The sequence below is a fragment of the Cygnus atratus genome, chromosome 12, assembly GCF_013377495.2.
Source record: "Cygnus atratus isolate AKBS03 ecotype Queensland, Australia chromosome 12, CAtr_DNAZoo_HiC_assembly, whole genome shotgun sequence".
NCBI classification, from domain to species: Eukaryota; Metazoa; Chordata; class Aves; order Anseriformes; family Anatidae; genus Cygnus; species Cygnus atratus.
Window position 1 is genome coordinate 5,273,739 of NC_066373.1, and position 144,179 is coordinate 5,417,917.

The 144,179-nt window shown below is 39.6% G+C and overlaps 1 protein-coding gene and 1 long non-coding RNA gene across 2 annotated transcripts; one reads left to right on the forward strand and one right to left on the reverse strand.

Moving 5' to 3' along the window:
• The first annotated feature begins 2,314 nt into the window (after positions 1-2,314).
• On the forward strand, positions 2,315-26,875 carry LOC118246261 (uncharacterized). Its single transcript, XR_004778130.1, has 4 exons — positions 2,315-2,530; positions 5,155-5,231; positions 24,963-25,100; positions 25,653-26,875. It is a non-coding gene; the product is annotated as an uncharacterized LOC118246261 (long non-coding RNA).
• CDYL2 (chromodomain Y like 2) lies at positions 14,564-73,692 on the reverse strand. The gene is made up of 7 exons (XM_035543185.2): positions 73,406-73,692; positions 42,063-42,657; positions 33,701-33,918; positions 26,881-27,053; positions 22,111-22,321; positions 21,201-21,344; positions 14,564-19,081 (listed from the first exon to the last, which is right to left on the reverse strand). Exons 1-7 carry the CDS (start codon positions 73,427-73,429, stop codon positions 18,923-18,925), a joined length of 1,524 nt encoding a protein of 507 aa, XP_035399078.1. The 5' UTR covers positions 73,430-73,692; the 3' UTR covers positions 14,564-18,922.
• Between the last annotated feature and the right edge of the window lie 70,487 nt (positions 73,693-144,179).

The following is a 144,179-nucleotide window of genomic DNA, read 5'->3' on the forward strand; positions in this document are numbered from 1 at the left end:
ATAAGCTGAAACAAGCAAAGTTAATGACAGTTTATACTAACACTGGTTGCCTAGATAGGGACATCGGGGACCTAAGTTACAGCTTTCAGCCACCAAATGGTATGTTATGATCAGGGAACAGCTTCCACGGCAGGTAGGCAGCATGCAGAACCGCCGTACCCAAGGACCTCCAGTCAGAAGCTCTGAAATTGTGGAACAGTCTGATTCAAAAGATTTTTCAGCCGTGAGGAAGTAAAGCAGAGATGGGGACGAAATCAGTTTCCTAGATGCGATGTTCAGGTGTCCTAACACGAGGCTGTCCTCTTTTCGCTTGCCTTTCTCTTTGCACTGCCACCCCTTTTGTTTCAGATGTGCTTGTGGACTTCAGCAATGCCGTAAGAGGAACCAGCCTTTTTCTCCAAACAGACCAAGCCCAGCGTGTAGCCGTCCTGAGCAGCAGGGAGGATGGAAAAGAACAGTATGGACTTCCACCACCAAGGGCCATATTATACTGCATACTCTATGGGATGTTTCCACAAGTGCCAGTTCTGCTGGCACCTTGCATAGCACTTCCAAGTTCTTTGCTTTCCTTCCCTCCTGCAAAGTCTTATCCTGCCAAATTGTGTTTTAGTTCTCTTCCCTATTTATCTCCTGTTCTCCCCCATCTAGACAGACTACTGGCACGAATGTTTCAAGTCTGGCAAAGACATTATCACCCGAAAACAGAGTTGCAGTGCTGTGCCCTACCTTGGTAGGGCTGCAAAGCCAGGAGGATTTCTGTAGCAGAGCTGTAGCTTGCTGAGCTGCTGCCGTGCAATACCCGAGCATGTTTTTGTGAGAGGCTTTGTTGGGTTTCCTGTGTAATGATTTGTTTACTTACAGCATAAAGCAAATAATAAGGCTGAGTACCGCTCCTAAATGGAACCAGAGTAACCTTGTGTAACCTCTTATTACTTTCTGTGATAAAACCTCTGTAATAGACAGGCTTGCTCCATGAGCTCATACCTCGTTCTAGAGGCTGGCCCTGCAACAAGAACGTTTAACTGCTTAAGCAAAGCTGCTCTTAGCTCAGAGTGTGGAAGACATGTTTGTTTTTTTTTGTCTCAAGATGTGCAAAATCCGGTCTTCGCTGCTGAGCCTGTGTGGTTATATGTTGTATGTAGTCTCATACATAAAACATGCTACCGTGTTGACTCTGCATATGCCTATAAAACAAGACTGCTTAGTGGGAGCTTTGGCTATATTTATAGCCCTCTATTTTCTTCAGTGCATAAGAATAACCAGGCATCCTGTCTTTTTATTTTTTAGCAGCAAGTTCTCCACCTATTCAGAGATTTTACTGTGTCATTTATATCAATGTTTTAACTGTAGGAACAAACGCTGTGTGTATCTGGCCACTGCTCTAAGAGCTGTGCTGCGGCCTTACTCAGTGACACGGAGGAGATAATTTTTTTGTACAAGTACCCTTTGGCAATTCCTGCTGACAGAGGTAACAATAGGAAATGATGATATTTTAATGGAGGTCAATATTTCAAAAATATCAAGTATATTGTAGTGAAATTTTGCAGTTGTCCACAGAGCATCCCAAAGGCATATTTAGGGTGCATTAAACCCCAAATGTTTTGTGTTTGTTTTAAAACTCTTATGAAAGATAGAGCACAGTAGAAGGGAAACTTGTCCATGAAGTGTGGTTTTGTTTGCCGTGCACGCAGCAGACTGTCTGTAGCTTGTATTTCCCTTTTCCGGAGCAGATTGCCTCGACTTGCGCGCTTGCAAAATGTGCAAGTACAGTTGAGCATCTGTAGCCCTTAGGTTTCAATCTGTGGATGTTCTTGTTCGTGTGTGTAAGCTGGGAGCTGCAAAGTAAAGCTCAGAGATCCGTGTGCCCAGCTGTGCAGACACGTGATACAGTTTTGGTGGTCTGAACACCCGTGGTATCTCTTAAATGTAACAGAGAGAGGGATGACTTGACATTGTTGAAACGCGTTACTGGAAGGGGAGAAATGTTGAAGGCTGTTAATAGCTTTACTTTCCTTCCCCCATGTGAATTATGTATGTTGTAATAAAAGACCAAGTGTATGTTGGGAAGAATGAGTAATTGAATGAACTGTCATATCTCCTTCCCACTCACCAGCTTGTGAGATCCAGCTCGGGACCGTTAGCGGTGATCTCAGCTGCGGGGCAGTAGATGTGAAGTTCACAGCTCATCTAGCACACTCACAGTTAAAAATGTTTGCTCCTTGCTTCAAAGGCATCACTATGAGCTCTCACACGAGGATTCCAGTAGACCTCATAAAAAGTCACAGTCTGTGAATTGCAAACACAAAAGGGAAAAGGCTCGGTAAATAAAACTGCACTTGAGTCTTGCAAGTAGTTCTAGAGATATTCAGCCTTTGATTTATGCAGTTGATATTTTCAGGTGTATTCCTCTCAAGTGTAACTTCCATCATAGGTCATACTAAAAGAGCTGGAGTTCTTCAGTACAAGAGTTAAAATAGCTCAATCAGCAAGGAAGCAAAGTTTTCAGGTTTGCAATGACAGGCTGGATGGAGTAAGTAATTTCTTCTAAAAGTAACTTTCCCTGGGTGTGATGTATTTTAAAGCGTGTTTGGTAATGAATGCTATAGTTAAATTGAGACTTGCATGGTAAGCCTGTTTTATAAACTCATTTCTATTCAGCAGATATTTTTTATCTTCCTAGGAGATGATTTTGTATGACTTTAGATTTTGAGCAAGACTGCAAAATCTTTCCTCTATTCTGTCCAAGCTTCTTATCTACATTCAGCCCAAATAATATTTTCTGAGTGTTTTTAATATTCATCAGGGTCACGAGCCAAACCACATTACCGATCTCTTTGGACATTTTGTTCCCCAAAATTTCACCCCCTTTCATTCTTGTGGCCTCCCTCCTTGTCCCTGCTTTCGTTGCTGTTTCCCAGGGAGGCCTCTCTCTGCCTTGGATACATTTCTTCTGAACTGGGAACTGGTTTTGCTCTCCTGCAAAAGAAAAAACATAGAGAGCTTAGAAATTCCACAGCAGTATTAAAAATAAAGGCAAGGTCTAAAAAGCCTTCAGTGATGCAACTGATGTCGTTTGATTTTCTGAGGTTTCCTGAAAAAGACAGGAAAATCAGGACTTCGCATGCCTATGATAAGATGTTTTAGGAAACCTCTGCTTCCCTATATGCTTTTTTCCTTAAGGTTAGAGAGATATCCAGTATTCTTGAGAAATACCAAAGTGTGATTCAACCAAAAAAAATTGCATCGTATTTTAAATTCATAATCCCTGGTAATAGAAGTTTCACTCGTTTAGAAATCACAGAATCACCATTTAATAAGGAAAATTTATGTAGCTTTTGTATATCTCAAATGAGCACATAGTTCTTAGGTAAGTAGAAAACATTACATTAAACTTATGTGTACATATGTTGAAAACCAAAAAGAAAACTGACAATCTTTCATAAACAGAAGTTTGATTAATTTAATACTAATGTTTCCTAATCTCCTGCTCTTCTGAGAATCACTTTTAACAGGATATTGATTCTGTTTACAAAAAAAGAACCAGTTTATTAATATAAAATTGGAATTGTGCCCAGATGGAAATATGTACTGCCTTGCAGCTATCTGTCTTATATTGGAGCTGAATGCTGAGGTTCACCCACCATCCACAAGCAGTGTCTGACTTTACAGTAAAGGACTTTGGGGACTTTTTTCATTTGTTTTTCTTCCTATATATCCTTGGTAGATTTTCCGTAGAGATTACATGACTGGTATCTGCTGAAGGTGTTGTCCAGTGCAAGTTAAAGTGTCTAGGTTTTCAGCAGGAGATCCCGAGCTCTAAACCTGACATTTCTAATGTGGAAATCAGCCTAAGCTTTGTCACGGGTCTCAGTCTAGATAGAGGTATGCCTCTAGGAGGGATTTGTAGACACCATTTGTACAATATGCATTATTTATTTGCAAATGTAATTGTTCAGTGACTAATTTCTCAGTCACTTTATTTTGCATTTTATTAAATTTCTAGCTCCACACTTATCTCATATGTGGCTGAATCGTTAGTCTGTGTGGTGTTTTTTTTTTCAGAGGAAACTTCATACCTCAGAAAAATATAGTCATGCAAATGTAGAGTGGTATGTTTGTATGGAACAAAAATACAGCTCCATTCCCCTCTGGTATCTGAGCTTTTTAAAAATATATATATTTTTATTGTCTCTCTTTTGCCTTGATCAGTTGACCACTTTTGGAGCTTAGCACAGGAATTCGGTTGGAAGAGGAAACTGGTAGTGAAGCAAGGTGCTTCATTGATCCAATCTGGTTTAGGCAATTTCAGTGACAATACCTAAATATCTTTGCAGTTTGAGACTAGAACCAGTTCAGATGTCACACTGCAGGTTTTGCTGGAGCAGAGAATTGAACCTGCATTTTGTACAGCAGGCATACCACCACCTTAACACGCTTCCTTGTTTTCTCTCTGTAAGCTGGCTTTCAAATACAATGATATTGGTATTGATGCATTTAGAAATGCACGTATGCCCACAAGAAAATAAATACTAGATTGTAGCTAACATATATTGTAAACAAGGGAGAAGAAATTGCATCTGCTGGGATGTGGCTGAGTTCAGCTCTATTGGCTGGAGTTTAATTTGGGGAAAAATTTCTCATAAATATGATTAAAGAATATAATAGAGCATCTAATATTTGTCTGGTAAATGACTGGTTGTGTACGAAAACCTCTCAGTCTTCCACCCTCACAGGTCATTTAAACTCCATCATTCCTTGGGGTTTTAAAATTGCTTTGAGTATTTTTAAAAGGGGCTGTTGGGTGGAGGTGAGTGGGCAGTGCTCCTCTTGAGCTGCAATAGCCTCTTGTTTAAAATCCCTAATTCATCGCTCTTCCTGTTGGAAACTTGAAGACCTGAGTCTGTGAGCTAAATCTACATAGGGAATTTAGGTCTTACATTGGCCCGCATTGCAATGCCTGAGCCTTGAGGTTAAGTGATCCACAGCAAGTTTGGTGCTGAGGTATCTGCACAGGTTAGATGTCTGAGCAGGGGATCTGTAACCAAGCAGGAAAACTCAATAAAATTGCGAAAAGCTCACTGGAGAACAGTAGGTAGTATCTCTTCATTGTCATAGCTTTTTTTTTTCTTTTTTTTTTTTCTTTTTTTCCCCCAGATTATGGAATGTGGAAGCTGTAGCTGTGGTACCCTGACCTGCTCGGTGGATGAATCTACCTCCTGCAACATCCAAAGGTACACCCCAGACAGTGAACAGCACACTTACCAGTGACGAAAGGCTTTCTCTGAACCTCCTATTAAAAAGGTTTTGCTCTGCAAAGAGCCGTTAGATGGTCAGTAGGCCAGGGAGAGAAGAAGCCTATGGCTGTGGCTGAGGGATTGGGGCATTTGCCTGGGAGAGCAGGAGTGAGCTTCCAGCTCTGCTCCAGCAGCGTGGCTTTGTGCATCGGCACAGCTGGAAAACAAGCTGCTGGGCGCCTTGGGCAGGCGAGTCCTGGGCAGTGTGGTGACTAACTAGAGGTGGATTTGGGCAAAAGCAAGGCAGAGAACTGAGCAGCAGCAGATGCAACCTAATCTTTATTTCTTGGCTGGCGCTGCTGCTCAGTGGTCTCCTGGATGACTCAGTTACCCGGTGAAATCAGCCTTCTGAATCCGAAGGAAAAAAGCCGCTTTTATGACACGGGTAGGCTCTTCCCTGGTAATCTGTTCACAAGATAGAACATTAACCTGCTGCAAATCATCCTCCTATAATATAAATGTCATCTTCCTTAATGTTCAAAGTGCGGATTTTACACAGTGAAAACTGGGAATTCTTGCCGAATAGAAATGTTCTTATTTTAGAGCATTAATTGAGTTGCAGGTTGAGAGCCTCACTGCAAGCATGTGGGGTTTGCTTTTTGTACTTTGTTGGTTGTAATTCCTTTCATAGCAGTTGAAGATGACCTATTTTTGTAGCGTATCAGGTCAGATTTGAATCTAAAAAATGTCCCATTCTTCTTGGCAAATGAAAGAGACCTTCCTCCTGTTTTAAAAAGTTAGCTATTTCTATGCATATAACCCGCGGTCTGCTGCTTTCATTAAAAACAGAAACAATCCGTGATGTTATGTCTTATAGATCATATGCGGGTAGAACATAGGCAAAACTAATCCAAGCCTCCTCACCTCTAATATCTCAGTCCAGCTCTGTTTTGTAAAGTGATTTGAGGACTTACTTTCAAAAAAAGGTTCTTAATTTCATGTTTTTAAACATGTAGATGTTACACATGAGAAAAACACGACTGTCTGGTAGCTGTGTCACTGCACACATGCTCAAAATGCGGCCTCAGCTCAGAAAAGTGGGAAGTTTTGGTTTTTAAAAGATTGTCACAATTCTAAATCAACAGAGTTTGCCTGAACACAGAGAAAAATTGCCAGTGAAGACACAGAAGACGAGTTCTCCAAAGCAGTTGTGTGAATTTGGTACCTAATTTCCATTAATGCAAATTTTGAAAAAATTACATGAGGAGAGGCCCTATTTCCTTTGACTTGGAAGGAGCCCCTCGATGCCATCGTAATGGTAGTCTTAAAAACATGTGAAATGGTGGCCTCAAGAAATCTGAGGGTTTTGATGGTGCAGAAATATGCCCTGTTGGTTTGCAAATCATAAAATAATTTAGGCTGCAGTGGCCTGCCAAGCTTTCATTTAACACAGATTAAAAATAAAATTTCAAATTACTGTGTACATGTATAAAGTATCTGTCATCATAGTGATGTATGAATGTTACTTCAGCTTAGATTTAAGAACAAGCAGCACCTTTTCTGGAACCAGGGCCCATGTTCACAGCAGCCTATTGTTAATTAGTCTTAAAAACACCAACGGCTCTTACTGTGGGGTATAAAGGTACTGTGAGCTACTCTGGGACACGTTATAGTGTCAGGTAGTTACTGCATTTATACCACAAGTAGAGAACTCCTATCAGCAGAAAGAGGAGCTGTTAGAAAATCAAAATGTCTCTGTACTTGGTGTCATGCGTTATCTTCTAAAGATAATAATGTAAGTACATTATCAACATTTTTCACTCCAGTAGATTTTATTTCGTTTCTGCTATGATTGCAGTTTTGTGGGACTGCATTTCAACTTCATCCTTACACTTTTTATTCCCCTGACCCTTTTATCTTCATTAACATAGTTTTCAGTTTTAAGTATTAGCAATTTCTTGTGGTTGTAATTAATCCTGACTGTGCTGACTTTCTTTTCCTTACTGCACTTTTTGCTTACACACAGACTTCTGCCTACCTAGCCATATCTAGCCTTAGCAAAACGTTTTGGTGCCTCCGCTACCAAGTTCACTCTCGCCTTGAATGCCTTGCCATTTGCAGAGTCGTGTTGGGAACAGGTTTCTGCTGTGTCACCCACTGCCTGTTCAGCGCATGGGCTTCCTGACAAGCTCTTCCTTGTTTCCTTGGGGGTTTTTCATTATGACTATGCAGAAGAGCTGCTGGCATGACTGCTACTGTGTATTAATTTGTTCTTTCGTTAAGAATATGAATCAAAAAAAAATATTTTTTCATTTCAGTCCCTTTACAGTGGAAATCCTTGGTGCTTGTGGCTTGTCTTTTTCAGTGTTTTAAATATCTTCTTTTTTTTTTTTTCTTTTAACTTGTGTAGCTCCTGTTAGAGAAGGTGTGCTTTCCAACAAGAGCCCCTCCTCTGTGACCTAGAGCTGTCTCGCAGCCTGCCTGCAGCATGGCCACTGGGCAGTGGACGTTGGAATCCTTTCTGGTCTTAAAGGGATTTGCATAGTGCATGAAAATTAAATGCAGTCTATTGCTGAATATTTTTGCACTTTTTTTAAGTAATTACATATTATTATAGTGCTATTTAAATACAACCTGACTAAAGCTTTTATTAGTACTTTACTACTTAATTAACAACTATTGCTGAAAACAGTCTCTGTACTAAGATTTATTCCTGCTTAAGCATCCATCCTGATGAAATCTGTCTCCCCATTTGAAGGAATATTTGACATTCTGTGGGATGTTTTTTCTTGGCTGTTTCTTGAAAGTGAGCCACTTATTTAGTGCCGAGTATCTGAAATTATTTAAAACACTCCATGCTTATGCTTTCTGCATAAAAATTGCAGAGATATATAAATAAAATTCTCAACAATAATTCACATCCTTATCTGGGTGAAGAGCCTGTATACAACGTTTCCAAGTTGTAAAGTGTTCAGATTCTTCTGCTGCTAAATCAGCAATTGCATCTGTCTTGTGGTACCACTTCTTGTGCCGTTTCGTTGGGTCTCTTACTTCCCCACCTTACTTGCAAAGAGTGTAACCTGGTATAACCTGTAGGTGTTATTTCCCACACTGGGGAGTGTACACAAAGAAGGAGTTTGGATGTAGAAGTGCAGGAACAGGCAAATCATGGTCTGTTTGTAACTGGTAAATTTTTTAAGACTTTTTTTTGGCGGAGGAGTGCTGGGTGTATGGAGCAGTGCTCTGGAGCTCGGTAGGATTCCTGGGAATTAGTGCTGGGGTGATGCTGGAAGATTTCTTAGAGCTTTCAGCATACAGGAAAGATGTGTCATGATTTCCTTCCATAAACTGCAAGCCTAATACTGCAAGCTGACGATCTTTTACATTCCTCTTCCCTTATGAATTTCAGATGGAGGAATTTACCATCATACCCAGGAAATTTGCTTTAAGAACTGGAGTTCTGCAGAACCTGATTCTGTTTTCACACTTGTGTAAGCCAAGTGGGAGCCAAGACAGGATCACTCACAGTAACTGATGTTGGTTTCCCATCAGAGTTATTCTTTGGTCATACTTCTGTATTGCCAGTCCAGTCCTGTATTTCCGTGAGGTGCTGGTGGAAAGGCATGCAGCGTTTGAAGAGATAACCACCTTGGTGCTGTGTGCCTCGGAGGGAGGCTGCCATCTTTGAAGCGTCCTAGGTTTTTATCCACTGGCTGAGCTCACGGTCAGCTCAAATGTATCTTTGGTGCAGATTTGGCTGCCTCATCTAAAGCTTCTGCTACGGGTGCTACTGCCTGGAGGAGGGACAGGGCTGAGGGTTGGGGTAAAAGTCCTTTCAGTCCCCCAACAGGGTTTGGCAGGGCTCCTCTCCTAATGCCACAGGCGATGGTTGTCTCTAAACTTTGGGCTTAGGCTTTACAAGAGCTGATAGATGGGAGAAAAATTCTGTCATAGATCTGACTGGGGAAGCCAACTGTGAGTATTTCTACCTGGCCACACATCAGATGGCTGTACAAACTAGTTTCATGGTCCAGCCTTAATCCAGGGCAGGACGAACAGTAACACTAAGTGGGTGTTACCAGCCCTGAGTTGAATTCCTGCAGAAGATGGCTCAGGCTGTGGGGTTCAGTGGGGCAACCTGTGAAGAAATTACTAATTTGTGTCGGCGTTTGTAGGATTGAGCAGCGTGAGGCACAGCCCAGGTAGCTGTTCTCAGCCTTTAGCTGGAAGCCATATCTGTGCATTAATGGGGTAGCTGGAAGGATAATTACCCTTACCTAGCACTGTGAAGGCAATAACTAGAGGCTTTTTTCCCCCCCTTTCCCTCCCCTCCTCCACAGGTGTCCACTGTGGTTTATACACCTGCGAAGAGTGAGTGAGAAAGTCGGTATAAAATGCTGCCATTCTGGTTTGGCAGTGTTTAACAACCTTGTAAATGAGTGTTGAGATTTTCAGGTGGAGGATCAGGTCCTCTTTCAAGTCTTTTTTAATTTTTTTAATCCTCAATCTTTTTGTCCTTTTTTTTTTTTTTTTTTTTTTTAATCCTGAATAGAAAATCAAGGGTGATCTTGCAAAGTGATGCTTCAGTGGGGAATTTCTGAAGAGGGATTAATTTAAAAATGATTTCGGAAATCTCATGATTTCATCAAACACTCCACCAGAATACTGTGAAGCAAAGCAGCATGCACAGATATTCCTTTGGGAATATGACAGATCAGTTGAACTGTGTTTTTGGTAGGAAAATGGACTCCTTTTTCTGTCTGTGCAAGTATTTAGTGTTATAGATTATAATGCCCTCATGAAACCCTTCTGAACTCAGCCTTGGAGGGATGTCAGTGGGAGTTTTGTCAGAGGAAGGATTGTAGGGCTGGACTGATGCATGTTCATGAACCTCTTTTCTATCAGTTTGCTGATTACTATTTTCTTAAGCACTTCTCCTTCATTAACATTTGAGAACCTCTGTAAGTCGGAGGAATACTGAGATGGTTTCCTGTACTAGTGGAGAGTAAAATCCATTATTATTTTTTTTCTTTTTATAAGGTGTTTTCATTCTGTTTGTAAGAAAAGCGTTGTCTGGAGTGAGGGTTAAATGCATTCTTGACACTTGATTCCCTGCCCTGGCTGCTGACTCACCAGTCGGTTGGCACGGGGCCACCGAGGTTGTGGTGGGTGTTTGCCGAGCACTCGGATCACGCATGGAGTGCTGTCGGATCTTCTCGTACCTAACTGAAATGGCTAGGAAAAGCTTTAGCCCTTCACATTGGCTGTATTGCAGCCTATTTCCTCCTGGTTCGCTTTTTAGCCTTTCAGTGGATGGTAGCATAAGTGGCTTTATTTTAGGAAATTTTACGTAGCGAGGACCTGTGTCTGTGTTCCAGCTGCTGACAGCCACGTCTGGAAGACGAATCTTACCAGTGTGTTTGGAGGTATTTCTTTCCAATGGGCATGACATTGGCATACAGGAAAATATGTTTATCTTTTATCCTGTTACATGTAAGTACATGAAAAAGAAAAGGTCCTGTTTTTCCGGTCTGGCTAATCCAGGCACAGCGTGGTGCTGGAGACAGCATGGATGTTATGATCATGTTGTCCATTGCTGTTTTTGGATGAGCCTGGCCACTGGCATAAGAAACTTAGAGGTTGCTTTATAGTTAGAAACTTACAGTTCTCTGGACTTCATGCCAGGAGCAGCCCTGCGCAGAGCAGTGATGCAAGGTCGTTGTGTCAGGAAATCCCACAGAGGGCTGGACCACTGATATTATTAAGGCTTGTTTTAAGAAATAAAGGGAGGATTAGGGTCGAGCAATTGCTGACGCCATACCCTACACGGCAAGCAGTGGGCATGCCGCTGCCTATCAGCAAAGCCGTGCTCATTTGACCCCTACCCCTGGAACAGCAGGGAGTCCCTTGGCAGCACGGCTGGTTGCAGGTTCAAGTGGTTGTTCATTATAAGCCTAATGGCAAAAAGTGGCCTTGGAGGGAATTGTGTGCTGGAGTCTGAGTCCCTGACAAACTGCTCACTGCAGCTGCATACAAAATAAACAAATGAGAGGCTAAGATATTGCAGATCTTGAATAATTGGGCACAGGAAGAGTTTTATGTGAAAGCCTTTATCCATTTAAAGAACCTCTTGTACAAAATGAATACCCTAGAGCCTGGTAGGTAACACAGGTAATCACTAACCAAAAGGCTGGCAGGACAGCAGTATGAAAATGCTGATCTTTTAGGAGTGATAGAAATTGTAGCACTTAGAAACACGTTTCTGGATTACTGTACATAGCTTACTTCTAGATAATAGTAATTAACTTAATCCTAACAAGTCCAGTTTGCTACTTACTGTTTAAATCATTTTTCATTATAGAACCTCTAATGTCACATGCAGCTTTTTATCTAATGCCTTAGGAGGCAGTGTTAGTCCGATAGCCTCTGTTTCAAACATGACCCTTAATTGCAAAGAGCATTTTCATTTTTATAGTTGTGCACCAACATATTTCTATGACCGATGAATGACATGAGTTATATAGCCATCCAGAATTCAAATTAATAAACATGACTGAAAAGTTGAAGGAGGTTAAAACATAGTAGAGAACTTCTTCCTACTAACAAGAATCAGTGATGAAATTGCAAATGTTTAACTTCATTAAAAAATTCTTAGCCAGTGGTGTTAAATTTTGACAAAAAGCTGTGGAGCTCTGCCTCATGTGTCACATTATTTTTCAAAGAACATGACTACCAGATATTCCCAGCGCTGTTATGGTGAAGGAGTTGGCAGTAGTGTCTGTCAGCCACTGGGCTGGAGCTAGAAGTAACTGAAGTCGGAAGGAGGATCTCCATTGATGTTGGTGGATTTTGACTTAGATTACTGATTTGTTCCAGTGCCAGGAAGTGATCAAGGAAAAGCAATATTGTTAAACTGAGGAGTTTTCAAGTTACTTCTGCATTACCGTCTTCTGCTGTGTCTGGTTTGTGTACTGTGGGGAAGGCGTTGTAGGGGCCACAGGTTTCCAGTGAGGTCCCGACAACGCCGTTTTTTCTAGGAATGGGAAATGAGGTCATTCAGACAGTGCTGTGTCTGTCACTGCAGCCACATGGCCTCTCCTTGTGGAAGGAGGATGTTTGCTTATTACATGGAAATTCACTGAAGGATAGGTGAAAATGTAATTGCTAGAATTGCTCCTGACTCATTAAGTAGCATTACTATTTTTGCACCAAGTTGGATGAGGATGGCATTCTGTGAATTGTGTCATGTTAAAATATGTTGTGGAGCTCACAATAATTAACCCCCCTCCCCAAACAATTAGGGTCACTTTCCAATACCATATAGCTGGAGATTATGTATGTGTTTAGATATTCCTGTGGAACCAGCCTGCAGCAGGAACCTAGTTCTTATAACGGTAGAGGCTTTGCATAAAGTCTCCGTTGCTTCTTGTGCGTTTCTGGTCCTTGCTTCGTGCTCTGTGTTAAGTCATTTATTCCCTAATAAACAATAAATGTTTCCTTTTTCTGAAATGAAAATTCCTTTCTTTCTCCCATAGCACTTCTTGACAGTTCCAGGTGAAAATTACCATGTCAGGCCAAATGGACTTAATAATTGGTATCCAGCAAAGCTCTGAAGGGCTCTATTTTTACTGTACCTCTGTAATGAGCAAATTTTGTAAAACTGAGGAGAGTATAAATTAAGGCAAAGTGTTACTAGCACAATTTAAATAGTTTGAATTCTAGCGCAGGTTGTTACTCTGGTTTTCTTAGTAATTTGAAACTCTCCATGCTATGACAGTAGGTTGTTTTTGTGGAAAAGTCAGACAGAAGAGTCTTAAACAGATGCATCACATAATTAAATTGTACGATCTTCTGGTCTTCTTACAGGAAAAACAGGGCACAAGGGAGAGGTGAATTTCACCCTTTGACTTTCTCCTCCTCGACCAAACGTCCTTCAAGATCAGCCCCTGAGACTTGATTTGCTTTCAGTGCCCCCCGCCTTTAAAATGGCATTCTCCCGCTTTTCTCATGTGCTTGCACTTGCTGATTCAAAGCCTCTCCTTGTCCTTTCCATATGCAATATTGTTCCTGTCTGTTAATCAGAACCCAAAATGAGAAATGGTGTATTGTAGTTTATGTAGTGTTTTGGCCTGTTTGAGTACTTTCGAGATCTTAAAGGAAGTAGGATGGCTGCCTGCCTGTTCTTTTCTATGTGCAATTCATAAACTAATCTGTTGTCTAATTAGTGTTGCAGTCCCCTTTAAATACACTGACTTACTGGGTTCTTCTGTTGGTACATGAATTTACAACCACAAGGACCAACACTTACCTTGCTAATTAAAAACTGAATTTGTAATATTTAAGTGGATTTTTAATATTAAAGATTTTTTACTTTCCATTAAAATGATCTATTTAAAAATAAAATGTTGGCATTCTGTGTTAAGATCAAACCTTACCAATAAAATGTTTAGATGAGGAAGGTGTCATAACTCCTTCAGCATGTGCACATCACTTACAGTCGAGTGTAAACTCGAATTAATTCATGACAAGAGTCATTATAATAAATAATTGGATTTGTTGATAGTGAAGCAAGACTAAATTGCCTAACCCTCTGCTCTAAATAGCTGACCACAGTTTTTACTAACAGTGTCTGTCGTGTTAGAGCTAACCAATGTAATTTTTAGAACATGGTTGTTGTCCTTTGAGTCAGGTGTATGTAATTGTTTCAGCTCTTGCTGTATAGGTGGTTTGGATAATGCTGTCTCCCTGTAAAAATACCCTTCCTTTTCTGCCCCAGGACAAGTTTCATAGCTACTCTTCCAGTCATGGGCAGTACATGATTGGAAACACCACTCAGGGATGCTTAAAGCCAAACAAAGGGGGTTCTGGCTGAATTCAGACCTCCTTGGCAGACAGCACTTCAAATGCAAATTCACTTCTGTGGGGCCAAAACTCTGGATGCAGTAGGTGGTTCTGAGTAGATATGCTCTAGGTGACATGTACATGTCAATAGTGGAACTGATAGTGGTGTAGAAGGTGTCCTAGAAATACAGTTATAAGACAGTCCTCGGTGGTTTTCTTGGGTTTGATCATGAAATGGTAAGATTGATCATGATGAATGGTTTCTGGGAATTTTTATTGAAGCATTTTCTACTGCCTTCTTTTTTTTTGCCACAAAAAATAGTTTTAAATTTAATTTCTCTTTTAAAAAGCTCCTTGTATGCTTACTTTCTTGAAAAGGCAAGAGCCTGTGAACAGTTTTAGCATATATAATGCAATATAATATGTAATGTTTGAGTCTGTGGCTACTACTTATCACATTCAATCCGATTACATAAAGCTGGAAATCACTGCAGTGAAATGAAGTTTCAATGTTTTTATTCAAAGCAGCTTCTCACAATGTATAAATACTGCATATTAACACACATGAAAAATACAACTTCTAAGGCACCCAGAAATGTGTCCATACACTAGTTACAGGACCATCAACAAATAAATTGTGTACAATTTGATCTAGACAGTCAATATTTGATATATCAGAAGATACAAGTCCCTCAGTACTGTACCAGTTTCAGAAAATATTTACAACACTGTGATATAGGGGTGCCTGTACCCTTATAATATTATAATATGTACTCATTACAAATATTAGAAACTGTTTTAGTCTGTTCCATGGCATTCTGACAAAATAACTTAAGGGCCTAATTTGCAAAGTTCTACAATTAATTACTTGTGCAAGTTCTGAAAATAAATTTACATTGACATAATTTGTGAATTTTTGGTTCTTTGCTTCATCTCAGAGGTTTGGTAATAAGCCTTACCAATAGACATGCCATCCTAGCTGAACGTCACTCCTTTCCCAATAGGTCAGTGGATACATCTTTTCCCCTTACACTCGACGTAGATGAGAATACAGTGTTCGTAGCAGAAAGAGACTATTTGATCTTCAGTACAAATGTCAAAGTAGTTCACTGGCTAAGGAACTAATGCTTTGTTAGAATAATGCAATTCTTTGGTCCTTTGTTTTCATGGAAGGCATAATATTTTTATTCACTAAAAATTCAAATCCCATCCGTGAGTAAGCAAGCTAGTGAATGACTTTCAGTGTAGTATTTAAAGTAGCAGTAAAGAGATTTAATATGGCTTAAAACATACGGTTAATTGGGCAGACACAGATAACACATCTAGGATAGCGAGTACCCAAATGTACTATGATTAAGATTGTCTATAAGTCTCTTATGTAAACTTCTTTAGTGTCTCCTAACGAGTGGTGGCTTTAGCCAGATTTGACTTTTATAGACCCAGCCACACAAAGCCTGAGATTAAACTACTGTGGTTGGGAGCACAAATGCACAGTTTATATATAACAAAGCCCACGCTGTCTAGTCTAACTATGTTGTTCAAATAAACAACCCGTATTATCCTTTTCACAAGAAAAACTTAAGGCCCTGTACTCTGATTTGCTAACTTTCTTACAGCAATTATTTGGGGAAGTCCTTAGTACTACATAAGAATTATGTAGCTTTAAAGATTTCTTGTACCTAATGGTAAGGCTTATTCACAAATGCAATACATTTATAAATTACATTTAAAACTGTAAATGCTGGCAAAATAATTAAAAAAATAATAACAAAACAAAACAAACCTCAAACAAAATGGTCTGTTTATCCCTAACATTAAAAGAGCATTATATTCTAATGAAAAAACTATTGGCACAAAACCATTATATTATAGATTAAAAGAACAGTTAATAGTAGTGAAAAAGATTGCCTAAAACGCATACCCTAACCTACCACAGAAATATAAAAGTTTATATTCTGAAAATATATACTGTATTAAAGTTTGTAAGCTTATTCATTTAAACAGAAATGTACTGAAATAGTAAACTAAGCAACACTTATCTACAGCAAAAATATACATGCAGGACAACACAAAATAAATTGCTTACCTTTAATATCTACAAATGCAAAACTGTAGATTTTTAAAGATTGTACAAAACAATTTACACAAGAATAAAATAACATACTTAACAACAAATTGCATTTATAATCTTAAATACTGTGAATATTAGTAAAGGTACCCAGACTAATATGTACAGTACATTGAAATATCTGAATACCTAGTAAGGACAGGAACACAAGAGAAAATTGACTCTGATCTTTAAATACTGGAAAAGAAGCTTTTGACATTATCATTCTTTTCTTGAAGGGAAAATAGATTCCATGAAAACTAGACTGTAACTGTATAGATATGAATAATTAAAAGTGTTAACTATGGTTAACGCTTGCTTTAATGGAAAAATAATTATAGAAAATGTATTTCAACCATTCCTTTGTCATAAAAAATGCTAAGATACAGACATTTGAAAAATCAGATGAAATGATGCGCTTTAAAGGTCTAACGACTTATGATTCTTCTTTGAAAATCTCACATAGAAAGCATACCTTCACATTGCTGAGCAATTTTCCCATATTTATCTACAAAAACCAAGCATAGTATTGAAATAAACTTCCTAACATCTTATTAACAATGACTAGGAGATATGGCTCTCTGGACAGGAAGAAAGGAAATAAAGGAAATTGAGGAATCATGGTATTTTCATTGCTTTTTTTTTATGTTTTTAACTTCTGAAGTCATATGCTGGAGGCCTGATTGTGCAAACCCTTGTGCAGGTGAGTGGTTTTCCCTTGCGTAACCCCTCTGCTCCGACCGGGAGCGCTGTCCTGGTGCCTCAGCGCTGCCGCGGCTCCGGGGCATTGCTGGCAGCTTGTGGAAATAAGTGAGTATTGGCATAAAATGGGTGGGCTATCTGTCACCTCAGATGGTGCTTGGGAGAGCATCGTGTCAGACATTTCTAAAGGAGTTACCTGTTTTGATAGGAGTTCTTGGAAATACTTAAACAGGCTGGTTAGAAGGCAGATTTTGTCTTTTAATGAAGAAGTTCCATGAGAACTCCTGCCTTCGGGGTAATGATTTCCTTAAAATTCAGCGGTACAATTAGGCCATAGAAACAGCACTTTTAATTATTTGTGGAACAAGAAATGTTATAAAGATGTGTTGAGGCTCCTGCTTCTTGTAATCACCTGTTAGCTAACTTTACAAAGGCTTTGTTGAAACTCTTCATGGAAAGACCGGGAGGGACAAGACCTAACAGCCTTGTTTGCAGAGCGGAAACCATAAGCGACACACTGAGCTCAAGGATGGAGAGCAAGTGCAGAAATTACAAAGCAAAAAAAATGTGCAAAGCTTCTGCTTCAAGAGGCTTTAATTTGGGCGTGCTAAAATGGCAGCTGAAGTCATGGAGCACGCTCGGGTTAGTTCCTTGTTAATTGCTTTGCTGGCAAGGAAGAAAGGAGAGGGATCCAGTGTTCCCAAGTCAGTCAGTGCCACTGAGAAGTCCTAGGATCACTTTCTAAAAAAGCAGATTAGGTTTCTCTTGTTCATAGCAGCCTGTTTTTACGGATAGCTATGAGCTGCTGTAGCCAGGTGGTGGGGTGGCCAGATGTGGAGAGCCAGGAGAAGCCAAACAAAGCCTCTCCCTCCCCTTAGCTCGATACCTAGCACCGTGTATATACACTGCTGGCCCACACCCAAAGGCCTCCAGAGCAGGAATTGTCTCACACCTGAGGAGTCAGGCAACTAGACTAAGGCTCATAAGGATTGGTTTTCAGACTTCAGACCAAAAGGGATGCCTAAACCTGAAGAACAGTACGATGCCAAGTGACGGCACCACTCACCCTGTTACTGACATCCGGCTAACAGGAATATAGTAAACGTAAATGAAGCATCTTGTTGGCAAGCCCTTCAGTGCTCCTCAAGAAGGCAGAAAGTGAAGAGAGACTTAGGGGGGACTCACTATTTCAGAATCCACATTTTTTTTTCTCTTAACCCTGGCAAATGAATCAGTTCCATGATTTTTGTACAATTTTACACATACAGGAGCACGCCCGTGGCTGTTTCTTGCAGTGTCCACAGCATGCTGTGTGTTTTCCATATACTCTTTATTTTTCTACATATTTTGCTGCTAAAAATGTGTTTGCATTCTCATGTGATACCATTAATTTGGTCAAGGGAAGTATGAAAATAAGATCAGTGATCAATAAACAGCTGAATATGAACACAAAATAAATAAGTTAAATAAATTTAACAAAGAAAAAAAATCCTAGTAGTTTTTTGTAAACCTAACTTTACATATTATACATATAAATTACCAGATTTTTCCATTACACTGTTAGAACTTAGAAAAAAAATAATTAAAACATTTCAAAAGTGTGGTGTTTGGGTCTACAAAATATTACGCTGACCCGGTTCTTAGATTGAGCCCTCTGTGTCAGCCCAGATGTGTCGCGACAGCAAGGATAAGTTAAGAAGGACAGACAAAATACCTCCTCACCGATGGCGTGCCCTATTGGGCCTTGGGGGGTGCTTCTCAGCACATGGAATGTATACTTCTTTCGGGATGAGCGTGTGAAAGATGCAGCCCTCTGTAGAAATTATGTGCACTGAACAAGCCTGCCTACGTCTCGGTTACACGAAATCAAACCAGCTACAAGCAGCCGTGTAGCTCACAAGGAAATCGACACAACCATATGCAGTAGGGTACACTGTCACAAATTCCTCAATGATGCATTGCCTCTGCTTTTCAAACACAGGTAATGTTTGACTCTGGTCACAACTGGAGCATTTTCTGTTGAAGTCAGGCCAAGACATCAGACTTCATAAATTTTGTCTTGCAAGTAGCTGAATAATGAATCCAGTCCTTTGGAAGAACTCCACAGCTGTTTTAGCATCTGACACTCTTTCTCGTTCACATCTTCAAGGCCGGATTTCAGGAAGCTCCGCACGAGACACTTGGACTCTTCCAATACCTAAAGCCAAAACATCGCTCAGTATTTTATTCTAAATCTGACAAACTTATTATGGATAATGGTGTGAACAGCATTTTATACTACAGACACTGTTTTCCAATCTAAATAACCCTTTTGGGCACAGAAATCAGAACTGGTTTACAGCTATAACCCCACTGGCTGATGGAGGTTTGTGCATTAGTGCCAACATTTTTAAGGAATGAGGGATTCTGAAGGGCCTGGGTTTATTGAAGGTCCGCTATGCAGAACTCCCTCCTGTTGAAAATGTGATCCCTTGAAATGAAAATGTTTTCTGTAAAGTAGTCTTTAAGGCTATGGAGGATGGAAAGCCAAATGTGGATGTCCGCCTTTAACAGTTGTTCTCCATGCATCATTTCCGTACCAGAACAGAAATGAGGAGGAATGGGCTTTTACTGCAAATACCTTTAGAGTTTATTTTCTTAAATGCTTATAAGAGTGAAATATTTAATATCAGAAGGGCATTTAGTGAAAAAAGCACCCCCTGACTGTGTTCTGGAGGTAGATTTGCTTAGCATAATGCAATCAGTCACAAGAAATCACTGGAGTTTTTCCATCGGAAAGCCCAGTCTCAGGTCTTTCATAGTTGCTGCAGGTTCCTGAAGGCATGAACAACTCTAGTTTCTCCCAGAACCATTTTTGAACCCAATGAGATTGCCTCCTGTAAATTTATTTTCTAATATATAATGCAAATATGTATCTCACAAGGAGCCCAACTAGCCAAACAAAACTATAATAATTCATAAACTGCTGAATTTTGGGGACAGAAGATTTAATTTAAAACTAATACAGCCCTAATGGTTAAAGGAGAGGCAGCCTTGTCGACACCTACAAATTAAGCCCAGTTCCTATCTGTTTTAGGTTTCAACAATATTAATCCAGAATAATATTTCTGTAACTCAAGTAAATGGCATTGACTGTAAATAGCGGGGCCTGCGCATTTTTTTTCTCTGTTTGTGAACAAGTATCCACAGCGACTTGGGATGAGCTCCTCACATGCACTGTTTTTGTGACTTCAGCCTGGTTGGCACTGAGGATCTCAGGGAGTAAACCTGGTCTTGGAGAGTTTTAATTCTCGTCCTAGTCCACAAGTTAGCACTGCTCTTTCCAACAGGTCTCAGGAGAAGATTTCCTTGGCAGCCAATAGCCGTGAAAGAAAGAAAAATGCTCAGTAAGGCCCAGAGGTTTTCCCAACTCATAATGCACATTATATCAGTGTGATCAAATAAGCTTATGCTACATTTCCAGAGTTTCATTCTGAATGTCTTCGGTGAGATCTAATCTACACTTCATTTAATTAAAAATCTCCTGTGTCTCTACCTTCTCTTTTACAACAGATCTTTTAAATGAAACTAAGGGATGCCAAGAGAGTTTCAGGCATAAGAAGTATAAAAAGAAATGGTAGCAATTTGCACTTCAGTTAGTGCAGTTTTACTGCAGCCTGTATCATGTTCTTCACTGCATTTTTTTAAAACAAGGATGTGCCTGGAATGGGAGCATAGCTGCCTGAAGGGGAGAACCTTAGAAAGTAAAAATAGGAAAGGATTTTCTTTCAACTTCTATATACACAACAGGGCAGTCATAATACTGCGGCCAGAGTGCATGCAAATCCCCCGTGTCTGAATCCCGTCGCAGTGGATGTTAGCTGGCACTACCCCTCCCTTTGGGTGCTCACGTAGGACGTTGTGTGGAGTCAGGAACTAGGCAGGTGCACAAGAGAAGGCAGTCAGCTGAAACATAGCGGGCCAGGACAGTGTGAAAGGCAAATAGATTTTCTTCCTGGCCCTGCAGAGACTTCCTAGTATAGTTGCATTGTTTCAGACTCTCTTCATGAAAGAAACCTGTGCTGAAATTCCCTTTCAAAATCTGTGGCAGGGGCGGCTCCACACATTGAATAAATGTGGAGATGGGGAAGTGAAAGCCCTCCCTGCCCCTGAAAAATTGGAATCTCCATGAGACTGCTGATCCCGATCCTGATTTTCTGTTGCTAGCCCTCTTCCACGGTTATGGCTGAGGACCTGCTTTCTGACATGATAAGCCTCGGGAGCACACCTTACCTCTGCAAAGCGTAACTTAGTCACAAAGCAGTTGGACTCCTTACCACTGCACTGCAGGACGCCATTTCCTTCACCCGCAGCATCACTTCTTGGCTAAACGTTGTTGGCCAGAATACTTGGGACACTAGTCCTCTGCTGCAGGCTTCCTGCGCTGTCAGCTTTCTCCCACAGAACAACATTTCATTTGCCTGTGAAACCAAAAGATGACTTGAGATCTTGGGTCAAAATTCCTTTTTCCTTAATTTTCCATGATTCCTTTTTGCTTTAAAATTTTCTTCCACACCTGCCTGTTATTTTGCAAGATTAAATTTACAAATGGTTTGCTGTATCTTTCCATACTGCAAAATACTTCAAAAGGAGTTTTGGTAGCTATTTAAGGACTGTGCAGGTGGCCAGAGCACAGCATGGGTTTCACATAAGTGAAATGTGCTGGCATGCATGATGAATCCGTATTGCTGATTTTATGAGAGTAAATGTCGGTGATACAGCATTACTGTGCCGAGTCATGGAACAGAGCATGAAATACTTTGTGGGGCAAATTCTGCATTGTTATTCTGGTAAAAACTAAGCAGCCTTACTGGAATTACTAGGGATCTACTTTAGGGAAGCAGATAACAGAATCCAGCTCTGTTACTGTGCAGTGCTAACGCAACACAAAGTATTCTGCAGCATCATTCTGCTAATGCGTTTCTTCCCTTTTCTACCATAATCTTGACAATTTTTGCTTTTTCAAACTGTGTTCAGTCTTTCTTGCATACAGTATGTGCAATTTATTGAATTCAGAGATCATTTTGTGAAAAGAAATTGGTAGGCATTAGATGAACTTTCCATGGATTACATTTCCATCTATGACAATTCAGAGAAACAGTTGTTTTCTGTTTTAATTTTTAAAGAGAGAAAGAACAGCATGAATTTAAAAAAGGTTCTTCAGCAGTTTTAGGTGGAAAACCTTACCAGTGCAACACCCAGAATTTGTGGGAATGTGTAAGATGAGCAGCCAGCTGGAGTGAGTCGGATTGTTGCATATGGTGTCTGAAACCATGCCTTCTCACTTGCCCAAACGATATCACATAGTGGCAAAATAGAAGCTCCTAACCCAAGAGCAGGGCCGTTGATAGCAACCACAATTGGCTTCTTAAACTGAATAAAAGCTTTAACAAAATCCCTAAAATAAAAAAATAAAAGAAAGATCTTGAATACAGAAGTAACACTTAGATGAATTCCCGAGCTTAAAAGTATTTAATCTGAAAACAAATCAGAACCACAGATGAACACAATAAATGCCATGGCCCATTTTTATGAGGTCAGAATTGCAAGATATTTTCTACTTCACACACACAAAATGACTCTCATACTTAGCTATTTAATCATTCAGAGTACCTGGCATATTAAATACTTTTGCATATGTTGTGTACGAACTGGCTAATTGGAATGGACTGACTGCTGTGCTTTGGCAGAATGGTGTGGTTAGGGTCAGTGTTACTTGTAGACCAGTAACTCATGAGTTTGTACATAGTGCTTCTCCGTTTGCTCCAGAATGGCTCGTATGGACTCTGATGGTCTGGTTTGGCCAACTTGATGAACATATAGCATGAAGGACAAGAAACCGTAGGAGTATTGTTGAGTATTTATGTTTTCAAGAAGTTCTTTTAAAAATCTTATCTCAAAGGTTACTGCAAGTCCCATCAGTGGCTTGGGAGACAGTGAATGCTCATGGCACACCCGCTGAAAGAACAAGACCCCCAGAGGGGATTCAGAGAGAAAGAGAAATGTTTGAGCAGGAAAGAATTTCATGAGAGGTCTGTTGGGTCTTCATTGCACTTGACTTGGGCAGAGGCATAACGAAGTAGATACCCTTGCCCACCTACAACTGAAAATGTGAAGCAATGGGAAATAACAGGGAAGTAAATGTGATCCAATTCATCTGGATGAATGAATTGGAACATATTAAATTCTGTGTACTGAGGAGATACTTGAAATAAGTCACCTACCAGAAACTGTGGAAAGACATCTGTTGAGTGGAACAGCCTATACACCAATTAGGAAAAAAACGAGTGTAACTGAGGGCAAATTCTGGGCTCCAGCAGCTCAGCGCACAGCAGGTATATGAAGGCAAACAAGATGCTCAGTTATTTTAGAAAAGAGACATATATAAATCAAGCTCAGAACAAAAGAGGTTATTCTGTTCCAGCCTTGGGTATTTATTAGATCCAGAGTGCATCGTTGCTGACTGATTTGAGGAAAGAATGTGATTTTTTGTCAAAGGTGCCCTTCAATGAGTTGCAGATCTCTCCCTGAGGTCATGAGGACCAAGACTCGTGCTTCTGGGAACAGGAGGTGTGCCTTGCAGGTCGGAGTGCTGATTTGGCAAAAAAGATAAGTATTTTATTGGACCGAAGTGCAAGGACTTTGGCTATATTTTAAATGGAAACAAAGAGTCTGATGTCTCTTAAGCATTAAGTGTTCAATGACTGAGTTCTGTTTTTTAAGCCATCTAGTAAGGATTTGATTTTTGACTTTGAGAAAATAGTCATGGGAATAAAAGAGAAGATCAGAGAAAAGACAAAGTGGCTGAAATAAGGAACACCGTATGTATGTGTTCAAAACGATCTCTAGAGGACGGCAGGGTTATGGAGAGTTGAAGTTCATTTTTGTTTGCAGAAGCAATGCTGTTCCCTTGTCTTGTTATTTCTTGTTTATGGGCTTGAGTAGTGACTGCGGATCACTGCACCTGATTAATTCCAGAGTTTTGAGATCCGTAGTAATGTCATCAACTCTGCTAGTAGGACTACGCATGGGAAAGAGGGGTGTAACAAATGATAGGCAAAAAGAACAAGCAATATGGCTAAGTGATGGCAGCAGATCTGAGGACCATGTGGAGGCAGAAGAAGATTTGTGGAGAAAAGCAGAAAGCAAGTGGAACCTGGAAGTGACTGTGGAAGAGAGATTAGTGGTGTGGAGAGGAAACAGGGAGATGATGGGCAGGAGGAACAAAGCAGAACATGTTAATGAAGGGGAAGGGATGAAGGAAATGTGAAATCTTCATATGAGTGAGCAAGGAAGGAAGGCCTGGAGGTGGGGTGAAAGTGGAGCAGATCATTGGGAAGACTGAGCCTCTGTCACAAGGGGAGGATGGGGAACAGAGTATGGCACACCGGATGGCTATGGAACATACCACCTATAGGATGGAATGGAAAGCTAAAATATTGGGAGCTTACAAGGGGAAAAAATGCCTGTATTTGGTCTGCAGAAGCTGCACTCCACTTATCGGTGTTCCCTGCTTAGGACATCACTGTTTCAGTGAGTTCTCTGTCCTCAGAACCTGGCATGTTCCTGTGCCTCCAAACCAGAAGTTCACGTGTAGCTGCTGGCATAGAAGATCCTTGTTTCAATTCAAGGAAGTCTTTGAAAAGGACTGAAAGTTGTAATTGTTGCTTGACAGCAGAACCTGAAGCTTGAAGGTAGGAAAGTGTCATGTACAGAAGGCTTTGTTTTCGCTAGAGGAGGTCTGGAAAGCTGACCGTCAGACACACTTTGGGATGCCTCTGCATTGTTGCAGTGCTGCAGTCAGGGCTCATAAACATGTCCAAGTCTGTAAAGAAGCTCAGCAAGTAAGGTCGTCTGTCCTTTCTTCTGACCATACCCAGAATTTTACATATCGGGTCCTGTCCTGGTACCTGTCTGGTGGTGCGACAAGGCACGCTGGTGCTGGGAATGCTTCCCACGAGTCTCTTGAGTGCAGGACTCTGCAGGCCATGCATGTGTAGCTGCTGTGCAGTCATCTGTCTGCCTTTTCCCTGCTGCAGGAGTGCAATGCCAGGCACGTGTCTGGATGGTGGCTGGAGAGAAGCAGCAGCACCACGCATCTGTGAGCTGCAAGCCCCAAAGGCAGCGGATGAGGACGGGGGCCAAAGGAATACATCGTTCGTGTGAGATGAGATTTGGTGGGTATTTAAACTTTAGTTTTGACTTGTGGTCAGTATACGGGATCCGCAGTTTAGAAAGGGAAAACACATGGTAATGAAGACTTTAATTTCATGTTTGTAGAAGCATGCTACTCTAACTTGATGTAGAGCAGTGAAGGCAGAGATGCGTTAATGTGTTTGAGGACATCCTAGCCACTGAAAAAGGGAAGCCTACATTTTTACTATTCTTATTATAGTGTATTTTCCATGAGTTGAGTCCTTTTTCACAGAAAGCACAGACAGTGCTAAATGGAAAACGTAGTGTATTGTTTCCAGAAGTACAATAAAAATCTATTTCCAGTGGGCCTGAAGCCGACATTCTTGACGAGAAGTACATTGTACGAGCACTTCAGGAGCGTTTAGTGAGCCCAAGGACAGGAAAACAGTCTTGCAGTCTGACTTACTGTCATTTAAATGTTGAATCGGTAACTATACCTGTGTATTAAATGTGTGTAGGTAATTGTGTACATATATAACAATACCTTTCTACACAATATTTACACAAATAGTATTAAATTTGTGTCTTTTCAGGGAGTGCGAGTGTGCCTGTGTTTTCAAACAAGAATACTGATTTTCTTCCCTCCCATTTTCTTTTTTTTTTTTTTGGTTCTGCATTTTTAAAAATGCCTCGTATTTAAGAAATACTTAGGATGCATCCTTCAAAGGGATTTTTTTTTTAATATCACTAAGTGATACTCAAGCATAGCTAAAGTGTTAAAAACAGGTCATGATTTATTATGTTTAAGAAGTACATTTTAATTCTTTCAAAATATTTTGAGAATTTCAAAAGTATTAAAGTGAGAATCAAAACTGATCTGCATTACTTGTAACCGAGATAATTGGTGGTTAACACATCACATAACAACTGTACCTACTCTCATATTTTATAAATACATCCAAAATACATGTCCATTGTAAGACAAATTCTTTAATGTTCCTTCATAGATTTGTTAGAATTTGCTGCTTAAAATTTTAAAGCTCTCAGAAGAATCGTATTTGTAGGAAGTAAAAAATTAAAGAGACCAAACCCTCTGCTGGTACAGACTGGTGAAATACCACTGACTTCAGTGGGGTGATGTTGATTTAAACTGGAAGATCTGCCAAATATGAATAAAGTATACCTTGTGGATAATGGAAAGATTTGGTGATGTATTGTGCAGATTGATTTGTAGACTGCATGTCATAAACCCTGGATTTCTATTAAGGTAACATGATATATATATATATAAGGAAAGTCACATTTTAGTTATGAAAATAAAACTACATTTGCATATATATTAAGTAATTTAAATTTAAGAAAGAGTGGAGACCCTTCTAATAAGGTTCTGAAATACAGTGGAAAACTGCTGTTTCAACAGAATATGACTAAACCATGGATTCCCATTTGTACTGAAATTCATTAAAATGATGAACATTAAAACAAGTAAAATATCTGCCTTTCAGGAACCACTTTAGAAAATGAAGCAATAGCGAATTTGGAAAAACAACAACAAAGTTGTATTTGAATTTGGAGGATTAATTTGAAGTATTAAATACAGAGAAGTGGAATAAAATAAATCCCTGTGGATAGTTAGCACTGGAATAAATGTGCTTTCTTTTGTAATAAGGAAAGGTCCAAGGTTCTTACTAAACAAATTTGTAGGACTATAATTAGAAGGCAATCAACACTTAAATATACAACATTTTTGGACCTGATAAATATCTTTATAATCACACACTGCATTTCATAATTTAGAGATCATAGGTAAGCTTGGGTCACCTTATAGCTTCTGCAATCCTAGTGCTTTCCTTTCTTCTGTCATTGGATAACCTGCCAATTAAATATGAGTAATCTAGGCCACTACAGAATACACTTCCCACTGCGCTGAGAAGTAAGAGTTTACTGTCATCAGCTGATGCATTGCACAATGCTCTCCGAACTTCCTTCATGATCTGTGGATAAAGAAAAGTAAACAATTCGACATGCATGCCGTTGCAATATCATTTCCCTACTTTTACAAACCTTATTGATTTTGAGAGACTTAAATTTTGGGCACTATTAATACTTACATCAATGATATATATTTATATAATTTTAATAGAATGATAACACTGAGAGTTTGCAAAATATTTTGTCTTTGGAAGTGCTTTGTAGATGCTTATTAATTTAAAGAGGTTTTAGAGCTTGGCTGTTCTTTGCTTGTTCTATGGGAAATTCTAGCTAGCTTATGCTATTTGCTTACAATTTAATAATTTCAAATACCACTTTTTTGTTTTCAAAATTCAGTGTACATCACTGTAACACAACAATAGCCTTTAAACCTCAACAGGTTGTAAATAAAATCTGTAAAACCCATCTTTCAGTTCTTCAACTGCTTTGGTTTGTATGGCTTGAACCAGAGCGAGGTAGCACAAGAGGACATCGTATACAACATCATGACAAATATATTATTCATTTTTCTGCGGTCAGTGATATTGTTACAGCCTACAAAAGTTAGAACAAAAATGCCACTAGAGAGAGAGACATTTTTACACTCTGATTTAGGACTGGATCAAGCTATTAATCACACCATAAATCAAACTAATCAAAATCTGTATGGGATTGAGCTGCTGCTATTGTAAGAAAATAGCCTTTCATCTGAGTACAATTGTTTTCTTAATGATTTTTAAAAGGAAATGTTATTTCATGAACTTCTGATGAGCAACTTGTCACAGTTCAGCACAGTTCGTAAGCTGTAATCGGTTTAAGCAATTTGAGCTTCCCCTCTTCTCGTCAGTGCTTTGCTCTTTGCTTCAGTAGGGCCCTGATTTCACCTAGTGTGGCACTGCCTGGGCTTGAACATCCTCGTGTGTTCAAGCACCTCCTATGCACAGGGCCCTGCTCAGCCAATTTTTTCTCATTTGCTCTCAGAGTAAATTTAAGTAAAAGACAGCACAAGGTGGATGGGGCATCAAATTTGGTTTCTCCGAGAGAAAACCAAGATTTTTAGCTTGTGATTATTTCTGTTCACTACCTTCTTTTTTCCCCCAAAAAATCTTTAGATCTCCAAAGTGCTGTATTTAAGAAACACAGAAGTTTTATTTTTACTCTTCTAAATAGGTAGACTTCTATTAGAAATGTTGTGGTTTCTGCGAACAAGTTTGAACTTGTATGTTCATGCCATGGAGTGCGGTGCTACCTGTCTGCTTTCCATACGTTTGCATAAAAACACCCCGTTGTTACTGGCTGCTGAGGCTGGGACGTGAGAAAGCAGGTGGTGAATTCTAGGTGCTTTACTACACGTGCTTTACTTTTACACGTGCACTTCGGAGTTGCTGCACTACTGAGTATGTGGCAGTGGGTGGAAGTGAAGCAATTAAAAGCAGCAGAATGTGGATGTGCATTAGAAATTCTTGTGCAGGTACAAAAATGGCATTAGGAATATTGCAAGTACTGGTTCTTCTAAGAATCTGAGAAGCTGTTTAGCCCTCAGTTGGTAAAAATATAGGCAAAACTGCACATTTTGTAAAGGGCAAACAAAGGCAAAAAAACCCAACAAATCTCTGTCCAAAGTTGAAAAAGAAACTTTAGAAGGTGGTAGATATTAGAAATAAAAAATACATATTTTGATTTTCTTAGTTCCATGTGAGTGCAAGATTGCCTGTCCCCAGAATCTGCTCTTTCTTAGGGAAGGCGTATAAATAATATCACAGACTAACACTCAAACATTTTTATGTACACTGAGGAGCTCTGCCACGAAGTGGTACTCTGTTCACTGAGTTCCCCTTCTGTTCCCCTTCCTGCAGTGACATTTGCTTATGTGCCACCTCTTTGATGTTACCGCTGCTATCCTTCAAACACATCCCTACCACTACAACCCTGGCTCCTTTTTATCTTACCCCTTAGTGATTTGGATTGCTAAAGCCATCTTAGAGTTGGTACACCAAAATTTGGAGCAGAGATTTTGCTACCTTTAGGAAGAACCAATATTCTCCTGTCACTGTTTTTTCAGTGTTTTGGAGAGAGGGATATTGAAGGTCCATTTGTAGGAATTGATTTCTGGCATATGGTTGAAAATGGGGAGGCTCTGACAATGTTCTGGAGAGTATTTTTGAGCAGGAGTGGAATTTTATTTCCACTGCTTCCCTAATTTCTAGCAAAAGAAAACAGCATGACAAAATGGAAAAACGTAATGTAGAAGTGTTTTCGATCTCCAAAAGATTTTTTTGTTTGTTTGTTTTGTTTCTGGAAATATCTGTAAGTTTGATGTTAATGCCATTATTAAAAGGTGCTCAGAGCTCACTGGAATATACTGAATCCAGTGAAGTCAGTTGTCACTCCCTTGTTCTGTGACATGACTCCTTGGCTGTGCCGCCCCAAATTCACCTGGTTACCTTGTCGTCTTGTCCCTCAGCCTATCTGCATCCAGCCTGCTGTGCTCTGTTGCTTCTGAATGCCTTGGCACCGTGGCTTTCAGCACTGATTATTTAGGTATGGATATTTCCCTGTAGATGTTTATACGATTACAGCAAAGCTACTAACAATAAAATACGATAAAAGAGACTGTTTGGGTTTAGGGTTAGAGAACTGTGTATTAAACTGCACTACTCTAAATATAATTTTGGTTCAGAACCTGCTCTCTGTGTTTAAGTATGAATTTCTATTTAATGAAGCAATGAATTCAGTTTACATATAGAGAGATGCTATGTGTTTTAGTTCCATTTCTTTATCAGATTCTAAGCTCTTTTTCTCTCTTCCACAGTACTTAAGCCTTCCTTCATTTTGGTATAACTGTGGCATTTGTCCAATTAATTTTTTTTCTTTCTGTAGTGGACCAGACCTAATGCCACTATTTGCAGGGCTCCACAGCAGTATTCTCCAGTTCCAAGCTTTTTTTTTTTTTTTAATTAGTTTTTTTTAATGTCCTTTTAGGCAATTATCACTTGTGGGGGCAGTATTTTTATTTGCATTTATTTGAATAACATTTATGAAGAAGCTTTATACAAAACAGTATGGCCCAGTCCTTCAGCTTATGAAAATCTATCAGCTTATAAATTCAGACCAACCCTAATGCTCCACTTACTGATTTATTGAAACCCAAATATATAATAAAATTATCACTTTCTCAAAAGTTGCTCATTTTTTTTAATCCTGTCAAGAAAACAAGTTGGTTAGTCCTTTAATAGGACACCTTGTATTGCAAAACAAACATAAAATGTTTAATGGTTTCATTAAACTTCTAAAAGTTTATTTTAATGCCTTTCACAGGACAGAGGAAGTTTTAAAAGGCATTTGGTGCCCTTTGCTTTCAATATCGCTTACATTCTGGGGAAATCAGGAAGCTGGGAATTTATCACCTTAATTATACAAAGTGTCTTCAACAGAAGTCTCTCGTTTATATAAATAGAAATACTAGATTAAAAGGTTAACTTCTCTGAATCTCTGAGGATTTGTTATTGATATCCTTACAGGTAAATATTCTGTAAATATTACAGTAAAACAAAATTTTAAAGCCATTCAGTTGTTCTTGGAGCCTCTTCCTCAATTGTGCCTTTTTACACAAATGCACTTTTTGTTACTCACTGGCTCTTTATGCAAACAGATTCTGAGTCCTTTCTGTTTGACAAACAGAGGAGTTACGAACCTGTAAGGTTGGCTTCAGGCATAAGTGTGGCCAAAGAAATAATTTGTCTTTGTATGTGAGCAAAAATACAGAAAACAGTAAAATTGTATCTGCTCCCCCACCTTTTTTATTTTAAAAAGTCAGAAAAGTTGTAAGTAAGGAAAAGCGAAGGCAAAGCAGTGCTCCAAAATGCACCTGGTAGAACTTTAAACCCTTCGGTTCTCATGGCTAGAAATTTGAAACCTGCCTCTTTTGTAGGTGAACTGTACTTGAGGTAGTTATATCCATCTTCAGTGCACACATTAGCTGTTTGGGGTACGTTTTGTGTTTAATTCAGTGGAATATTAATTCCTATCTGTATTAATAATATGCCGTAAAAACAGTGGAAGGGTCCATTTAATTGAAACAGAACTTGCAATGTGCTTAGATAAAACAGCAGCAGCATCAAAATTGGAGAATGAACTTCAGAAGCAGCAAAAGGCCTGTGAGAGACAATGCCCCAATGGAAGCAGTAATGATGAAATATTTTTGCATATCTGCTTTAGAAATTAATTTTAAAAGTGGCAAGCCCGAGCCACTGCAAAACCAAACCAAAACCAAACCAAAACAAAACAATCAAAAAACCAAGCTATGCCATTTCATGACACTGGCTTGAAAGTTTTATAAGGTCTTGTAAAATGTAAGGAAGGATTTCTATAGTCCCTGTACATTTTGTAGAAAAATCTCAATTACTGTAGCGGCACTGAGCCAACTTCGGTTGGCGCAAATGCTGCTGGAAGAGCCTTGACACATTTTGTGCTAAACCACAGGTGTGATGTGGTTACCAAAATGTAGGATGAAGATTCAGGTAGACTTTTCTAAGCCTTTTATTTTTTATTTTTTTTTCCTTGTAGAAGTAAGTTTCCTGGCCACAAGTACAGTATCATGTCAGTGATAAGGAGGCAAAGTTTTGTTTTGAGTCAGCTTTGACATGCAGAACACTGTGCCGTAATTCTAAAGTTCTTAGTTACTTTAATTAAAGTGAAATTGAAGCAGAAATAGCAGAGGGCAACGGATGAACAAAATGATTGGATTCCATCTGAAGATTAAGGTAAAACCCAAAGGGAAGCAGTGGAGCAGGGGTGTTTACAGGTGAGAGTGATTTCTTATGAGATTAATTTTATAATGATTGTGGGCAATGCACACCTTTCCCTTTTTTTATTTATTTTTTCCTAATGTGGATGGCTGAGAATAACCAGACCGCTATTTTGACCACACTGAGTCAACCTGCTCTCTGCAAGTTAATCATTTTCTATTTGGCAAACATAATTTACTGAATGTTTAATCGAGCTTGAAGTTAGCGTTTCTTTTGGCAAAATGAAACACACTCTCTTACATCTTGTAGGAGTTTGGGGTTTGTGCCTTTCTATTCAGTGGTGCTGTAAGGGGCCAAAATAAAATTGTTGGACCTTCCCTGAACTACTCCGTCAGTTTATCTTAGGTCATGGGTGACAAACTGTAGGGACAGCACATTCAACATACTCCTTTCAGTTTCTTAAATTTTTGCTGAATTTACCAACATGGGAGGTGCTGGATTTTGTGGCGAGTGCCCAAGGGCTGCAGCCTGGAGCGAGGCCAAATAAGCAGTTTCATGGTTGCCAGCAAGCAGCCTTCAGAGGCTAACAGCTTTCAATTGCTCTCAGCCTGGATGAGTTTTAAACAGACAAGTGCAGAGAGCTCATTACCTTGATTAATTCCTGGCTATCCAGATTCTGGTCAGTAAAGTAGTTCTTTGAAATGTATTTCCGAGTTGTCAAATGAGCTCCCATAAAGGTTCTAGAAATAGTCAATGCTGGTGATGCAAGGAGAGGACTATTACGTGCTCATCATTTATTCTTAGGCAGAGGTGGGCTCCAGGCATATTGAAAGTTTTCAAAGAACGAAACAGATTGGTTTGGCAGACCTGAAGAGCTTGAATTAATTCATTGGGCAGTGCATTTGAACGCTGCTGATGTGGAACAGCACAGCCAGCAGTGTAAAGATATGTCTGTTCAGCCTGAACATGCTAAGTCCTTGATTTCCTACCTTTTTTCAGGCCCTTGAGCTCTTCATTTAAATTACCTGCAGTGTCAATTAGTGGCAATTAATACATGGATGGAATGATGGATTTGATGCAATCATCTAGCGTGTTTTTAGGGACTAGTATTAAAAGCAGGTGTTTGGTGTTCTGAGTTAATTACTGAGATAGTCCTTTTAAATATTAAATAGACTAAAAACTAGGAGCGATAAAGGTATGTACCGACAGTTTTAACTATTTAGTATAATTCTAGGTATTAAAGTCCATGTGTATGTGTGCATTTGGGAAGGTGGAGTCAAATTTAGGGCCCACAGCTTCTCAGCCCTTCCTGTGACCACGTAGTACAAGCTACAAGCCTGACCGTAAGTGTATAATGTTTTGGAACAAGGGAATTCATTAGTATCGTGTATATATTGAACATCTTTATGCAATTCAGCTGAGACTAGAACCCTTAATTGGCAAAGATTTCATAACTAAAGATTTCATAAAGTGATTCAGAAAACAAGCAATTAGGGATTGAGGTATAGTTTTACTGTTACTGTTTCAGGATATAACCTCAAATACCTTCATATGCAACAACTGGAGCACTGTTTAAATTAATATAACGAAAGAGACCAGATTTCTACTAAGGACGGTAAATATCAATTACTTCAGCATGTGAACAACAGCTTCATACAGCTCCATGCTGGAAGTACAGACTGTCATTCCTTTCCTTCCTTCCAGTTTTCAGTTTCAGACATGCCAATTCAAAATCAATTTCCATTGCATTTTTTTCAATAGAAATCCCAACCATGGAAAAATTAAATATAACTGAACTCCATAATTTCTTTTTTAAGATAATAAATCAGCATGAAAATACATAGAATACAGCTCAACTGCAGTGTTTCCAGATAACCCACACATCAGCATGGTTTCTTTGGCTTTTAGGGCTACATGCTTACCTCTGGGGTCAGTGCATTGTTATCTGAAGTCTGACTTGAGAGCAAAATATGTGTGAAACCATCTTCTTTCCGGACTACAATGTCCCTGAACCGGCAGTTACTTTCATTTTGACGCACGCTGTATCTCAGTCTCTTATCGAAGACATAATCTTTTTCCCCATCTAGTTTCCTTTTCACAGTGCTGTGTAGATTCAAGCTGCCATTGGCCAGAGAAGAACCTTTCAGATGGAAATAATCAGAGCATAATTATGTCTATACTTTCAAAGAAATGGAGTCATACTTTTTATTAGTTTAAACATAATGCAATATTTACAATAGCCTCTACATGATAAGTTTGGTAAATCAGAAATATGCCTGTCTAGTCAAATATGGCCTCAAGCCATTCCTATTATTCTTTAAAGCCTGTATATTCCAACACGCAGTTCCTTTTTGTTCTCTGATCAGACAACCACTGGGTCAAATGACTTGTAGCATGTGGGACTGGTACTCTTAATGGGATTCAGCTCTGCTTTGAAGATGAAAGCAGTTGTATCACGGTCTGTCCTATCACTTTGGGGTGACCCCTGAATTCATTAGGAAATTCGAATTCAGCTTTGGACAAACTTGACAAGGCAAGTTTCATCCAAATTCCATCTTTCAAAGTTACATTTTCTTTCTTTTATGATGACCAAAAAGAAAAGTGATTATGAAATGATAATTTTAACACAGGTTGTCTCTCATTGCACATCTCTATGTGATGGCAAGTTAGGGGAGTTCTTACTGAGCTGATAGATACCACAACTGGATTTCCCTTCCCTCTACCCATATGGTTAGCATTAGAAGTAGCAGTTAGCCATCACTGATCTGATCCCAAGCTTCTCCTCATTACATTTTGCAGTCACAATAATAAGCTGACTTCTGACTAACAGATACGATGTTGATATTGGACCTCGTATATTGAAAGGATTAATGCCGATGCCATTTTGGAGGGTATCCAGCATTAGGAAAAAAAACACAGAACTATGAAAATAAAGACAAAAGTTCCTTCTGAAACATAAATGAGAGTAATAACAGTTTATGCTGTAAAAGCAGGTTATTTTGACATACAGTTTGTATGACCTGTATGTTATTATTTTGCTCATCTTTGCAGTTCCGTTGCAATAGGCAATGCGTCGGAAAATCTTTACAAGATTTCTATGCAAGACTCCTTTTCTAATTATAGAAGTTTCACACAATTGCCATTAAAAGTAAAGCAGGGAGAGGTTATTGATGAACAGGGAGGAACAGGGATTAAAGCCACTCTGTTCATTGAAATAGTTTCCAAATGTTTTTGTTTGTTTGTTTGTTTAAATAGACGTAAAGCTACAATACTCCCTCTTAGAGAAAGGCTAAGATGCAAACCTTGCCAATGCAAACTAATTCCAGCATCTGGGATGAAACAGCTGAGAATTTTTAAAGGGGAGATGACATGAATAGAACATAATTTAAATTTTATAGCTTAAATGACCACTCTCCAATTAAAAATGCTCTGTTGGAGTGCAATTGAATGGTAAATTCATAACAGATCACTCTCTAAAGCAAAACCAGTTACCTTCCATTTATGTCAGCTACGTTTCAACTTGATGTTTGTGTAGCTAACTGAATGGTCTGGTGGCTCACAATTGGCAATGGCCTGTGGAATTGTTCAGTAGGTGAAATACCCGTGTACACCCTGCAGTTATGATATGTGATGTTAAAAATATGTAGAGTGCTTCAGAGTAATTATTCAGAGTACTTAACTGGTACCTCCCTTGGCTTCTTCATAGAATGGGTGTGCATGGTGTACACACACATCTACATACAGAAATGTATGTTTGTTAAAAAGTCTGCTATTTCTGTCAGTCATGAAACTCTTTTCATAGTTAAACTAAGAGATCCCATCCAAAACATTGTCCTTATTGTAATAAAGAGAGGATTTAACTGGTGCAAATGAATGTCTGTGACAAATTAGGTTAAATCATCAATTTGAAAAAAAAAAGTATTTGAAGCCAGCCAAATTTGAAAATTTCAAGAATTGAAATAATTAGTATAATATAGCGAAACAAATTAACTATTTGATTTGGGTAGACATGCAGATATTATATTTTTATCTACTCAGTCCTTACTATATTGCTTGACCCAGCAACAAACTACTAGGATATGAAGAGGTAAAACTCCCAGAAAAGTATAAAGAACTTATAAAACCAGAGGCATGAATGAACATTAAGTGGAATATGTGTCCGACTAACTGTACTGATAATCTACCTAGCATAGAAGATTAAGCTACATCTATTTTAAATACAGACACTAAGAGAATGGTAGAAGATTAATTCACACAGCTAATCCAGATCAGCAAAAAGCCTCACAGAAATAATTTTTCATTTTTTTTGTCACATTCTTCCTTGTTCGAGTAATGTAGTTGGTCTGTAAATTAAACATATGATGTAAGAAATTATAGATCTTATCTGTATTCTAACTGCCTGCACGCCAGCTGACAAAAACTTAACCTTGGCAGAGAAATATCTAAATTAAATTTGAGAGAAACGTAAATGGAAAAGCACAATTTCCAAGAATGGATGATTAACAGAACAAGATGCAGTGAGTAAATTGTTGTCTCAGTGTATACAGTGCATCCTTGTAATCTTGTTTAATCTGATAAACCGGAGAAAATGATCAGCAAAATCCAAAGACAACACTCCTGCGAGATCAGGCCAATTTAGCATGTCTGCTGCAGAGATGTGATGGAGCTACTGAAGCCTTGCTCTGGAGCCACTAAAGCATCCAGATTGTCTTTGCATGAGCTTTAATAGTTAGCACCTGCTTAAAGCACACAAGGGTTACAGTACCTCAGCATGTCAGAATGAAAAATGGCTGAGTCAGGAAACAAGAGGCCTTCAAAAAGCAATCTGTAATGCATGTGAAATAAATTACGGACATCACGAATTAAGTGAGGAGGCTTTAGGTACTTCTAAACGTGGTTTACCGGCTTAGCAGTGAGTATATGATGCTCAGTCCAAGTACAAATTGGAAGCAGAAAATAATTCTTCCTGTACGGGGAGAGTAATGTAATCATTAACGTTTTTGTGAAGGTACCTAAACACATACCAGTATTTAGAAGTTTCAGTATTTCTTAAGGGAACTTAAGACATTTCCACACCACTGGTGCATGCAGTACTCCTCCGAAAATGGCAATAATGGATGCTACTTAAGGAGGACACCCAAGTTGGCCACTTTCTGCAGTCCTTTGCCCTAATATCATCCCTCATATTGGACAAGAATATGAGAAGACTGATCCTTCCCATTTCCTTCAGTATTTCCTCGTGGACCTTTCCATGGATTTCTCTAATCCCTTTCTGAGCCTGTTGATGCTGTCTGTCTCTGCAGCCTCCTGTGGTATGAGTTTGAGAAGTTTAGTAACCACTACACAGAGGAGAATTTCCTTTCATCTGCGCTTTTATCTGATGTTCCACCAGTTTCAGTGAGGGGTCTCTAGTTCGGCTATTGAGGGATTTAACGCACAACAGTTCCACATTTATTTTACCAGAGGCCTTGGTGATGTTATAAACTTTGATCACATCCCCTCTCAGCCTCCCTCTCTCCAAAAGGAAAACTCTTTTGTTTTGTAATCCACGACATCGTCTGAGCTGCCGGTCCCTGTACCTTGTACTGCACTACCACCAAAGGGAAGGACATGTCACGATGTTCCCGTTGCTGCCGTTGGAACGGGAAGGTGCCTAAAGACTCCAGATCACTCTGGGGTTCTGTTATACTGGGCACTGCAGGAAACAGATCAGAAATTTGTAGTCTAAAAAAAATGAGGCAGACAAAGAGTAGGAGATGAGAGAGCAGAAAACGTGCAGTGAGCCTCAGATCCATCCCTCTGGGCTTTCGAGGACTCGGATCTCCCCATCTCCTTCCCCTGTTCTGCTGTTTCCACTCCAAGAGACAACAGACACCTCAACCCACCTTTACTTTCTGATCCTTTTTTTCTGATTTTCATCACAGCTCCCCATTCGGTGTGAGGGAGCAGTCTCTGTGCCACCACTTGGTGCTGGCACTAGGGTACCAGCCGGCAGCCACACCATGAGCAACTGCTCTAGCTGGAAAAAACCTTCCTGCAAAACCTTCCTTAATTTTCCAACAGATCGGGTTCATCTTGTAGGCTCAAGAGTACTGAAAGGGGAGGGGATGGGGATAACGACCAGGATGTCGTGGGAAGAAGGGCTGGGCTGCTCCTTTTGTTAGCAGCACGCATTTATGCTGACCGAAAAGGAGCTATGGGTTTCATTTTTCTAGGTGAAATCAACCACATTCCCTTATTCTGCCTGGTAAAACAGCTTGGCATTCCTCTCAGTCTTTCCAACAGCCTTTCTCTGCCTCCTTTCTGTCTTTCTTGTGGGCAATGGTTAATACTGTACATACTTAAAGGCAGTGCTCTGGTGATAATTTACTAATAATTTCAGACTTCTTCAGCTAAGGGAGCATCTGTAAGATATCTAAAAGCAATGGGTTTTTATGCAAACTGAGAAAGCAAGCATATTTGGTTGTCTCTTACTGCCAGTATTTCTCCAGAATAAATAAAACAGAACAAGCTAAAAAAACAAGAGGAAACAGTGACTAAGTTCATAGAGAAAATTTAAATTAAGGGCACCATGAGACTACAAAGATTTTCGTAATGGAGAAAAACAGTGGTTAGTGATACATGACAAGCAAAAATTCTTCAGCAGATGGCACAGAAATAGAGCGATGTAGGAAAGGAGAGAGGAAATTAAAAGGGGCTGGTTTTTGATGCTGTCAAGAGACCTGACAAAACAATCACTCTCAATTACAATGTATGGAGAGAAACGGCGAGGTGATAACAGGAGACAACAAATGTCACCAGAAGGAATGCTATTGTTAGCTCCTGAGAGCATTGGTGGATGTTCTCCTGCAGAGGTTTTCAACATGTTCCCATTTGCAGACCCTTAAATAACTGTCAGTAAAGATGACTGCCCTCCTTCTGAAGGGAAGTGCAGATGTCAGGAGAGGTTTTATACAAGAGGTCTGTCCCAGCTCCAGCACGTTGGGGTTCTTGGCCTCCACTAGGGCGCGAATAATTTCATGCAAACATCTGTAGATGTACACACATCTTTCTGGGGTAAATTGCCTGTTCGTGAGAGTTTTATCTATGGGTTGAGCAGGAAACAATTATCCCCAAGAGGATGTACAAAACCAAACACAAATTGGTGGAAGTCTGTCCGAGCCACCAAAAACTAGTTTTCAAATAGTTATTTGTTTCAACAGAGCTGACAGCATGCAGGGCATACCACAGGCAAACAGAAAAGATATTTTTTGATTAGCTGTAGTATGTAGGGTAGTTGTTATATTGCTTGGCTCCATACACTGGGAGTCAAACATCAGTATAATGCAAAGGAATACTGGTTCTGGCTGATGGTTTTTGGAGTCTTTCACTTGTACTCTTCGTCTCTAGACCAACTGAACTTAAAATTTCTAAATACACTTCCTGTGCGCTCGTACACTTAGCTGCGAAATGAGGCTGCCATTTGTTTGGGCTTCATACAGGCAAGCTCAAAACTGACACAGATGTCTGCTTTGTAGGATCCTGCACGGGGCTGCCCGGGAGCCGCAGGGTCCGGGAGCCAAACCCAGGTCCTCTGGGCTCCAGCTTTGTTCTACATATAGCGACTAGGAGCCCTGCGAGCGCTGGTGGGGCACGCTGGGCTTTCAGCCTCCAGACTCGGTGGCAGACAGCCTGAAACCTCTGGCATAGCTGGCTGCCTCCAAGCTAAACGTGGGAGTCCTGCCAAGCAGACTGCCACAGAGCTCCAGGTCTCGGGGGACGGAGCCTTGGGACCTTGGCTCAGATCTAGAGAAAGTTTTGAAACACAAGATGTTTGGAGCAGACCTTCTGTTATTCAATAAGTTGGCATTTTTTGTCTGAAACTTTCTTCATTTGTGATTTGTAAAATTTCAGAGCAGTTTTAGTGTGACATCTACCCTGATTAAAACAGGGCTGTGGCTCTAACTGACATATGGCAGGGGCATGCTGGCATCCTCTGCACCACTTCTCTGCGAGGGTGAGTGCTGAGGAGTTCATAAATTGTTGGAACTGGTGAGGAGTAGTGCGAGGCTCTCTGATCTGACATTAAAATGATGCAAATTCTTATAGCAGGAAACATGCCTTCTCAAGCTCTAGGAAAAAGAGCTAGTGATTTTATTTTGACCACTTGCTCTTGGTAGTCTCATCTACCCTCTTTGTAGCTTTCTCTCTCCACTGTGCATGTGCTGAGTATCACAGAGCAAGACGGGAAGCATTAGCTGCTAGGCCAGGAGCCCTCTGTACATGGCCAAACTCTGGGCTGCTTTGGCACAGCAGTTTTCTACTGAGCACTCTTAAAGGGATTGTTTGGACAGGGCTGGTGGATACCATTCACTGGGTTCTGTGGGGACAAACGGCAGGCTCATTTGACCTTACAGTCCTTTGTAGCCCTTTGGTTCTTCATTAAAAAAAACCCTCTGCATTATGGGAATTAATGCACTGTAAAGACGCATTTTATATCAGAACTTCCACAATTCATAACATATAACAAATGCATTAAAAAATCATTAGAACCAATGAGAAAGCAAAGAAAATCACTTTATACACACCTGTAGTTAGATATGCAAGTCTTTTTAGGGAAGCACCTAACTTTTTAAGTAGACTCATGTGAGCTCAAATCGATAAAAACCCAGAATCCTGAGCTCTCAGTTGTAAGTGTCATTGACATCATCTGGGCCGCTCACACATTTAAAGCTGGCCATACATTTTGCTAGCGTGCTTTTAAGAAGATACTTGATGCCTGAATTGCAGCAGTTGTAAGATGCAAGTATGAAGACTATGCAAAGACAGCTCTACTTCCCAAATCCAGTAGCATTTTCTAGGTTGCCAGTAGGGCAGAAAATGGAAAGCTGAGTGATATAATTTATGTTGACTTCTGAAAAGTTTTTGGCAGGGCGATTCACAAGAAGCTGTTAAGGAAATGAGTGCTATCATGGGCTACGGAAAGTGGCTAATAGAAATAAATAATTGGAACAAATGGTTACTTTTCATCATGTCAAATGTTTAGGAGTTGGCTGCCCCAAGGACCTGCAGAAGGATTAGTTTACTTCTTGTATGTATTAATGAAGTGGGAAGAGAAGTATGAGAGGAAAATTTGAAGAGAATACCAAATAAGTAGAGTAAAATCGAGGAAAGATTTTGAAGAGCTTCACTGAGTCATAACAAAAAGGTGAATTGGCAACAGTAAAGCAGATTAAATGCATAATGAAAGGAATCATACATATAGCTGTGTTCTAAATTAACTGCAACCAGCAAGAAAAATAATGAAGAGCAACTGTGTATCACTCAATGAAAAGCTTTATGCAGTGCGTAACAGCGGAAAAAATCATACGCAAAAGACTGTGTTGCCACTATATCAGTAAGCAGGAGGAAATCATTTGGAAAGGCTCCGGCTGTTTTTAAAAGGTATTAAAAAAACAACACCAAAACCAACACGTACCAAAAGTAAAGGTCAAAAAAACCCAAACCCCCAAACATAACAAAACAAAACAAAAAATACAACCAAACAATCATGAACTTGATCAAATTAAATATGGATGCGAGGAACTTTCTGCCACAAAGCATCATCAAGGCTGTAAGTTTGGTGGGATGAAAAAAGATTGTACATATATAGGTAATGAGAAGCCACACAATTGCATTAAACTGCACAATATTTTATAGATAACATAAATTTATGTTCTCTGAGAACCTATTCTTTGAGAACTAAGCCAGTCAGTAACTAGAGGGATTAGGAAGAAATTTTTCCTGTAGGCAAATTGCCTCATTCACTTCAAGGCTGTTTGTACCTTCCAGTAATGTCAGTAATGTGTCTTGCAAGTTCTGGTGTTCCTAGTCACTGCCAAACACGAGGCTCTGGAAGGTCTGAGTATTCCTCCACACTGACTACATTAATCCTTAAGAACCTGAATGTTACCCAGACATACTTACCAGGATACTGATAGTATAGAAAAACAAAGTTTCAGCATTATACATACCTCGGTTGTCATTCCTACTACATGCCTTGTCAGCATTGCCCCATAAGGGCTTCCTACTGGCAAGACCTGCAACAAAGCCCACACTGCTTTGTGCCACTCCGTGGGAAATGGAAGAAGCCAACTGACAAAAAAATGCCACAGTGTACTGGGAAAGGGGCGTGAAACTTGGTTATGTGCTTCTCACCACACCCCTTGTGTAGCCTGACAATGATTTTTCCATGAGTGGACTCTTTGCTTGCAGTTTCTGCAGTTACCCCCCCCTCAAAAGACGGTAGTTGTTTAAATCACATACCAATTCCGTTCACAACAGGTGAGTCGTTACTGACTTCCAACACGCTGGGCAAATTTTGTTCTCCTTCATGATCATTTATATCCATGTTTTGCTGTTGTGAGCCATTCCCAAAATGTCTAGAATCTTTTTCATGACTGCCATCTCCATTCTGCAGACCATTATGTGGCTTTTTCAGTGGCATGATCTGTAAACCGCTGGGAGTAGTTCGGTAAGTTACAGTTTTAGCAGCCCTGTCATTAGCAGCTGCTGGCTTTGCTGCGTATCCTCTTTTCTGTTTTTGAAGAGAGGGATTAATTCTCTTCCTTTTGTGTGCTGACCCTTTAGCCTTCCCAGATTCAGAAGGTCTATGTGATATTTTCTCAACAGATGACCCTCGACTTTCCCGTAAAAATTTTGGAGTGCTGGCCTGTTTCCCATGTCTTGATCGCTTTTCTCTAGTAACATGTAGTCCATTGAACTCGTCAATAAATTCCTCACAATGTAGGAGATGATGTTCGGGTTCCCAGGTGTCTTCGTTGCTTCCGTAGCCTTTCCATCTGATGAGATATTCCCATTTGCCCTTCTTGTTCTTCCTTTTGTCTACAATCCTCTCCACCTAAAAAAAAAATAATCAAAAAAGTATCATATTAGAAAGAAAAGCAGTTTGGTCATGAGAAATGTATTCTTCATTTGCAGCTAGGAAGGCCTCCTTGACATTGTAAAGCAGCTTTAGTATTCATGAGATTCAGCTCCTACAACACGGTGCCTAAAATATGAAATGACTCCGACACTGAAAGCCTACCCAGGCTAGCCAAAAGGCAGCAACCTATTTTCCTGATTAAAGCTTATCTTAATTTCATAGGATGCAGTCCAACACTATATTCCCGTTGGATCCTATATATACCACGCTGCGTGCTGATGAGGACCTAATTGCTGTGTATATAGCCGCTCGACATAACGGTTAGGGATCGGAGTTACATGTTTCTGTTCAACAAAGAATTCCCAGGAACGGACCTGGCAACACATGAGAGGAATGCAGTAGCCCTGGCGGTATTTTGACAGCAAGGCCATTTTCCCTTCTAAAAATATTAAGAAGAGACATAAAACGCCTGATCAAACCTGAGCTGGGAACCTGCAAGAGCCAAAATGTGAAAAAACAAGAGAGACCCTGAAGATCAGTACTGAAGGCATGATTTCTTTAAAAATCTGTTTGTAAAATGAGCCTGCTACTGCTACATTCCTCAGCTACCTCTTGTCTGAAAGAGCTGGATAAAGCATCTTTTGCTATACTGTCAGCTCCTGAGCATTCTCCTGAATTCACACACAGATTAGGTACCTGTAAATGCCTTCTTTGTGTCTTGAAGCTATCCTGAACAGAGAACCATTAGAACAAATTACATTATTTTTACACCAAAAAATGATTGCCATTACTGCCATCTGAGCGTGAATTAACAGTACCATGCTGCTGTGGACAGCAGACCGTGCAACTAGGGAAGTCTTTGTGCTATCCCAGCACTGGCAAGGTCTCAGCTAGAGGGAGAGTGCATATGAGAACCCAAGCACAATTAGTGATCTATATTGGCTTGTGAGTGAAACTCAAAGAGAATTGTTTTTGAGAAGAGGGGAAACGTAACAACAATCCTAAGTGAGGTAGGGATAGAGGTGCAAAGGTAGAAGTAAATGATTCTGTGTGGATTGGACAGCAAGTCACAGGTTTAAATGGCATCAGGTGACATGTAGACAACCCATTAGGAAAATCTTTGTGATGGTAAAAATAATTAAGCACTAGATAGATAGCTTTAGGAAGGTATAGAGGGTTTTAGAAGAAACAACTTTTGTCAGACCAACATCTGCCATGAGTAGAAACTGTTGGAAAATGGAGTATGGTTAGAAAACCTTTTGTGGTCTCTCCCAAGTTTTATTTTCTGATTTTTTTTATTTTTTTTTAACTTCTTGAAAGTGTGGCTTATGAGGAATACAGATGCGACTAGTGAAAAAAACACATTATTGTTAAACAAAAGCACCGTTATTAATTTAGAAGAAATAAATAAATAGATAGCTAATGTAAGAGTTTTCACTGCTCATCAAAGAAAAAATGTCTCATGTAAAGAACAACAGTGGAATCTGTATGGAGAATTTAACCTTGGAGAAGGGCAATCACAGCGGTGTAAGTAATTGTTCTTTTTAGGTCCCCTGTTAGAGCAAACCAATGGATTAATTCTGTCTGTTCACTGGCTGGAACTGTACATTCATAGCAATCTTGGTGGGTTCCCCAAAGGCGTCTGAATGTAATTAGCAACTAAACATTATACTTCCATCTCGATTCATTTACCTGGGAACTGTGCTAAGATATCTGGGTCTGAGTCATAGTGGCCAGCTTCCCTCCATTTCCAGGGCACTCAGCTGCAGCATCCCAAACAGCTCATCCCTGTGCTCTGTCTTATCAAATATCTGCATAGAACCACTGTAGAAGCAAAGCAAGGAATCATCTGTACTCTGAATTTAGCACAGTCCCCTTCAGGATTGCTCAGTGTGGCAAAACAATTAACTGGAGCTCAGTCTAGGAAGTTTGAGATCATTTGTCTGAAAAGAGGAAAAGTACTCACAGAAAAATGAACTGTCTTTTTGTGTCCTCATTTTGGGACGAGTGGCTTTCAATTGTTGAACTAATAGACTTACTCTGATCTTGTGGACTTCACAGGGATCAGCTGTCCAAATTATCCCTGGCTTTGAAATACTTCTCATCCTCCTGTCTGGGACCAGCCGGTAAGACTACATCAACCTGTGGAACTCCGTAGTGGCCTGTGGTTGTCTGCGGATTTGTTACTTTAATTACTGCAGCTCAGTATACCAAGGAGCAAAACATATATATATAAATATATCCTGGGGAAAAAATTAAATTGCTGCTAAACTCAGTAGACCACAGCTATCATTAGTGCAGAGAATTTGGTTTAGCACTCTTCTGCTTGTACGAGCTACACAATGCATGCGCTTCCCCCTTATTTAATTGAGGATTTCAGGCTTGGAACACAAGCTCTGTGTCAGGTTGATGCTACCTCGGAGTATCTTAGGTATTTCTTTTGATGGATTGCACCAGTTGTGTTGCCCTACTTGCTCACTGAAGGAAGAGCCTCAGAACAGATGGACAAATAACTTGCCATTTTCAGAATCATGTACAAAAACATCTCTTCAACCTCACCTTTTTTTGCTCATACACGTTTAAATTTATCTATACTCTTTACCCATTTTCACATTGTTGCTCTACTACAAGGAGGAAAAGTAAAGGGAAGAAGTTCCTTGGAAATTTTATTTATTTTTTTATTTTGGAAAACACAAAATTATTTTGGTGATGAGACATTATGCATTTCAATTAAGAGGATAAAAGGAAAAAAACACGAGTAGTCTTTGTTCCTGGAAACAAAATACTGGCAACGGAGAATGTGATTAACCAGTTCAAAACAACACATCATGAGGGGACAACAGAAGTATTTATGAAATTGGGTCAAATTTAATAAACGGTTTCAGAAAAGATATTCAGAAGGCAAATATATTTGGGAGAGACTAAGCATTTCATTACAGCGTTTTCAGAATAAAGCTATCAGTGTTTCACTTCAAATTTAAATAAATAAAACTAAGATGAAAAGGTTAAAGAGGAACTAAGTAACCTAAAGACAAAATGTTTTGTTTCTGATCAACCCCATTTTCAGTTTATTGTTTTTCTGGGGAGAAAATGAAAAAAAAAAATGTGGGTTGATCCAAACTTATTTGTTGTCATTGAGTTTTTTGGTTCAGCCATCAAAACCACTGGCTTGACTAATGATGCATAAAAAGTCTGAGTAGATATTTACCTCGTCCTCATTACTGCCTCATTGTTCATTACTGAGTGCATTTGTGGGTAGCATCAAACATGCTTGACCTCTAAACATGGTCTCTTTTCTCTCTCGCGGCTTTAAGTTCTCCATTGATTTTTATCCCCTTCAGAGTGCCACTGTGTTTTTTTACTGCATATAGTGAAGTGCTTTAGCGTGAGCATAAATATCAGTTTGTTACCCACACCTGGTACAGTCTGTCCCATTTTCCTTCTATTCACAGTCCATAGTAATAATGAATAGCCTTTCTGCATTTACTTCACGTTATACAAGTTCATATGAGTTTTCTTAATGAGAAGTAATTCTGTGACAGCTAGTGAATAATAGAAATAATACTTTCATTCGTTTCCTAGAATAAACAATACATGGTCTTGGGAATATGCAGAAAATACCTACAGCTTCTGTGTCTGATTTTCCATTTCCCCTCTGTTCTGTCTTTAATGACAACTGAATAAAATCTTCCTAAAAGTGACTTTGGTAAAGTCACTTGGTTTGCCAAATTTGGTCACATTTGGTTTGCCAAATCCTTGAATTCACTATATGTGGTTTGGAAAGTGAGTAAAGTCTAATAAAACAAAAATGACTGCAGAAAAAGTGTAATGGAGGGGTATCACAGTTAGGAGAGTGCTAGAACTGACATATCCCATTACTTGCCTGGACTCTGTCTCTCTCTCCATCTCTACTAATTCTGGGTGATTTGGGGAGCTGATATGTCACTATATAAATATGTTTAAAGAAAACAAATAAAATAAGACAATAGCATCTGTGCAAGTGCACTTACAACATACTCTTTAGCTTCCAAGCAGTCTTAAACCTAACAGTATGCACAACTGCAGAAACTAGAATGAAAGTCATTAATGAAATCTTTTTGTTTAAAAATTTTACATTCTAAACTTACTGTGAAATTAAAAAAAAAATCCCAGACAAGTATGGTACAAATATGTAGAGCTTCATAAACTCAGTGATATGATCTGGTGATCAAGTGCACATTTTCCTTCTTCACAAGATTCAGGGTCAAAATCACCCATTTAACCACAGTGTTATTGCGATAGGGCAATTACCGTTCAATTATTTCTATAGATACAATTGCAAAATCAGAGCACTGTATACTCATCTCACAGTTCACAGCAGCTCTACAGAACATACAAAAAATCTTTATGCTCCCAGAAAATCACCTTCTGGGAGATCAGTCAACTTGCAGAAAGGTTTGGAAGACTGAGTATCTGCTCAGTGATTTCCAAAATACAAGTCATGGCTTCTTTATCCATGCATACCTATGTAAACAATTTAAACTGTAATCTGTGATGCTCAGATGGTCTCTTTGAGCATATAGCACAGAGCAGCAGACTGATTTCATGACACACTAGAAAAACTGCTTTTCATTACTCTAAATTACAGCCCTTGTACTGTTTTATAGATATATATTTTTTTCTATGGAGATCTTTGTCCCGTGTTGTGCTTCAGGCTGTTGGAAGGGATGTAGATGTGTTTTTGAAGAAGGTGCCAAGTAAAGAAAGGCAGTAAGACTTCTGAGAGAGATAAATGCCATCTGATTCAGCAAGTTTGTTTTCTGAAAATTCATTATTGCCCTAACTTCCTCCTTTTTGTAACCTCCTCTTGAAGAAATAATGTAATCGTTAGCTTTAATATCTCGCTTGCTTGGATTTGTGACTTGTGTTTCTCTTGTATTTTTATTCAATTTCTCAAAAAAACTACCAATCAGAGCATTTGTTTCAGATGTAAGAAAAATATGGGAGCGTATCTTCTGAAAGGGTCGGTATCCATGTTAGTAAAATAATGCTAGAATGGATGCTCAGTCTCTCCTCAGCATCTCATCCACAGTTTAAAAACAGAGTAGATCCAGTTAATATGCCAGCTACAAATCCCCCCTGGTAGTAAATTTGTATAGTTACCTGGAAGGAAATGAAAATGAAAGGGCTAGATACTCACAAAAATAAATGAGAAGACATTCCTGATCTGAATTATTCACAGGCAAAACCTCAATTGACATCTTCCCAGGAAGATGTTGATGTCAAGAAGACACTGCTTTTTATTCTCTTCCCTTTTTCTCTTTGTAAGCATATGAATTTCTAATTTTTTAATATCTTCTCAGGATCAGAAGAGGTGTTTAACATGCTAGTGAAATTCTACAACTTTTGTATTTTCACTGGAAAAAAAACTGTGAGTCTCATATTAAACTCAAGCTACTGCTTTAGGTATACATGTCCTCCAACACATGGACACGAAGGCAGACGAAGAAAATGCTGTTCAAACACCTGTTGCTCTTCTCTGGGTGTTGGATCTTCGTGTCCTGATGGACAGCAGCGCTGCGCAGGCTGCCTGCTCCGTGCGTCGGTGTCCCGGTTATCTGGGAGAGCAGAAGGACACCGCCAGCCATGTTTTACAGGGGTGAGGAGGCAATTCGAAATTACTGCTACAAGTGCTCTTTTCACATTCCTAAGACTTTTCTGGACCCAGCATTTTGCCTGCCTAAGTACAGTCTGTTAACTATCTACCCTGGCATCCAGATATTTTAAAGAAACTGAAACAAGCCGAGCTCTATGCTTCCACGTGCAATGTGATTTCCGCTTTGTGTAAGAGGTCTTCTGGCAGAAGAAGCTCGCCTTTATTACCAGTTTAGATAAAACAAAGCCCTGGCTGATAGCCTGCAGAGAAGCAACCAGCCACAGCTTCCATGCAGGCCCGTATCTGTAGTGGCTTTACACCGTTTTTCTTGGAAGCCCCACCTTTCTCTGAAATGCAGTCTCATTCAAACTGAAACTCTGCTCTGGCCTCTCAGTTGTTCATTTCTGGAAACTGCCCTGGTGCCACATCTCCAGCTCCACACCCAGTCTGTTTGCTCCTTTGACCTTATTTGTCCCTCTGGCTACCTCTGCTAACAGAACCCATTGCCATGCCCTTGCCTGCTGTATTTTTGTTTGTTGCAGTTTCTCCTGGTTATAGTCTCATCCCTCTTGGTCTCTTAGAGCCATTCTCCCCCGCCATGTAACTTTAAGGATATAATCTAAATCACTTTTTTTTTATTAGCATATTGAAGTGTATGTGCATAAACCGTACTTGTGGTGGATGTGCCAGAATCATTGTGGGTGTTTGAGCAGGTAGGAGCAATAATACACCCAAGGATCTTCCACTGGAAGAAGGGGATTTTTGTATGAACCTGTACTGTTTCTTGATAAAGGACTGGAAAAGGAAAATTAAAAAATGATGCAGGGACCAGGAAGGGACTTCCTGATCAGCATGTCCCTGTCATTGCAGGCAATTGCATCATATAAACTGTTTCTTGTTGCACACGTTAATGATGCCAAACAAATTTCTGCCCTGGGCTTGTTATTGATAGGTTGCATAGCAAACAGATGGCAGTTCTGCAATGTAATCATTTTGTAAAAAATACTGAAAGTTTCCACTTGGAAAACAAATCAGTTTTCTAAGGTGCAAAGGTGCCCTAAAAAAATAGAGAAGCTCTTTAGCAGTGGGCTAAGGTAATCTTGACCATGCTCCATACACGTAAGAAGAGCGGTACTTCTCCCTCTGCAGTCCAGCTGTGCACCCGTGTCGCCTAAAGAATGGGTTGTACAAAGGGTGGCAGACCTCTTCAGGTCTGTCCTCAGGAAATGGTTTAAATCCCTTTTACTTAGAAACAGTAATCAACACATTCAACGTGGAAATCCAGACATCATGGGGGTTTCTACTTGTTTTAAAGTGTAACGATGAATTTCATTTATCAAGTCATCATTTTCTTTTCTATAGTAAATTAGCTCATGATTGGTTTTCAGTGTTTGCATTTCTTAAGGAAAGGAAAACAAGAAGCAGGGCATACCAAATGTCCTTTACGTTAGAAATTAAAGTCAGTTCTTTCAGAATGAATCCCATAGTTCTATCTAGAACAGTTGATTTTGATAAAGAACGCTTACTTTTATTTCAGTAGTAAAGTGCAGCTGGTGATTTTTACTATAATGCTCAATTTGTTTTGCACATTATAGTGCACACTTTAAATTTGGAAATAACATATTTTCCTGGTGTGTAGATTAACAAAGGAAAAAATAGATGTTCTTCTTATTTACTGCCACAAGTGAGATAGATGTGGATGAAGTTTGCTTGAAGCAGAACTGTTCTTGTAAAGTCTATTGCTGTGGCAAGCACAGATGACTAAAAGATGAATGAGAAATCTAAATGCAAGGAGACAAAATATTTTGCGAAGCTCTACAAAGAGCTGGTTGTTTTGGACACATGTATGGCTCTCAGCTTTCTACACTGTGGATTATGTCCTGGGCTGTTTCTCTGCTGAATTCAGTGAGGTTCTCCAGTTTTATACCACCTCAGAGTTTGTGTGTGGGGAAGGTGCGTATTTGTCAGAGAAGATGAGTTCAGAACAAGCAAAACCTAGTAAGGTCCTGATTCTGCCAATGCTTTCTTTAAGGGATATCAGCAGGATTATGCCCAATTTACTCAGGTGCACATAAAATCAAAGTAGGAATCCCTGGGACTTAAACCATGAGATTTTTTAAATTTTTATTTAAAAAGCAGTTTATAGGAACAGGGAGAGGACTTGAAGAGACTCTAAGCAAACCAGTGTTTATATGAACATATCATGGTTCTTTCAGTAAAACTGGCTGGAATGTGTTAAAGATACGTTTCTAAAGAGATAGAGAACTGTGTATGCAGTATTTAAAAAATAAAAATAAGGCTATCTTGACTATCGCTAACACTAGCGCTTTTCACCAACACTAAATAAGTCCAGAAATTCAGGAATTGTTAATTTATGTAAAAGATGAACCTGAAATCATTAGATTGAATTAATGCTGTCTGTCTTCTTTTATGTTCATTTTCATTTTGTTCTCCCGTTACCTTGTTCAGTTCTAGCTTATTTTGGTGTTCTGTTGTACCGTTCACTCACTCTTTTTCTCCACCATATGGACTTCATTCAAATTCAACTCAAGGCCAGGACTTCAGTTCAGCATGTTTAAATGCATCCCAAAGCTTAGCCAGAAGTGAAGATCCCACAAAAAAAATAATACAAAGGTTCAGCTATAATACACTATAAATAAATATTTGAACTACTCTGCTGTACTACCACTCGGTGACTCATTGCTTTACAAATGCCACTGGTACAACTGTCATAAAATAAACCACATCTTCTTGTGTGGTAGGTAGAAAAATATTTTCTTATCCCATTTACAGAAAAGCGGTAGACTTGAGCATGAAAAAGTGAAGCCTGGTTTTTGAGGAGCTGTTTGCCACTCTGTGGTTTCCATAGGTGCTGGGGACTCAGGATTTCACTGTGGGCATGAGCTTCAGCTGCTCAGAGAGGCTTTACCAACCTCATACTGTGTGATGCCTGGGAAGAACTGTCCAAGCGCAGCCAGTTGGCTTTGCAAAGGTTTTGTGCCGTGGGGACGATGGGTGACACCAAGAGGGTGCAGCCTACTGAGGGACACCAGGGCTCACAAGGTGACTGTGGCCAGCTATGTGTTCATTGTACACCACCCTCGCCTTGCTGAAGTACTGTAAGCATTGCAGAACTGAGCTCTACAGCGATCTTTGAAAGAGGACGATCTAATAGCTTTGCAGATATTTTTGAGGAACTTGCCCTTTATTGCAATATCTTGGGAAAAATTAAAGCTCTGTTTTGGAAAACATGTGAAATGGACAATCAGAGCAGGTGTCAGGTAGTTACTCCAATATAAGGGATATGGAACAGCAATTTTGGGGTATGGTGTGTAAAGGGACAGAATACATTTTCTAGCTGCTGTATACAGGGAGACACAAGTATCTTTGAAATGATCGGATTTGATGGGCAGCAACCCAAACAATCCCCAACCTATGGGCCTGAATGTGCGTAAGGATGGTATTCCCTCCATCGTGACTGAGACAGGAGGGAGAAGAAAATGAAGAACTCTGTCCGTGTTGTATTAACGGCTGGGCAGGGACGAGGAGATGTCAGAAAGATAAATCATACATCCGCTTCGTGCTTTCTATCCAAACCAGAATAGGAGGCAACTGGCTTGGAGCGTCCATATAGCAAAGGCAGTGACAGTCACATTTGTGAGCAATACCACCCAGGAAGAGGCTTTGGAAGGAAAGAGCTAAAAATAGACAACTTTGTACAATATACTAGAAGGTTGAGGGGCAATCCTCTGAATGAAAAGCTGAAGTAGCAGTTTGTAAAGTAGTAGGATAATGAGAGAAGCAAAGTCACAAAACATAAAGGTGTTCAGAACTCAGTAGAATTCGTCATTTTCCTGGTTACACAAATGAAGGCAATGTGATGGCAGAATACAGAAGTGAGCCAAAAAGAAAGGTAGAGCACAAGGAGGAATAAAGAAACATGCTTTAGGCGACTGTAATGCCATGTATCCAGGATACCAGTGCAACATCACGGAAGGATGGCACATACAGGTTCAAAAATTAGCTGTGGAACAGTAATTATCAAAAGGAAGAATAATACACCACTGTCCCCTCAGAAATAGCATTCAGATGAGTAGGGTCAGCAGACCAAACTGTTACCTTAATTATTACATCGGTTTTCAGTGCAGCTTGAATTTGTGTTCCAGATCTGGGTTGTGCCCAGAGTAAAACTGGCTTACTGCTGGTGCCTGGAAGGAACAAGCTCTCTTACGGACTGTAATATAGGCAGTTACGAAAGCTGTCAACATTCTTCAGACTGATGCATTTAAAAACATCTGAGAGCACCTAGCTAGAAATCTGCATTTAAAAAGTGGGGACGGAGCTCTAAAAGTGGAAATGTGAAGGAATAAAAGGGTTTGAGCAACTGGACAGACTCTGTGCGGGGAGGACGCCAGCTCACAGCATGGATGAAAGGCACACAGGGATGAAACCCATCCCTGCATGTACGAATGGGCCGAGGCTGTGCCAGGCCAGGCCGAGCACACCGTGCCCACAGCATGCTCAGGGCCGCGGGCCTCCACGCATTGCCCCTGGCAGTGGTGAGCCCCCGGGGGCTGCTGCCAAAGCGACAACCCCAGGCTGCCTGTCCACTGTTCCTAAATCCTCCTGGAAGCTGACTTGCCTTGCCGTCGGTGACTCCTGTCTCAGCCTTGGTAATTCACCCAAGCCACAGAGGTGTTAAGTGGTGAGACCCCCGTTACTCTTGGTGATAGGGTTTCAGCCCTGCGTTAGCCGTACTTCCAGCCACAGGGGTTGTGGCAGACTGGAATCCTGCACTCCTTCCTGAGAGATCCCAAGCAGCAACATGGCGGTTTCTCTGGCAGAGGCACAGATCCTGCCATCTTGTTCAAAACGCCTGTCGGCTCACTGTAGGGTACTGCAGAGGCATGGGCCACCTCTCGGTGCTGTCAGCTACCATCTCTTTCTGTTGGTAGGTCATGCGGATCTCTCAAGCTTCAGGGGGAGACTGGAACTCTGATGAAGCTGAGGAACCATTTAGAAACGTCTGTGCTTGAAGCAGTATCGAATATGTAAGTAGTGAATATATTAGTGGGGAAATTTTCCATCCATTTGTTAGTCAGATTCCTAACTTGGTGGCTGTCGTAATGCCTCAGCTGCTCCTGGATGCATTTACAGCAATGGTGAGGCAAAGGGCTTTGTTCCCTGGGCCTCTGTAGAATGGGGCACTATATGTTTATAAATGTAGGGTTTTTAGATTTATTCCCTACATTCGTCTCACTGGGATTAGACTAGTATATGTTCTCTCCGTGGCACTATGCCAGTCACAGACTGAGGCTGTGAAGGCTGCAGCTGTCTGCTTATTATTAATTGAGAGTCAGTGCAGAGACCAACACACACGGGTTGGTGCTCCAACACCCATACTGTTTTCCACATAGTTTATGAATGGAAGTTTAAATTCACAATTTAGTATAAGAAACCTCTAGGTCACATTTAATACTAAGGTTCCACTTGCAAATGGTTTATGAAATTACAGAAAGGAGTTTTAACAAATGCCTAATAAGTTATTAGAGACTCTCATGAATCTTGCACCTAATTAATCTTCTAATGAGTCTGTGATAGTCTTGTGGTATTCCCACAGTCATCCCTAACACAAACTATACATATCGTCCAATACTGGAACAGGTGTCCGGAGAGGCTTTGGAATATTCATCCTTGGAGATACTCAGATCTTGCCTGAACAAGACCACGAGTAACGTAATTAAGTTGGTGCTGCTTGCAAGAAGGGGGTTGAACCAGATGGCCTCCAAAAGTCCCTTCCAACCTACGCTATTCCAAGAATCAGTGAAACATAGGTTTTGCCAAAAATATTTACTGATTTATTAATTCTTTTCTACTTGAAAAAGCGGCTGAATTTAGGAAACAGAGTTCTATTCAGTCTGTGGAAATGGGCACATAAACTGACTCAGTTACGCTGAGTTTAGATTTACCAGGCTGCTGGAAGGGAGTTTCCCATAAGCAGCTCTGAACTTCCTTCTTTCCTTGACCTGATATCATCAGGGATTGTTGACTCGCAGGTCATACAGCAAGAGCAGTCTGCTCTCTGAGATGTACTCGGGAGAGATGGGTTGGAGGACCAAGGTCAGCTTGATCACAACGTTAAAAGTAACTTAGTCATTAAATTGGCATTTTTTAATACCAAGATACATTGTGAAGTAAATATCCCCATTTATGGTCACACCTGTGCATTTTCACTCTTTGTATGAGCATTCACTATTTATGGTATGAGCAGGACAAGCAAATGTGTGGTAAATTGGGGGGTGAACGAACAACACGTGGCATGATAGCAGCTATAAATTTGCTCTTCATCCAATGTGAAGGAAATAAAGCCAGCCTGAATCCAAGAGGGAGAAGTTGCTTGCTGTACTTTATCACAAAGATAGGAGGAATCATGCTAATAAAAATGTACTTGTAATTCTCATCCTGGAGGTTTGTGCAGATACAGTAAGAGAACATAGCACAGAATGCTTAGGTGGGGCTCGAAAGCCTGGGCTTGTTTCAAGTCACCACCTCAACTGCTCACTTCATCTTTATATGCTTTATCTGAAATGATCACCTCCTCTGTAAAGTGATTTCAGGTCTGGTGTTGAAAATGGGAAAGGTGCACTGAAATAATTTTTATGTACAGCAGTCTGAAAAATGAAAATTTTGATGAAGCAAATCTGTTTAAAATGGGAAAATAGATTGTTTAACTTACATTGAATTTCTGCATTTAGTGTTTGTGCTAGCTGCTGCTTGTACTTAGCAGTTTTGTAGTAGATTACCCAATGTAATGTCCCTAGCATACTTGGGGAGGGGTAAGAGACTCATAAGATGAATACAGATTTTATTTTGCTGGGAAAAAGAATGTGCCTGGGTTAGATGGCTCTGGAATTACATAACAAATTTCTGATCATGCCAACCTGTCCTTGTCTCCAAGGAGCAGTTGTGTACAAAGGCATACATAGAAAAAACAATGTAGAAATAAACAGAAACACAATGGAAGAGTGTTATATTCTTACTACTTCAACAAGAACACTGATAAACATTGGGGAAAGCATTACTTTTATTATGCTTGTCAGCTGTAGCCTAATAATAGAACAAAAACCTAATCTTTTTGGAGTATTTCATGGGTATTAACTAAACTTGAAATCTAGAACACAACTAAGCTTGTCTTCTAGATATGGAGGAAAAGTATTTTATGTAGATATTTTGAAGATTTCAAGATGGTATGCACATGACTAAAGTGTTTAGTTTGATTCCAAGGAAACAAAAAACTTTTGGTGGTCATGGAAAAAGGATTTAAACAAACTGACAGTTTCCGATAATTGAAGAATCCCTAGAGAGTAGTATGTTTTTGCCCAATTAGTACTCTGAAACATTATTTTCATAGTTACAAAGCACCATGCAAATCTATCCTACTAATCCATGGATACTAATGATCATTACTATTATTTAATAGCATGACAGGTGGAGCCTGGAGCTACGAACACTTTAAATATATATTATGCCATAAAGTTTTACTTGTTCTTAAAATTAAATGGTCAGAATATGTTGATCAGAAAATCTAGTATAGAGTGTCTGTCACATCAGTGCTAATGATTGCTAGTGTGCTCCAAAACCAATGATGTCAGTTTTGTAGTATAAAAATTTGGTGTTATTCTGGAAAAGACCTTGCCCTTGGCTGCTGAATGTCACATGCAGTGTTCTGAATATGCACTGTGCAGTACAGGGCAAATCCAAAATGTGCATTACCGTATGCTACATTATCTTTACAATTTCTGCTTTGTTGACTCTGTTAATGTACACAATTACAGACAGTCAGTGCAAATTTTAAAAGGCAAGTTCACACCCGTGAATTACTTTTAAAGGGAATCTGAGATACTTTACAACACGTGTAAGGATATATGCTAGTTAGATGACAGCCACTGGGGAAAACTGAATGGAGCGTTCTTCAGTTTCCCTCTAAACTGCTGGAGTCTTCTGAAGGTGACAGTGAGGGAGAACAAAGCATATGAGTCACCTCTACATCTCCTACATTTTCTTGGAAATGCTTCTTACTCACATGAGCACTCTTGGGTGCTAAGTAACTTCCCCAGATGGACATATAATATAACGTAATTTTTATTCAAGATAATCAAAATGTCGGAAAATCTCTTGACTTTCAACTGTTTGGTGATGTACTTTCTTAATTTTTAAATAACCTTCTTAATACCACATGTATTAATAATGGAGAGTCCTGTCCAATTTTCAACATAAGAATCTATTTGGCTTCAATTTCTTATAGTAGATTTTTGGAGAGCAGAGAGATTTTTCAGGCTCTCTTCTAACTCTGAGTTTGTATTTTAGGATCTAGGTTCTTTCCTGTCTAATGCCTATCTAGTTAGAGGATGTGTAATCAGCAATATGAGATCTAACTATGCAGGTAGTTGTAGGCATTGCTCAATGAATGGCATCCTCTGATAATCTACATATGCTGCAGGCACAGTGAGAAAATTCGTAATTCTGAAGAATTAGATTCTGAAATTGTTTGTGACAGTATGAAGTAGTAAAAATGCTGCCACGTGAGAGTGATATGCACTTTATAGTATATTCACACATGAGAACTTATTCTTGACCAGTTGGTCACCATGCTTTCTTAAAACTCTAGGTATTTAACCATTTTTTAAAATACAAAGCTAATAATATCCTGTTCATCAGATATTCTCATAATAATGGTGAAATACTCTGCATGTTTGAGCTTGAGCTTTCCAACATTTTAAGCTTGCATTTCTAGCATAAATTTACTGCATAGCATAAGCTAAAATTAAAAATAGAAGACTAATAAAATAAGAATGATCTTCCAGAATGAATGGCATATGATACCAACAATATTTTTCTCTGTCACCAGTGTTGCCTTTTTTGCTAAACAATTGGGCTGTGGCTATAAAACTTTTGGGGATGTAGTGTCTTGATAACATTTTGAAAAACGGTAGAGTACAGATCTAGAATAAGTTTTATATGCCACGGCACAGAAGTACCACTGCTGCTGGAGTGACATTGTTCATTTAAGAGGCACCCATGTTTCTCTTGTGTGATGGCCCAGACTTGATTATTTATCTGTCACAGCATTACTTACAGGCTCACAGATTGATAGATTTGAAGGCCAGAAGGGACGAGTCTATCCATCTAGCCTGTCTTGGGTAACACAGGAATGGTTTACATTCAGCAGTTCCGTACCGGGTCCCAAGTTTTGATGTAGTTAAGCCACATCTATTAGAAAACCATCACACCTTGATTTGAAGAAATTCACAGAAAGTGCGCCATTACTGTTAGGGAAACTTCCTAAGTGCCATAAGTAAAATGCTATAACCTTTATGTTAAAAAGTGTATCTAATTTCTAATTTTTGTAGGGTAAACTTCCAGCCACTGGCACCTTTTATATCTCCGTTAGCTGATTTAATTCTCCAAACCTTAAATCCTGCAGAGTGGTTGGCAGCTAACTGCACAGGTGGTCTCCACATTTCTTTAGGTTTTGTAGAATTTTGGTGCTAAAATGGTGGCTGTGTCTAAAATTTGGAGTTGCTTCAGAAGCCATATTCTAAAACTTCGTCACAAACGCTAGAGCTCATTAATGTGTTTGAAGTTCAAATTAACTTATTGCATATAATTTTGAGGGAAAACATTTTTATGCAATAACTGCATTCAGAAGGCCAACACAAGACAACTTGTTTTCTTTGTGAAGCGTGTACCTCTTAAAGATGGGACGGCTGTGACTAAAGACAAAGGCAAAATTAAATAAAAGGAAGATATGCAGGGTGCTCAGTTCCATGCCCCAGTTTTATTCCCGCTATGCAAAAATTTCACTACTTATTGTCTTAAATCTGTACCCATGTGTTCAGTCATATGGCCAAAGAGAACAGCTTCCCCCTGTGCTATACTGGATTATTGCATACAACTATATAATTGCCCACATCTGTCTACAAACTGCTTTACATCCACATAAATCTGTACCCCTTCTTGCTGAAACAGGACAGGAATATTCTCATCTGTTTGTGAAAAATTCAAATGCCAGATATTTATCTGAATTTATTTTGAGTCATAATAACAGGTAGTACAAACCTTACAAAGAAGTCATATCTAAAAGTTACATATGCTGTAAAAATTTAGTAATCTGCCTTTAAAAATGAAATTCTCAGTGTTTGATTTTTTAAAAGCACATGCTATGAATGCAAAAATACTAATTAAACCAATTAAAACACTTTAGGAGTACTCTGAAAGCAGGCACATAAAGTACTAATCAAATGTAAGGAAAGACTTTAAATACTTTGAATTTGCTGGTTTGTACATATATTTTTTTACCATAGATAAGTACATTAAAGCCTTTTTATCTTGAGAGTTGCAAGGATTAGTATCCTTTGTGTGTGCCTGAAAATAAGACAGGAGTTGGTTTTGCTGACCTGAGAAATCATTTACTAGGCATGATTCACCAAAAATTTGTTGTGGGAACTGAAGAAGTAACAGAATTTTCTTCTCAACCTCAAACTTATTAAATCGTTTGTTGAGACTGTCGGGGTATGTAAAAGAACTGCTGTCACTTTAGAGCAGACAGAACCAAAAATTACACGATTTCCTCAAATGAAATTAATGACTAGTGAATCAATTTCCATTAAAATAACCCAGTTCTGCATTTCAGAGATCAGGGAACTCTATGGGGTAAATTCAGCCAGTAGTTTGCATTATTGGTACATGAGCTCACTGGGCCAGGGCAGCTGAGTAGGAAAGAGATTTTCTTTCACTGATTAAGTACAGAAGCGACACTTCCCTGTCCTTCGAATCCTTTTGTTGCCTATATGAAAGCTGTACATATTGAGCTTAATTTTGAGGCCATGGACTCAGGTGTGGGCAACTTCCCCATGCATGGAAGAGAGGCCATGGGGTGCCAGAGAGCCGGGGATGGGCAGCAGGGCTGGTGGATGGCTTCCTAAAGACGAGGCCAGCAACATCCAGGGAAATTCCATGGAGCAAGATGAAGGAATGGGAGAAGATGGGATGGAAAATGGATGGAGCAGCGTTAAGCACAGAAGAAGTGCCTTGGAGCTTGCAGAGTAGAACAAGTGGTTTGGGGTTAGGAATGACCTTGAAATCACTGTACATACTGCCTAAATTATGTGTCCCTGCTGGTGAAGAAAGTGACTGCATTAGCCATATGTCACATGGAAGATTTACTACTTTCTTAAGCTACAAACACAAAAATAGAGCAGCACAGATCTATCATAAGGAAAGATACCACAGCAAGATGTGTGTTCTGGGACATCATCATTTTCCTGAAAGAGCACCATCACCTCTTGCACTATAAGGATTATGGAGAGATGTGAATATTTTCATTTAAGGGCCAGGCCCTCAGGTATGTTTTGTTTCTAGACACCTGAAAACTTTTTCAAAATGTTTCATAAAAAAGAAAGGAAACATGGCTTTATCAAACAGCAGTATAGCAATATATTTTTAATATATCTGTAAATTACATGTTCCCCTAAGTAATGCTAGCACCTAGCATATCAGATCTTTCCCTAATTATCTGTGTCAAAAGCTGCAAATTATGTCTTGGTAGAAGTCACAAAGTATTACACCAGTGGTAGATTCTGGTGCGTTATTTAAACAGTGCTATCCTCATAGCTACGTACAACCAAATCTCTCCAGCATTGTAATGAGCAAGGTAAACTTGGTCACTTAGAGTCCTGTTTTGTTAAATGACTTTTATAAAAATATGCAGCCCCAGGGCTTTTAATTTTCTTGGTATATCTACCATACTTATCAGCTTTTGGTATTAAAGCATATTGGAATAATTTTATAAAGGTTATTTTTTTTTTTTAGTTTTTGAATGTTACAAAGTAGACATTCCCCAAATATATAATTTACAATTCATGTCCATTAATGAGGCTGTCCTGTAGCCAGAAAACATGTGTGATAGTACATTCCTTTTAAAACCATGCCAGTTCACCACCCCGAGTCATTTTTAGGTTTCTGTGATGAATGTTTTTTTCTGCAGAGGAGGCCTCAGAGTCTGCTGGCTGGCTGGGTCTTTCCTCCAGTGTATTTTCAGTCCTAACCACTATGGGAGTTGGGCATCAGCAATCCTTTCCAGAAGCAACCTTTAAATTTAGGACCAGGAGGGGAGAACCCTGCTCATTTTAAGACAGTCTGATCCAGATATCCATTTCTCTTGATGGGAGTGATTACATGATATGGCTGTCTGTGATGAAGAGTTGATAGCCATGACTGTAGAATTAATGATTTCTTTCCATCCTGTTTTCCTAAAAGTGAGATAAATGGTGCTGCAATGAATTTTGCCCTTTGAAGGTCAGTGTATATCCTGCACATGAAACAAATCCTTGCCGTTCATGTTTTAGAAGAACAATATTAACATTCATGAATGTTTCAACTTCAGCCATGTGATGAGCTTGGTTAACAGAAGTGCCAGCTGTCTACCTTCTTGGGGTACGTATTGCATTTCACAGAGCAAAGCAGTTTGTTTCTACATGAGGTTTACCTTCTGTGAACGTCTGCGAACAGGGTGACCTGGGGCAGTGGAAGCCATTTGCAGTACAATGTCATTTAAGCTCTGCTCAGAGAAGTCTGATCACCTTGATGCTGCAAACAGCTGCGAAATAAAGCAGGTGAACTCTTACACCAGGGTCACTGATGTTGCTGAGATTGGTGCAGCATGGGGCTGGCGCAGTTTTTCAGAGCTCCACAGTGTACTTGGTTCAAAGGTCGGGTTGAGAGCACTGCTTTGCAGGACTGAGAACTCCAGAGAAGCTCTCGGTCCTATATAGGATTTATTAAGCTCATTAAAATAACACCCAGTCCTAAATGAGCCGCAGCTTTGCTTAGCCTCTGTTGTGGCTCTTGCAGCTCACAGAGTGTGATTGCCTTGCACAATAGCAGCGAGAAGCCACAGATCGAAAGCAGCTGCCTCCATGTTTGAAAAGGGGAACGTTCTCCTCACAGCTCGCAGTTTCTGTCCCAGACGTGCTGCAGCTACTGGTTTACCCCAGTCAGAGACGTCTCTGTTTGAGTCAGAGCTTCGTGAAACCTTCTCAGAAATGGAGCTGAAGACCAGTCACTTCAAAAGAAAAAAACCCAACACACAACAAAATGACTGTAGAATGCTCTTGGTTCATCCTGTCTCACTCAGAGGCACTGTATCTGTTACTGCAAAGCCGTATTACGCTCCTCTATAATCAGAGGGGGAATGATAAGGGAGGCCTTGCTCTCAGTCCTCCTGCGAGATCTGAGGCCGCTCACGCAGCTCCTCGGCTAGCCCCGAGGCTTACTTCCAAATCTTGAATAAGTGATACATCAAATATTAAATATCCAGTAGGCAATCCCCAGATATCCCCTCGCTGCCTGTACGTGTATGTATTTAAATACACATCCAAACCAGACCTTGGTGATTTTCAGTCCTAGACAACACACTCAGTGCCCAACTCTGCACTTGGAAAGAGCAGCTGCCGTGAGCCCGCGACTCACCAGCAGTGCTTGTGATTTTTGGGTGGCCATAGGAGCAACAGCAGCTGGACGTGAAGTGAGAAAGGTGTTTAGGAAAGTTCTGTTAGAGCTGTTCTGAGCTGCAATAAAACCCAGAATTTATTTGGGAATCTAGAACTTCTGCAGAAGTTAGGTTAAGCTAGAAATTATATCAAGCACTTAAGGTATTCCGTCTTGGCTTGGGATGAAACAGCATTTAAGAGCGTTCTCCTTGGTTTGTGTACTGTACTTTGGACACATACCTTGAGATGGACTATAGAAAATCAATGGGTGTATACACTAAGAGCAATGGAGATTGTATATCCAAAGTAAAAGGGACACATTTACACACTTTAATTTGTCATTAAACAAGACTCCTTTTCCTTAATACTAAGTAGGCTACAAGAGGAGCAGTTAATAGCACAGGAGAAAAAACTGCATCATTCATGGTAAAAATGGAAGGTCCAGTTCACGTTAAAAAAAGACCTGCCTTTGTCTTCTAAACACAGCAGGTTGTCAGCGGTATTTGATATGAGTAAATGAAGCACAAAAAATAACAGCAGCACAGTTGCAGAACAATTCAAATCACAGCTCACAGCAGCTTGTCAATAAGTGGTAACCATGCACACACTTCAATATTTGATACCACTTCTAAGAGTGAGAAATGTGCTACCCCTGGCACTCACTGGAAACACTCTAAGTAATGTCACGTCAAAGAGCCAAAGCGTAGGACGGTCAAACAATGCAGGAAAAAGATCCAGCATCCTTTGTGTAGACTGATGGCAAAGCGAGGGGATATGTTATTCAGTTGGGAGAAACAGGAGTCTTCCATCACGGCAATGCTCCCATCCCTGGCAGTGTCCAAGTCCAGGCTGGATGGGGCTGTGGGCAGCCTGGGCTGCTGGGAGGGGTCCGTCAGCTCCCCCGAAAGAGCAAACGTCCCGCTAGTGTGTACACAGTGGCACAACAGCTTCTAAAATAATAAAAACCTGCTGCCAAAGAGGTGAAGCTGATACCTGTTGCTTCTTTCAGTTTCCTGTTAATTTCGTCATTGTTTCCATAGCATGGTGTGTTTTGCCAACCATACATTGTGTATTACTATGCATTATTATTATTTATCTGTAGCATATAGCAGTATTAGGTAAGTAATAGTTACTGTTTGGGTAAAACACTGTCATGCTCCCTGTCATCTCTACTAATCATCTTTTTGCTATTACAGTACATCAGTTCTGATATTTCCACACAGAAGTAAATTACAAGCCAGTGGTAACACTGAATTACACAAGACTGGAAGTTGCTTTTCAACTTTTCACATTTTGGGATTATGAACAACTTGAGCTTGTGCACCCAGCCTCTGTTACAGTCCAGCCTGCAGTTACTGCAGCAAAATAGTGTCATTCCATTATCAGTCATAACCACTAAGACTTATTCCTTCATGAACTTCCAGCTTATTTCCCCTGTAGACACGTGGAAACATTTTAGTACATAAATGTAGCTTACCCTACAATTCCATGTACTTATTGTGTGATCCAAAACTTCTCCACCTCCTTTCCTATATGGATTTTAATACCTGAATCGTATTCCTATTTAATTTAAAGCCATGCTGTTATGCCCTACAGTTAGCGAACCTAGAAGGTTGTTACTTCCTCTGCTTATTTAGAGGCAAATTCAACCACTTCTCATCCAAAGGCAGCTTTCTTATGGTCTATCCTCCTAAATCCATGCGTTCATTGCTGCATTGGACTCAACTATTCCTTCCTTACATTAATCAGCAAAAAAAACCTTGTGAGCAACATCTTTGCATTCTGAGTCTCAAAATCCATTTATGAGCCCAGTAAGCATTACTGTGCATTTTGTTTCTCTAAGAGTCGTATTTAGCAGGAATTCCCCAGTACCTCTCCTCTGAGATTTCCTGTGCTAAACCACCTGATAACCTATTGCAAAAAGATTTCTGAAAAACAAATTAATCTGGTGTATTAATGTGATAATGTGATTTTATATTTTGCAACAGTCCCTTCTCCAAAAAAGGGAAATGATTTAACAGTTAAAAAAAAATATTAGAGCAAATACCAACTGTGTAACATTTCAATTGAAGTTCATTAGCATAATCATGCAAATGTTACAAAGTAGTCTCAAAAAACTATATAACGTCATATTGTTTTGTAATTCCCCTCTTATTACTAAGAGCAGTAAGATATATAAGCAAGGCTCTCTCCTTTGTAGTTAGCCTGACATCTGAGAACAGTTTAAAATACCACTTCTCACTGCAGTGAGTGCTAAGCGATGTCAAGAAAAAGTTAATATTTGTATATATGAAAGAATATAACAAGTTGAGCTCATCAGTTAAAGATTAGACTGTTCATATCTAAGCATATTAGTAATCACCATTTCTGGGAAAAAAACACACACACAAAACAAAGAAAAAAAAATACACATAGCAACTTTGTGTGTTTGTTAGATGTTAGTGGCTTTTTAATATATATTCAGGCGAGTCCTTAAAGATTGATGAGCATTAACAATCCTGTACAGCACTGAGGAAGCCTATGAAGATTATTGAAAAATGTACATAGAGAAAAGTTGTGAATGCTTGTGGATGCTGAGCTGCTTTTCTTTTGAAAGTGAAAGCTATTTTTATTCATAAGAAACATTTAATCACATTAATATGACTTTCTAATAATACTGACTTAAGAAATTGCCTGATTCTATGCATTTACTCAAGTGTTTTTTAGTATATCCTTATCCCTTTACCCCAGTTCTTACACACAGCCATGGCAGTGAGCCAACGCTTCGTTTTTATTCTGCGTGTTTGTTTTGATGTTACTTCATCACCTCCTCCATCCTCCTAGTCTTCTGTTTGCTCCTTCCACCTGTTGTATCTTGTTGGGAGCCTGGACTGAGAAGTTTCTAAAACAGAAAATGACCTTTTCTGCATCAGGGAGTGACCCACTATTCTGATTTGTCCTTTAGTTTGTAAGGATACTAATTAGCAATGATTAGCAATTAGAATACCAGAACACAACTTGTAAGGCAAGTATGTTTGTGATCTCTACAGACCACATCAACATCTTAATCAATACCCATGTTTGTTTAATGACTGTGGTATGTACGAACCTAAGAAGTACCACACAAGGTCAGACTAGAGGTCCACTAGCTCCACGCTGTGTATATTCTGATAGAAATTAATACTGGATGCTTAGGAAAATAGAATCTATAGAGTAAATGCTGCCCTTGCTCTTCCCTCCTGGCTTCTTATAATTAGCAGTTTAAGGATTTCTTTGTACTGAAAGGTATAAAGGGATCTATCCTCCAAGAAGCTGCTTTACCATTCTTCGAAACCGTTTACAGTTTTGACTTCTGCAACACCCTGTGACAAAGAGTTCCACGATTTAACTACTGTGAAGTAGTTCTTTGTCTCAGCCCTCTGCCTGATCGTTTCATTTGCTGCATGCCTTTTCTTGCGCAATGAGAAATAGCATTCATCACTGGATTAACTAATCATCCTCCATTTGTCTTTTCCACAGTCCTCCACAATTCATATCTTCCACAATCTCTTCTTCTGCCAGCCAGAAAGTTGCCATAAGGTGTCTTTTCACTGACAGCCACTCTGCGCCTCGCAATGCCCCAGTTGCCCTTCTGCCTTCCTTTCTGAACTGGGTGCAGCTCTGCAGATGTGAAAGCACAACGGTATTCCCCAGTGACACGAAGATGACCATCTTCTGTTTCGTTCTCAATGGCGTTTATAATAACACACAGAATTCTGCTTGCCTGAGGTTTACCTCCGATAAGCAGCACTCTGGCCCCATGCTCTGGGCACCCTTTCAGAGCTGGAACACATTTTCCGGTTTCGTTTCACCTTAAGGGAGCGTGGTCAGTGCTCTGCAAGGCTGTTCTGTGATGCAGACGCAGGTGTGAGGTCATGGAAAGACTCACTTCAAAAGCAGGCACCTGACCCAAATTAAAATACTAATGTAGACACACCCAAAGCCTTTCCACAACAATTCCAAGATATCTCCTGAATAGTAACGGCTTCTTCAGGGCTCATTGTTATGCAGGTATAGTCAGGATTAGTTTTCCTTTGATGATTAGCTTGCATTTATAAACACTGAATTTCAGCTGCTGCCATCCAGCTCTTCACTGCCAACCTTTCTTTTGACAGTGCTAATAATAATTTATAGATTATCAGCAACAAATGTGGTTACTTCAAATAGCAGAGGAGTCTGTTGTACAACACAGGTCCTGGTACTGGTATTTGGAAACTCTGTCATGACCACCCTTCACTGCTTCCTCTCCGCGATCTAGGCTGCCCAAGAGATGACCAACCCTTTGGGACCACAGCTTTGTTTCATTAGCTCCTGGGGGTTCTTACCAAAAGGGTTTTTAAAAAAACATTTACAGTGGCCATAGCCATTCCTATCCACTTGTTCATTGACTCCAGGAGTTCTGTGAGATGTGACCTACCTCTAAAAATTTGTGGTAACTCTTCTCCAAAACAAGGCATGTTCACATGTATCTGCTGATTCTCTCTCTTTCTCCAGGTGCTACTACTTTGCATACAATGGAGCTCAGACTTGGGGACCGCAGTCCCCTGTACCCCTTCTTAATTCATCGGGTGCTGAGCCCCTGTCAGTAGCTACATGTTTATAAGATGATTTCAAATAAAAACCACAAATCTAAATTAACGCAGTGAAGCGCCTTATAGAAGAGAATATCCTCATTGTCCTTCTTTTGCCCTTCTGAAGGAATGGGCAGTGACTTTTGTGGGTGGCCCTTGAGAAATCTAGCAAAGCCCGAGTGGGACAACTGCTGTTTTTTAAAGAAAAGTGTACGATAGATGTTTTCAATACTGGTTTTGTTTTAGTGCTGTGCTGTAGTCTACTGATCATGTTGCTACCATTAGGAGTCATCTTTCTTTGGTAAGCCAGAAGAATATTTTCTTTCCTACACAGATCCACCATATCAAATTATCGTGCAAGTTTTTAGAAATATAACAGATTTCCAACAATATTTTACATTATGACTGATAATGAGACAGTATTGAAATCTACATGTTCTCTATGTAATAGAACAGACTGAAGTGTGTTTCCTTTCAGCTCTGCTGAAACAAAGAGTGTGATGGTGTTATTCAATGGGCCAAAAGGACAATTTTCATTTTGTCAAAACCAGAATATTTTCATTTGCATAAACATGAAGTGAGACAGCTTCTATATACCCCACTATCGGTTGCCCTACACTGCAAATATTTTATGTTAAATAGTTTGATGTATTCTGTCCTAATAATTTAGGCATCAGAAACAATGAAATAGTTAATAAATATATATCTTTTTTGCCAATGTCAAAATGCCAGTGTCACAAAACATGTTGCAGAAGTTTTCTGAAAAATATATGGGTAAGGAGGAACAACAAAAAGGGATTGCACTGATGAAAACGTACAGAGCCGAGAAACTGTAATACTGCTAAAAGTCAAATGAATGGACAAAGAAATGCTATTTACAGCATAGCTGGCCATGACAATTACTCCATTGATTAAAAAAAAAAAAGCCAATTTATTTCAATATTAGATCACATTTAAATTTTGCCATTATTTAAACTAGTCTCTCTCTAAATATTTTAACTTTCAGAAACAATAACTAAACAATGAGTTTACTGCCAGCTTTTAATTTTGAACCAAAGACCAAAGCCAAAGTAAAACACTGTATTTGTCATTCAGAAAGCATTACAAACATTTATCTTTAATTGTTTTAATCTTCTGTTAGCTATAAACCCTGAAATTGGTCAATGAAGGGAAGCACGTTTAGTGCCATGGCTTTGCTTAGGGGGAAAGTCTTCGCATGTTTAAGCCTTTGAGGGTGATACAGAGCATATTTTCAGTAGTCTTTCCAAACAGGAGCATTCTTGTAACATGCATCTTGAGATAAACTACACTTGATCCAGATAAAGCACTTTGTAACGATCAGGATTGTAAGAAAATTGGAACATGCATAAGAAATCGATTGGTGTTCGCTATCCCAAAATACACCCAGCAGTTTCCAGTGTAATAAGGAAGTTGGAGTAGTGGTAACAGTGACGTTGTAGGTAAACAAGACAGTCATTATGGGCAGTGTAATGTTCCATATGCAGCTCGATGCTGGAATTTCTTACTAAGATAATGAATATTGCTGGAGTTATCCAGTTATGCTTTTGAAACTCACTCAGCATCATTTATTTAGAGAAATGCAAGACCCATGCAGAAGGCACCTCAGGTTAACTGTTTTTTGTTGGCACTATACCTCCATTTAATGTATCGTCCAGTTTAGGATTAAAGAATACTGTCTGCACTGCAAATTGTACCTAATTTGGACAGTCCTGTAAACTTCCATCAGGCAGTAAGATTTCTACCTGCTGTGAACAATGCTGCTCACAGGTTACCTTATTTGGGCTACAGTTGGCTTCAAAAAATTGACTTTCTTAACAATTCAATGACAACATGTAGGTAAATAGCTGAGTCTTCAAAATACTCGTTAGTAAACCTTTTCCACTTAAAAAAAAAAAAAAAACAAAAAAAAAAACAAGACAAATAAAAGAAAGAAAGGTGTTAATTACAGATGACCAGATGCTCAGCTGGTGGGAACAAACCCAGCATTACCAAAGCCAGCATTGCATCCATGGCCTCTCATTCTACAGCAGGAGCAGATGCTTAACTCTATTCTACATCCCCCAGATCCTACCTCAAGCCACTGCCTTCTGCTTGTAAAATGTCTTGTTTCTTCAGCATGGGACTGTTATGTCAATAAAGAGGTTGATTTAAATTGGGAAATGATAGTGTTTACTTAAATAGACTGGTTTTTTTGCAAGTCACCTCTGCTTTAGAAAGTACATGCATGAAACACTTTAACATAGATTTCTGCTTTCCAGTAGAGTTCTGTAAGCAGGCTTGTGTCTCTTCTAGAAATGACTCAATTGAAAGAGATGCGAGATGGAAACAATAGTGCTCAAAAACCTACATTTGTAAACCTCACTTTTGTAAAACAAAGATTATTTTTTATGGTCCGCATCTGCAAACCAAACCCAGCATCCAAAAGTTGAGTTCTCTGATTTGCATGTCTCCACATGTAATAACAACTCAGTAGGCCAGACCGTGCCATTACTGTCTTCAAGTGTTGACTTTGCTGGTACCTGAGTGCAGGTATAAGTGAGAGATGTTGCAACTCACCTGGAAATAAATTATCTTTCTGGTGGATCACATAAGCTGAAGTAAACGGCGGCTCATTCTTACACAGCTAGATTTAACTGAAACCTGTCACTGAGGTGGACGAGCCTCCTTTCAATGGGCATTGTATCATTTCAGTAAGAAGATAGCATTTTTTAAAACGTCACTTTCCCAAACAGAGCAATACTTTAATGCAAAAATTGCTCAGTTTAAAGAGTGACTTTATTACTGTGATCCAGAAATATATGCATGTGACAGTCCCCTTCAGAGACTGAGCTATAATCTTTAGATCACTTACCTACAGTGGTGTAATATAATCTGACACCATGTTAAAAGAAGACTTCAGATTTTGACATCGTTGTCACTGTCTAATTGTGTTTATTATATATAAAACCCAAAAATATTAAATAAAGAAGAGCATCAAAGTCAGCTTCATGAGCATCTCTATGATACTGATAATTGATTCATATATTCATCAATAAAATAAAATTTTATTGCACTCATCAGGATGCTCTGTGTTAGGAAAAATAAAGTTAGGTACACTGTTCATACTGATTTTTTTTCCTTTCAAGCCATCTTACACACTTTTAATAGCAGAACCTTTGTGAAAGAACTATTAGTATTAAGATAATGTGGGAACTAAATTCAAGATGGAGAATACAAAATATTACTTCAAGTCACTGACAACAACTTAAATGTGAATCAACAAATTTGGTATTTAAGAGTAAATACATTACCCTTTCTGTTGGTTACCAGAATTGAAAAGGATTTCCTATCAACACATCCAACGATGTATTTAAATCATAAAGCAAAATAGGGCTGTCTTCCTAAAGGCCACTATGAATAAATACCCTTTTGTGAGTCCTTTATTTTTAGTTTGCTATTTCTAAGGAATATGCAGCATAGCTCTTTAATATTTAACAGGTCATCTCTTACAAGAAAGAAAAAAGAAAAAAAAAAAAAAAAGGAAAGGAATATTCCATGACTCTCTTACCTGCCCAGAAAAGCTTGAAGTCATAAGAATATGGAATTCAAGCAATTCAAAACTAGTATTTTATATAGCCTGGAAATTACACTGAAGTACACATACATTCGTTACTGTTAAAGAAAAATAAATATATATTTACTTAAAAATAAAAACATTGAAACTAATACCTACCTTCTAACGTTTAATGGAAGTAACTCTCTTTTGATGTAAAATGTCTTGGTTCTAATACACAAATCTAGAACTGACTACCAGTAAACAGAACTCCCAATGGGTGTTCTTTAGCTCCTGGAATAAATAGGCAACTGCATTATGGTTCTAAAAGAAATTTTATCAGAGGTATTTCAGGTGATCAGAAGTTATTTTTAATTAGAGAAAGGCACCCAGTTAACCAAACGCTGAGGTTATTTTGTTCGTGGTCTTATTTTGCATTAATATACAGATACTCAGTGAATTCATCTTTAATTTGGAAAGGTTAAAAAGTTTTTTAAAGATCTTAGCAGTAAAAAAAAAAAATAAATGGATGAACTGTCAGGATTAATACGCACATCTATTTCCAAAACTTAAAATTTTACACTCAAGTTCCTTGAGTGCCACCAACATACAAGAAGTTAGCAGAAGTAATACAAAGTGTACTTTTAAAATGTGCTTTATCATGACTCCTAAATCAAGATTGGCTGTAACAAACATAATTTTGCAGCCAGTATTAAAGACTCTCAGTTGCAGAGGTATTTATTATTGTTGACTTGTTTGCTGAGGTTCAGTAAGAATCCTTGAAGGACTCAGATATTACTAATGGAGTCAAAAGGGAATCAGAAGTGTAGTACAACTGTGGGATGTTACCATAAGCCCAATGGGATAATACCAACGGCCCCAATGTATTTCAAGCTGAAGTCCTGAAGCTGTTCAGGGGTCATCTACATAACATTTTACTTGTGCAGCAGGACAGAAAAGAGTGGTGTATCCAAGCAAAAAAGGTGTCAGCTCTGAAGGCACTTCATCTCACCTGCTAACTGGTACAGAACATCCCAGTTTTAAGAGGTTCTTTCTAATGTGTGCCTCTGATGAGGTTGGTTGTTGGGGACAGGAAGGTACAAGGAGGCCATGCCAAGTCATTTTTTAAATGAAACCACCATCTACAAACTTGCAACTTATTACATATACAAACTCTTCCAGCTTTCTTGACATTTCCTATGACCTCAGTCATGGAGAACTTCACAGTGGAGATGTGAAGTGTAGCTGGATTGATAACCTAAGACTTGCACATACTTTTTTCCCCAACGTGTCCGACATGTAGATGAAGATTTTACACCAGGACCAGCTGAGAAGGTTGTATTTCAGACACCTCAAACAAGAAATGCATAGCCATGCTTCCACTTACCTGTTCTGGTGGATACAGTTCTACCATATGACACAAAGATAAGCAAAAGTAGTTCACATGAAGGAACAAAGAAAGGAAGTGATTCAGAGGCTTCAAACCACAACACTAACAATTCACATTCATCCATATGAATGCCTGCAGAATACCGGGCATAAAACTGCCTGCAACCTGGGCTAAGAGCCTGCCCTCTCACAGAACACCTCCACACCAGGTTACTGCTTGAGCAACACCACCTGTATGCCAAGCAGCAGTACTCAACGCACAGCCCACATCCAACTGCCAAATGCCATCACCTTATAATAAGGCAAAGATCATTTAAAAAAAAAAAAAGTAGATGTAGATTTTTAAAATAATGAGTAGGAGCTAGAACAGCGCGGCTACCATTAACCCAAGAGGTGTTAGTTTTATTTCTTTTCAGAACTAACCAAAACATCTCGTGAAAACTTAGACAAGACCAGACAAAGATCCTCTACACATCCCAGCAGTTACTAATACAAAATTGTATCACTAAGTTTTTCTGGTCAAAGTTGTTCTACACAGAACTCCCACTGGCTACACTGGAGTCCAGACAGCAATACAGTTGACATGCAATAGCCTTAAAATTACAAAGTAACATGACAGAGATCGCAAAATGGTGGGGAAAAGGTCAATGGTACTATTCAAATCATCATGTGCTTCTGATCATTTAACACCACTTAGGAGAGCGTAAGTGCTTTCCACTTCAAAGGTCTGTGTCCCACTCAGTAAAATAAAGTCCTAATAGAGCAGTGTCATCCCGTAACTATGACCTTTGTCAGGGACTTTGAAAGACCGCGACGAAGTACAACACATCTACATGAAACCTGCTGGATCCTCCAGTTCTTGCTCTAAGAATCTACACCAGATCACCAACCAGACTCAAAGTCCGACCACGTCCGCCGCAGCGGTTACTGCACACCCAAGCACACGCCGATGCCTGGGCAGCGCCTGAGCACCAGCTGGAAGGTGATCGGCTCCCAGACCTCGAACCACGCACTCTGGACACCCAGGGCACGAGTGGCCGTGTCACCAGGAATTGTGGAGCCCCGTGGGGTGCTCTAGACCAAGATCTGGTGTGGGACATCCCGTCCTTTCTGCTCTTCTTGGATGGCAGAGCTCCACGCCGGTTCCATTTGCTGGAGCTGGGTATTTAAAACACCTGGGGTCCGCTCCCTCTCATTTTTTAATCCCTGCTTCCTCCCTTCTTCTCCGGCACGCTCAGGGCAGCCAGACTCGTTCTCGGAGTCCGGGCACTACAACTGGGTGCCCGAGGCCAAAATCCGGCCGGGGCCAGCCTCCTTTCCCCCTCCTGCCCCCGACCTGGGCTGCGGCGGGCCGGGGGCACCCCACCTCGCCCCCCGGCCGGAGCGGGGCCGCGCAGAACTTGGCGGGGCCGGGGCCGCCCCGCAGAGCTCCACAAAGCCCCGCACGGCCCCGCAGCTCCGCACGGCCCCATACAGCCCCGCAAAGCCCCGCGCCCCCGGCCGCCGCCCCCCGGGGGCGAGGTGAGGCGACCTGGCGTCGGCTCCTGCACTTTGCACGGCGGGCGCGGAGCCGCCTCCATCCCTGCGCCTCCCGGCAGCGCCAGGGCGCATTTTTTCGCACTAATCTGCACATTCAGCACGTCCAGAGCGCCTGCGACTTTACCTGGACTTTCTCCACTCTCCGGGCTCATCGCACTGCGATCACCTCCCCATCCTACCGCTAACTCTCGCTCTCCTTCACTCCTTCCTCCTTCCCTCTCGCAAGGCCTGCTAAGACCGAGCCCGATGGAAAGTAGAGAGAGAGAAAGAGAAAGAGAGAGGCAGAGGGAAGGGAGGGCAGCCACTCCATCCCTCCCTCCCCCCCCCCGGCACACACGCCAGCCCTTTTCCCCCCACCCCAGCCCTTCCCTCGGCGATTTCCTCCGCTCTTCGGGAACTAAGGGGGCTCCCAAACGCTGCCCTCCGCGGCGCCCCCCCGCCGCCCGCCCGCCCCGCGGCCCCCCGCTACCTCGTAGAGGTCCCCCGAAGCCATGCTGGGGTGCGGGACCGGGCTTCTCCGCGCCGTCTCCCCTTCTCTCCACCTCTCCCGCTCCCCCTTCTCTCTGTTGAGTAAACTGTGTTTTGCAGAATGACAGGCTTCGGGGCTGGCTGTGCGCAGAATCAGAGGCGAGGAGAGGCAGAGAGGCAGGCGGCGGGGCTGGCGTAACCACCAGCAGCAGCAGCAGCAGCAGCAGCAGCAGCTCGGGCGCACAGCGCCCAGAGCCGCGTCTCCCCCGCGGCGGGGCCGGCACCCACTTCCTCGCACCCCCCTCCCCGGCCTCGCCCGACGCCCCCTTGCCCGCCCGGGGGGGCCCCGGCACGGCTCCCCCCTTACCCCCCGCCAGGGAAAGTCCCGGGGCCGTTCGGAGGGCGGCCTCCTCTTTTGCTTTCCTTCCCCCCCCCCCCTTTCACCCCCCGCCCCTTTTCTCCTTCTTTCCGAGCCGGGAGCGCTTCAAACTCTTTCCGCGGCCAAAATTAATAAATAAATTAATTAATAAAAAAATAAAAATGGAGGGGGGGGCGGGGGGGGAACCAGAGGCGGCGCGGCGGGCCGGGCCCACGCCGCCCGCCCAAGGTCACGGCGCGGTGTGCGGGGAGCCTCGGGCGGCCCCGGCCGCCACCTTTCCGCCCCCTCGGCGCCTCATGGCCGCCCCACCCACCCCACGGCCGTCGGCGAGGAAAATGGAGGTGGCAGGGATCCTTCCGACAGTCCCCCTCGCCCCCCGAGGAAGGTTGCAGCTCCGGGGAGGATGGCGGGGTTCTGGCCCCATTTTGCACCCGCCCTGAACCAGGCGATGAGGAGCCTTCTCCCCGCGCCCTTTCAGCCATTTTGCAAATTAGCTGGCCCTCTCCACGAAATGGAAGCCACTGACCTCCCGCCACTTGGTCTTCGTGCAGGAGCATGCGGCGGTCAGCCCTCCCATGCAGCATGGAGCTGGTGGCCGCCTCCATCTCAGAACCTTCTGGGCCTTCTCCTCAGAGGTGTCCTCCTCAAGTGCTGCCGCCATGGGGCTGCCCACATGGAGATGCCATGGCCTCCTCGTGGCCCAGCGTGGTGGCCTCCATGAGGCACATCTCTTGCATGAAGGCGCTCCGTGAAGGAAGGGGGCCCGTTTCTCTGGAGGTTTCTCAAGTAGCAAGGCGTTTTCCTGCAGTTTCATGGCTGTATGTTGTGAGAGATTTGTTTCACCAGGTAAAGTGCGAGTGTCCTCTCAATATTAGGTTTCTTGGTATGAAGGAGTGAAGTTGGGCTTTGCCCTGGTCAGCTCTTCACGTTTTAGCTTCACAATGATCCTGCTGTAGTAGTTTTTACTGGCTTTTAGACTCCATGTTTTCACCTTAATAACTAATGTATAACTAGTAGTCATTGCTTCAGAGTTTGGGAGCGATGCTGAACGCTGTGCTTGGTTGTGGCTTTTGTTCATCTTCATTTTATTGGCATTTCTCATGTTTTGCATTCAGTCCTTCTTGTAACATTGCACTCCACGTTAATGTGAGACTTGGCACCATCCACACTATTATCTGAGTAGCAGATTGGAGTCAGTTATTGAGGGTAATATAGTAAGTTTGAGTATGGTTAATATATGTCGCTGGTATGGAGCACTGAATTATTTGTGAAATTTCATTTATGACCCCTCAATTCCAGCAAGTTCCAAGTGGGGTAGAGCCAAAGACTCTTCCAACTGAGAGGATTCTTACTTGAAATATCGATATTGGTTGGATATTTTTAACGTTGTCACCCTTTGTCATGAAAGTAGGAAATAACGCATGCACATATAGGCTTTGATTGACCCAATCTCCTGAACTGTGAATATTACCTCTGGTGATTATGAACTTGCTAGCTAACCAGTTTAGTATTGACTTACAGTTCAATAAAAACTATCTTATAGTAGTTTGGAGCTTAAAGACATTTATGGTTCATGTGGTCTACAGGATGGTGCAATAATGTTGAATTCCTAAGGACAAGCAACTCTGCTTATGTAAAACGTACCTGTTATCTTAACTAAAGTACCTGGAGGATTTTTCTCTGCTTGCCAATTTGCCGGCAATATTTGGATTTTTGAGACTTGATATTGAGGAGTAAAATGTTGAAAGGATTAAGAAATGCTGTAAACTACTCATGCCTTTAGACATTTTAACAATTAGCGCAGCAAAAAGTTCTTAATTCATAATAAATGCATTACATAAAAATCACACCCCATAGTTTCATCTTGAGAAATACATTATTGTGTCTTATAGTAAACTGAATTTTATTTTTACATTAGCAAATCACCTCTTCATGGTTCTCATTGAGCAAAATATTCCTTCAGTAAGTAGATGAGCAGACATTTTAATACATTTCTCTTTAGAACCTGTTTTATTACACCTACTGTTTTGGTGCTTTCTTCAGCCGTAAACGAAATGGCAGTCAAGCCCCATGAGTCATTTTTCAGATATGCTCTTTAATATCCCTTCTCTGAAATTGTTGCCTGTCCTTGTAGTATCAGCTCACTCCAAAGATGTCTTGAATGAATTAAAGAATGTCCCATCCCAAGCTGTAGAAGAATATATGTCTTCTCTTTCAAGACAGGTCTAATAACCAGACAGTTCTTTCTTGGCTTTGGTGCTATTCTGCTCTCAGATGACTAAAATTAGAACAACCAACCTTGCACCATGTTGGAAGAAATATCCGTGAGCTGGTGGTCTATATTTTTGAAAAGTGTGTTTACATTGCATGGTGTTTAGATTATGTTAACGCTGTCAATAGTGTTGCTGTAAGATTTACAACCCAAACAAATATTAGTTTGGGAGTTTTGAAAAGATGAATGCTTTAGTAAATACTTTGAAGAGGGGAAACATCTTTTTCCTGATTACTCATTCCTTGTTTTAGAGTACACAGTCTCTTGGGATGCAGTGGTGTGTGAGTCAATAGTGAGGAGCAAAAAGAGGGCTTTTGCGATTGTCAAATATGGGAAAAGTTAATTGTGGTTTCAGTGTATTTCCCTGCCGTTTAGCAGAAGATAAGGTTTTAAGTTTTTAAAAAAATCCGACTGACCTTCATTTGTCCATCAGGTCTCTAATGTAACTAGTCAAGTCATGCAGCATATCTCTGAGACTTCTGGAAAAAATAGAAATAATTAAATTTATTACCTATTTTTTGAAAAAAATCTCTGGTGAGAGATTTTCTGGAAATAAATATTTACCAATTTTAATTGTCTTTAAAAGTCAATATCTTTACTATAAAATGAAATTACAAAAATCTGGATTTTGCAACACAAATTACGAATTCTAAACGGAATGTTTTTGCTAAATATGTGATTATGCATTACTCTTATTGTTTTGCTGCCTTCTCCTATTTCCCATCCCAAGAGAGTAATGCAAGCAAGGGAGACATTCCAAGTGTGATACGTCACATTTGAACACTTCTTTGGGTTTGGTTGATGCTCTTGTTTCCACTACTTTAATTACAGGAATTATCTCTCAGATTGAATAAACTTAAAAACGAAACTATTATATTTCAGAAAGCTAAAATACTGTTATCATAACTGTGCCATTGATTTGTTATTGACTGTTTAGTCAGTCTGTCCAGTGCTATGCAAATGCTATAGATATTGTGCAGTCACTGATACACTTCCCCCTAGGAGCATACAGTCTAATAGTGCATTTTGGCAGCAAGCTCTAAGAAGAGTCACTGTAAAGGACTGCATTATGTCTTCAAGAGTAAGCCAAATGATGGGAGACGATAATTTGGAAAACAAAGGAGTCGAGAGAAATCCTGTATTAGGTGGCAGGGAGGTATTAAAATTAAATGAGAGAAGGGTGAAAACAAGACGTGGGTGAGAGGAAGGAGAGAAGGACAAGGAGCCAAAGGTGAATGCAAGGAGAAAGCTGTGTGAAGCCTTGGCTGCACAAAAAAAAAATGAATATTTTAGTACCAGCAACTGGATGTGAAGCAGGGAGTACAGTAACACAATATCTGTCTCCAACCAAAGAAGGAAGGATGACCAGAACACACAAAAAAACGTCAGTCAGGGTAAAAATGAAAGAAAGTTTTAGTGAGTTCATGAAGGAAGAGCTGGCAGGAAATGGTGAGTATCTACAGCAGGAAGAGGAGAGTCACTTATGACACCACTGTTCTGCCTGCGTGATAGGCAGCATGATGGACTTCCTAGGGTTTGGTGCACGACGGACTTCCTAGGGTTTGGTGCTGTGATGCTGTGTGGCTCTTGGGGCCGAAAGATCTAGAATACTCCAGGGAAGCTATCAGGAAGATTATCAAAGATAAGTCATATAGGAGTTGCCAAATAAGATGAGGAAGTCTTTACCATAGAGATAATACCTAAAAATCAGAGAATAGATGAACATGAAAGGAAACTAGGAAAGCACCATTTTTTTTAATAATCGATTTATATATTTTGTGGCAAGAAGTAAAAAGCCCAAGATGTTTTGCACTGTGCCATGCTGTCTTTGAAAGCAAACAAGTAGTTGTGATCATTTGATTCTGATGCTGAATTAATGTCTTCCTCCAAACTCTTCTTTGGATCTTATAACATGCAATTACCTATCATCAAGAGGAAGCATTTGAAACAGAATCTGAAATGACACAGTATAATGAAGCAAACAATAATGTATACAAAACACAGTGATGTTATTTGTTAGTGTACACCAAATGCCACAGAAGAGAACCTTTTGGGTGTTGAAAGGATGTTTTATAGCAGCTGTCCTGAAAACCATTTTTACTTCCCACAAACAGAACAGATTCTGTTTTCGTAAGTATGGCCAATATAATTTTGCTTCATTCTGGGAAGGGGAAAAAATGAAACTTTGACCAAGAGTGTGTGGAAAAATGGATGCCAACTAAGATGCATGGAAGAAGACGTAAATATCTGTCATGGTTAATACTTCATATGGGAATCCATATGGTGCAGTGTGTGTATGTGTCATTATCTATCTGGACTTAGAATATAAGTAAGTCCTGTTGCTTAGTACATAGGTGCTTGTCAGTTAATTTCGATGGGAAATATTTCATATTAGGTATAGTGTGTGCCCTGGTTCTGTGAGCTGATTCCTGTGATTTATTGATTTTAACAGATTTCCGTGCAAGTATGAGGATCAACTCATTGCAGTCAGCTTGACATCACGTGAGAAAAAACTGCCTTAAGAATGAAGGCATGGGATGGTGTGTCATAGGAGAAGGAACAGAGATAGTGTATATGAATGTCAGGAAAAAAAGAAAGTACGGAAATTACCCTGCTAGAGGAGACTTCGCTGTCAAAAGTGTTTCCCTAAACCAGTACAAGCAGTGTTCTGTAACTGCAGTCATTGAAAAGAGCAAGAAGAAAACCTGGTAGTAAGACTTACCAGATAGAAGTGGCTCAGAATTGGCTTCTGGTGTGAGTCAGCAAAGGTATGTTTTCCGTGAATTATTGTCACAGCCACATAACAGCCATTGTAGAGGATGCTTTACCAGAACACATACTTGGTCTGGAACATAAATGGCCATGTAGGACCTCACTGAAAGAACATGGAAATGAATGGAAGTGTTCTTTTGGCCTTTATGATTTTGGGTGCCTTCCACAGCTGTTCACCTCTCCTTTTCTGGTTCCTCTTGCCGTCCTGTTTTGTCATTTACAATTTCATTTTATGAAACTGAACCATGTCTGACAACAAGGACTGAAGCTAATCATTGTTGTGTCTTTTCTTATATTGAAAATTAAGATAGCTTTGTCTTTGGCTGAACACATTGGTTCTTTGCCAGTACCTCCCAAAGACACTAAAAATAACATCTTTCCCTGTTCTGCTCCCTCTTGTTTGCAAATGCTGTTCTTCCACCTGACATGTGGTCATAGATAGTAGAAAGGTACCCGAACGGTCCTTTTAAAACCAAAAGAGCTGCTAACTTTGACTAGTGATTAAAAAAAAAAAAAAGGGATCTACATGTGGGAAAGTGTAGATCATGTAGAAATAAATTTCATATGGGAACTCTCTTTCAAAATTGGCAGTACAACAGTTTTCAACAGATTTAGGAAGTCATCGTATACATTAAGTGGGAGAAAATGACAAGTGTTATTTTCTTATATTCCTGTATATCTTGAACATCAGGTAAGAATCCATGGTAAGACACATTGGGTTTTGGTCTCATTTTTATGTGGGTAGAAACAGAAGTGTGAAGTAGATAACTCAAGTGCTTTGTTCTGTTAAGCAAAAAATGGAGTTGTGTGAATACCTAAGAGTGTTAGAAGTTGTAATGCAACGTGGGACTTGAAACTTGGACAGTGCCAATTAAAGGAAGTTGGGTCAAGTTTTATCAGTGCTATCTGGACAAGCTGCATAAGAATCCTTATAAAGAAACCACTGAAAGAAATATATGTATATATACATATATATATATAAAGAAAACACTGAAATAACTGAAAAATTCTCTTAAGAGGAAACACCTGACAAATTCAGTATTATTTACATATGAAGTATATATAATATTCGGTGATCATGGTATATTACAGCATATTAGTAAGCTAATTGATATATTTCCCTGAAATTTTGTGCTATTAAAATTGCACTGAGCTAACAATATCTACTAATATACAAATATGCAGGGTTTTAAGGTGTACTTGTGTATATTTGTATGTTAAGCAATACTATGTTTTGTGTTTTTTTAAATCATGGACTCATTTTGGGTCTCTGTATTTGCCACTCACAAAACATCCTCTGTATAGCTAGGCTATTCATGAGGGCAGCACAATGAGAAGCAGTAACTCTGAATGGTTATAGTAATAACTCTGAAACCATGCAAGGACAGATAACAATTCAGAAAACTAGAAGACTTCTTCCTTACTAATGAGGGGAAATATGGAGTCTGATCTATTTATGAAAAGGATTAATTACATAAAGTCAATACTTGTGAGGGTGGAGAACCTGAAGCTAGAAGTCCAAGTGCCTCCACGTCCATTTTTCTATGTTTATGTGCAAAAAACATAATACACCAAAGTGTTTCAAAAATACGTATGTTTATTAGAGAATCACAGAATAATGGATATTGGAGAAAAACCTCCTTAGATCATCTAGTCCATCTCAAAGCAGGATCAACCAGAATGCATTTGCTCAGAACCTTCTCCACTTGTGTTTTGAACATCTTCTTCAAGGATGGAGATTCTTCAGCCTGTCTGAGCAACTTGTTCCAGTGTTCAACCACCCTCACAGTAAAAAAAAAAAAAAAAAAAAAAAAAAAAAATTTTTACATAAGATTAAATGGATATTTAAATTAGAATTCATAAAGCTATATTTAATCAGTTTATTTTATGAGATTTTCAAAATACTTTCCAAAATAAGAAACATTAGTATCTTGAACATGATGGTCTAAAAAATGAAATGTAACAAGGTACGATGATTCTCCAGATCATAGCAAGCTGCATAGTCAGGGACAAAATCCATGTCACAACTCTCAGGCTCTTGCTCCAGGAATTGATTAAATTATATGTGGCATTGTTTCTGATTACATTCTTTAAGCAGGGACTTCTTTCTGCAGTTACAGGATTCTTGGGACCTGGATATTATGTTGGATTTCATTCAATAAAATGCATATATGTTATATTTGAGTATTCTAACACAGCTTAAAATATTATCAAGTGCTAGTAAAGGATTAGCTACTCTTTGCCTGGAAATGTAAGACTTTTAGATCTTGACAAAATGGGAAAAGCCTATTGTAGTCCAGGGAGAAGTAATGTTAATTTTGTCTGATGGGCATTCATAAATTCTTTCTAATGTTACTAGTGACATACTTTTTGAAAATGAATGTATTTACAAAAAAATTGCTGAGGAGTATGAAAGTTAAAATGTAAAGGATTTATTTTTTTTAAATTTTCCTAAGATGTTTTACGTTTTGAAATAATATATATTATGGTGGCTTATAGTACAATCAGCACTTTTAAAATATGTCATACGTGTCAATTATTTGTAATTATAGATACCTTTAAACACAAGCTAGTGGAACTCTCCATTTACATACAAGGGCTGTTGTTGGGTTTCATAATATCTCTAAGAAGAGAATTATACCCACTGTGAATGAATATACAACAGGCTACATTACAGTACGTACCTAACTATGCTAATCCTTAGGACTGCTTTTTAGGGTAGGGGCTATAAACCAGGCCTTATGGGACCCAGTATTTGCATTGCATTTATTTGCAGAAGTACACTTCAAAAGCATACTTATGCATTTTTTGACAACATGCAAAACAGCAATTTCTAGTTCTTAGACATTATTCTGATTTTTGTATACTTTCATTTTTATTCTAAGGCGTTAAACATTCTTAACTGTAGAAATGTTAAGAATTTAACTTTATCAGTTGTAGCACCAGAGAAACTATTAAAAGTTCGAACTCCTTTTACGGTACTGATTTACAAATAAGGAACCATTTACCTTCATTTTAGTGTCTCTACCAGGCTGCGTCAGTATAGATGAGCTGGCAGCCAGCCCACTCGTGGTAGGCATGGACTAGTCCACAGCCTCCATAACAGGGCTTTCTTAAACCATGATGGATGGACCTAAAGTGAGAGTTAAAAGAAGTAAATGAGAAAGCCTCGTTTTAATGCGAAAGACTGATTCACTTACCAGTGTGAATTCTTGAAAAGTCAGGGAAGGGTAAAACCTATGTAGAGAGGAGTATCAGGTCTGTACCTTTGCACTGAAACTCAGATTTCTTACCCAGTCTGGTTGGAACAAAGCAAGTTGGAGCGTATTAAAAGCCACAGCCTGAAAGCAGGCATTTCAGTGAATTTAAAGTAATGACTTCAGTGTAGCAACAGCAATTCACCTTCCCTGAAATTCTGGCCTGGAGTCTAACTGGAAGTAAATCATATCTCAGTAGGAACCAAAGAGGTGACTTGCTCCCAGCTCACCTCATCACTTAGTATTACTGTGTGTGATATTAGTTCTATAATAATGCATTAATTTTACTTCTTTCACTGTTCTCTTGGCAACATGTTACTTCTGGTTCAGAGTTTCCTGAAAGCAGAAGCTGTATTTTTGTTGCAGTTTGGCATTCTGGTCAGTTGTAGTTGTAATTCTCATTGACTTACATTACTTTGTGTTCCCTCTCTGGTTAAACGGACCAAAGCAAATAAGCCTATCTAAGCTTACTGTATGGATTTAACAGCTGAGTTTTGTCTGTTTGTCAGCTCATGCAGCATATTATTTGTAAGTATATTGTATAGATAATTTTTCATACAGGACTGTGCTGAATATTGATGATAGTATCATCGGATAACAAGCTTGTTTTGCTTTGTGTTACGTTGGACAGCCTCTCAGTTACACTTGTTGGTGCACAAAACAGTCCATTCTCATTTAATTCTGGGTAATAACAGACAATTTTCTATTCTGATTTTAATGACAATGCAGTTTCAGAACGTGGCAACTAAGAATCCCTTTGAAAAGGGCTCCCCAGTTCCACCCAGAAGGAGGTGGGTCTAGATGGACCTCCAGATGTTGTTTTCACGCTCTCATATTCTGTAAAACCAGAGGAAAAGATCTGAGATTTTCTGCTTGATCTCTAACTGAAGTTCTAAGGATTTTACTCCTTGAAATTGCAACTGTTAACATCATGTCAGTACATAGTTATTCGAAATAAAAGTGTTCAAATTACCTTGTGTGGGTGGAGGTAATCTGTGCAGCCTTGAACTGCAAATAGTAATTAAAAAGGGTGGTAGCAGGATGTATCCTGGGCAAGAGCTCTTGCTCTCTGCGCTGCTGTGTGCTCTCTGCTCGCTGCGTTGTGTACCAGTGCAACTGTAGCTGGAGGAGGGCTGGAAGTAAGTAAACTGGTGAGAAAATCATGATTGCCCGTGGTTGTGATGATGCTGTGTACCACTCAAATGTGATTTCCAGCAAGTAGACCATACATACAGCTGGGCGTTTATAATTTCTGAGTGGCTAGAATCTATTTTCTACATCTTCATGTTCGTTCACATGCCTTTATATTTAGGTTTCAAGCTATATCAAAGTCCATCTCTTGAACTTTTCTCGAATGCTAGCAATACAAGTCCGTCACAGGGCAGGGCAACCCAAAGACACGATTGCTTGATGGCTGCCTGATGATTCTTGTATGTGCTCGCCAGCTTTTGGCATTTGGAAAGTGGTAGGGCTGGCAAATGTGCTTGGACAGTCTTTGTGCCTTAGTGGTCTTGGCGCTGTGTGGTTAGCAGCAGCTGCAATTTGAAAACGAGTTTCTTGGAGGCTTTAGGACGTGGTAAGCCTGTTGCAAGGGGTAGGTTCCCTGGTTCCTGAAAGGAGCACAGCCAGTGCTTGAACTGAGAGCTGTCCTGACTGTCCCACAGAGTGTGTAGCAGACTGTGTGCTACCCTCCCATGCATCTGCACAGGGATTGAGTTGTAGTCACAGTGTAAGAGGGAAGAGAATCCTAGTGGTAAGGTCTGCCTGCTCTCTTCCAAGCAGATCTTGCTAGTTTTCCATGTTTCACCGGGTAGCTTGGGCCGCTACCTGCTTCTCTCTTGGGCTTCTCCTGATGGAGAAGAAAGTTCTTGGGACTGGTGATGCCAAAACAGTGCGATGTCCAACAGGGTGCAAATGCCAGGAGCCGGGACTGATTCAGCCAATGCTATGGCAAAGGTGCTGCCTTGCTTCTGACTTGGGTCACAGCTGTGCAGTGTCCAAAACAAGGCAGTTGCCTTTCCGTGCACATACCAGCTGCCCCGTGCCACCTCCCTTCCTTTCAGCAAGCATCATCCCCTTGTTGCCCCATCTGCAAATCCTGTGCTGACCCACCCATATGTCTCACCAGGGCCAGCAGTGCATCTGGGCGTGGTGCTGCCTGCTGTGATGTACTTCTTGTAGGTCATGGTCATGTTGGGCTGTGCTCTGTGCTTGACTCGTTTGTGTGATTGCTTCAGAGGTGGTGACAGGAGCAGAGGGAGAGCTGCCCTTGCCCCTTGCCCCTTACTCACGCAGCCAGTCATGCTCAGTATTTGCCTCCTTGCCAACTCTACCCATGCAATCGCTTGAAAGACTGAAAAAGCAGTTAACGTGGAGGAAGGCTCATAAAAAAGCAGTCTGCTCCCTGTTAGAAAAGGAAGCTATGCCTGTGAAGTGAGTTTTGGAGTCTTGAGTTTCAGGTCTAAATGAACTGTTACCCATGTCATAAAAACCAGCCACTTTTTCTGGCAGTCTCAAAAGGCTAACAGTGGGTATAAAAAGGGAATTTCTGTGCCATCGTAAGTGGTGGTCTGCTTAGCCCAAAGGTTATGCTGTCTTTTCTTGAGAAATCCATTATTATGTCTCGGTCCTTGTGGTTGTTAGCTGTCACCTTTGTTGGACAGTAAAATTCCTAACAGGGCAAACCTTGCCCTTCCTTTCACCAGCCCAACAAGATAGAAGGAACTGAGTGCATGAGCTGGCTGCTTTTAGCTGCATTGGTAGGTGGCACCCTCCAAAGCACCTTTTCTTCTTCTCATTTATAAGACATATTTCTACAAAACATAGTGAGGAATATTAATTAATGCATGTAGCTGGTATGTGCATTAATTTCAAATATAATAGACATATTGAGCTATCTCCCTTCAGGAAGTACAGATCAGAGTATTAATTTCTCTCAATAGCATTCATGAGTGAGCACTGGCATGGAGGAAATTTCATATGTGGGCAGAGAACATTTTCCACAGTAACACTGTTGTGTCCAGAAAGTTAGAAAAAGAAACTTTATTTCTTGTCAGAAGACAGAGACTACAGACATCAGGAGTTGTTACTGTAACAAAAGGGAGCAGTAACAGATAAAACTTTTCTAACTTGGCTGAAGTTTTAAACCCAGTAACTGAACAGCTACATTAGCAGCTGCTCCTTTGGCCTGTCCTTGGTCTTGAAAGCCAGGCACGACATGGCGGCCTTAAAGGCTCTTATAATATACTCCCAGCTCTCTTTTAAGTAGAAATTACTCTATATTACTAAAAGGTAGTCCATCACTTTAGAATTCAGATGACCCAAGGAGGGAAGAAAAGTGGGTATGTGTCAAAGGAGAGGTACCAACCTTACCCTTGGCCTAAGCTGGTCTGTGGAATGTAATGTTTACACAGGTTTCTTCCTGGATAGAAGGTATTGCTACTGACGTACTGTGGTAGCTTCAGAATGTATTTTATAAAGTTCGGCTGAGCCACAACAGTGACACATTGTACTTGATAAAGCTAGATATAAAGGATTAATTTTCTAGTTTGTGTCTTTCTTTCTGTGTGCCCATGATAGATGACATGACAAGAGAGTCCCAAATGCACTCTGAATACTAAATCATTCATAAATGCCGTTGATCAGTATTCACCTTTCAGGATGGCAAATGCACTGATTCCCTTGATCTCACTTTTTTTCTCCAGTGCTTCTCGGCAATGGACTTAGATGAGGAACGGTGGAGCAGCGCTGAGGCTCCTCTCCCCGCTCCAGGGCATCAGATGTGTTCGCTGTGCGAGACAGAGATGTGGCACCTCTCAGATCTATCATCTTGAAATTCCTTTACAGGGAAAAGTTCAGGGTAGAATTTATAATGAAATTTACTGAGTAGAACACAAACAAAAACCAAACCAAAAAAACACCCACCAAAATCACCCAAAAACTAACACCCTGAAAAAAAAGAGAGAGAAAAGACGTAGAATTAAAATTCTTTCACTCAGCTCAATGCTAGTTCGTTCATCCAACACTTTGTGTTACTAACTTTTAGATGTTCACAGTTTCCGAGTTTCTAGACTTTTAACTAATCTCATCATTAAGGAGCTTTTTCTAGTATGTAAGCTAATGTTCCTTTTGCGTTTTTTGCATCAAAATCATGCTGACTCACCAAATGTGATTATATCGTGTTTGTTTTTTTTTTTTTCTTTCCCATTTTGGTGTTGTATTTTTCACATTTCTTTTCCCAGAAGTATGTTAATTGTATCCATGGAAGTCCATGGATGATACAATTGTACTAATCTTTGTGTGGTATTGTAGCCTGTAACTTAACTTTCAGGACACATCCACCCCCTTTGGATTTAGCTAAAAGCTTCTGGAAAATTGAGACTGATTTCAGTGGCTTTTGACTGGACACTTAAGAACACACTGTAGCATAAGGATCTAAAAAAGACTTGTTTTGTTCAACATAGAAGGAGGAAAAACTGAGAGATGGGGGAAGAAATGCAAGACATAAAAAAGAGCTTTTTAAGCTAAAGAGCAGTATTTGTTTATGGAAAAAAATGGGTCTAAAACTGGCCATTAATATATTCTGGCTGGAAATCAGAAGAAGGTTCATGAATTGTCTGAGGTTCTGGAACAAGCTATGAGTGAGGTAGGTAAGGGATTCAGAAAAAGAATGGCTGCTTTTAAGGTAGAGCTCAATACTTTGAAAAGAGTTATATAACACGGTGCCTACGGACTGCATCTGATGACTCAGGAGAACCCTTCCAGTCCGTGTTCCTAAATTTTCCTGAGCAATTCAAGCAAAAAAAAAAAAAAAAAAGAAAGAAAATGTCAATTTTAAACAATTTGTAACTCAGCTCAGCCTGAGTACAAGTTAATGGCATAAAGAAAAGGCACTTTTTTTTAGCTTAAGGGCATTCTGCCTTCTGTATTTTAAAGGCCTGTGGCAAACCATGGCAGCATGTCAAAATAGTCATAAGAATCTTTTAAAATATAAGGGTTTAGACATTACAAATGTGGGATCTGCTAATAGCAGTAATGGTTAGTGTCTTTTACAAAAGTTCTGGATTAGACAAGATAACTTGGGGGACATGGAAAACCAAGTTCCGTTCTCATTGTGTGTTGAGGGAAACATTGGTATAAGGGAAAATGGGTTAAGGGAAAATGAATTGTGCTAACGAGAATTATTTGTGGCCCAGGACTGGTCTGTAGCAATTACATGTGCAGTACCCAAGCATTGTGGAGAGGCTTAACTGCACAAGGAGTTGTAAGAGACGTTCTTCTTCGTTAATTTGTTGGTAAAAAGCTTCATACATTTTGCAGATAAATGGTGTTGTGTGTCCAGACCGTTGGTTCAGTAACTAAATTCTCCCTTTCCTCTGTTGACACACATACTTTTTTAGTGCTGTAAATGTAGAACTCCACAGTAAGGCTGTGAAAACCAGGAGAAGATACGTTAAGCCATGTTCTTGTTCGCAAGCTTTCCTTTCGGTATTTGAGATTTTCTTATGCAGCAGGCTCACTAGAAACTCTTGCTTTGGCCTAGATTAATCCCTACAAGCGGAATACAAATTACTTTGTACTCGTGGATTAAGAGTCGGTTAACGAGGACAGCTGCTATTACCTCGGCAGCGTGGCTGAATTTCCTATGAGCCAAAGGCCTCTCCGAGAGGGCACTCCTCACCTGCAATCTTGAGAGCAAAACCTATCTGAGAAATGGCTTGTCGGTGCATTTTCTTCCTGGTCTAATCACATTCCTCCTGAGTCAGCAAAACCCACTGTGGGACTTCAGCAGCTATTTCTGGGTCCCTGAAGGGAGGTGGGGATTGCAGGAAGCTTGCAGCGTTGCTCTGCTACTACTAGCAAATTTATCAGTGTCAGTGGTTTCCAGACTCTTAGTCTGAACATTAAAACTAGTAGTTGCAAGTAGGACGTTTTTCATCAAAACTTTTTTTTTTTTTTTCTGGAAAGAAAATGGCTTTTCAATTAAATAGTACTTTTGGGAATGGGGAGTAACAACTTTTGTTGGTACATTTTTTCTTTTCTTAGAATATGAAAACATCCAAATGTTCTCAATTCTGATAATCCAAAACATGTTTTATACAGACCCCCCCCCTCCTGATTTTAATAAAATGTCTTTGTATGTGATTAAAACTTTCCATGAAAGAAAAAATCTAGCTTCCCAGCTGCCTCTTCCCTGTACTGTTTGGCTTTCCACAGGTGGAGCTTGTCTGAGGGAGTTTTGAATCCCTTACAGCTGCCATAAGTAGGGTAAAATATTTTTTTTTTATTGCAATATTTGTTGAGTGTCTATCCTTGCTTGGTGTTAGCCAACACTTACAAAGACACATTAAAAAAATGTTTCTGTTCTTGTGTAGTGTAGTACTGGCATTTTCTATAGTGAAAAGGTTAGCGTTTTAGTATGCTACATTTCTATGTAAAGAATATTCCAACTTTCAACTAAAATGTGCTAAAACAATGCTGGGTTGTCTTTTAACATCCATTACTAACTATTCGAATTCTCCAAAGTGCAGGAGGATACTTTATGCTGCTAATGACTGACTGACCTTTATATTAACACCACTTCGAAGACAGTTTAGTGGCTTACCTCTTTAGTGAAATTAATAAATTCAGGGGTTCCATTAATAAGTATTTTGATCCATAGTTCTGCTTTAAAACATAATTATATGTTACTCACCATGTTCCTTATACTCCACTGTGTTCTGTCTCTTCATTCAAAAGCTGGCCTGCGATGTAGTCGTATTTCCATTCTTTCTTTCATCCCTAAAGCCACATCTTGAAATCAGTGGGGCCACATCATGGAACAGAAAAGTATTTGGCACTGCATCGTCTGAGAGTCCTGTCTCTCCATACATTGTTCTTACTGTAACTGCAAAACATATGTCCCATTAGTTCTGTGGGGGAAATATCAAGTAGGATGTAGAACGTCGACTACAGTATTGGGGGAGAGCAGCACGGCAAAGGTGGCCTCTTGAATAAATGCTGGGACCTGATGACCCGCCACTGGCATTGCTGGTCCAGCTTTCCAAATGGTGGTGAAATTCTGACACCAAGTACACGACAGACATTGGTTGCTTCCTGCTGTAAGACTTAACACTTTTCTTTCTAAAGCTGTGATATTTCTCTCGCCTGTTCTTTTTTTAGAAGACTGGTGTTTGAGAATATGCTGAATACATTTCCCCTTTTTTCATGTTAGCAACTAAGTCTCTCATTGAGCTTTCAGGCAAGCAAGAAGGTACTTAGGCGTTTAAATGTAATCATCATTGTTATGTGAGAAGAACTGGGATAGAAAGTTTTAATTCATCTGCAACTACTTATCCAAAACACTTTGTCAAGTCTTTCCTGCAAAGAAGCTGCAACAGTCATGAGTCAGCAGTGCGTCCTGAATGACTCAGCAGTTTCTGATTATGGTATTGTAGCAAAACGGGTGCAGTTGGAAAGAAAAGGCAGCAGAAATGAAAGCATGTGACTTCAGTATTAGCACAGGTTCTTGGTGTGGACAAAATGTCATCCACAGACTGTTACACCCTCTGCCTTCACAAAAGGCCGAGGGAGGCGGTTATGTGGAGATTTCCTGCTCCGATGTCACCACTCTGCGTCTGTGATTGCAGTCTGCCATGTTGCATCTCTGGTGATGTTTTCTGCAGCACTGATTTCTGCCAAACAGAGCAACCTGGTTCGTGCACACAGTTTCTCACACAGGGATATCACCTTGTGTTTGTGAGCATCACCACCCGTTTGTCTGCATGAGGCAGGGAGACTCGTGCACCCAAATGGATTTCACGCTTGTCAGTTTAGTCACTTGTATATGTAGGTTCCAGCATGCCGAGCTTGAAGGGATTTGGCTATGAGATGTGCATATACTATGGTGTAGTTGCAAGTTGAAAACTAATTTCACTACTGGTATGTGTATTTTAAGCATTGGTTCCAAAAAAGGCAGAATTTCTTAGGTGTATCTAAGTATTTTCTATTTAGTGTTACTTACCATTGCACAAGGCAAACCAATGATTGTGATCCATGGTGTTTCTCCTTCCTTTTGCATCTGCTGTGACTCTAACACTTGGTATCTACCATCACAAACACTTACTTTGGAAAGTATAACTATATTACAAGAAAGGCCAACTGCATTAAATTGTTATGGAACAGCGTTTTTGTTGAAGCCCATGCCTTTTCATTTTAAAGCTTACATGATGACATCAAAGATCAATAAATGGTTAATGTGTTATATTTCAGTGGTGAGGAAAGAGCAGATTAAGAACTGTTATAAAAAGCAATTGTACTTTTTCAATGGTTACAGCTTTGCATTTTGACTTGGGGTATTACTTATGCAATTGCCATATTCCCATGACTCCGTCATAAAGAAGTTGTGAAATTCAGTAGTGTATCCTGGCCAGGTAAATAAATGGGGACAAAATATTATAATGGCTTTCACATTTCGTATCCTATGTGTTTTATCTCAGATAAATAGTCTCGATAAATGTTACAGTATATGCATGCATGCCACAGATATTGTATTTGATTCCTAATGGGTCATAAAGTGCCTTTTGCAGACCTTCAAGGAAATGTTAGTCTGTTCTATGGAAAATATATTTCAGTACTAAATTTACTTTAAACCACTTTGCCCTACTGAAACTGTCTTAAATTTCTAAATTGTGTGGATACTAAAATTTATGTTTGGGGTTGATCTGACTTAGTTACAAAGATCTTAATTCCACTGAAGGGAAGTAGCACAAGTGGGTTTCTCTGCATCCTGTTGCATTTTAAGATGTTCAATATTATATTAACATAGGAATAATATCAATACCTGTTATAAGCTGCATGAATTTTACAATTTTTAAGTTATAAAACAAAAGTAATTTACAATATTGCAGACGAGTAAATTTAAATTATGTTACAGAGGTCTCTCTATATTGAATGGATTCTTCACTGTTGTTTAACACAGTTGATGCCTTAAGCGATGTGACTGATAATATAAACGAAAATGATGGTGTTAAAACAGAGGATAGAGGCAGCATCAGCTTTGATCACTTGAATATGAACTTATATAAAGTTTTGTGTTAATACAGTAAATGAGAATAATATTTAGCTAAAGTAGCTTTTCATCGTTTTTTTGACTCAAGTCACAAGTTGGTGTATTAACCCTTAAATCAACTTGGGAAGTTATAGAAAAGTTGAAAGTCTACCTTTGTAAAGTAATATTCCGTAAGTGATACCTTTGAAATAAGTCTGTTTCATCTAAGACCAGAGTTTGGTAAATCTGAAAAAAGAGGAGCTGTTAATTCTAAGTAGAATACGGCACTTGTTGATATAACCAAACGTAGAGTTACATCTAGATGACAGTGTTAGTTTTGCATTTATTTTAGTATTTAGGATGATGCAGTCCCAGATGATTCTGTTTATGTATAATGGAAAGTTCTTGTATGTTGCTGAGACAAGGCTCGTACATCATTTCTCTTAGTTGTTCCATACAGTTTAGTACAAGAATAACTAGTTAATGTTTGCAAGATGTTGGTAAATCTTAGAATCTAAGTTAATTAAGAATCATCATATTTATTTGTTACATGTTACTGAGGATTACATATGCATTATAGCTATGGTCTTTGATTTGTTTTTGATCGTAATTTATCTTTGAGCTAAAGAAAGTGGATGGTTAAAATGTCAGTTTAGTGAAGCTGGAGCTGAAGTCTTCAACTGGGCTCCATCCAGAATGCCAAGAAACTCCAAGGGAGTTTTCCTCAACTTGTAGGAGGTAGTAGAAAGTTATTTAATATTCAGGATCTGTCAATGCTGAAGAAGAACTTAAAGCATATAGTAATATTTGGCTTAATATTTGTGAGGAAAAGTGCGATGACAACCAGCCAGAATGTCCATGGCTGCTGCTTAGACCTGGTGTTAGCTCAGGGAACCGCTGGGACCCGTCCACTTCCAGCAACATTTTTGAATGACTTCCCGTCAAATGAAATGGGATGGAGCCAGATCGTTCATCAGAAATATATCAGTATATTTTTCAAGCAGTAAATTTCAGTAAGTGATAGGAGAATTACACAGAAAAAAAGGCATGGGAATATACTTGGGCACATAAATGCAGTCACCTTCATATTAAAATTCTTTTATCCAAAAACTGGAGTCTAAGCGAGTTAATTATCCTGTTAAGTCAGCTCAGGTATCCAACAGACTCTCAGAAAAATCTGTTCAGCATCAAAATTAAAACAGTAAAGAGGTACAGAAGCGAGCACTGACAACTGAACCTACCTTGATCCTTTTCCCCTTTTCCCCCAGGAGCTCTCAAAAGAAGGCTGACAAGGTAGCTGCCATCACTTTTGCTACTTAGCCAGAACGGCGATTTACCTGCGCGGCTGTTGCTAGACATGATCTGTTCCACCACGCAAGAGCAATTTGTTTAAAGCCTGTCAGAAGTTCACTACTCTAATAAGAGAGTGATCCCTGTAACCTGCAGTAAGAGTAATTAAAGATTTAAGTGTTACAAACTTTTGTGTGTCCTACACACACGTTCTAGAAATAATTTATGTACACAAAACTGCCTCAGACTGACTCCCTTGAGGTCGGTGATGTATTTCCATTCCCATAGTGAGGTTAAGACTTCATAAGAGGGAGTGATAAAAATCAGAATTAAAATGTGAATTGTAGGGAGACTTGTGCCCTCTCCAGAGATAATGTAGTAATTGTTACCCTGTAAAAGGCAGGATAAAATGGAAAAATGTCCAACTACTTGTGCTATCAGTGTTTCAAAGCAGATCCTCAGAGACTGTTTTTCTAACAAGTGGAAGTAATCTTTTTTTTCCCTATTTAAAATTACTTTAAAGATTTTTTTTTTCAGTTGTGAAGAATTAAGAGAGGCTCTGTTGCTTTTTCTTCAGCAAACAAACAAGTGTCTCACCATAGTCTACACGCCTCTGCACGTGGTGCTCCACCAAACATCATGTGTGTGTGTCCACATGGACACTGTGCTGGGGAAGAAGAGGTTGTACACAAAGCTGTTTTTGAAAAGGCATGAGCCATCTGCCTGGACTCACAGACCTTTCATCACAGCAGTGATCCATCGAGTATGCTCTTCTGTTCTTAACAAGTCCTGAAAGTCAGGAAGCCAGTGACTCAAAATCTTCTGTATGGAATGCCCTGACTAAAGGATTTTATGAGGTGCATAATGTCTGTGCTTCCTACCTACCAGGTTGACTTTTGCAGCTCAAAGTCTGGCACGCCGACACATCAGCAGCTAAACATCTCTCAAGGGCTGAGACCAAGGGGTTTTCAAACTTCGCCCCACCTTTTTGTAGCTGAGATGTATAATGAACAGGGAGGCCAGGGAACACCGAGTTTTAGAAAGCAAGTTTTGCCTGTTCAGGTTAGTTAATTCGGTCATGTTTTCTTCATCTCTTTTAACAGAGAACATACAAGCTGTTGCCTTGAATTTTCTGACCTAATAGACAAGCAATTTGTTGGTCTTTCCAGTCGTTAATAGGGGGCTTTATGTGAGGTATCAATCACTGCTTTAGTGCTGTAAAGATTTGTCACGCGTCCTTAGAAAGATTTAGGAACTGTAATTTCTAAGTTGTTAATTGCTTTTTTCCAAGAACTATATGCCTCTGGGCCTGCCTTTCTTTTTTTAGTGTAGACAGTTCTGAGAGTTTTGAAGTTTTTCCTTGCATTAAATTTTGAAGAGTTCTATCCTGAGTTGGTGGAAAACAAATTGCTTACTTGTTGTTATAGCTAATAGTTTCAAACTGTGTGTATTGCATTTGAGAAAGACATGGATAGAGAAATTTCTAAAGTGTCATATCCCATTACAGTGTGAAATTCTATGAAAGTTAAAGCACATTGAAAAATTGCATTGTCTTCCCCAGCATTTAGTTTGAAGACAGGCAGACCTCACAAAAATGTCAAAATTCAGTGAACTCCATATTAAATGTAATGAGCTTTTGGCTTTGGTACTGCCAGAATTGCTGGCAGATGGAAATGCTATTTAAAGCCTTCATAGGACCTTTCTACTATTTTCTGGTGCAAGTTTTTTCAAGAATGGTTAATACACATGGACAGTTTGTTGTTAAGTCAATGCTGTCATTTAGCTTAAATAGACATTCACAGTATTTAGCTCTTTAATGTACTTCAGACAATCAATCATAAACCTTTTCAGGGTCCTGTTTGCTAGGCTGAACCGAAGTTCATTCAGTTTTCTTGTGGAAGATAAGGTCTGCCTTTCCCATTCATCTTAGTAATGATTTTCTGTGCTTGATTCAGTTTGTGTTCATTTTTCTTGAATGGGGACTGCCGAGGCTATGCATAATGCTGGGACAGGAGTGATTCCAGTATCTTGTGGAGTGACAGAATGAAAACGTTTCACCTGCTGTCTGCTAACCTTGAACCCCAGACTCACAGAATTGTTGAGACTGGAAGAGGCTTGGAGAAATCAGAGTCCGACCTCCCTACTCGAAGCAGGGTCAGCATATCAGCCAACTGATGATCAGTCAGCTCAACGTGTCAGCGTAATTCTTGGTAGTCATTGGGGAAAAAAAAAAAGAAAACTGGGTATTGAGAAAAAATCCGGAAAAAAATAACGAAAACAGAAAGCATTATAATGTCACTGCATATGGTGCATTTGATCCATAAAACTGTATATAAAGTTTGGTTCTGTGTGTTAAAGGAAATGCAGTAGAACTCCAGAAGCTGCAGAGGAAAATCATGGAAACGGAATTCCCTGCCTTTTGTTGTAGGAGTCTGGACTGAAAACATAGTATTTAATGAATTTTTAAGTGTTGCATTTCTTTCCTTTTTTTTTTCTTTTTTGGATTGAAGACTCATTGCAAAACTGACTTGCACATGATGGAAACCATTGGAATTATTTCCTCCCGAAGAGAATAAAAGCAATGCGCAAGTAGAGCCCGTGAGTTTACTGGCATTAATTATATGGTAGTGATATTTTGTGTGTGACAGAAGAATAAATTCATGCGTTTATCAGTGGCATTTATATTAGCATTCTTTTCCATGGAAGATCCGTAGGTGACAAAATATTGATGTTTCTTAAGCTATTATTGTTTTATTATGGCATTGATGTTATTAATATACTGTTATGCTAATGTATTGCTAGGGTTTGTGTCTCAGAGGTTCATCCACAAAATATACACTGAATGTAGAGAATGTGCGAAGTACGGAATTGTTAGATTCACTGAGCTTCTGTATTACATATGTGAGAAGTTAATTTTACTATATATATTGATATACATTTATACATATCCAAAAAACTCAGAAAAGAATTGTGCAGTTCCTACTCAACCAGTGAACTCTTTTTATGAAATGGAGAGCAGAATCCGTATGGGATTTTTGAGTAGCAGAACTTCCAGTTCACCATTTCTTACTGCTTTGCAGTGACTATATTTATTTGAATATATGTTCAGCGTCAAAAGCTTATCACTTTTGCTATAGGTCACTGCATTCCTGGGTTATTTTGCTGAAGGTAGCTGCCCTTCTGTGACGTCCACAAGCAGATTACAAGTTAGCCCTATAAATTGGCCTTTATCTAGCTGCTTTATTGTTAATATCGATAATAAGGAACAAATATTAATTTTTCCTTCACTTCTTGAAGTAGTCAGTTCAGAATGGGAATCCTGCATTACCTTGCTGCCTGCCACAGTGTTTTCATAGCATCTTCCCACCTGCTGTTTGAGATGCTTTGGATCAGTCCCCTGATGATGCTCCTACGCTGGGAAAGAGAAACCCATAAAGTTGCTTGAAGGAGGGACAGAGCTGATTAAATGACTGTAAACAACCTGATCAGAGAGGCTGAAAAATATTTTCCATACTCTCATCAAATATAAAGCCATTTGCACAAAAGGTATCAAGCATAGAGGAAATACGACTTGACTCATCTGCTTCATTTTTTTCAAAAGGTCCGCAGTCCAACATAAGCGAGGTGAATTCTGATCAGCAGGTACACTTATCTAGGGTCTTGGAGAAGGGATTTGTCATGAAGTTGCCTGAAATGCAAAGCCATGGTGCTAGAATAATGCCGTAATGGAAGATCAAACTCATTCTTTCTGGTACATTAGCCTAATTTTTGTAATGCCTTCCCATGTGCATATAAGATCCTTGATGCATGGAGCGATGCTGGCATAAGTTATTAGCTCTGTGCCCCAATTTGTTTGTTCATCCTGGATAGTCATAAAATATGTTTGTTTCAGACTAAAGCTTCTGCTTTCTAATTAGATGATACTGAACTATTTTGTTTGCTTGCTTTTGTTGCTGTTGTGTATTTTTTATATAAGAATATTTGGGGGAAGAAGCTAAGTTTTTGGTCTTTTAAAATCATCTTTTCAAGAATAAGGGCTTGGAATCCATTGCAAATACCTAGCTGTCTACGTCAGCATGTAATTGTTGACATTGCTTGTTTGTGATAGCAAACCAGTTAGTAAAAGACTTGGAGCATAAGCTTTGTGATAGATATTTCCAAAACTGTGGTGATCGGTATTTACTGTTAAGTCTGGCAATGTGTTATAAATTAATGATGACTCAATTTTTCCCTTTAAATTCATTCATCAGAATGTCCAAATTAGATTATACTGACTCCAGGCTTTTGCTTTAACAGACTGCAAACCCCTGTGGAAAAATGCTGTGAAATTTAATAGGAACAAGAATAGTAAGATTCTACAAGAATTTAATAAAGTCCCATGGAAACTTTTAGAATTACCATAGAAATGAATAGTAAGTGATACCTTAGGTAGACTTTTGAAATAGCTCATAAAACTGTATGGCAGTGATATAACTTTCTAGAAAATTACGAAGATTATTTTTGGGGGAAAAATTCAAAGCATCAAAAGATTTTTTTTAATTTCCAAAAGAATGTTTTCATGCAGGAACGTTGGAGCCGAACCTGTCATTAAGATGTCAGATCTGTAATGGCAGAGCCCAGCTGAATACAGCCTCTTCTGAGCTGCATCAGTCACTTCTCCATTCCAAGCATTGCCATCGAGTCGAGGAGGGGTGCCACACCTCCCGGCCAGCTCGGGACGTTGAACCAACTTGTGGCTTCAGCTGAGCCCTCAGAAAAAAATTTTGATTCTTATCACTTCTGGTTTGAGGTATTTCCCTGTATGCAGGAAGGTCCCATCATGCAGCCTCCTTTACAGAGCTGTCCTTTCCGCTCCCTTTACTGGGACAACTAATGGAGAAATTCTTAAAGGAACATCAAGGCTTCAACAGGAGAAGGAAGGAGCTGTAAGAAAGTTACCCAGAAAGGTTCAGCTCCAATGAAAGACAGAAACATGTTTGTGCCTCGCTTTGCGGGGCAGTTTGTAGTGCAGACTACCCCAGTAAAATGATGTTTAGTCATGATGATGACAGAGCTTCCCTCCCCGCAGCTGAAAGCTAGCACAATAAAGAATAACTTCGCTCTAGTTGAGCATATATTGTACATTGTGAAATGCTAAGCACTGAAGATAAGGATAAGAAAACAAAACAAAAAATTTTCTATTTCCTAGTGGGTCTGAGATGAATCACATGGCTGGGTGTGGAACAGTCTGTGACCTTCCACCCAAGCACAGTTTCTGATGAACTGAGAAGCTTTGTAAAGTTGTTTCTCTAACTGAATTGCAGAGCTTGATCATCCAAAACACTTTCAAAACACGAAGAAACGTTTTGAACTTGACTTCTAAAATATTGCTTTAGTTGTTTGGTGCAAATGATTGCTAATTTAATGTTTTTTGGTTTGAGGCATTTCTTTGCCATTACAGAAGTCATAAATGCTCATTTTTTTAGCCTGATTTCCTGAGTTTTGTATACAGACATTGCTCATATGATTAGCTTGCAAGAGGGTTGTGCTGTGTTCTAGAATGGGCATTTTATTTCCCATTTTATTCTATATCCCGGCTTCAAAAGATGTTTGAACAACTGTTCTTGAACTCCTTTTTTTTTTTTTTTTTTTTTTTTTATAACCCTAATCATCTTTTCCTATCCTTTAGTCTGTTTTTTGGATTTTTCCACCCTTTCTCTGAAGGGTTTGAATTCTAAGGAGGTGTTAGCACATTTTAATTTGCCTCTTTTTTTTTTTTTTTTTATACTGGAATATTTCAATAGGGCTGTGTTTTTTTTTGGTTTTCAAATAACAGCTATTCCATTGTTAATATTCAGAGAGGATGGTTTGACCTATAAGCTCAACTTTTGTGATCGTTTCTGGAAACTTGCGGGCCATCTGCTAGGTATTTTTAAAGAAAAATAAATGTCCATAAAACTTCAGGAGGCATCACAGATATGTGTAAACCCGTTCCTTGCCTTTTCCGTCATAAAGAACAAATGATTCAATATTTTCTATTTCCTGGAAGAGAAACTATACTACCAGTAAAGATTTAACTTAAAGCAAATTCAGCAAAATTTCATGAGATTCATTCTGAAAACAGAAGGTGTTTTGATAAAATCACTGTGTTGCCAACTGGAATGTGACTGAGTTCCTTTAAGAAAGGTCAGCCTTTGGTACAGCTGGTTTTAGAGGGTAACTCTTTGCAGACTCTGACAGCAAGAAAAGCTACTCTCATCTGTTTGTCTAATGCTTTTATACTTTGGAGGACGTTACACTGTAACCACGGTGTATGCAGTAACTGCTTTCCTCGGGATACTCCCAGTGTGCGAAGTACATTGCTCACAAATAAGGGTTTTCACATGCTGAGAAGAAATTGGCAAATAGTTTAAATACATAATAGGAGCTGTAATAAGGTTTCCATTAATACTCCAGTAGAAAAATGTTGCAGTGGTCAAATATTTTGCCGTTAAAGAACGGGCTAACAACAAGGAATGTATTTCTGCTGGATATGATATCTAACTGATTAAAAAAAATAATAAAAGGAGAAATGCCTGGTCAAGCCCAAGGATCGAGGATGGCATTTGCCACACTCTTGGTTTTGGCTTAATGTTTCCCATCTAAATCAGTGGCAGAGTGCACACGGACTCCAGTGTAAGCAGAATGTGTCCAAACACAGAATTGTTTTTAAAAAAAATACCAGGAAAATACATTATCTCCCTCAAAATATACAGCCAGCCTAAAATTACTTCTAATATTAGACCATTTTTTTGAGGAAAATTATTCTGCTTAAGAAAAATCATATCTAATTTAGACAGTCAGTTATAAGAAGTGAAAATAAATTCACAGTATTGAAAACACTAACAGGTTAGCATAAGCAAAGCTCTCCAGACAAGAGTAGTGACATAGCCAAGTTCTCACACATACTGAGAATATTATGGGCATTTCTAAAAACTTGGTAGAAATTAATATTTAATTATGCACGACCTGCTCTTTTATCTTGATTCTGCTGCAGTCCTGCTGCTCGGAACTAGAAAAGCAACCTCAGTGGAGGAAGTAAAGTGGGCTCTTTCATACTCGTTCTCCAGCAAAGCCCAAAGCCTTCACATAAATGCCATCAGCATTTATAAAACATGTAAAAATGAGTCTCCTTGTTAACTGATATCTGGCACAATTCTTGGAATGGATGCTGACGTTCTGGTCTGTATGTTCCATTATGCAAAGGGCATGGGGTTTGGCCACAGACTGCTAGCAGAGAAATCCTTTACTGTAGGAGGACTCCCTGCTGGGGCTTCAGAGCTGGACCTCAGCCCAGGATCTCTCTCCTTCCTAATATCTGCTCTGTCTTCTGCACCAAGTAGGGCTCTAGTGAAGGAGAGGCTCTGTTTCTGTCTGATAGATTTCTTACTGTGTTTGTAGGTCCCCAATATGGCTGCAAATCTATACAAAGGGGAAAAAGGGTTCAGAGCACTGTGTCTTGTACGACCTTATTTCTCTGTCCAGAAGTGAGTATTAAATGTCTTACTGAGAATTTTAATGCCAAGGTTAACATAATTTCTTCTTGAACTAGTTCACTATGATGAAGTAGAATTGTTCAGGAGACAGATTGCTCTGAGAGCAGAAGATTATTAAGTGCAATTCACTCTGTTAAACTGAGCAATATGCATCGCTAAATTGAGCTTTTCTCAGTGCTGGGTGGTCATTCTTCTATTTGTATGGTAAAGTGAGAGGATTGGAACCAAATTCCCTGCTTGGATATGATCATTATACCAATTCCCAACATCTGAGCTCCTAATTATGATTTACTAAGAATTTGGCACGAAGCCCAGATCCCTTCAGGAACCAGAATGCAGTGTCCCCAGTGGACTCGCGATGATTCCCGTGCCAGCCCGTGCAGCAGTGGTGGATCCCCAGGTGTCAGCCACCAGGGTTATGGGACTGCAACGCTTCCTCGCATCAAGATCCTCGCATCGAGACCAGCCATCATATTTGCTACTATTTGCACTAGTGATGGAAATATTTGTGTAGATATTTCAGTTTAGCAGCTTTCAGGATAGATGAGAAAGGCTGCTGAATCATATTGCATTATTGGGTAATAATATTGACGTCTGGTCAACTTGTCATTCTTCTTCCCAATAAGCTGAAGCAATGTAGTATTATTTGGAGAGTTTTTCATACTGTAATTAACTGTAAACAGCAAGGTAGGATGGTTTTCAAAATATTCCTCAGTAAGCTATCTCCAGCTCCTAGAACCAGTCATTGTCTCCATTTGTTATTATTTTATATAGTCATTTTATATATGTAAAAGCAGATTAAAAAAACCCTTCCTTGACTGGTATAATGCTGGTCACCTAATTTTCTGGGGTTCATTTTGTGGACAACCACCATTAACATGAATCTTCCAGCCTGTATTAAGCTCTGAGTTTCTCCAGTTCAATACGCTTTAAAATTTCTGACTGTTTTGTTAATGTGTGCGGACAGGGAAAGATGCAAAGCTTTCCTTATTAGAAAGAAATACAGGAGTTCATTTGGGCCTAGTGTAGACAGAATGAGATGACTCCATTTGAAAGGGTGACTCCTTTGAAGTCCATTGCATCATTTATACCAGTAGAAAACGTATCTTTTTGCATGGCTCTTTGCTGTTGTAAATATTAACCTACAAGAATTTGGCAGCACAGTGAGACTGTTCTGCTGACTGAGGCAGGACTGCTGTCCTGCACCGAACATGTGGAGAATCATCATATATTTGAGGTATCTTTTTTTTTTCATTTCACTTCATAATCATAATTCATAATATTTTCATTTCACTTCATAATCCTTTAAAATAATACAATAATTTTAGTTGCCAGAAAATGTTTGTATGGACCAAGCTTGTAAACATTTTTATTGCCTCCCTTCTTTTATGCTTATATATTAGTTCTTTGGAAGACTGTCTTTTTGAAGACTGGGCCATTCAGATTTATAAATTTATGAAATAACATCAGTATACACATATACTAAAGACGTAGAAGCAGAGGAAAAATCAGATTAAATATGAGAGTTATTTTCATTTCCTAATGCAGGGCCAGTTCTGCCCTTTATGTGAAATGCAGGTGACTGCTATGCAGCTGCAGAGGAATTTGACCTTCAAATAGTTTTTCAGCAATGAGTAGGCACCTTCTTTTGTTTTTAATTCAGTCATATAAAATTATCACCTTAATTACAAGGAGAATTGTAAGATCTTGGCCTTCTGCTTAAGTTTTCAGGACCCTCTTGTTGCTTAGTTTAGTGAGCGAAGATACTGTGTTTTCTTTTGTAGTGTAATATCCTCCATTTAGTACCATTTCCATTCCTTCAAACAGTGCAATTCTTCAGCACAGGCAGAATTGGGGCTCACTCATCAGTAAATATGGATTTAATAAATACTCTACAGCTGCTTCATTTACATATAGTTGTATACTTATTTCTTAAGGAGAAATTAGCTTCAAATTCCATCAATAGAAACTGTTTCAGTTGTAATCTGTAACTGACAGATGTATGAAAAGCAACGTTTAACACGATCATAAAAGTCCCAGGACTGAAATGTCATAAGTCAGGACCAAACAGTCTTGGGAAAGGTTAGTGGTGATGCCTACAAAAAAGATACCAAAACTGCACTATATTTTTTCTGTCAATAATTACTATCCTTTCGGTAAAAAATTTGTTTAATCAGACTTTTAATTTCACAAATGCAAACAGAAAACACGGTAAATGGACTGAATTTAAAAGTTTAGCTAAAAGGAATAGACCAAATTTTTGAAGCTTAGCAAGTGAAAAATAGAGAATGACCTAGTGTTGTAGCGACACTACTAACAGTGACAGTTTGGGCATTGGCTGCTGAAGAAGTGATAATTTAATATTTTGATTTCTGCAGAAGAAACTTAAAGAGTTTCATGCATCCTGAGTGCAGGTTTCTGTATTCATTTTCAGGGCTGCCTCCTCTTTTACAAAGTGCTGTCCTCCTCTACGCAGTTCTGTTGTTTTCACAACCGTATTGCACAGCAGACAATTTCCTGTAAATTGACAAATAAGGTAGGTCTTCGGTGTAATTTGGAAAGCAGCATTTACGTCTGAACTTCTCGCCTCTGTGAAGATGTGACTTTCTGTGGATCAAAATTGTTTGTGGATTTTTCCTTTATTTTGCAACAAGGTGATCAAGTAGGTTGTGTTTTAAAAAACAAACACACAAACAAAAAAAAAACAAACAGCAATGCTAGAGCTTATTTCACACATTCAATTGGATTTCTTAAAATATATTGGTGGGTGAAGTCTGCATTTAGAGCTTTGAATAGGCAAAGAATAAGATCTTGTAGAATAATGATTGTTTCCTATACTTTTTTTTTTCTTTTTTTCCAAGCAGAGGTGAATCAGAGATGGCCCCATGTGAAATCAAACACAAACGCACCTCCTTTTCTGACCAGGAGTGGAGACATGGCTCCTGCCAGGTGGAGAGCCGTGCCCGTGGTAGGCTTTCCCCGTCCGCTGCGTGGGCTGGTGTGCTGGAGGAAGCCGGCAGAGCCACCGGCGTGACCCAGCCTTCTATAATTAGATCCTGATGTAAACGACAAAGTTCAGCTGTAACTACTCAACTTTCATAAAACTGCTTTTGTCATTGCTTGATGTGTGCTGCTCTACTGAGCAAGCAGGTATCGAAGCTGATGCTAAAAACACGATGTTATTTTTACAGCGACCTTTCTAAATAACCTTAAAGTGGTGTCATTTGGATCAAATCAGAGCTGTTGGTAGTTCATTAGGCTCATGTCACTGTGCACTTGCCTCCAAAACATTTAATCAAATATCCCCAGGAGTCATTTAATGCACTTAATCTGACATGAGACTGTCTTCTTTCCCATTTTAAATAAAATTGTAATAAGTTTTGGCTTTGATATGAAAAAAAAGAAGGAAATGTTTAGCTATTTTGATTTTTTTAAGGGTTGAAGGGACAAGGTCTGTCCATCAGAATGAAGAAATCACTGTTTAGTTGTCACTTAAACTTATCCCTTAAAATTTAATTATACCCGTGTTACTTATTCTGATGCTGTAATTATTTTCAAATCGTTTTTGTGGGAGGTGAAGATCATCTAATAAAAACAGGTACTAGTTACAGAAATAACTTAAAGCTAATAGTACTCTTAAAAAAATAACCCAGCTATCCTGTACTTGAAAGCAGTTTGATAATTAAACCGAACAATTTAAAAAGCAAAAGAAGCAAAGCAATTGGAAAGGAAGTAATTTCTATAACTAGCAAATATTTAAATAGAACAGGACTATTTCCTGCAGTGTAGGATTCTTTGCAGAGTGTTTCGAACAGTTGAACTCACAACAGGAAGTAATTTGCTGTTGAAAATAAGATCACATGAAACTCACTGCCTATAGTGATAAAAGGGAAGTACTTCACTCGGTAAAACTGCTAGCTAATGTGAAGGCATCAGAGCGGGGTAATGACGCTGCGTGTTCTAAATTAGTGTGGAATGTCAGAAACTGGGGTAGAGAAAACATGACAATCACATGTAACAAGCATTAAATGAGCCCGGGTCCCACTGGACATCAGATTACATGACATAGCTGTTTGGAAACATCAACATCTTTTTCATAGGGGCCTGGAAGTGTGAATCCAATTAAAAAAAAAAAAAAGTATGTTTTAGCTCACTGCACTGTCACACATACAGAAAAAATGATGGGAGTGAATAAAATTCTTTTTAAATTCCTGTGCAGACTGAGGTGCAAGTATGGACATGCAAGTAGAAAATTAAACACAATGAAAGCCAATTTACATTTTTCCTCTGAAGTGACGATAGGAAGGATGATGTTTGACAATGTCTGATTATCCACATAGAGAGAGTAAACCATGGCACTTGTCATTTTGAAGTATCGCCCTTTTGAATGGAAATAGGGCAATCTTTTTTGGAGGTTGATGAAAAAAAAATAAATTCTTAACATTAATCAATGCAAAAGGATTAAAATTTTTCTGGAGTTACACAAAGTCACTCCTGTCAGCTGTCAGCTACTACCTATGTCCAATTTACTAATATCTTTGACAAGACAGTATTTTTTGGAGAAGTCTTTATGTTTAATTTCATGTCTATTCCACATTTTCTTACCATGTTGTCACCCTTGAAGGACCTTTGACACCTTGAAGCCTGAAATTGCTGCTGGACCCACTGTCCTTATATTCTTAAAATACTCGAGGCAGGACCACCACACTTTCAAAGCAATCTCTTTTCTTATGGCCTAGAGCCAAAACTCGCAGGAATTGTTCAGTTGACTTTGGTAGCCCTTGTATCTGGGTTTTAGAAACGGTAGATCTGTTGAGAATATCTTTGTAAGGAATCGTTCTTAGAAAATATTTACTTACTCGTTCTTTCTCTGGTACAGTCAGGCAGTATTTGAATAGTAGTTTGGCCGTTATTAGCAGGAATAAGAATAGGGTCATCTGCTCTAATATGCACTTAATTCACAAATGGGATAGTACGGCATATTCTTGACATGTATCAGTGCTAATGTACTCTTTTGAATTTATAACAAAAGAAGTTTAGTTCTATGCTTCAGCGTTAAATTATTATTATAATCTGAATTTTAATTAAGTCTTTGCTATAGAAACATGTCATTTTAATGCTCTCGGTAATAAAATAATACATTATTTTCAGTAAGTAGCTGGAGAGATGTTATGGTAATGGTTGACATCAAATGTGTTTGCACTCATTTTAGGGGTAGAACTGTTCTTATTTCTAGGTGTAACACAGTGGCACGATTGATCATTTTTTCTGTCTTATGCCAAAGTATGCACATATATAAGTAAAAATCTTCTGCGATTCTAAATTAGTAACAAGTGCTTTCTCAGTGGAAATGTTGTTGCTTAGTGTCATGTGTTTCATTTTGCCAGGAGTCACACAGTGCCTTCCTTCCTCTCACTGGGGTCGGTGGGACTTTGGTAGAGAAGTCAGCTGGAATTACTTGGCCCTTCATTAGCTGCTCCCTGTCTTTTCACAGGGTGTTATGAGAGCAGGGAGATTCCTCTGCTTCCTTGGGATATTACAGTGCAGATGTCCCATATATCCACTGTAGTGCAGGATTGCACTGCTCAGGATTGTGGCTGCTCTGAAAGTTGAGCAGTCCGCACAAGAAAGTAGGTTGTGAGCCAGACGTTAATAGTTTTGTGCAGTTTAAGAAGATTTGCTCTTTTAGTCGCTTTGTCCCAGAATCACAAAGCAACAGGCCTGGATTCAGCTCAAAATATGCAGGTTATAGTTATTTAATTCCCTAAGTTTTTGTACAGGTGGGACTCTTGTTAAGTTGAAGGTTACTGGTAGAATGAAATTATTTGAAGTCTTATTTTTCACAACGCTTGTTAATTTTGCAGTTTCTGCTCGTAGTTTTTCAAATAACCTCCTTTAATCACAACATGCCACACTGACAAAAGTTACTTACTTAGTAAGCATGTCATACCACAACATTTATGCGTATTCGTGGAAAAACAGAAAAAAAGCATGGTATGAAAGTTGCTTCAGACCCAATGCAATCACATACTTGCTGATAATTTACATGTGTATTACACAACTATTTATTCAGCCTTTAAAAGGGGAAAAAATCAGTTACCAAAGCAACTGCTATATTGTGTATTACTAATGCTATTTTTAAGATAAAGAACATTGGTAAGGCACACATATCGGTATCTCTTAGGAACAAGTACACGCTTCGCAAAGGGGAAAAACACCAGGACTATTGTAGTCACCACATTTAAAAGGAAAAAAAAAAAAGAATTTCTGACCTGTTTGCTAAGTATTTCCTTATAATTGAGATTTATCACAGTTTTACAGCATTGCAAAATATTCAGACAAGATTTTTAGGTAATATTCAGGAAAAACCAAAGGAAAATTGTAGTAAGCAACAGCAAAGGCTAAGTGAAATACTTTCTCATTTGGGATAAGTCAGGTAGATCAGGCAATATTTGCAATCTACAGCATGCAGATGAACAGGCAACATTTATGTAATTACAGAAAAAAGCTCTATAAATACAAGCCATGGATAGTTTTCTTCCTTTCTCTTCTGCTCAGCCAGTAGAATAGTCCTCTGTCATTGCTCGAAGAGCTGAGAACATAATGTGCTCTGTATTTCTTGCCACAGAGCAAATGCTTGGGACAGAAGATGTTTGCATATCACTGTTATGGGCCAAACAACTATGATTCTGTGTCATAGTGGAAAATAATAGCACATGACGTAAGCTTCAGTAAATCATTTTTGTCCTAAGTGCACTTAGAACTGAGTTACAGACTTTTAAAATGCCTGTTTCTGCTCGTTCTGGCATTTCAAGAGGGCACAGAAGAGTATGGCCAGTTTACGAAGAGTTGGATTTTATAAATCATATTCCAGCCTTTTCTGATAACAGCATGCTCATGAGTAGACTGACGTTTCCTTGATTCTAGTTGCACTTCAGAATTGTTTACAAGATAATAGTTTCAAAAAAAAATCCTGGTCCGTGGTGGCTCACTGTAGCCAGTGCATTGTAAGTGCCTAATGTTGATCAAAGTCCTTCAGATGGGATAAGTGATGCTATTTCTGAACACTACAGTGTGTTTCAAATTTTTTTTTTTTTTTGTAAATCTGTAGGGTTATGAATGTGAACATAGCTTTCTGGAAGTATTAGACAAAGATCTGTTTCCAGAAACCCTGGAATTTTTTTTTTTCCAGAAATGCTTGCATCCTCACTTGTGCCCTGCAGAACCTTGTATCTGTGACCAGCCAAGGTAAAGCAGTTGTCAGACTGAACCTAGCGGGGCTACTCTGGTGTTCTACATGAAAATTAAGATGTTCTGGAACAAATATTTTGCTTATGGTGTTTAAAAAAATAATAATTAAAAAAAAAAAAGGCTATGTATGACTTGCCCAAAGTCAGTCCTGCTTCCCAAAGTCAGTCCTGCTCTAAGAGCTGATCACCTCTGTGAAAGACCAGTCCATTCAGGCTCTGGATTATTCACTTAAATAAAGTTACCTATGTGATTTTGTGGCTGAGGAGCAGAGATGGTAATGAGCACCCAAGAAATGTTACATTTATGCAAAGTAGGAAAAAAAAAAACACAAACCAACAAAAACAATCCACAAAGGATGTTTTCTGGATTTTATTTTAAAGGAGCATTTGCCCAGCTCTGGGTCAGACTTTCAGAGCTGCATAAATAAGACAAATTCCAATGAAAGAAGTGTGGCTGGGTTTTTGTACAACTCGTCGTGAACTAGTCTGTTTGCTTAGTGAAAAAAAAAAGATTTATGTGATATTACTAATCTGTCCTGTAACTTCTTCAGTCATTTATGTTGCTGGCTGAATAATGCTTCAAGTTTCCTGCTCTCCTATCTGATGAATAACAGCAATGTCTAAGTCCATTGTTAATCCAGTATTAGTCATTTCACCACTCAGGTGCAGTGTCAGTCTCTGTCACCTGATTCCAGGTAATCATCTGGGTAAGAATTTTGGGAGAAGCACGAGCCATGAGTCGGGGCATGCATTCTCTTTGTAGTTGAGCCCTGCAGAATACTTCAGGAGAACTTTTGTTTCTGAAATGAAGATTGAAGTAGATAAGACATTGAAGTCCATGCAGCAGTCTCCATTTTCTCTGTAAATTGTAGAAATCCTATTGGCATCTGGTGGAAAGTAGGTATGAAACATTTAAAGATACTTCATTGCATCTACTATGCCCTGGTGGAAATGGATGATTCATATTAAGAATCCAAGAGTATCGCTTTCAGCAAAGAGGTGAAGATGTGAGCAAAGGTGTGAGAAGAGATGCATCTATTTTAATTTGTCTTTACTCTTCAACTCTGCATACTAAGGGCTTTTCCTGGCTCCCTCTGCTGGCTATGAAGCTGGCTTAGCATTTTTTTTCCCCTACGATATTATTTTTGCTGATTAAAATAGCTATGGCAGCTTTGTATCTGTCTCGGCCTCCCACCCCCTACTATCCAGCTCTACACATTCTTCTGTGCTTAAGCACACGATTGTTTTTATGACTAATTCCTCTCCTTCCTTGTTAGATTACTGTGTAATTCATAGTTAAAAAGGAATCCATTCTTTTAAAAAGCAATTGGTTACTTCAAGAACATAAACAAAGGAGCAAAAAAAGAGAAAAATTGTGGAGTTCCTGAAATATTAAGTAGTAATTTCCAGTACGAGCTGACTTTTTATCAACACTGGAGTTAAATAATGAAAGAAAATAATAACAACAGAGTAGGAGCAGAAGTCCCAACTACGAAATGTTTGTATTATGCTTTATACAATGCCTCTTTCCTAGTCACCTTAGAGTTGAAATACTGCACCTGCTTTATAGTATTTAAGCAATATTAATACTTTGGCCTGACACAGAATTTCCATCTCTAGAATATTTAAGTACAAACTGATTTAATCTGTCAGTTCTCCAGTAGAGGAGGTAATAAATATCATGGGAGAGATATCCCAGAACATCCCCAGTCCACAGTAGGGGACACTAATCTGTTAAGATTATGTAAAACAACAAGTCAAACAAGCAAACAAAACAAAAGAAACAAAACAAAAAAACCCAAACCCACCAACCTTTGTTCAGATACTTGCTTTTAATTCTGCATTCCACCACCTGGATCTAGTTTTCTACTGCATGTGCAGTTAGGCACAATTATTAGTATCTAGTCGGTCATTAGCAGACACAGTCATGATATCTGTGCATGATTTTGGTATTTGCACAAATATCCCATTTAAAGATCATCTGAAAGTGTGGCAATGTTTTACCTTAAGCCACAGAAAAATGATGAGTGCTGCGGCCAGGTGTGTATTAGCTGACCAGGAACAGCAACTGCTTCTGTGCTCGCTGTTCTAAACCACTTTGGGGGTTTTGAAAATGCTGCCCTGCACCTGTGGGGCTCTCTGCATTGCCAGAGCTAATGGGTAAGCATGGTGATAGGCAGAAACTTCGGTCAGTTCTATCTTGTATTACTCCTGCTGCCATAATATAGGATTGCTGTGGGATCTTGAATGTTTTTATCCCCCCAGCTTCCTGCTGAGATGATGTTATTGCTTGGGTTAAAAGCTAAGTGAATTTGTGTATGTACACACTCCAGTCAAATACACGATCGCTAATAATCTGCATAGCATGAATGGAAAAGCCTTGCAGATGTGGTAACACAGACCTTCACTTAAACTAGTAATTCACATTTGCTTTGAGGCGAGCTGCTACAGTCTGGGTTGGAGATTGCACTTCCTTCTGAATTTTGTGCTGCCCTTCTCCTAAAACTCTTTTGGTTGTTTTTATTTAACAAATGAGTAGAAACTTAAACTTAATGCTTCTTGAAAATTTTCTATGAAAACTTTTCTATATATTAAAAACAAATTTTTTACCAAGTGAAAAAATTAAGTTTTTAGTGCAGTAAAATAACTCCAATCAAAATGATCAAAATGGTTAAACTTAAGAAAATAGCTTGAAAGTTTGCATTTTTTTGGGACAAAAAAATCTATATTTTGAGTGCTGGGGGAAGAGAGAAAGAAGATAGCAATTCTGTCATGTTTTGACTAACTTCTCTTGGAAGAGTCCTTGATGTTCTGAGCTGTAAGTTCTCATGGTATTATGAACTATGTAAACTGATATTTGTAGTTTTGGATCAGTCATAAAACCTGAGATCCTGACCTTATCTTGCAGCTCTTGTTTAACATTTGATTCATTAAATCAATTAAGTTACAGAAGTGAGTTATTGTGGTACAAATAATCATCGCTTCGTAAGATTCCCACCACCCTACCTGGTTGCCTTTCCCTATTTATTTCTGGCATTTGCTGCAATTATTTTTGCTAGAAGAGCTCCCATGTTTCCAGAGATGAGGGTAATAGGATCCTGGCTACTTAGGTAATTAAAAGCTGCAACTCGACAACAATTTACATACAGGCCAGTCACATCAGTCTATTCAGAGAAAATATCACAAATGGTGTACTATCCACACAATGTCTTTCCTCAAAGATGAATAAAGACTTAATGTGAAGGCTCGTCATATTTTGGAAGGTGTCCTGTAGACTGTGCTTACAGATTTTCAAACCCTTATCATTACATTTTCTGTTAAAACTAAAGTAAGACACATAGACTGTCGGTTGGTGAAAGATTTCTATGTATTCCATGAAATTTTTTGAACTTCTTAACAGATGGAAACTTCTTTCTGATGGAAACGGGATAGCTGGGAGAGGTCAAGGGTAAGAACGGGCCATCTCTTAGTAAGGTGATCTTGTGTGATTTCGCCTTATAAATCATTTTCATTCAGAAGAGGAATCTTTTAAATGTTAAAATACAGTTCATCCAGTTGCTAGTTTTTTTTTCTTTTTTTTTTTTTTTTCTGTTCATAGTTCCTGTGTTAGATAGAGCTGTCTTTTCACCGAGGTTTCTCACGTGCCAGATGCCCTCCGTGTATTGCCCTGCTGTTTAATGTGAAGCAAACGGGGTAGCTTATCTAACATGACAGGTACAGCCGTCTGCTGCCAAAGCTGTGACAGGACTGACCAGGTTTATCTGGGTGAGTGGTCGTCTTGATGGTGCAACATGGGAGCAGCGGGTCCAGTGGATGAACTGGAACAATACAAGGAGACACATGGCCTCTGAAGTGGAAAAGCTGAGGCAGACTAGATGCTAACGTGCTATATAAAGGCATCAGAAGCTGACGAGTGAAATTAGGATGGAGATTTTGGGGCTGTAGTGGAGGATGTTTGGAGTTCCTATCTCTTAGAAAGTCTGGTAAGACCCCATTTGCAATGAAATAGGATGTAAGTCCATCATTGTGCAGTTAGGCAGATGGCTGTACATGTGAGACAGTGGAGGAGTCTCTCAGTGCTAAAACTAATAAGGTGTAGACTTCCCAATGTCAATGCACTGTAATTACACACAGGAGTATCTGAGGGTCTGAGTAAGAGGTGCGATGTCTCTACTATTTCTGGCACTGATTCTTGGTGTTTCTTCCATCTGCAGACCCTCTGTGCCATTTTCTGATGAGAAAACCCACCCCTGAGGGCACAATTGATATTAATGAGGTGTAAATGACAGATGAAGTGACAGGTGATAGTGTCATCAACCAAAGAAATAAAGAACACTATCATGAACAAGCACAAAACATTCACAGGACAGAAATGAACTGTAAACAGTATTGTTGGACAGGTTATATATTTTTTTAAAGGTAATGCACTGGAAAAAAGATAATCAGAGCATGAAATATGAGCATGAAATGGCTCTGACTATTGTAGCTCTTAGCAAACATTTTTGTCAGGGCTTATATTGTAGGGGATTGAGGACGATGATTCATTTATTTGTTTAAGAGTGACAGTGAAAGAAGACATGCATGGCCATGGTAAGCTGGTATTTTACAATTTCTGTTTATGAAAGAAGAGGTTGTTGTTTATGGGTCACCACATAAATAAAGGAAGAGAAGGAAAGATGAGATTTAGCAAAGGTCATGAAAGCTTTAATCTGGAAGTGTATGACGTATGTCCTGATGTGTTAAATTCCCTTGAAGTGTCTGGCAGGATGTGAGGTTTTCACTATGTTTTTTTTTTCTTGATACGCTGATGGACTGATTCATACCTGTCCAGCCACTCACAATCCATCTACTTTTTTAATCACTAAAACACATAAAAGCTGCCTTCCAATTTACCAGCACCTGTACGAGCCCAGACTTGAAGAAAGGGCTGAGTTTAAGATGATCAGCACACAGGTAATTCATTTCCACCCTCATTCTGGCCTAAATTTCCCACACATTTTGTAACAGTGGGTTTGGGTCTTTTTTGTGGCTGATACCCCTTCAGGTTTCCCCAGGCTGCTGGCCTCAGCTCTGTTTGGCTGGAGATGCTGTTAACTCTTCCCATTCCCCTTGCTGTGGCACAGTTGTCTGCAGAGCCCCCTTATTTTGGAGGCATAACTGCAAAGGGCTGACAGAAATTTGACTTCGCCTCGTGCTTCACTTGCTGTTCTGCATCACAAGCCTGAGCACCGCTCCTCTAGGGTGCTGTGGGGTAAGGCTTAGCTCAGCATAACCTCTGCAAGAGCCTGATGGCTTTTTGGTGAAGTCTGACCTGTGGCTGCTCATATGTGCCTCTTGCAGGCTTTCTGATCACTTTGATTGCTATTCTATTTCTATCATCTTGACTTTGGAAGAAATTTTCCATAAGCTATGCGGTAAATTACTGGTCTTAGTTGTAGGCGATTTAACAGTGAACCTGGTATTAACAGGAGTCGTATCAACCTTATGATACATTCTTGTATCAATTGTACAATGTATGGAAATCTCGCCCTGCTCTGCAGTCATGTCCTCTTAATTATTTTCTTAATTAGTAATGACCTTCTTCAGTGCCTCATCGATGCTTTTGTAATAGCTCCCTGTATTTGGATGCCTGATGTTCTTTATTCAATTCTTCTTCAGCTGAAAATCCGTCTGCATGCTATAAGCTAAAATATGAGTTGTTTGGGGATTACCAAGCAACATCTGGTTAATATATGTTTTTGTAGGGTGAGATACACAATAGTTTTCTGTAGCAAAAATAACTTATGAAACCCAAAATGGGAAAAACAGGATACGCTTGCTATCATGTACGTTTATGACTCAGTAGGATTTATTAAGGCCTAGTGTAGTTTGGACCATTTGTAGCTCAATGGAATGAGAAAACCCCTGTTACTGGATTTAGCTGAGGAGCTGCAGCTCTTCTATTTCTCCAAGAACACCGTCAGCTGGATCCCAGTCCCGTTCAGTCAGCTGGCTTGGATCAGCTGGATCAACTTCTCTTGGTGTAAGTAGGAGTTGGAGTGGGATGGAGTTGCATAAATTGCTACATGTGGCTGATACTGGAGGATAGAATTTGAATTCCCTTTGTATTTTTTCTTCTGAAAACCAAATAAAAAGATAAAAAAAAATACTAGTGTCATTAGTTACAATTCTAATATTTTAGTGTCAGGAAAAATGCAGACCATGTCTCATTAATTCTTGCTCTGATGCTTGTTCAGGATTCGTTGTTTTTATTTAACACTTGAAGTTATAATTGTATTACTGGCACTCACAGGTCACACCAAATGTCTATCTGATTGGACGACCAAAAACTTTTACAAACTTGTTTCTGATGCGGATACTTAAATTAAAAATTCACAATGCACTTTCCTGAGATATTTTGCAACATTCCTTTAAAATTCAGTGTTCCAGTGAGCAATCTTCATTTGATACAATATTCATGGGAAGTAATCACAGAAGGTTGCAATGCAGTCGCAGCAGATTTGTTCGGAAGTTCAGTGGCATTTGGTTGGGAGTCTTTGCAGGGAGCTTGCTTCTCACTTGGTGATGCACGATGGTAAATTCCTCCATCCTACTGCTGCTTGGCATGTTGGCCACTCCTGGGCTGCTTGTGCTGGTGTTGTGCTACTCAGTGTCCTGAAAATAAGTCCTTTAAAACGTGCTAGCTAAACTATTTTATCTTTTCTTTTAGAAGGAGTGTGTAATGAAGCCTGTTTGCTCTGATTTGATAGTGGGATGTTTCACTGGGTAATCTGGTTCCTGTGTCAGGCTACGCATCTGTTGCTCAGCGTGAATAGCAAAATTACGTGATTTAGCTGTCACCAGCTGATTTAATGTCAGTGGATGTGGGGGTTAGTAATCAATTCAGATACAACTATTTAACTTGCATTCTCTGGGAGTCTCTTGCCACGATAGGAGGGAGCACAGCAAAACGCTCTGCTTTTCCAAAACATCCCTTGATCTTATGATTTGACAAAATTTGTTTTGAGAGAGTTTTGTTGCAAGCCTCCAGAAAGAAATTGGCTACTCATCCATAGTCCCCTTAGGGTGATATCTTCAGTGATTTATGTAGGAGTCTGTGGAGCTGAATATGTGGGGAGATTATTTTTGACATTCCTGGCTTGGAGAAATTATGCATTTTGTATGGCTGGATGCACTAGTTCTCAGGTGGCACTGATTTTTTCAAGGTAAAAAATAATGATAGCTAATACATGTTTTCACATTTAATTATTTTAATTGTATTTTAATTTAGTTTTCTAATCAGAAGTATCATTTTCTTGCTACTTGAATTTAAGTGATTGTGAGGAGTTTCAATCACAGATGTTTAAAGAACTAATTAATGTTGAAATAAATGCATAAAGTCGAAATATTTATTCTGTTTTCCCTTCTGTTCTGTAGGAATTCAGCTCCTTCAAGTGTTGGAGTTGCAATGAGATTCTGCTGGGAGAGCCTGACAGGACATTCAGGTACAGACGTGATAAGTCTCTAGAAATCACAGTGTGATTGCCTAAAACTTCCTAAAATGAGGCTGAACTCAGGGGCCTTTTTATCTCTAGATATGCTTTCCTCTCTAAAAATATGAATGGACTTACTTATTTGAAGGCAATATTTACCCGTGTTCTGGCTCTATTTTTTTTTAAATTAGTTCCTCTTCTATGTCCTTCTGAAGTAAGAAGCATGAGACTCTCTCCCTGAGCACCACAGGTGACTGAGCATTTCAAAGCACTCAGTATTTTTATTTGTATCACTGCCTGTGGTACACACACAGGCATCCACAAACTCTTACCCCTCTGCCTGTTCTCTTTTAAATTTGTCTTGAATCATTTTTTTAGTGGCTTGCTAGCTACATCAGTCTTGTCCCTCATCCCTCAGAGACTGCTATGCCCTCATCAGGTTGATTTCCTGATCCCATTCAGTTAGTGGAATTTCCAGTAATTTCATGTAATTTTGGGTCCCCGTACTATGCTCCTTTCCTTCTGATGCTGTCATTTAACTTCCTTCTCACCCTGTCATCAGTAAGGTCTCATAGCTGAGGTGCAGCCAACTCCATTTCCTGTTCTCAATGTGCTTTCAAGATAGCTCTTTGGTTTTCTTTGACACCCACCTTCTACTCCCACTCCTTCACTGTGGTTCCCTCATCATGGAAATGTCTGCTCGGATCGAATACACAAATGTGCTCCGGGAGCTCTGCTCTCACAGAGGAAAATAGTTGTCGGAGGGCTGTGAATAAAACAGGCTCTGAGCTGAATGGAGCGGCTGCTTTTAGGAGGAGAAGCATTGCAGTGCATTGCAGAGCAGCATGATTTGGATGAGGAATAAATGACTCACTTAAAGCCATTCCTTGTTTTTTTCTGTGAACCAAATGTGTTTCTAAGCTGAGAGAATGAATGTGACATAAACCTGGAAAGGAGACTCCAGATCATTGTGGCATTCCGTGGTTTCGTTAGTGTGGCAGACTGCGTGTAGTATGGTTTCTTGACAGTTAGAAATAGGTTTTGGTTTGCCTACACACTTGAAACCGAACCAAGAGACTTTCCTGTTTTCTTAACATATGATCAGCAAACATAACTCTTGTTACACTACATACGTAATTCCCATAATATTGTCAGTTGTGCCCTGATGTAACGTGTAAAGACACAGAGGATCATTTCTTCAGGAGATGTAAGCTGGTGAGGATGAGAGGTGTTCTGACAGCCAGGCACTCACACACCAGATCTTTCTTTCCCATCCTTGAAACAGAAAAAGCTGAGCCTGTACGAGTGTTCTGGATGGGCAATTGGTAGGTAGGCTCCAATACCACAGCAGATGCCATTCTCCAGCTTGAAGCAGAGAAGGTATGTTGGAGGCAACAGAGACAAGCAAATGCTTCAGATGGAGTTGCATAATACCTATTATCGAAAAAATAATTGAGCGATAATGTAAGTCTGTAGCTCTTTCTCTTCAGTTGGGATAGTTTAAGCTTTCCAGTATCAACTTGTACTTATCAGATAGTAATGCATCAGCATTAGTGTACCTGTCAGAGAATCGCAGGGTACAAGCAGCATTTGCTAGATGGACTGCAGCAATTTATACAGATAATAAGATCTTTATTATAAGAGTGGTTACTAGAGATTCATCCAAAGTTGTGCTAAGCACTGCATAAATGACCAAGCTGAAGCAAAACAAATCATTTCATGTGTGCCAGTGACCGAACTGAAAGGAGAAAGCGGGCTTTTTGGTTCGTGCCTACCTCAGACCATGCTATCTTTGCATGTAAACAGTGGCAGCAGAGATAAATGCCAGAAAAATATGCGGTGTCCATCCTCACATCTTTAAAACTGTTTGCAAAATAGGTATCTTTGAGCCACTAGTAAGCATATACATTTTGTTCTTAAAAAAGAAACAGGTAAGGCTCATTTTGTTGGTAGATTATCCGAGGGGATTATTTCCCTGTGAGTATCCTGGTTGGCAGCGAGGGCTGCAGCAAAACCCTTGAGTGTGTCAGGCTGTGTGCGTGCTGGCTGGAAGGCTTCTTTGGGATTTGTTGGCTTTATGTACCATGTTGGTTCACTTACCATGGCTGGTTTGATTATAATGTCTGAAATAAACAAATATATCATACCACAGCGATTATTCACTGTTTGCTTGTTTTGTTTTTAGATTGGGGTTCCAGTATTCTCTTGCTTAGAAAGATCAAGAAAGCATGACGTGCACTTCTAACATTGTTTTCTAATTTTTAGAAAAGAGACTAATGACAATGAGCGGTGTCTGATGATAATAGTAGTACTAGTGTGTTGTTCAAGACAAGTTAAAACAGGGAAAGGCAAATGATAGCAGTGAGTCAGCCTTTCAGAGCAAATAACTAGCACAGACTTTTACTCTGGGTGACACTATCACAACGCACTCGACCAGAAAATCCTCTACCAGACGCCTTTTCTGAAGATGTCACAGAGAGAAAAACGCTCAGTGTAGTAGCCATATACATTGAGAATGATCAAGGGAAGATTTAGGAAAAACTAAAGAGCTGAAAATCTAATTTCAGATATGAGGAAAATGTTGGACCCATAAATAAATTATAGCCATGGAACATTTAGAATTGCAGAATTAATTATAGCCTTAATAGAAGGCTGAGAGCGAGAGCCTACTGTGAAGGCATTACTGGGCTGATTAAGGCCAGTCTTGGAAACAGAACAGTCATGAATATCTGTTTTGAATGACACCTGAAAATGCTGGTGCATGCTCCCAGCATGGAGTTACGCAATCTCATATACGAAGGAGAGGTATGTGCCAGAGGCCAGGCAGACATCTGACTTGCAACCGATACTTCCATTCTGCTTTGTGTGTTAAGATCAGTTATCACACCAGTGATAAGCACAACTGTCTTGAAAATCAGGCCTATTTTTATGGAAATGTTAAGTTCCGTTTTGTTTTTCTGGCATATTTTTGTAATTTTGCTGTCTCCTTTAGTCAGAATAGTTCTTCAGATTGGCCGTTATAAAACTAGCGTGGATTTTTGGTATATATGAACAAACTGTGTTTGGAATATGCCACCAAGTAGTTGATGGATAAATAAAGAAAAAAATGATCTTTTTCAACCTGTCTGAAGAAAGCAGTCATAATTTTCTGAGTTAATTATTTTCTATGAGCAGGAGAATTATTAAAATAGAAATTACACTGGGTTTTCTGAAGTAGATAACAGAGAACGTTTTTTTCCAAATTGTGAATTCAATTATGGGCTGTAGTAAGAAGGGTGATGTTACCAATCTCATTGATAGGCAATTTGTCCAGGACGTAGTATTCATAGATTTGCAGAATGCGTCTTTCATCCTGCAAGTACAACATGTTCTTGTGTAATTTTACTCAGGTGATCAATTTAAATTATAAGATTAGGAACAAGTAGACATCTGTGGACGGCAGTGGTGTGTCATACTCCCAGACCTCGCGTCAAGGATGGGATGGTGGTAAGGATGGTTAGTACGATTATGATTCATCTCTGCCTGTTTATTTATGATGAGGTTAAATGATTGTAGATTGGCTGCCATCCAGTGAAATGGCTGAAGCGTGGATAGACGCAGGACACGCTCATCAGTAAATTTAAAAATAAATTTTGGATTTAGTTGAGCTTTTTGAAGATGGCATTGAGGCTGATGGCAGTTGCCCTCTTTGGATCTTCATAAACATCCTGTGTGTGGCTGAAGCCATTGTTGTGGAGCCACGACAAAGCTGAGATGTAGGAAACACTGTACATTTTGCCTCAGCAGATAACTGGAAGTATGTCACGGTGCTTTTTCTTTTCTTTCACTTTGAGAGTTTAGACTTTCCATGTCAGGAATATTAGAATATTTGTGCATGAGAGTAGGTGCTGTTGCTCACAGCAAAAGCTGAATATTGGTAGAAAACATTTCCATTTCTAACAACAGCAGAACACTTATTTTGAGATACAGAGTTGCATATACTACCCTGCTCTGCAGGTTTCCATTTTCTCAGCTAACATCTGTAAATAACTTTCAGCTTGTCCCTATTGATTCCCCAGCTGCTCTATCTCCCTTGTCGCTAATGTCAGAGACAGATGAGTCTCGAGGGGAGTGCGAGAAGGCTGGAACAGGAGTGCTGCAAAGAGCCATGGAGCAGTCGGGATGCTCCAGTTGGTCACCAGCGTTCTTCTGGCACCAAGAATCTGGAAATTCATTGAAGTCATACAGGTTTTCTGAAAATCCACCCTGAACATTTACACATGAACAGCAAAAAGCATGAGTTTACTTTGTATTTAATAGTGAATCATCTTCCTTTTCCTTCTTTTATTCTGTTTCCTCTGGGTTTTATCTTCCACTCACTGAATTCAATAGCAAAACTCAAATTAGCTTAAGTGGGACAAGATCAGTTCCTGTGCCAGGAGGAATTATTATAATAGGGTGAAGATAATCTGGCATTTGATGTTTTATGTAATGATAGCGTGATATTTTCAGGATTATATTTACCTATGAGTTCTGAGTGAGGTTACGGAGCTACTGCCTGGTAATGTTTTCCCCTGTAGACATGAAATCATACACAGACTGTATTTTACAGGCTGGTGGTATCGGAGGGTCAGTAAGCATCAGAACTTATTCCAGTCTAAGCAGTGGACACTGCAATAGCTGATCATTAAATAAACATGACTGTCAGATTTGTCCTCAGCTATTTAGAAGATGGTAATTTCTTTGGAATCTGGAGTACGAGACTGTGTGTTAAGGCTCGGACTTCAGTACCACGGATGCCTTCTAGGTAGGAATGCAAATAATCTCTGAGAAAAAGGGAGCAGACACAGGGCTTTACCTCATTGATAGGAAGAGCATTTTTAGCTGTAGGACAGCTTAAAAAAGGAGCAAAACTGCTTGCCTAGAAAGGACAGCAAAACCAAGGGAGGGTTTGTGAATCAGAGATGAAAATAGATACAGGAGAGGAGAGTCAAGTGCTACAGAAAGGCCAAGGCAAAAAGCAATGCCAGAGCCCCCTTAGGCCAAGCAAAACTTAGATGTACCTACCAACGCCGGCAGGTTCAAAAGCATTAGGTTCACTGATGGTTGTTGCACAGCTGATGTATATATGCAGAGAAAATCTGACACATCCCAGCTGGGTCAGGCATACTGCACATTTGTACACAGCCTGTGCATCATATGTGCAGTGAAGTTGATGCAGTGCTCTATGCATATGTGATTCAGCGTTCTTGTGAGCTGGCCATTTTTGCAGGATATCCAAGCATCCAGCGTTTAGACAAATGTATTCAGTCACTGCTCAGAGCAGCACGGAGAGAGAGATTTCCTGCTATAAACCACGGAGTAGTATCCACACTGGGAGAGCTGGCAGGTCTGTTGAACATACCTGGATCCAATGCATTTGGGACCCAAACACAGCTGTGTGTGAGCTCAACGAGGAAGATACAACTCCCAAAGTTTTCAGCCTGCATAGAACAGGATTGTGTTCACAAAGCCTACTCCTATTAGCTTGGAGAAAAAATATAAAAAAAATAATAAAAAAAAAACCACAACCCCCCAAAATTTTGGATGAAGGTCAGCTTGAGTAATGCTGCATTTATTCTTACAGATTCTTTTTACTCATTATATTCAGTTCCCTCCCTTCTCTCTCAAATTTGTCTGTTCATCACTTCCAGGCCACCTGCTCCAGCTTTGCTCTCTTATTCCTTTCTTTCTGGTTTTCCCTTCCTCTGTGCATACACAGCCTCCAGTTTCTCCTTTATACTCCTGTCCCGTGAGGCAGCATTTGTGCAAGCTGTGTTCCTTACTTAACAGGATTTGTGTGTTGTTTTTATTTTATTTTTTCCTTACCACTATACTAGGAAGGTGAGTCCCAGGGCAATTAGGGATACACATGTCAACAACTGAGTCTCATGAAAACTGCAGAGCTGGAAGTTTGCTGCATCTGTGTTTTATTTTATTTGAAGTGGTTTAGTATCTTGTGTAAGTTCCTGTCAAAAGCCATGGTGCTCTTCGTGTTTCATGGACACCTGGAATTGTTTGAGAGACTCAGTTTTATGGTTAAAGTTCCTGGGTGAATAAATAATACGCAGTTTCATAAGGGGTGAAGCAACATGGATGTTAACCTAAAATAACAGCACAGAATCATTTTCATGGCCTTCACCAGTGTTCATGAGAGTCAACGGGAGGTTCTTCATTGGCTTCAGTGGGATTTTCATCAAGTCTGTTGGGAATACTGTACTAAACCTCACTCTAGACAGCAAGCTTTATAATACACGGTACGTAAAATGAAGTAATAATTGTCTGGAAAAAAATAATAGACTGAAGCCAAAGGCCAATACAAATCAGCTGTCATGGAAGGCTCAAAGGTTGTTCAGGTCCTCCGTAAATGTTCCGTGTGTGTGATAAGGGTATGTGAGAGTACACTTTACAGTGAGAAACTACCTGTTTAGCTGGGGTGTGTGTATTTTGCGAGGTATTAATGGGATTGCAGTAATTAGTGGGACTGCAATGTTTCCTCAAGAATGTCTGCGTGTGATGAGATCTCCTAATGTGAGCCCTCACCACATACCTGCCAGGGAAGGTGTTTCAGGTGATATAGCACTGCCAGTGGCATTGAAAAGTCACCCTTACTTTCTACCTTCACTGTTCATGTTCATTAATGGAGACAAACTCTCAAATCTGTCTGAGTCATTAACATTAGCAAAGTATTTGAAAATTGCTAAATGTCTTGAGATGTTTGTAGAAACAGAAGTAAATACTGCAAGCAAAATAATGGATATTAATAATTTCCTTGCTCATTCAAGATTAATGATGTCAGGGTTAATCACCGCCCTATAAATACCCAAACAAATAAAATAGATTAGGCAAGTATTATCTGAGCATTTGCCTGGCTATCTGGCTTTCTCAGGATCATTAATTATTGACTTTCCAGAACTTGTTTCTAACTGACTTTAAATTTACAGTATAGAATACTTGCAAAGAATGTCTAGAATTTTTTTTAATCACTTATGAAGTTTCTTTCCACCAAATACATATGTACCACAGAATAATTACCCTTAGGTCTGGCATGCAAGAAATATGAACCAACAATCGAGAAGTTGTGATTAGATCAATTGGTTTAGAAGCACTGCCTGAAAATTATTCCCATATCTTTTATTAAGAAAAAGTAAGAGTTTAATGCAGCAACATAATCTGTTCTTTGACCTCCTCTATGAGTTGGAAAACAACATAGACAATGAATAAAACGTTTAGCCTGAAAAAAAAAGGGTCAATCACTTCTTTTAAAAAGGAAAAATAGCTAGTGGTAGCCATAATTCTGCTGAATATTTTGCATAAAAAGTCCTTTTATACAAAGCTGAAAGACTTAACCTGGTACTCAGTCTTCAAAGTGTCTGGAGATGCATAACATGATGTTGTATTTAACAAAAATATTACAGGTATGATTAGTTATATCTGAATATACCTCATATCCTAGTCACTTTTGCCTTGATTGTAATGTTTAAATAGCTTTTGTTTTAGCTTAGAATCTGAGGATGCTTTTGAAAGGTGCAGACTGCTGCTATTGGACAACTTTTTGGTATATCAAAAAATGTGGCAAGAAGTTTAAAACGTTACACTTGTTAAATGCTGACTCTAGGGCCTCGACCTACAAGGCATGCTAAAAATCCTCTTTAAGTGGTAAAAGTGTGCGTATGGATTTGTGTATACTTATGTATATAAGAGTCTATTGCTATTTTGCAGTTGAGAAAGCTGGAGGACAGACAAAACTAAGTTAATTTCCCACAGGCAGACAGTGAGTCAGTGACAGAACTGATAAAAGAAACCACCGGTCCTGTTGAGATAGACTGAGCAAAAGCCACGGCGTGGGACTTTGACAGACACAACACCAACCATAACACAGATGCAGATTACTTAAATGCTCTGCTCTGGTCACCCCTTCTCTAGATAATTTCAGCTGGGACTCGTTAATGGAGAAGAAGCTCTTGCAGGCCAAATCTGATCACTGCTTCTAGCCGTCGGCCTGCGTGGCTGTTAGGAGTTGGTATCTGTAAGTCATCGAGCCACCTGCCTGCAGATAACCTGGCCTCTGGTGGCTGTGTGTGTGTGTGTGTGTGTGTGTGTGTGTGTGTGTGTGTGTGTGTGTGTGTGTGTGTGTGTGTGAGTGTGAGTAACTGGGTGATGGGAGGAGATGGAGGAGGGAAGGAGTGTCAAGGACGTGCCTGTTGCTGTCTGAAGGAGGTTAGTGCCATGCGTAACATACATCAACTAAGCTACTCTACAATTCCCTTAGTTTTTTTAATTATATAAAACTGTAATGGTTACTGATCATTACTTACATTTATAACAGGGAAACTCAAAAGAGAAACAGCTGACTTCAAATGACACACTAAAGCATCAGGTACAGGTTTGTAAATACAGCAGCTCAGATTTCTGCAGTGATGAAAACCAATTCACCCAGCACATCTTTTTGTCTTCATTTCAGCGGGTCTTTAAAAAGTCAGTCATAAAGTACTAGAATGGTGAATTAAAATTGGAATTTTGTAGAATGAACTCAGTAACAATTACTACTACCACTGAATTAATTCATATAAATATTTTATTCAAAGAATTCTTTGCCTTCCTTTTAGCTCCAGGTAACTTCTGACACGAGGTGCTAAGTGGAAATAGCAGATCTTAATCAACAGATGCAAGTGTTTCTTGTGGCATAAAATTAAACTGATCAGAAAAAATGGTTGGTGGTAACTTGCAAAATTTTACTGTTCTGACAAGCGAACTGTGTTTAATAACAATCTAAAAAAGTTGAACAAATACCTCTTTTTTTTCCACAAAAATACAATTTTATTTGCCACTTTGTAGGACCAGGCTGTAACTTTACGGTCTGCCCTGGTATATTTGCTGCTCCAGGCGCAGGATTGAATCCTGATTCCTTCTCTTCTCCTGAGGGGCTAGTAAAATGCTTCACCCATTTTTTTTTTTATTTTTTTTTTGAACCAATGCATCTTCTGGGTAGCTAGCTTTGATAATAAGCGGAAATTTTGTTGTCCGAATTGTAGAATATGTTGCAGCAGGAAACTTTTTAGTGCATCCTTTCCTTTGGCATTGTGTGGCAGCCTTGAGAAAAGCAGTGTGGGTGCTCCTGCAGTAAGGTATGGGTCAAGGCAGCTCTGTGTGAAAGATCTATCAAATTAGCTCTCTATGGACTTCATCATTTGATTGATACTATGCACGATTAATTGTTAAAATATTTTCTTTCTCTCCAAAACTGAACATACTGAAAATTAATACATAGTTATATAGTGGTAGGTTTGCTGCCTCCTTTCATATGTCAGCAGCCCATGCTGCAAATTATGCTGTCACCCTCTCAGATGTCTTGTCATGCCTTCCACCCATCTCTTTTTGCTTTATCTGCTTGATAACATCTCACCTGTCTTAAGCACTCAGGCTGCAGCCTTTCCTGCCAGTTGTGCTTCTTCTAATTTCCCTGTGCGCATAACAAAGTTTTGAATCTCTTCTGTCCTTCAGCAGAGCTGATGTTTAATACATACTACATCTTTCCAAAAAATAAAAATAAAAATCTGTCCCTGATCATCTTTCATATTTCTTCACCCATTTCTGTTGCTCTTGAATGTTTTGTTCTTGTTGTATTTATGACAACATGGTGTATTGATACTCTTGTCCTACATATATTAATCTGTCTGTTCTATTGCTTCTTTATTCCATTGGATTTTATTAAGTACTGCTCCATTATTCATTCATATTTTTCTCTGTTAAAATATAAATTCATTTTTAGAGAAATTTTCTCCTTTCTAGATGCCTGATACTATCCTGATGAAATTCACCTTACTTGATGGAGAATTTTCACGTTCTGTGAATTTTCTTCAGCTTCTCCGAAGCTTCATGAAAAAAAATCCAATACACTTTAGTAAAAAGAAACTTTCTTTGTGGAAAGCAATGTGCCTTATTCAGTAACGTTATTTTATGGCATCATAAACAATAGAGCAAACAATAGACAGTCCACACCTCTTTCCTTAGCTTAATCTTTGAGCTTCCTTTTACCTGTTGTATATGCAGGTATGTATATGCATGTTGGATGTATGACTCACAAATGTGTGCTTTTACATATTTATGTATTATATACACACACAAGTATAGATGTATGTTGGACATATTTGCATGGATAACTATGGAAAATAACCATTTATGGTGAAAGTAGATTAAAAATAACTGATTTCTTGGAACAGATCACACTTAAAACCTTTGAGGATTTATTACTTGGGGGCAGCAGGTACCCTGCGTATTATAGGATTGTCATGGTGAAAGCTGTGAAGGCCTTCTTGCTTGTAAACTCCAGAGAGTGGAGACAGCTGGTTGGGAAAGTTGAGGATACTTCTTTGGCTTGCCTTTGATATCATGAACATACAGTAATCACACTCAAAAAACAGAGAAACAAACATTGTCAAATGTAAGGATACAGAGGAACACATCCCTTATTACTGGGCGTCTTTTTTTACATTTATTTTTATGCTTGATTATGTGACATGACTGGGAGAATGTGTGTAAAACAGTTCTGTAAACACACTGCTAGAAATACAGCCTCTCTAAATATAGGACAATGGACTCCTGAAAACCACTTTTCTATTTAAAAATAGCTCTAGAAATAGAGCTCTAAATTAATAAAAACCCTTATGAAAAGTCTCTTAGTTAGGCAAAAAGGGATACAATAATTTAAAGGCAAGCACAGTGAAAATGGCAGTTTTAAAATTAATAGTTGTGTAGAAATGCTGGAGAATTTTAAGCAGCGTTTCTTATTGAAAACCTCTCTGAACTCTCAACTTCATACCTAAGATAATTGAAGGAAAATTAAATTTACCCTTAGGACTATTTGTAGGAAAGTCTTCTAATAACGTTTATATTTAGCAGATAATAGTACGTTTATGGTGGTCACAGCCTGCCTAATAGAGCTGTAATAGATACATTGTGTATTTAATCAATATCGATGAATAACAACTTCTATTTATTAACTGTAATGGCACCATGGTTAATTTTAGCCTGCATTGGAGGGATATCTGTATTTTGTTAGACAAAGACTATGTGTTTTTTTCTTTTTGAAATAACCCACTATAACTGGTTTTATCAAGGCTTTTTAAAGATTCAGTGACTGCTTATTATACATCAAATGTCTAATCTTTTTTCATTTCCAGTATAATGCATATTTTCACCTGTTGATAGGTATTACAAGATGCTCAACTAGCATAAGTAAAAGTCAATGTGCACATAAATTCTACCAAATACCTCTGTGCTATTGGCATCACAAATTATAGCTGCTCTTAAACATTTGCAATATTTTCTCAGTTAGATCATGCTATTGAATATGTTTTCCACTGAAAATTATGAGAAATACAGCATGTTATTACTGTGAAATATCTTAGATAATCAAATTACTACATAGTCTCCTTGGTTCTTTTTGCTGACTCTGGCTGCTTCCTCGTTCTCCAAGACGAGCTTCAGTCATCTCCCACATCTCGATGCTTTTTGTGGAGATGGTGAGTAGCTTCTTAACCTGTCGTTCATTGGTGGTTTTTGGTCCCATGATTAATTGGGAAGCAAAATTCTATGTCTGTTGATTTATAGCACAGTCTTTCTGGAGTCGTGAGGTGTCCAGAGAACACTAGCCCTCGAGATGCAATCTGTCGGCAGCTCCTGGGCTACCAGAGAATGTGAGGCTGCTGGAAGTCTGGTGGAGGTGGCACTGTCACCTCTGAGTCTCAGCTGATTCCTCACTGACAGTGTGAGAACCGAGACAGCCAAATTTATATTCACAGTTGTAAATTACTGCACTCCCTATGATCTATGCCTTTGTCTCCAGCTTAGAAGAATGTATACGAATTATTACAGTTTACAAGAAGTTATGCTTAATTCAATGGAGGATAAAAGAGGTCTTCAAAACAAGCTGAGAAAGTCTTTGAGATGTTTCACAACCAGTTTAAGTGATACTGTTGCTGGGCTTCGAGGCTGGCCTCACCTAGCTTATGGAAGTCACGCATGTGATGTGCTGCTTTTGTGCTGCTTAGATTCACGTTCAAGGCAGCCCTTTGTAGGAGTGAAATGGCAGTTATCTGACTCACCTCTCGAGCTGATACGATGTACCTTTCCTTGCCATCGCTGTTAGAAGCTACTACGTCAATGGAAGGAGCAGTATTATCTGGATGAAATGTGAATGTCACAAGAATGGGCTGTATCAGACCATCTTCTAGTTCTGTATTTTTAGTATTCAGATGACATCATCAGCCACCGAGGGAAGGCATCTTCCATAACAGAGCCATAGCAGTCAGAGCTGAAATGCTGACTTGTGCTAGGGGTGTTCCAAGAATGTTTAAACTCTCATCTATGCTACGTTTGAACTTGGTTTTGCTTTTTGCTTCAAAGGCAAGTAAAAGTTGAAGGTTTTGATTATGATATTGCTAAAACTCCACATCATTTTCAGGGTTCATTTTATTCTGTAAATGACATAAAACTCATGGCTTCAGTAACTAATAATATTTCTCATATTAGATTATTAGAGAACCAGATAAGTCTGGTGTCATTTTATTTAGAACCCTTAGGAAATACTCTGCTAAAACACTTTCCATTGAGGACCGGAGATGGTGTAAGTCCATGTGCTATTAACCCATTTGTGCTCAGCTCTGTACTGTACAGGAATGCAGCCTGAGATGAAGTAAGATTGAAGAGCTCTGGGTTTAATTCCTCGTATCTCACAGATTTCCCATGTGGCCTTGAGCAAATCACTTACTCTTTTGATTCTGTCTGGAAACAGAGAGAGCAGGATTTTCCTGCCTCACAGGCATACTGTAAGCATGTCGTCTACTCAGACACTGTGGTGTGGAGGGGCCATGGGGATATGTAAAGCAGACAGATGTGTTACTGCTCCTTCTCAGGAGCAGATTCAGCAGAGAACAGCGTTCTCAGGCTTTCCACAGAGCTTGTGAAGTTAACACATTTTCTGCCCTACCCCCCTTTCATAAAAAAATATTTAAAATTCTTCCACCACATTTTTTTAATCAACAATAGCTGCTCTAAATCTGTATCTCCGTTGGTGTATTTGGAAAGCAGTTGCAGCATGAAGGATGAAGCTCTGTGAGGACGTAAGAGAGCAAGATTCTCTTTAATTTGAATTCTGACAAACGTGTGCATGCCTCACTTTCTCTGTCACCTCACTCCCCGTTGTCCCCCGTGGCCTCGTTCTAAAACTGAAATCTGTTGATGTTGATCTATCTGTTGAAACGCTGCTACGCAGACATATTATGAGAGAAATCAGCAGTCACAGGGCATCCAAACTGAACACCAGAACAAAAAAAAAAAAAAACCAGAACAAAAAAGTGGAACTGTGATTTTCTTTAGGATTTAGATGGACGTTGTCACAGCAAAAAGCACGTGAAGAAAAAGCATCCAAAAGCGTTGTAAAACTTGCTAATACCAGTTTGAACTGTTGTTATATATAAGGCTTTAAAAATGTGTGAGATTTTCCCCTGTTCAGTCAGTGGCTTATGAAGAACATGGCCTTACTTCCAGCTGAGGTTGTCCTTGTGGGTGTCCTTCCACAGGCCTGGTTCATATAGCATCTTAACGCATATAGTGGGAATTTCTCATGTATGCATTTCATGGAGGGGGAAATAAAGCTTGGGGAGATTTAGTGACTGCTTCAAAACCCACGTGAAGTCTGTGGAAAGACTACTTTGGATTTGAACCAGGTCCCATGGGACTTGTCTGCTGCTGTACGGGAGTCTCACCAGGGAATTGACCTTATCTCACCCAGCAGCCTGCTCTTTGAACGAGAACATCCGTGCCCTCTTTTTTAAGCAACTCTTTGAAGGCAAATTTGACTATCATGTAAATTAGATGGGGTATTTCGGGTTCTTGAAAGGAGTTTTTTGAGCATCTGAAAAAGCTAGTGTGGTTTACGTGAAATTTGGGTGAATGGTGCTTAACGTGAGTTTTGGTAGCCTCCTTGTATGTGTTGCATTAGTATATATAGTGGGCCTTAGTTTTGCTTAGTTTGAGTAGAAAATAATAATGTCTATTTTCTGTGGTTTGGATTACCCACTCATCTTTTATGAACGAAGGAGGTCTTGTGGGGAGACTTAGGATTATTGGGTAAACCAACTGATACAGCTGTAAAATTGGACAAGCCCTCAAAATGAGACTCCTAGCAACTAGAAACTAATAAGTACCATGAAAATCTGAATTACTTTGTCTTTCTAAAAATTCCTGAGGCGAAGAAAATGTCTCTTATATCATGTAAATCAAGCTTTTCTCACTTAGCCATAGCTCATTGCATCTACTCTGTTAACATGTTTATACTCATGCCCTGTCAAGGCTCTTTGTGCTAATCGTTGTACACATGTGGGATTGTATGGGGTAAGGTAGGATCAGAATGCTACGTTGGTCTGTGACATCTAAACACACCTGAGTCACGGAAACAAACCTAGATAGCAGGTAACAAATGTGTATAAAAGCAATTTTACTTCAAAAATATCTTTTAGGTATGGGATTAACATAATTTTTTTATTGCTTTCACAGAAAAGATCATATTATCCACATATGCTCTGCTAAGCATTAAGTAACTTGTAGATAGCCGAGGAAGTCTTTCAGAGAGAGTGGTAGTTTACTGGTTTGAGGGACGTGACAGTGGTGTTTCCAACGGAGTTACTAGCGCTTTAGTCATGTGCAGGGCTGCTGTGACAGGTACACAAGAGGGGAAGTGGGAAAAGGTCTTTCTTCCCTTAGCAATTTTGTTTACTTCTTTATCAGAGGCAGTTGAATACTAGATCGTCCAACCTGCAGCCTTTTAGGTTGTTTTCCTTTCACGTGACAGACCATCTCTGAATAAAATGTCCCGTAAGTGCTTGCTGTTTAGCCCCATGGCTCTGACCTCCCCAGGTACAGAGATGTCCCATTTGCTCTCTGACTGCAGGGGCACGTTACACAGCCTTCACCCGCCAAGTGCCTTTACCTGGCCCTGCTGGTGTGGAGCAGGTGCAGCCGCGTGCAACCCAGCTGGGAGCTCCTGCAATGGAGCAGCATTGGCTGCTGGTTAAAGGTACCTAAAAGTTGTACGAAAGGGGCTCAGGAATATGGAGGCAACCACTCCAAAGAGCAATCTGAGCATCTGTGAAAAGCCTGCTGCACCTCTTTATACTGCTGTTACAACCCACTCGCCCTCCATGCCCACCGTGATGCTCGCGTGCGTGCGGTGCTCTGTATCGAAGTGGAAGGCAAATATCTCCTTTCTCACAGGTATGAGACCTTTCTTTCAGAAGGCTTCATCTCTTCATACCTATCACTGATATTTAGTCATTGTGTTAAGTTTAGGCAGCATTCTCCCTCAGCTGTGCTTTTTTCCTCTGATGTTATTAGTAATTAATATCTGTACGTACATAAATCCTCTTTTAGCAGAGCAGAGCTACGCTGGTGAGCGCCAGACCTCCCAGACCCAAAGCACGTTGCCTGCATGCGACAGGAGTGAATACAGTGTCAAGAGTCACAGATTTCATTTTGCTGAAGTAATGCTAACTTACATTATTTTGTGCAAGATTACAAAGAAAGATTGTGATATTTTATTACGCTGTCAATCAGGCTGCAGCCCAGCTCTCGCCTGAGTGCAGAGCCCTCTCCCCCCTTCCTCCTCAAACAAAGCAAACAGAAAACCACACGCTTTTTGAAGGTGTTTATCATGAAAAGTATGGAGCATGGTGACACCTTCAAAAGGAATAGAAAAAAACATGCCAAATCAGATCCATTGTGAAGTAAAGAGAGCAGGTGGATTTCATGAATATATATGTGTATTTACTGGGCCTGGAAGATTGCTGTAAAAATGAGGATGAAGTAAATCAGTACAAAGTACGTGGCAATGGAATGAATTTCTGTAGAACAGAAGTTTTTTTATTGGAGAAACATAATAATTATTTTCCGCCACTCATAGCTGCAGACGGAGTGCTCTGCTAATGAAAGATAGTGCAGATATTGGCTGCGAAAGAATACAGAAAAATTACAGGCCCTGACAAAAGGGTTTGTTTTTCATTTACTAACTTTTCTTCCCTGCATTTTCCCTCGAGTTACCTTGTTTTGTGTACAAGAGATTCGGGGGGCGGGGGAGGGTGGCGCATGGCATGCATGGGCAATTACTTTGCATACTCATTTCAATCATAATCCATTCAGAGTGATAAAACTGAAATCAAACGTAATTTATAATCTAGAACATTGCAGCTAGAGCTTTTTAAATATTACAGCTGCAATGTGATTTGATGAAATCCCTTACAATCATTCAGCTCTTTTAAAACCAAAACACATTTATCCATAAGTGACAATTACATCTTCATTTTTTCTTCTGAATATTCGGCGCGTTGTTGTGGTTTGGGGGATGATCTTATGTAAGTAAGGATTGCTGGTTGCATGTAACGCTGTTTATTTTCAGACCCCCACCTCTCCTGAACCTGTTCCATGGGCTGCCATTTGCACAATACTGCTAATCAATGCGAAATGATGCGCCACTGGTAGGTGGTTAAAAAGAAAAAAAAACTTCAAGTGGGGCTTACCCAGTTGTAGTAGCTGTCTTGTTAACACCACCGTCATGTGTTCTGAAATGACACTGCACAGTAATTCCACTATGTAAGTGCTATGATATGAGTGGCATTTAATTCCATGTTTAGAAAGCCCAAACCAGCATGAGATGATTGTACATCCTCTCTCCTAGCACACACAGGGAGAGGAGTTCCCCTAGACATGACACGGAGTGTAATTTCTTAGTTATTGATTTGTTTTATTTCCAAAAAGCCAATTGTGAGCGAATCCCAGTAGCCTGACGCTGAGTACATCTGTAGCACATTTCTGAGTAAGCTGCTGCCAAACCAGTTTCTGTTTTGTCCACAGAAGCTGATCTCTTCTGTGTGGTTAATTGCCATTATCTTTCCTTTATTTGTTACATCAGAAATGCCTAGCTGTTTTTTCATCATTCTGTAAAACACTGCAGCATTATTCGCTTTGGCAGAGAACGCCTGGGGGTGTTGAGTCCAAAGTTGACACTCATTGGAAGGACTCTCCGATTTCTGCAGGCTTTGGATTGTGTTCGAGTGTCTTTCTTTCCCCGCTTTCCAGCACCAGCTGCAAAGCCTGTTTGCTTCTGGTTGCAGCTTCCTGCCTCTTGTTCTTCAAGCAGCCTCGTTTCAGGTCTGGTGTGCTTCTTAGAGTTGTGCGGAAATTGGAAATTCCCTCTTTGAGGTTTTAAATTTGATTTAGTTCTCTACTGAGACAAATGCTCTCTCCCTCCTCCCCCTTTGACTGTGAATTCTTCAGGAAGAGAAACGTTTTGCATTTTCTTTGGGGAAAAAAAAAGGCTTGAACTTCTTTGTGGAGTAAGTGATCACTTTCAGGGACATAGCAGAGGATCAGAGCTCCCCAGCTGGGCTTGAAAATCCAATATTGAGGCAATGAGGAAAGTCCAGTGGAGAAGGAAAGCCAAAACCACAAAGCTGGGACAATATGAAGCAGTAGGTACTTTATACGAGGTAAAGGAGTGGCCTGAAGTGTATATTCTTGGATTTGCCATCCTCAAGAGGTTAAAAATGTTGAGTTGGATGTTCCAAAGCAATCATCTGTTTTGCTGAAAAGACCCCGAGTTCTTGTTCTTTTCTTTGAAGTTTCAAATTTCTGCTGCTCTTTCTAGCGTATCAGAGACATACCATTAATATTTGCAGATACTTTGAGAGGTGGTCCTGGGGTGCTGCAGCTGGTCTCGTCCTTCCCATCTGCTGATCTGAAAGCTGCTGCTTTCCAGTCCCGACCAAACATGTTCCTTGCATTGCATTGCATGTGCAGCTATCCCCCAGCTCCGTCCTTCACCCTCAGCCCTGACTCTGCTTGGGTTTAGTCTCCAGACTGAGCAAGGCCAGCTGCAGAAAGGATCCTTTTGCTCCTGCCATTTTCTGTCCCGTTCTTAAAAGAGAGCTTAGGAAAAAAGAGCTTTTTCCTACTGCTGGTGGCTGTTGACAGAGAGGAGCAGAGCTGATGAGCCTGTCCCAGGAGGTGTGGAGAAGTGGGGCGGGCAGACAGAAGGAAGGCTTAGGAAGAGTTCAATAGAGCCGCAGAGAGGCTAATGATATCAAGAGGGAACGGGAGTAATCTGATAACATCTTTTGGATTTGAGGGCATGCTCACCAGCAGAACTCTGCTTACAGGGGTGAAAAGTAAGAGAGCCGGACAGGAGCAAGTCAAGGCAGGAGCCAGGATTTCTGTACTTAAAAGCCTGAAATGGGCCTGAGTAAATATTGCTGTGCTGGGCGAGGAAGAAGTGAAAAGGGGAAAAAATCCTGAAAAGTATGCAGAATTGTGTTACTGTATTCTAAACACAATGCCGTTTAAAATGTAGTTGTTTCGAAATAACACTTTCAGATAAAATAACAATAGAACCAGTCTAACTTTTCAAGCTGCTTGGATTTTAATGGAAGTATATGTTCTGATTAGATTCCTCTGTCCAACTCTATATTTAATTAATTTGATAGTATTGACATTAATTTTCTTTCCTTCTTTTAATCGGTCAGCCTTATTGCTGTTTCCTGCTTTGTGTTTGTTATTAGTAAATGCATGTTTTTGCAGAATGTGGCACAGCAGAAGACAGTAAGAAGGACTGAATATGAAAGGAGACAGAAATAAACTTTACCTGGTAATGTGCCGCATGTTTTCTGGCTTCCCACATGGTGTGCTTACTTTCTACTTTTATCATATTTTTATGTTCTTCATATTGTATGAAGTGGTTTACCTGAACCTAAAAATAGAGCTAGTAAAAGTATATTAACGTTTGAACTAGTTCAGTCTGAAGGTTCTCGTTTTAGCTGATGGCATCGCTGGTTTTCATTATAGTTGATTTTTTTTTTCCTTTGGTATGAAAGAAAGGCAAGAGAGTTGGGTTTAGACAATTTAGTAAAAAGCCTTAGTAATTCAAAAGCAGCAAGTCTCAGTGATTGTGTGTAGTTGGTAGAACTACATCTCTGTAAGTCTCTGTAAAAGGATGATGCTACTTCAAGTGACCGAGGTATTTTGTGTGAATGATCTGTAGAATTGTAATTGTTTATGCAAATGTAATTTGCCTGCTAGTGTATAGAAAACATTAAAAATGTACGTTTTTTTGTGCTAATACACCAATTTAATGCATTTTAAAATATGATTGCATATGGATGATACCTGGAGCATTGCATGCTCTGTGCTGAGTGTAATAGGTTAAGTGTTAAAACATAAATCCGTTGTGAAACACTTGTGAACGGGATGATGGGAAGACTAAAGGAATCTGTACAAACTTCTGCTTTCTTCTGTTGGGAGCTGTAGAGATTACTTGTGTCTTTACTCTCTTGCTAGGGTAGTGTATCACATTTTCTCTTTTTTGTTCCTATGTTTCAAAATCAATATTGTGTCTGCAGTTTCAGTTTTCTTATCTGCTGCCTTCGTGGGGCTAGACAACAAAATCAGTCATGAAAAATATTAACAATGGAGATTTTTTTAACAATATAGTTTTGGATGAGTATTCCAAAATAACATCATGTCCTTTTAATGACTGAGTTTCAGGTTGTGACCATAGATCAAGAAAACCTAAAGCATTGACTTGCTCTATACCTGTTCTTAATATTGCAGTGACAAATCCCCACAAAAGGCCACTTGGAAGCATTTTATTTGTGTTTTGTGTTGCAATTATTCATTGCAGAGAAGCTCTAACTACCTCACCTGAGACCTCTTACCAGTAGCTGCTGTATAATCACTCAAAAAAAAAGGCAACACAGAGAAGAATAAAGAATGTTATTTTCACTATTTTACAAATGGATAGACAGACACAAAGAGACTGGGGGTTGTCCTGGATCATGCACATGTTGCAGAAATAAGTTGGACATTTTTAAAATAGTCTAAGATCTGAATGAATCCTGGTGCAGTTCCTCAAACCAACAGTCTTCTTTGGTCATTAGTAAAAAGAATAACAATGTTAATACTGAGTTTAAATCTTGGTATTATTTTCCCCAAAATATTAAAGAGGAGAAAATTCAGACAGAGTATGTGTATTAAGGCAGAAAGAATAGAAGTAGAATGTGTTAGGCAATTATAATCTTTGTCCTAAAATGTGGAGGCCTAGCTTTTAGAAAATACTTCTCATTCATCACAGGTACGGAATTCTGCTCTTTATATATGCAGAATTTGTTTAGCAAGCAGTGAAAGTAGAGTTGTTTTTTGTTTGTTTGTTTGTTAAATGTCTTCGAAAGCAAGATTTCCTTGCTTTTCTATCAGTTCCTGTGCTGACATAAGCTGGGACCCAAGCCTTGGACGTGCATGGTGCACACCAAGCGTGGTGCACTGGAAGACGCGCCTGCAAGAGCAGGGTTTGCCACATAGAGAAGTACTTTAGTTGTGTCAGCACAGGACTGAAACTAGGCCGATTATCTCTACGCACAGGCTCGTTTATTATCTTGGGCACAGCATCAAACTGATAAGGCTTTTGGACTTGAACTGGCATTTCCACAAGAGTGTTCAGCTGGGGTTGATGCTAGCAAGGGCATTCCCGCAGTGTGCTTCCCTGCACAGCAGACACATTTACTGTCTCTTCTCAGCCCATGCCTTAGGTAGGTGGCAGAGAGACCAGGATCTTCCGAGAGGCTGGCTCTAGTTTGTCAGTAAGTTTCTCATTCCCAACTCCCAGTTTTGGAGGGGTGCTGAGTACTTACATCTTCAACTGGAGACAACAACGACGCAGGTACTCAGCGCACCTCGACGTAGGTTATTCATTTCATCATTTCTTGCCAATTTTCAGCATTCAGCTTCCCAGGACTGCCTTCCTAGCGTGTCTAGACTTATTCACAATCCACGCCTTTGAAGATCATTAACACTACTGACTAGACGTGTGGGATTAGAGGTGGGTATTTAATGAGAGTGCTGTTGTTTCTCCATGCCTTTTGGGGGCTGGGATGAAACATGATTTAGAAGCTTGGATTTTGGAAGATGGTATATGTAAAACCGGTCTCTCTGCATACACTGAGGGGTTGTTTGAAGAACAAGTGACTTCCATCTCTATACGTCAGTATGTGACGGATCAAACAGAAAGTGCCACCTCACTTTAATGTTTTTTTTAGCTGGAAAACAGCTGACTAAATGTATATGAACAAATACCTTGGGACACCTCACTATTTGTGTTTTTTTTTAGAACCAGTTTAAGTAAATCTACATTCAAACTCTGTCTAGCAGTTTTCTCTCTGGTTTGGGATTAAGCCAGCTAAATTTGTGTTAAGACGTACTAAAATTGGGTGAAGAATGCTAGTTTTGGAATGATCTGGAGTTGATGCTTCAGATGTGGCTGATGCATGATTAGGATAATTTCTTAAAGGACAATGGGGTCTCGTGTATCCTATGTTTATGTGAGAGCACAGGGAATAAGAATCCTTGTGGGAGTGAAGATGCAAGTTGGCGCTACCAGAAGACTTTCTTTAACATGTGTCATTCAGGAGAGAAGGTTGAAAACTTGCAGTCCTTTCAGCTTGAATCTGTATTACCTGGCTTTTCAAAGATAGAGATGTTTTTTGAAAAGAGAGTTGTTAGTGGAAAATTTTCTTGAACATTCTCTAGATCAATTTTCTTGAAACTTATTTTCAGAATATATCTCCTGTCTTACTTGTCATTGGAGGAGTCCATATTGGTGAAATACTACCTATGCTACTTCAGGCCAGGAAGACAGCTGGCAGCAGTCAGACAAATTTAAAGACTTTTTTTTTTTTTTCCTTCTCATAAATGTGACAGATTTTATGGCCTGTCCCTCACCATTTTAAAACACCTATTCTGGAGGTTCCAGACTGACTGCGTTTGGGTCTCCTTTGAGCTTCTACACTGTGAATAAGATCTGGAGCAATCTATGATCAAATTTTAATGAGCAGTAGTCATACTATCCACAGGCATAGATCACACAGCCAATGTTAGTGGTTAGAACTACACACATCTAAAACAGATGCCTTTTTCATCATTGTCTCTGCGTTACTCTTCTCTGGGGATATAAAATAGCATTTAAGAATCCTCCCAAGGGTGCATTCGTGGAGCAGATAAGACAATTCCTTCAGCTAGATTGCAGCTGTAATTCTTTTCAATTGTAATTGCCGGCTGGAGAGGTGCCTGCAGGCCAGAGCAATGCTGTTCTTTACATTAGTTTCTTTGAAAAGAAGGGGAAATATAAACCTGGTGATTGTTTCGAAGATTTTTTTTCCAGGTGTTGTCAAGCAAACTCAAAATACCAAAGTATCTTAGTAAAATAGAAAATAAATAATAACAAAACCCCCATGGTTTCCTCCTTTGGCAGGCTCTAGGTTTACATACTTGGGTTGGGAAAGCTGTCCCACAGTTGGAAGCCTGTATTGCAGTCAACTGCCTCTCATCACAGTGTGTTCTAGGTGAGAAGACTACAGTCTCTCTCCCTTAACTGCTCATTTATTTCTGTGTTGCTTTGTTTGTGGCAAAGAATGAAATGTTCTCTCTCCAAACATTCTGACATTTGGCAGGGATTGAGGAAGGAAGCGCTGTGCCAAAGCAAATCCCTGAGCAAAAGCTGCAGAGGACTTACTATTTTTACTTTTTTGTCCTGAGAAAATCTGTGAGATGATGGAGTCATGCTGCAACTGCTGTTCCAAAAGGTGGCCATTTGTGTAACGACAAATGGAATCAAATAAATTAGTGTGGTGTAATTTAGCAATACTTGACTTAGCAAAACGGTGTTGTGCCAGATCTTCATTGCCGTAAGTTGACTTGATGCAGGTGCAAAGATGTGTGCCAGTCCTGAGGCAGAACTGAGACCAGTGGGAGTTGAGTAGAAAGCTTGCCAAGTATAATGTTTATTAATTTTGCACTTGCTAAGGGATAGCTCTGTAGTTTATTGCTGTGTCACACCGCTTTCAGGCAATCTAAACTGGAAGATGATCAGTTGCAATGCGTAGGGCTTGGGCTGAAGAGCACTTTGTATTGTTGAACATCAGAAGGGGAAGGGCAGGACTGGCATGTAGCCGTACAACAGCTGGGGAGGAGCACCTCCTGAACCGAGGGATTGAAAGTCCCCATGGCTTTTCATGTTGTAAATCAGTGTCCGGTCTCTGCACCGTGCTTGAGCAGTTCCCTAGATCACTGACATGATTTGAGGTTAGATGTAGGACTCAATGGGTGAATTTAGGTTGGCTTTGTGAAGATCCAATCAAAACTGTCCACTCTAGTCTTGGAACTTGAAAGGGTGTAAGACTCCTTCACAAGTCCAAAGAGAAGTCCAGAATTAGGCTACTTATTAAATGGCTTGTTTTCAAGAATACCAAGCATTTGTCTTTCCTGTTGCAGTCAGTAAGCACTTTTGGCAATCTGCCCAATTCAAATATGGTTTTAGAAATATTTACACAGGTTTCTATTTTTAATAATCTTCATCTTTATTCTTGTAGCAGCTTTTATATTAACTGAAAAAAAAAATAGAAAAAGCTTTTGAGTTCAGTTAAAAACTGCTGATTTGACAAATCTGTTTTCTCCATAAAGCTGCATGATGGGAGTGTGGTTAAATCCAGTGGCCTCGTCCTGGCATAAGGAATAGTGGATTGCACATGGCATATCCATTTCACTCAAAGCCTTATGCAGCCAGCCTTGGGCTCATTACTCCAGAAATACATTTTCCCTGAAAAATGAGTCTATGTAAATTTTAGAACTCAAAAGTACAATTCAGCTCTGAAAACAGCCAGAGCGGTTTGAGAAATTCACATGAGTAGTTTGAGAAATGAGGTGAATCGTTGTTCCTCAGAGGTTTTTTTATACTAATAAACTGCTGTGGCGTTTTGTTTTTCATGAAAATTATGAGTCATGTTGTTTCACATACAAGAAATTTAATCAACAAATTTGGTGTAGTGGAGTGAGCGTACATTTAGCTTGCATGATTCTTGATTTTCCAGAACGGGGATTTTTTATACCTGACAATACGGAATTGTTTGGTTGCCTGTTGACTGTAAGAGATATTTGTTTATAAGACCCAAAACCAGTGGGCTGGTTTGCTGAGTTTAGTCTGGATTCTGAAAGACTCATGACTTAAAAAGACTGTTAGAGGAAGGCCTAAAGAATTAAGAAATATACAACAACTGAGAAAAACACTGCTTTTTCATTGTCTTCTTTCTCTCTCTCAAGTAATTTCACATAATTCAGAATTGGGTTGTCTTTCACCGTCACTATCTTTAGCCAAGGCCCCCCTGACAAATGATGCTGTTACTATACCCTATTAACTAGTAGTCAGTTGGCTCAGCAGATGTACAAGTGATATTTTAAAAGATGATGAAAATGTATTGGGGACACATTCAGAGGAGTAGACCCAGTCTTCTGGTATAGACAGTGGGACATGGGTTATCAGAATTCTCTTTAAATGACACAAAGTCAAGATCTTGATCTCAGTTATACCCATCTGCTGTTGTAAGAAAGTCAAAGTTCAAAACGAAGTAGCTCCTTCTTTAGTTTGCGCTCTGCATATATTGCAACATTGATAAGGAGGAAATAAAAAAGAATGAAGAATAAAAATATGAAGCCATGTAAAATAAATACAACTTAACATGAAATTTGTACACTCCAAATGCTCAAGGAAAAACATAGCTTTAGGCACCAGTCCCTATGCCTTTCATTGCAGGCTAAAGCAAAAGGAATGGATGAATTCCATACTGCCCTTTAGAGAATGTTAAGATTTTTATGTCAGTTGAATGTGAGGGGAAAGCAAAAGAGTCTCTTACCCGTTTATACCAGCAGACAATGAAAAATGATTCTCTTTCAAATAGATAACAACCTTACCTTCATCCCAGCAATACCTAAAATGGTCTGGAATGGCTTTTCATTATCTAGCTTACACATCTGAAAAATGAAAGGCAAGAAGAATAGAAACAGGAAGCCAGTTCCTTTTGATGGATGCAGTTTCACTTCTAACAGCGCTCTTGAAATGCACATTCTCAGACACGTTTGCCCAATAATTTTCAGAGCAAAGTCCTTGGGGGGATTTCCCAAATGACTGCTGTATGCATTAAGAGGAACTAAGGCTTTTCTCCCTCTTTTCTTTCCAGAGGTATGTATTTGTGTGCAGAATGCTTGGCCCAGATCCTCAGATGCTAGATAGGCAAATACATACCATAGCTGAAATTTGCCCTGCAGTGATGCTCATCTCTGCACAAACTGCCAGCACAGCACCTTCTGTTGTGTAAGGCCAATTTTAGGTTCTTAATGTGGTTCTTCTGTAGTACATAAGAATTTATGTAGATCACTGCACTGGGGTAAATTTTCCTTATTTGCAACCAGAAGAGATTCCAGTGCCATTCCCTGTGCAATTTCAAGCCATGCTTAAGAAATGCTGCATCACATACTCTTGGTTTCTGTAGTTCATGAAATAGTTGTCATCTTATCTCTACTTTGATTATTGCTACCTTGAATTGAACGTATGGCTGTGGTTTGGCACTGCCCATCTCCCAGGATTTAGTGACAGGCAGTCTGATGGAATGGAGATAGGAGGTTCTTGGGAGAGGCTTCCCTGTACAATACAGACTCCAAACTTAGGGATTATTATTCTTAAATGGCTAGATAGCACTGTGGTTTCTCTGACACTGGTCAAAATTCTGTGCATGTGGGGAAAAAGAAAAAAAATTCAGGGGAATTTTTCAGTTTTGGGTGCATCTCAGCGACAGGCTTTGTCTATTGGATCAAGGAGGAGGATGGGAAAATAATGAGAGAAAAACCTTCTAATAAATTATGTAAATCCTTTGGTCTATAAGAATAGCAAATGTGGCTGGTTTGGATTGTTTTTCCCTGTACTTCTCTTCTATTCATTGCAGAACTGGGAAGTGCAAAGGGCAGAGAACTTTCTGGACTGTGGCTGCAGATCATTTAGCACAAGTGGACCTTGGTCTTGTTGAGGAGCTGGGAGTTCCTTTGAGCACTAAAACTAAGAATTATTGTTAATTTTATTGACTTAAGACACAAGCCTTTAACATTTTCTCTGTTTCTCCATTCAAACTTAATTATTTAAATGCCTAACTTGTTTATAGCTTACAAAACCATTGTTTTGGGGACATTTTACTGAATAATAGGGCAAAACAGAGAAGAAGTTCATTTAAAAATGGAAATATTTGGACTGCATCCAGCTTCTGAGCTTTGCTTGCTTGCTTAGAGAGAGGAACAGCAATAATATGCTTCAGGGTAAAATACTGTGACTCAACTGCATCTGTTGTGTGACTGATGATGCTATAAGGTTTGACAAACATTGGCTCATTGTCCTTTATTTCTCCTAATGTCTCATGTATTTTTTTTTTTTAGTAATATTATTTGGTGATAATAACTGGAAGTTCATGGACAACTTTTTGTGAAGGTTGTAAAACTCCAGCAACATAAGTGGTTATCTTTAAGGAATGGTATGGAAATCCTAGAGTGATCTGAAATGGGGAGGAAAATGCTGATACTAGGAGTTTGGTCTTGATCTGTGAAAGAGATAGTGACTTGGTATCCCTGTTACTGCAATAACATTTTACTAGACATTGCTATGTTAAATACTTATAAATGATTCATATGTAAAAACAAAAACCAAAGTGGAATGTATTTGCACTACCCATTCATGCCCAAATTATTGTTGAGATGCATAAAGCTGTTGCAATTAGTATCACTTCTAATAGGTTTATCTAATCTTAATATTATATGTGGATCTGAGGCAGTACCATGAGGCATTTCATAGGCTCCCAAGATCTACTGCATTCCTTTACCAAGCTGTTTTCTGTGCCTGTTCCTTCTGCTTTGCTGCATGTGTTTGATGTGAATGATGCTATGAGAGAAAAGCATAAATGCATACCTTGAATACTGAGCTTAGTGTTATATTGGGTGTCCTAACAGACAGCAGGTTGTTAAAGAGAGGCTGGACTGGGTGTGCTGAAAAAGCAGAACAATGAGAAAAAAAAGCAGAACGTTGCCTGAGACAGATATTTCAAGATATTTCAATGGAATCACCTGGACTGAAAATTACAGACTTGATCTGCAGAAGTAAAAGGATTCAAACACTTACAAATGCTGACTGTCTCCAGTGCTGTGGTTATACATGCCTGCCAAATGTTCCGGATAATATGAGTCTTTAAGCTTTCGGCAGCAGCTGGAACCTGGTAACACCTGGAGGATCCCTGTTGCATTTGGTGGATGCTGTTGCAGATAGCAAGAAAATCTGTTCAGTTCTCCCTGTTATGTTGCAGAATGCTTTATTTTGCTGTCTTTCTGTGCTGGCAGAGAGAGACCATTAGACACAAATGACATATTTAATTTATCTCAGACAAGCCATTTACAAGCTTGTCCAGTGTTTCCTACGACTTTGACCCTTCACTACAAATAAATAACACTGGAGTTCTGCCACTGGTTTCAATTTGAGGAGAATTGGGTTCCAGCAGAGGGTACAATCCATGGGACAGTAGTTAATACAGCAATTCCTATAGCAGTGTTCAGCTTCTATTAGTCTCCGTGGGTGCACCAAGTCTCTAGTGGTAGAAGCCTAGGGAGACCTGGCTTTGAAGTGTATCTGGAAGGTGACCATAAAAAAGATATATTCCTCAATTTCACCACTTGCAAAACTTCCATTGTTAGGCTCCAAAAGCACAGTTATGGCCAACATGACAGACATTAGGAGGCAAAACCATAGGTACACTGGATAGGAGAGGAACACAAAAGGCCCACAAAGAATACTGACCTTGTTTGCAAGTAATGGAAAATATTGGTGCCAAAAACAGCTGGAGCTAGAGTTATAGCTGGAAAAAAGAAGAAGAAATAAAAAAAAAATGCAGGGAACATGCTGACTCTTGTTTTACACTACTTAGCAAAGCTGGGGGTGATTTAGGATCAATTCCCAACACAATCCCAAAAATAAATGCTGTGGCCATGGGTGATAATATAAATTACACATCAGTGACAGTAAATTAAGACTTCTGCCCTGACTATATACCTGAAAAGCATGAGGATCAAAGAGTCAAGGCTCTACAATTCAGAAATAAATGAACACTACCAGGTTTCCACCTAAAGCAGGTTCAAAACCTGCCTGTTACTGAAGGGCACTTACAGAACACTGCTTTGGGTTCAGTGTAGCAGCAGACCTTTCTTTCAGCTGGTTGTCCAGCAGTCACTTAAATCTGGTCACAGTGGTTTTACCTAAAATGCCCTTGTTAAATACAGGTTTGATGTGAATATTCTTTTATTATTATTTTTTCCAAGCGGTACAAAGCAGATCTGTACAGACCATTGCTCCATCACTCCAGTACAGAAGTGTCTTGTCATAGTAGTGAAGGACCGTCACACCTTGCACACCATGTTATTTTCATTGCTAGCATAGCGAGTAGAAAAGCGTCACAACTGAGTTTCCTCTTGGCAGGATTTATGTTGCCTAATTTTAAATATCTACAGCGTAGATGTCAAAGTAAGAGCTCATTATCCAAACTCGCTGTGCAATCAGGGGAGAGAAATGGGCACTTCTAAGGCTGAGCTAATCAATAATTCACCAAAGAAGGTGAGGGAAGCTACCTTTTTTCATTCGCAGAGTCTCAGGAATCGATATGTCGGATGTGAGAGAGTTTCCATTCTTCTTGTTATACTTCTCAGATCTTTAATTCTCTTGTTAAGTAGTTGCAAGTGTTTCAATGTGGATATTAAAACCCCTCCCCAGATTTAATAACAATGGTATTTTTCTAGTATAAACAATGGAGTACTTTGTTTATGCTTTCATTGCATTTAAAACAGTTTCAAAGTATTGTATATACAACTATTATGGAGTGAGTTAGTAGTACTGCTTGTAAATATTTCTTAGAGCTGTTAAGCCATTTTAGAGGCTTTGAGTAAATATATACCACTATCAAAACCGAGCAGCATGGTTAAACAGCAGTGTAAAAGAAGGCTTTTATAAATAAAGAAGCATCTGGCTCAAAATGGGAGGTGGAAAAGAGACGTTTAAATATGAAAACAGACCATATATAAATATAAAACCATGAGGCAGACCTAAGAAGATTTTGAGGAACAACTAGCTGAAGGCATAAAACCATTGAAGAAAAATACCTTTTCCTCCAGAGAAGAGATTCTGCCAGAGAAGCTGCTTAGCCAATGGATGTGTAAAATGCACAAGCAAGAAAAATGACATGGCAGAGAAGCTGAGTGAATTATTTGCATTGGTGTTCATGCTAGAGGAACATGTGATTTTTTCCTTTATGGTGCCAAGGCTGAAGACCTGTTTTGTGTTAAGGTCCTGGTAGGAGAGATTTTAGAAGAAACGGAAATGAAAAAATGAATACAACGAAGCTGTAATAATTTTTCTCATTTTTTATTAGAAAGAGAACTAATGTTGTCCTCTAGACATGTTGGCTGGGAATCTGTGCTGTGTAATGTATTCGTAACTGAACTACAGAAAGAGCAGGAGTGGTGAGTTGATCAGGATTTCTGGTGATGAATTATTTTTGAAGATGAATGTCAAAA

Bases quoted from the DNA above. Each gene is read 5' to 3' on its own strand.
- CDYL2 (XM_035543185.2), bottom strand. From the start codon at position 73,429: ATGGCTTCGGGGGACCTCTACGAG. The intron at 42,658-73,405 runs GTAGCGGGGGGC...TTTTTTTTTTAG, and splicing joins CTTCGGGGGACCTCTACGAG to GTGGAGAGGATTGTAGACAA. The intron at 33,919-42,062 runs GTATGTGATTTA...TCCATCTGAAAG, and splicing joins ACCTGTTGTGAACGGAATTG to GTTCTTCTCTGGCCAATGGC.